General features: G+C 40.1%; 1 protein-coding gene and 3 long non-coding RNA genes across 6 annotated transcripts in view; all 4 read right to left on the reverse strand.

Annotated features, from left to right (window-relative positions):
• Positions 1 to 31,792: 31,792 nt before the first annotated feature.
• Positions 31,793 to 39,477, reverse strand: LOC120411866. The gene has a single exon (XM_039570415.1). It carries the CDS (start codon positions 35,788 to 35,790, stop codon positions 33,256 to 33,258), a length of 2,535 nt encoding a protein of 844 aa, XP_039426349.1. The 5' UTR covers positions 35,791 to 39,477; the 3' UTR covers positions 31,793 to 33,255.
• A 135-nt stretch (positions 39,478 to 39,612) lies between these two features.
• LOC120411960 lies at positions 39,613 to 84,210 on the reverse strand. 3 transcript variants are annotated; one of them, XR_005604572.1, is made up of 3 exons: positions 84,028 to 84,210; positions 42,758 to 42,948; positions 39,613 to 39,680 (listed from the first exon to the last, which is right to left on the reverse strand). It is a non-coding gene; the product is annotated as an uncharacterized LOC120411960 (long non-coding RNA). The 3 variants fall into 3 exon arrangements; XR_005604571.1 differs by lacking the exon at positions 39,613 to 39,680 and adding an exon at positions 40,416 to 40,592; XR_005604570.1 differs by lacking the exon at positions 39,613 to 39,680 and adding an exon at positions 40,428 to 40,531.
• Positions 84,211 to 114,793: 30,583 nt separating this feature from the next.
• LOC120412005 lies at positions 114,794 to 122,403 on the reverse strand. Its single transcript, XR_005604640.1, has 3 exons — positions 122,363 to 122,403; positions 121,504 to 121,588; positions 114,794 to 116,054 (listed from the first exon to the last, which is right to left on the reverse strand). It is a non-coding gene; the product is annotated as an uncharacterized LOC120412005 (long non-coding RNA).
• Positions 122,404 to 128,379: 5,976 nt separating this feature from the next.
• LOC109143646 overlaps positions 128,380 to 144,179 on the reverse strand; it is a 20,824-nt gene continuing 5,024 nt past the window's right edge. Inside the window, exon 2 of the long non-coding RNA XR_005604601.1 lies at positions 128,380 to 139,355. This is a non-coding gene — a long non-coding RNA (uncharacterized LOC109143646). The remainder of the gene's footprint in view (positions 139,356 to 144,179) is intronic.

Raw genomic sequence — 144,179 nt, forward strand, 5'->3', positions numbered from 1 at the left:
TGCCTTTGGTTCAAGGCCATCAAGCGTAGCACTAGTTTGCATTGCACCGATCACTGCAGCCTGCTTCCCCAAGGATCAGACTTGTTGGGGGCTAGCAAAAGCAGAAAATGACAGAAGATTCACTGGTTCCACTCTGCCTGTAACATGAGTGAGCTTTTCTGTAATTACTACAACAGTGAATTTTCTTGCAGTTAGAATGAGGGCAAAATTGTGAAGGAAAAGATAGACAAAACACACAATGCCATAAATGCACAGTTTGATAGAGAAGACATACCAAGTACCTCTCTACTCCAGGAGGTTTAGATTCCTACTTCTTTGAGTTCTCTGTGTATTCTCACTCTGGCTGCCATCCTTGGGCACTGTACACTTCAGGAATCTTGTAAGATGGGTTTAGAAAGCAACATTGTTTTTTCGAAGTTAATTCTTTGTATTGTGTAGAGCAGTGAACCTCCTCCAGTCACACCCATGTTGTAATTCCTGTATTAGTCACAGCATAAACATCACTTGGATATTGTTCACATGTTGAAGATTTCACATATTGGATAATTTGCCACATCTTTCATCAAACTTTTGCAATGATGAATTATTTATATTGTTAAAATGTGAATTTCTAGTCTTAATTTGCTTCTGGCTGTTAGATCTCACACATGTTATTTCTGATCTGTTAAATACGAACTGTCAGAGGTGTCTGCCTCCACAGCACCTTGCAATACCAGATCTCAAAATAGCAAAATACCAAACGAAAAGGGCTCTTTTACTACTTGTGGTATGTGTACCTTGCAGGCTGATTTTTCATCCTATCTTTCAGCAGTCTGAAATCCTTCCAGCCAAACCTGTCCATGAACAACAGCTCTTGTCAGCCTTGTACCTTCCCTAACTTCCACTGCAAGACAGAGACACAAAGAAACAAGTGTGAAAATTAACCCTCATGTTTTTCTCCTCACCTCATCTGCAGAGGGAGCCTGGTGAACTTGGGAGGCCAGGCAGCTTTTAGAAAGCTGACTATAAGCGTGATGGATCCCTTTTTACGTGACACAGGCTGTTCAAAGGACAACTAGTACTTAGATACCACAGTGATTGGCACTCTCAAATGAAAATATAGGGAACAAGTCCAGCAGGCCTAAAACCCCTGCTTTCTGGTTGTCAGCTGTGACATTTTAAAGTGCCAGCATTGTAAGTGCACTAGGGAGGGTCGTGGGAGCCCTGAAATTTCTGGCTGCAGCAGAACTGAGTGATCCATCGATAATTTGCCATTATTAAGGTTCATTTAACTTTCCATCTCAGATGTGTCCAGGCCCAGACAGCAGTCAGAGGTCCTCGGTTCAGCTGAACAGCAGCACCACAGGGTGAGCCCACAGCACTGTGAGGGCTGACCACAACTACAGAGGGATGTGTGCCCACTCGTGGTGGTTAAATGAGAGGGAAGTGTTGGCACTGGCAGGCTGAGGGGCCAGATGTGCACCTAAAGCCCTAAGGGATCCAAGACAGGGACGGAAGGAAGGGGACCCGCCGTGATCCACAAAACCAGGCAGTGACCTCATCGTGTTTATAGTGGAAAGCAAATGAGAAAGGAGAAAAACAAAGCAGCAGCCTTATTATGAGTATAGTTCTCAGTGTTGTACATGGAGAGTACTAGATGTGGTAAGGGACTCTCTGCTGGCATTTTGTGGAAGGGTTTGGTAGTGTCTCAGTGTCTCTTTCTCTATTTCTTAAAACACAAAAAACTGTTGACTCTGACTCTTTTCTAAAGAATCTCTATAAGATAAGCCTTCAGTGAAGCATTGTGTACATGAGAATGACCAGGGATGTCCAGGGCTGGGTGTGGAGTTCAGAGAATAGTGGGCAGCTGAGAGAAAATGCCTGATTCCAGAGCCTTGGAGAAGTAAGCCAAAAACTTGATGTAGCCAGACCACAGCTAGAGCAAATCTGCCTACTGTCACCACCTGCAACTAATTTAAATTCTACAGGCCTGCTGGGAACTTAAGGCAACCCATAAGCTATGCTTGACCAAGGCACAGAACAGATGCCCATTTGTTGTACATGCTTTTCACTTTGCTAAAGGCAGCATCCAGAGAGGCATCAGTCTCAATCCACGGACTGCAAAGCAGGATGGACCAGAGATCTCACAGAGGTCCCTACAAATGCATCTGAATTTCCTTGTCACTGGACCAGAGCCTGAAAATACCTATAAGCTGATGATTAAGTATGTACACAGGAGCCAGACATCTGGGTTTTGCTCTCATCCCAGGTAAAATGTCCTACCATTTTAGGTGAGCATCCTGATTACTGCGCTATTGCACTCAACTGCAAGGGGATAAAACCTCTTCCCTTTCCTCAAGTTTCTGAATTGCCTTTTCATGTCTAGCACTTAACAAAGCACTTGCTTTCTGCATCTCCAAATTTATTACTATTTCTTGAATGAAAAAGTCCAATTTACAAACTGCATTAGTTCCCCAAACCCACATACTGAGTGAATAAATAATTTTTAGCACAAGGGAGAGGAGAGCTGCTCTGCTTTCAAACAAATTGTGGTGACACAGGCAATTCCCCTCTGAGCCACCTAATTCACTGGCATTGTGGGTAATCTGTGGATCAGATAAACTTTTTCTACTGTAACTCAGAATTTAGGTTGTGGGAGTACTGTAGTTGTTGCTTTGTTTTTTTCATGTTTCTATTTTATTGATGCAATATCCTTTTTCTTTTCAGTTGTCTGTTGTTACATTTCGATAGTCGATGCTCCTGACCTTTTACTCACAGAGTGCTTGGCAAAATGGGCTCTTACTTCCAATATACAGATACTTCCTGATACAATGAGATCCTCACCACAGCTGACAAGTGCTATTTTCATATTAGTAGTAATAAAAAAACCCCAACTAATTATGGTGAAAATAAAACAACCAAGACTTTCCCAAATGAAAAGACAGTAAGTTTGCTTCTGTGCTTAGAGATGCTTTCCCAGCTGCAGATGGGAGACTAGAATCATTGTCAAAGCCCAGTGGCAGCATGACCCTGCAAATGCAGTTTGCTGTGCAGGAGAATCATAGAATTTTTAAGGTTGGAACAGACCTCTAAGGTCTTCAGGTCTAACTGGTAACTCAGAACTGCCAAGTCCACCTCTAAACCATGTCCCCAAGCGCCATAGCTACACATCTTTTGAATAACTCCAGGGATGATGACTCAACCACTTCCCTGGGCAGCCTGTCCCAGTGCTTGACAACCCTTTAGGTGAAGGTGATCCAATCTAAACCTCTGTAAGAACTTCATGGCTGTGGTGGTGGCTACTGTAGGAAAAAAAAGATTTCTAGCTGAGAGATGGATAGTGTGATCGATGTATGCTGTTTTTCTTACTCACACATACTCCATACTCTGAGAAAAGAACAGTATAATATTAGGAGCCCTGCTTGGACTGGTACTGGGCTGCATTTTTTTGTTTAAGGTCTGCTCTCTGAGATTTATAGCATGCTCCGGGCCAAACTTGGCAGGCTGTAAACACCAGAGTTCAGGCAGGGAATTAATTTTTATCTCTGAGTCACCAGGACAGGGTGGGTGACCACAAAGCCCTGTGTCCACCCAGCCATAACGCTGAGTCAGGAGTCAGCCCGTGGCACAGGCTTTACACACCCCCAGAGTGCTGAGTCTCAGCAAAAAGCTGAAAGAAGGGGACCCGAGTGAAACCACAGGAGGAGGCTCCTCCAGCGAGCACAAACCCTCTGTGTGACACAGACAAGGAGGGCAGAAATCACCGGTAGGATTAGAGATGCATTAGTTTACTTCAAGCACTTACCGCGGGGAAAAATGAACACCGGGGAGCAGTAAGGACAAACACACAAAATGTGCTCCAGTTTGCTTTGTAAAATTAATCTCTGAAGACAAACATACCAGACCTATTAGAAATTGTAAACCCTGTAGTGTGCAGGGCTTTTCCAGCCTGTTTACAACCTTCCTTTTTTTGGCAAGTGCAGAGAGATGTGAAAACCCAGACTTTAAATCGTGAAATGAGCCACACAAAAGCAGAGACTGGCTGGTGTAGCTTTCAGCTTCATGGAGAACAGCCTGTGAGCATGACAGCACGGCTGAATGGGTATCAAAAAAATACTGCTTCTTCCTCTTTCCTCCTTCCCAATCCATGATTTGCTCGGAGTCCTTAGACATACCTGTTGTCTCTGAAAAATAAATAAATTAAAAAATAAATATCCTGCTTTTAACCTGGGTGTGTTCCTTCCTCTCATTCCTAATCCATCCACTCAAGTAGATGCATGACAAAATGAGTGGGTGAAGCCTGGGCAGAAGCAAGCAGTGCCAGGAAAAGGGGAGCAAGTACTGAAGTCATGGGGTTAGCTGAGCAAAACTGTAATAGAACACCAGTCTAGATGGCCCAGTCTTTCAATCACTCCAAAGGCTGTTCATTGCATGGGTGAGAGGTACTGGGATTCCTGGTAAGAGGCCAGTACATCTTTGTGTTGTACAAACTTACAGTGAAAAGCTGGTTCATGCCCTGATCTGGTCAGAACTGCAGACTATAATCAGTCCTGCCTTTTTGGATGCTGCAACGGTAGTTTAGGATACCACTGCCTCTTTCTGTTTTTTATGAACTCTCTCATCAAGCTGGCTAACCTTCCCACATCAGTAAATGCCACACAAACTGCTTATTACAACCCCCAAAGCCACTCAGCCCATTTTGCTCCTACCTGATCTTTTACCACATCTCAGTTATAGAAATGATGAACACTAGGTCATGGGCAGTCACAGGCAGCTCAAGGTACTTGCTAGACAGCTTCAGTGTATTTGCTAGATCTACCAAAGGACATCTGAATATGCCTCAAAATCAGGACAAAATTGCAGGACCCTACCTGGCCTAGTAGAAAAATGTAGTCTTAACACTGGGGTCGAGAGACGTCCATATCTGCAATATAACTCCAAGAGCTCATAAAATATTTTAGCTGTGTCTTTAGGAGTGATGTTTTACACTTGGAAATCATCAAGACAGTGCATAACTGGTGTTATACTGCATCATTAACTTCATTCCTGTAGGATGTATGGCATTCATCTAATGTGGGTATGGACTATGAAGGGAAGAAACTTCAGGAAACAGGTCCCACTCACAGACCAAGATACTCAATTTTGATGTCTCACTATAGGTTTTGGACACTTCTCTCTCACCACTAGTGATCTAGCACACATTGACCAAGAAGCTGTGCAGCTCTCCATAGAGTGCTCACCTTTTTGATCACCTGGTGAGCTCTGTTGGCATTACTAAGCATTTAGGATCTTGGCTTGATCAGCTGGCTATTCACAGGAAGCCGATGTCATCTGTGGTGCTCCAGGGATCCTGCCTGTTCACCTGTTGTCCCTCTACAAGGTTGCCAGATGTCTCTTAGGGGCCCATGTCTTTTCTGCTCCTGTCTTGAACAACATCTAGCACCTCATGTGATAAGACACACGGATTTAGGCAGCTGCATCACATCCCAAGTATCTGTTTCATTCTAAAAGGGGTCACAGAATGAGTGAAGCAATCAATAGGGTGAAACGGTCTCATGAAAAACTCCAGTGAAGTCTAGGGGTTGCACATAAATGCTCATGGGCGGTCTGTAGTAGGTGTGGGGACCACAAACAGCATACAGTCCAAGCCTTCAGGAGTTCACAAGCACTGTCATGTATAAATCCAATAAATGGTTCTGCCTGTGTGTTGCAAGACCAGGAGGAACTGGGAGTAGTGAACCAGACCTGCTTGTGGTTAACAGAATTCTTGCAGTAACTCTTGGAAGCTTACATTGGAGCATACATTGATGCCTAGCTGAATGTTTCCAAATAAGAGCCAAGAGGAGCTGCCTCTTTGCTGCCAACACCAGGATCAAGTCCACATTAATTTTTATGTATTTTGTGTGTACATTGGCTCGACGCCATGGTTATACCTGAGGTGTAGATAAAAATCAGTGGCTACGTCTGCTCTGGAGGTGCAAAGGCCTTCAGAGTTAGCTGAATACTCTGCTAACATGATGTGGAATTAAGCATGACCCTGTACAGCACACACAGGAAGAGTTTATTATAAGGTGCGATGTACTGTGCAAACACATGGTAAAGGTGGTCCCTGTGTCAATAAATATACTTTTTTTTCCAGAAAACATTGGGAGATAACAGCTACATAAGCAAGTATATGGGAAAGATGACCAGAGCAAGGAAAATGAAGTCAGTCATTCCTGTACGTATTTGGAACCACAGCTCTCCTTTCACCTGAAAGTTTTGTACACATCTGCAGCTTTATTTTCACGTATGTTTAGGGGTGCCTGCTTTTCTCATAAAATACTGGTTGAATTATTAGCTCTAATGAGACCTCTGGGTTAGTTTTCTGCTCGGTCTCCAGGGATTCATAGCAGTACCTGTTTCTTTGATAGTGCATCTTCCACAGATGACTTGGCAGTGGCACTCTACCTCTTACCTGGGGACTCTGGGGTGCTGTTCATAAAGAAGCTCAAATTTTGTGTGTTAAGAAAGGAACATCTGTTCATGGCTTGGTAAGGATATTTGGATGAGAGAAGGGAGTCCTATCTATGAATCCTGTCAGCATGATGTATTTTTATGTACTTGAGTAAAAAAACCCACAGAAAAACCTCAAACTAATGATTCAACTTTCACCCTTCAAGTTTTTAGAAGGCCGTGGCTAACTCCAGCCCAAACCTTTTGCTCAGCCTTTTTGGACAGGCCACATGACATATTCTGGTGGCAGGAAGGGGCTATAGGCTGTCATCCTTCCTTAGTCTATCTATGTGCCATATAATCAGTTTGTGTATGCAGTAGATCTTATTTTTCTCAGGCAAGCTGGGCTTGCTGCACACTTTGCATGGCTACTGGAAATGGTTAATTTATCTATCATTTTCAGAAGTACACTTACAGCATGAAAGCATTGTGAAGGATCTCTCCCAGATGTTTTACTTCTCATCAGCAGTTCTGGGACTCTCCAGTACTGTCCTACCAAGGCTGAAGCATGATCATACATGGTTCCATTTCCCCTCTGCTCCCTGGTCCTTATATCTCCCAAAACTTAAGGGAGGAGCAACATGTTTGCCACCTAGCTACTCACTGAGGAAGAAAGAAGCCACCAGTATCTGTAAGGCACTCAGAAACAGCTTTCTGAACAGCTATGACAGCTGTATTGGCCATGGACCAGCACACCTTTATTCTGGGCCACCAAACGTTTCCAAACCTTAACCAGAGATCAACATAGCCCAGGCAGAAGTCTTTAAAAATGTGAGCAGGAGACACGGTACAGTGTAAGGCCCAGCTCATTTTTATGACAAGTACATAGTGTAGACAAAGACACAGAGTTCTTAAACTAGAAAAATTTGAGCTGCTCTCATTTATACACACATGGTTCAACATGGACATAATTTAAAAAACATTGTTTTCCATGGTCTTTTTTTTTCCTGAAGAGTAGGCATGTCATCTAGTAATTTAATGAGCCAAGATGAATACTTGCAAACACTTTATGAGAAAGCTGTGAGATGATATCAGAGCTTGTCTATAGCTAATATAAAGGTGGATTAATAAACATCCTCAGGCAGCATTTATTTAAATACTTGGGTTTCTGTTAAGACCATTTAAGAACTTATTACTTGGAAACTAAATCCTTAATGTTGCTAAATTGCAAGTCTTTGCAACCTTTTTCTGTACAGAAGCACACAGAAAAATACTTAATTTGTGTTTCCTCTGCCTATTGTAATGAAACCAAACCCAATATTACTGTAGCAATAATAAAAAGATTTTATTCCAGAACCCACTTGATTGCATCCCTTTAACATTCCAGAACAGAATCGCTGCTGAAATGCAGGGCAGTATGGGTAACTCGGTTCTGTCGTTCCAGCTCATTTCAGTATTTTAATGCAATGGTCTCTAAAACAGTGGGGAAAATATGTGTTTCACAGTGCACCTGCTGGGACGATGTGTGACTCACTGGCTGAGCAGTCTGTGGAAGTCAGCTACCATATAGCTGCAATATTAACAGCAGATCTTATTACTGTCATCCCCCATCAAGAACATGAGTAATGTGGAAAGAGACACACAAAGAGAATAAATATACACTTTTCTTCACTTACAGTAAAAGTTGCCATTTTGAGCAGCAGAAGCCAGAGTATCTCCAAAGTAATTCATCCTTTTTGTGAGGCACCCTCTGTAACATCAATAACTGGAATTTATTTACCTTATAAAAATTACCTCAGTGCTATAGAAGCATCATTCATGCTGCTACACTTAAGGATATGACAGTGTTTCCAGTAAAAACTCCACTTTTCAAACATACAGGATTTAGCTGTGCAAATCCAGGAGTTGAAACGAACGTACACACACAGAACGGCCGCTACAGTGGGACCTCATACGGAGAAATGCACACAGAATTGTGTGGAGCTGGTAGCCGTGACATTACAGAAATTATCCACATAGGCAAAAAGGCAGGAGGAGAGAGCTTGCTTCCACCCTGCTGGCTCTGCCCAACATGGGAGGCACGTGAAGTCAGAGGGAATGGGAGCCAATGCTGTCCTTCTTCCCTCAGATCCCAAAAGCCTGCAGGGTACATCCCGCCCTCTTTTCTCCTGTCCTGGAAACATTCTAATTCACATGTAAATGGGAGCAAGCAGGGCAGAGTATTTTTGCCTCTGGGTTAGTGGGCATGCAGGCAGAGGGGCTGCTCATGACACAGCTCCTCAGAAATCACAATTTACAGAGCAGAAGATTAAGGCAAACCAAAATTGCTGACATTTTATTTTAAAATACTCCCCCACAAACAGTGCTATACTTTTTCCATCAGCAGCTGGCTAGTGGGATGTTTTGTCACAGAAACTGTACTGTGTGGCCTCATGACCCATCCAAGTACACCTCCATTAGTGTTTTAATTCACATCAGAAGTGTGAATTTGAAGCAAGTCGCCTATTGCCCCTAAATATTGTGCTTTTGGTTTGCTTAGAGAAGCAGTCCCAAGGCACACAAACTGTTTCTTTTCACTAAGTCAGAACTGTTTTCCTAAAGCAGAAGATAAGGTTTGGGAATGCACTAATGCCAAGGGGCTTCCTGGCACATTACAACTAGTTTGAAGTTTTATCCTACAGATCTCCCCATCTTGGGCTGGATTTTGGGTAAGGAACACAGTGTTGATACTTGCACGTTACCTCTCTGGTTTCCTGGAAGATTTTGTTTTGCTGGATTTATTTTTTTCTTTTTCTTTCTTTTTTTTTTTATTTTTCGTTTTGTTTTTTTTTTTAGTGATGCTGCTAAAGAAAAAATATCATCATTCCATGAAAATGTAAACTTTTCAACTGACAAAAGACAGAAAGACACAAAGGAGATATATTTTGATTGATGGTGCTGGAAAACAACATGTTGAATTGTACTAAATACCTGTCAAACACTAGCGTTTTAAATTCTATTATTCTATTCTCTTGAAAGGAGCTAGTTTTGTTTGCTTTAGCAGATGATCAATACTTTAGCTTCCCGGGAAAAACAATAAATTTTGACTTTTTCTACACTTTGTATACTGTTTCCCTAAATCAGCGAAAAATCTCTTCTGCCATTGCTTAGGTTATAATAGCAGGAATGTTATCTCTTGATATACATTCCTTAGCATATGTTCATGTTAAATTCAATCCATACTGATGCAGTTTCGCTTAGAGTCTGTAGCTGGTGAAAGGATAAACCTACTGGAGAGCACTGCAGGTGTCCAAAACGGCAAGACACGGTACCCTTAGGGAACTGAGCAGCAGTTTGAGAATTGCTGTGCCTGCTGGTGTAAATATGGAAACCATCAGAGAGTTAGGGATACATCAAAGGTTTGACAAAACTTTATTTGACTAAAGAGAAGTATAATCAAACCCTGACAATCTGCACTTATGTGGTTGTTCTTGGCCATTTAATGACATGTTAACTAAGCACAGCTGACTAAAACGTCACTAATTGGTCTAACAGATATAGCCTGCTTCTCATACATTATAATACAACATCTAAGGGTACATGTGTTTCACATCTATCTTCAGAAGCTGTGTGTGAATGTTGCACGTAAGTTACAGCACTGTAAAGCCCTAAAGTTTATGAAGGTGTTACATAAGTGAACAAAGTATGTATGATACGGGTCCTGCTATGTGAAATTTTCAAATAGAATTTACTTTTTACACGATATATACTCGAAATGAATTGAAAAAGTGTCAGGTTTGACCCCTGTGATGAACACTGTCACAAGTTGGCCATACAGGCTAGCTAGCTCTAAACAGGATTACAAGCAGCAGATAAAAACAGGGGAATGAGACAATAAATAGTAGTCTCCAGCCAACAGAGGCAAAAATTACTAAAAGGATTGTGCTACCTAATAAAGATACACTTGAGATTGCTCAAGCCTTTTCAAGACCAGAGTGGGTTGCAGCCCTGTGGCTCAGGGAAGATCCCAGCTAAATGCAGATCCTTCCCTCCCTGTATGGGAGAGTCCAGTCTGCACTCTGTGTAGAAGGCAGACAAATAACAGCATTTTACAGGTAAGAAAATGAAGCTCAAAGTACTTCCCTGTCTTTCTGGTGCTGAGTCTGTCCCACAGGCAAGACAGTAGGGCAGTGCTCTCATCTCCAGTTAGGTCTTTTTGTTTAAGCCCCCTAAGATACTGGAAATTATTCTCTTAATGGAACTCCACCACTGAGGGGAAAATCAACATGATTGTAGTAGTTGCTGTGAAGTTGTGTTCACCTTAACATCTGCTGCCTTAGAATAAATAAGTTTGATAATTAAGAGTAATATCCCATAGGACAGCAATGCCAAAGCTGATCAAACATAACAAACCCAAACCCAGTAAGCCTCTGACATCCTTCCTACCATTTTGCTTAACGGGTCAAATAATAGCCATGTCTCTCTGAGTTTCTTGTCTTGCTTGTCCTTGCCACATATTTGCTAGAACAAACCTTCCCACTTGGCTCCCTTCCTGCAAGGCTGGGCAGAGCACGTGGGAGTGAAGGCGTGTTTGACATTTAGTGTCGCCAAGCAGGGCCTGTGGAGTTGCCTTTCACTAACTGGGGGAGAAAATGCGTTTTTCGGAGTTAGCTCACCCACTGTTACCATATGTTGAAGGGAAATGATGGGGTGCTGACTAACACTGTGGGGAAGCTTGGAAAATCCTCTGAAAACTGAAATAGGAGACTATCTTAGGCATTTCCTTCACCCTTGTCTTTTAGGTGCTTTCTCTTCCCATCTGCTCAGCCTACAATTGCTTCTGTGTTCTTTCTGCCTTCTACATTGCTTATTTTGGGCTTCTGTTGGAAACTGGCTTGAAACTAGAAAGGTGTTTGTTTTAAGTTAGACAAAACATTGAAAATATATGACTCTAGAGTGACAGGAAAAGACATAACTATTTCAATTCAGAGTTTTTCTACTTCTAGCTTCCATGCTTTTCCATAAGTTAAAAATGCATTAAGAAACATGTAATGAAATTTTTAAAAGTATACCATTGTATGCCTTTCTTCTCATAGAGAAGAGAGATCACCAAAGAGAAATCACCACTGACGATAATGGAACAAAAATAGAAACACTATTATTTTATGCAAGGACGTTTTAAATTTCCACTTTTTGGACAGAAAGAGAGACACAAAATAGAAATGGCCACAAACACATTGTTATTATGATTACAGTTTCAAGTTATAAATTATAATTGCTAGCCATATTTCTTCATTTCTAAATTTCTGGTTATCTTGTAGATAACCTGCCCGTGTGTTACTAGGACAACTCCTGAGGGAACAGATCTTCTGCAAAAGCAATGAAATGAAGAGATTACTCCTCACAGAAAGGGAGGAATGACAAAAGACAGAAGCCTTTCATAGAAAATCACAATAAAATGGATGTTAGCATCCCCTTGGCTAGTTCTATGTCCCTTAACCTTATTTTTCCCCAACATGCTTTCTTCTTCCTCCTCCCATGGTTACTTTGTAATAGCAGAACAACAACTCCTTTCTTCTTCAGGGTAAAAATGTCATTTATACTGTGTGAAGGAAACTGCTTCTCCTCACAGCTGAAATTTCAGTGACATTTTTAATCTGTGAAGTATTGGTTCATAATGTTTACAGCGATGGTGTGCCACAGGCAATTTAATAACTTATTTACTATCCTTGTGAGCTAAATGTATGAAGCTTTTAGATGTGTAATGAACAATATACAAAATGCCAATTTGTTTCAAAGAACTGCATTTATACTAATTACATGCTGAAGTACAAAGGAGAGTTTAGCAGTGCTCCCCACACTATTTGTCAGGAAGTCTGTGAGGATCCCAGCACTCATCTTCTACAGAAGCAACATCTGTTTCCCAATTCTGAGGCCATTTCACTTAGGTTGGATGGAGAGGATTTGTTCATTTTTGAAAGAGAACAATGCCAGAATCCCCAGAGCTGGGTCCAGAGGCAGATTCAGCAGATCTGTGTTAGCTCAGCATTTCTATGCTGAGTGTCAGAGCTGCTTGGATAGGATGGTAAAGTATCAGTGCTGCCCTCATAGCCAGGCTGGGGTATACAGTGCCATACCATGGGCTGTAGGTGAATAGGTTTTCTTGGGAGGATGTCCAATATGCATCCTTTAACTCTTGGCAGATTTTACCAGTTTGGTCCAACCACGAACACCTAGGAATCATTGTTTAAAAGCACAATGAGATCTCATGACTTGTCTTTTGCTCTACTGTTTTGAACATAATGATGGGTTATATTATTAATTAGCTGATCACATGGAAATAAATACTTGGATTATGTTCCTGGGATGTGCATATTATCTTAACTGTTTGCCTAAGATTTGATTTCTTATTTGTGTTTGCACAGCTTCTAGCACAACACTGTAACCACAACACTGATTGTAAATCTAACAGAAGACAAAAGCTGTGAATCCTTGAAAATATGGGGACATATTAAATAATATACTATTTTATAGGTGAAAGTATTCACTCTAGAAAGGTGAATTCTTTTCTCCTTTATTTTTCACCTTTTGGAAAACTGTTTTGTCCATAAGCACATTGTGTCTTTCTCAAACATCTGGCACATGTCTTTTAGGGATGGCCTAAAATTGTAGAACAGAGAAAATACAAATAGCATAATTATGGCTTTATTTTGGTCAGCTCATGAAATTGAAGGATTAGCTGTATGGGCCAGCTGTTAGTCAGGGAGGTGGCTCAAGGTCAGAAGGTTATTCTCTTGACTCCAAAGAAGATCCCTGTACTAGAGAGAAGAAAGCTTCAGAGAGTAGCAAATTGATGTTTTAGCTTAATCTCTTGAGAAAGGAGACTTTATGGGATCACTTATGTACACCTACCCATTTTGTCTTATGCCCTTCCTCACAATACCTTTTGAATCCATTTGTCAAATTCAGTGCATTGTGACAGAGATCTGAAGTTCTCAAAGATATTTTGCCCCTTCATGTGTTGAGGCAGCTGACTAAAGAGGGAAACAGTATTTGTTTTCCATTGAGTGAAAGACTTTATTGGAGGCTTAGATTCACCAGATAGGGTGACATAATGAAGATGCCCATTAAAGGGAGGATTTCTGTCAAAGCTCACCCCAAATACCCCAGCTGTGAAGGATCTGTCAATAAGAAAACAGACTTATTTAGTTATAAATTTTACAGTAGAGGAGATGCAGTAGTACAGATAAGAGGTTTATGTGAAATATGCAGTAGTGTGTATACAGAGATGGGTGTAGTTTGCTGTGATCTGGCTCATCCTGTCCTTTGAGCTGACAGAGGCAGCCCCAGAGCAAAAGTGTGCTAACCATGTTAATGAAGAGATTTGTTTGAGCTGATGTCTGCCTTCCAGCAAGGTCTTTATTATCTCAAACACAGAATGATATCCTTTATGTTTGATCTACCTGGGAAGAGAAGGTGAATGCTCAGCAAACAATTCCAACAGACACTGTGATCAAAGCTCTCTCCATTTCAGTTCAGTGGGGTGCTTTAACCACAGCTTGCTTAATGGCTTACATTGAGCAGAGGTTTTATCCTGCAGTAGGAAAAGGCTGATGCTTAAATCAGGAATGATGTGAAAATGGGCATTTGGGGTTTCTTTTCAGAATTTGAAAATTCTGGTGTCCAACAGGGGGAGAGTTTTAACTGAAAAACTGCTTACTGTCCCTTTTTATTCCTCTCTCTTCTGAAGTGTCCCCATAATGATCTCTTTCTTGTGTGTTACTTTGCTCACTCACCTTTCCCTTCCCCTGCTTTCTCCAATGCTCTGATCTTCCTGGAACAACTTTCCTTAGAGGCAACGGTAGTCAGCAACTAACTTAGCTTATCTCCTCTTTTCTGTTTCTTCTGGAGACATTCCCATTTACCGTCATCTTCTGCTTTTTGTGTCTGAAGTGGCCTTGTGGGACATTCTCATCAGGCAAGCCCTGTACATCTATTCCATACTGTTTTTTCAGGGATGCTCCAGGACTTACAGGGACACAGGTACAGGGCAAGACTCTGATCAACCCCAGACCTGCATAACCTCACACACTGTGGTGATGTGTGCTGGGAGCAGGGAGTGAGATCAGGAGGAGGCAGGAAACACCCCTCTAGGAAGTGAGCTGAAGGAGCAGGAGGACCCACCAGATTTGGCTTGAAACTAGAACTGAGAGTCCTGGCTCACTTCCTGCCTCCCCAGCAGCCAAAGTTTTACTCTGATCAATTTTCTCCATGAGAACATGTTTTTACCTGTGTCACCAACAGAGCTTTGATACATAGTGCACATAAATTGTGTAATAGCATAAAACCTTCAGTAAAAAAAAAAGAACTGGAGAACTAGAGATGTCAAATTCAGAGACTTTGATCTTTGAACAAGGCATTCAAAGTCAGATGCCAGAAGTTAAGTATCTCAAATAAATATGTGGCTGGCTCATTAAAAGTGCAGAGGACCTTTCAGTGCTGTTGAAATCTGAAAACTAAACACAAAAGCCAACAAGAACCAATGCTTGTCACTCTGCCAGAAAAAGAAAAAAAAAAACCCAAACAAACAAGCAACAACCCACCACCTAATTTAAACAGATCATCAGACTACAACCTTAAAAAATATATTTACATTTATCATTGCAATCAAAAATAAGGAAGGCCATTAAAGTAGTAAAACAGCAAACTGAAGAAATAGTATGTAAATTCACAGAAAAATGGCATTAATTTATACCCACTGATCTTGTCATCTCTGATTGTGAAAGAGATTATAGATTTTAAACTTTACTTTGCTTACCAGGCATGCAGAAAAGGCAGGTGTTAATGGAAGAAAATGTGGAAGTTTGTGAATTCTTTCATCTGCTCTCCAGACCCTTGAGGCAGTTTTTGCTTTAAAAAACCCTCCTCAAATCCCCCTTTAGCTCAGGAAGGGGGATTGCTTGAGACTGTCCCTGAGGGGCTAATTCCATGCTTATCTGAATGACAGATTCCTGGACAATGGGATACATGAATATCCACACTCCCTCTATCCAAGAGAACAGAAAGGTAGGAGAGCTGACAGAACACAGCAGGACCTTTTTCAGGGGATTATCTCAAAGTTTGCTACCAAAATTATCTTCTTTTCTCTTGAGGGCTTGTTGGGGGTTTTGCTGTTATTCCTTTTCATTATGCATGGGATTAAGAAGATTTTCTGTCAGTGTCAAAAAATAATAGATTTGCAGAGACTCTGAAACCCACCAAACCTGAAGGTGGCACACATAGGGAGAGGAAGTTTCCTGAGCCCCGGTTGATATTCTAGGATCAGGATTCTTCAACTGAAGGGAGTAACATTCCTGCAAGACAAATGTCTGGCCCGGTGTTTTCAAGGGGCACTCAGAGAAAAATAAAAATTATTGACATGGCTTTCAAAGGATTGAAAGAACAGAAGTAGGAAATCATGTCCTCTGTGTGGAGGCGAGATACATGTCACCCCATTTCAGCTATCTAAGAACTAGGCATTGAATTTAAGCCAGCCATGCCAGTACTCTGTAGTTTATGAAGAGGCAGGCACCTACAGAGGACAATTCATCTTCTCCAAGGACAGATGTATATGAAGGATGAGGAGGAAGTCTGTCTTTCATCAGAGACTACTGGGGGAGCCCAGATGATGAGCTAAGGCCAGATGCCTAACCTTTAGACAGCTGATGATAAAGGAGATGAATCTGTGACTTTATCAGAAGATGAGAGGTGATTGTACTGCTGTGTGACCTGACAAACAAACTGGTTTCTGAAGAATATGTGCTATCAATTTTTTTTTTTAAATCAAGCTGTATTCTCTTCTGATAAGAAAAACACATCAATATTTGATACTTAATTCACTGGACAGCCTTTGCATGAGTTTCTCCATTAGTTTTGGACAATTACTTTTCTGACAGCAGAACAGGAATATGTCTAGCCAAAATTCCTTACAAATGATGGGAGAAGAGAGGATCATGAAAAGAGACAAGCTTGCTATTAAAGTACATGACACTCAATAACTGATACTTTAAGGATGAGGGAGTTAAGCTGCTGCTCTGATGTGTCGGCTTTTTTAAGTATTGCAAGAAGGGAAATAAAAGAATCATAGAATATACTGAGTTGGAAGGCACCCATCAGGATCATTGAGTCCATCTCCTGGCCCTGCATGGGATACCCCAGGAATCCCACCATGTGCCTGTATACTTCTCTGTCAGGCTTGGTGCTGTCACCACTGCCCTGGGGAGCCTGTTCCAGTGCCCAACCACCCCCTGGGTGAAAGAAACTTTACCTGATATCCAACTTAAATCACCCCCGATTCAGCTTCAGGCCATTCCCTCAGGTTCCGTCACTGGTCATGAGAGTGAAGAGTGAGGTTTAGCAGCACTTCATGCAGTCATGGGAATGGATAATTGGGATCGAGGCTCTTGGTGACTTCAGAACAATACTAATGGCACAAAACAACATACCAAGCACTAGGGGGCTTCTTCCATAACCCTCATACAGTTTCAAAGCTAGATCTGAGAATAGTAGAATCATAGAATCAATGACTTGGATTGGAAGGGACCATAAATATCATCTAATCCAACCCTCCCTGCTGTAGGCAGGGACACATTCCACTAGACCATATTGCTCAAAGCACCACTTCCAGGGATGGGGCAGCAACAACTTCTTTGGATAACCTGCTCCAGTGCCTCATCACTCTTACAATAAAGAATTTCTTTCCAACATTTAATCTAAACTTACACTCTTTCAGCTTGGAGCTGTTCCCTCTTGTCCTGTCTACAGGCTCTTAAAAATAGTCTCTCTCCATCTTTCTTCCAGGCTGCCTTCAGGTACTGGAAGGCTGCAATTAGGTCACCTTCTCTTTTCCAGGCTGAACAATCCCAATTGTTTTAGCTTTTCTTCACAGGAGAGGTGCTCCATCCCTCTACTCATCTTGATGGCTTCCTCTGGGTTTGCTCCAACAGGTCAATGTTGTTCCTGTGCTGGATACTCCAGAGCCAGATGCTTAAGAAGAAGAATGACACAGGAACCTTGAAGTACCTAAAACCCCCTTTTGTTGTTCATAGAGTCTAAAGAGTCTCATATGCAGGCCATTCACACCCTAAACCACCCAAAGCCACACCTCAGTCCTTCTTCCCTATACAGAGCATCATCTTGCAGCTGTGCAAGACTCAGCTGAAAGTCTTATTTCTCCAGAAGGGTATAAACACACAGGCAAAACTCATTCAATCACCCAGGACAGTTGTGTTAGCCCTGATAATGATAACACCTCCTGTTGGCTTCTTACATTAACAGAGAACCTCTGAGTCATGAGCCATTCACATGAGGTATCCAGGATGTGTTTGCACACGTTACCAGCCACAGGGCTCCCTGATAATGACAGTGCTGCTAGATAACATAAAAGTACAGGAGCAAATGGACCACATACTGTTCTTCACCTTATTCTCATTAAGTCATTCTTGACGCTTTTCAGCTTAGCACATACTTGGGTTGTGGAATATTTAGGACTTTTCTCCTCAAAATTATTCTCTTCCTATCAGCTTTTTCAAATTCATCTTTCACTTTCATGTTCAAAGCTAACTGGTTTGCTGGATAGGCAAAATTGCAGCCATGCTGAGTTTCCTGAGCTGGCGTGGCAGACCCTTGTTCTCAGGAAAAGGTCTTGAGCTTTGGTCCAGCAAGAAGTAGGAGGTGACGGCTTGCAGCCTTCAGTCAAGTATCAGACTTCTCGGGATACAACCCTATGCTCCTGTTTCTATCAGGTAGTTGTAAATGACCCACCTGCCACACAGTATTTCTTAATGTACTTCATTCTCCCCGAATTTTCTATTGGAAAACTGTTTTCTGCTGTAGTAAGACATTTCTGATTTCCACTCCAGGGGATCAGGATGTCTAAAAATGAAGCACTTTTGCATTTAACTTGCAGACAATGAAGCCTTTCACTGGGCCTACCTCTTGCCCTATAAATCTTGTCAGTAAAGCAGAGGAACTCACTTGTCAGTATCTAAGCCATCTACAGCTACTTATGGGTAAATCCGGGCAGGTGTGGTGCAGTTTTGGGTTTCCTCCTATAGGCCTGCAGCCATATTATTCTTTGCAGGAGACAGACAGAAAATTTATAGCCATGCAATTATAGAATAAGCTACAATGACTCCTGGGGAAGCCTGTATGTAAAGGAATCCCTGCAGAAAGAGATGGTTTCTTTTTGTTTTCATGCTAGTCTTCTGCATTGATAATCAAAGCAATTTTATCTACAGAAACTTCCTGCCTGTTAATTTACTTGGGACTGTTTTCATTCTCCTGTCTTCAGTGGAGAATGTCAAAACTATAATAAGTCTGTTGATTCTCATTCATCTGCTTGACAAAGTAAATTCAATTTCTACAGAATATTTCCCATCAAATGTAATTAGCCCCCTTGTAAATAACTGAAACAGCTACAATCAGTTGTCATAATTAACATATTTAATTCTTTCTCCAACTGGAGCAGCAAAAGCTGTTAGGTTCAAAGGACCAGGGCTGTGACTTCATAAGACAGTAAATCTATTTGTAACACTTTTATTACATGATCAAAAATTCTGCAATCATATGAAGTAAAGCACTGATACAGTTTGTGTTTCGGGTTTACATACTGTGCTGGTCACTTTGCTAATTTAAGATTGTTCCCAAAAATGTGACTGGCTGACTTAATTCCAGGAGGTCAGCTATTAGCTCTGATGCTGGCATCTAAATGGAATATAGCTGCTATATGATTGTATGTGCCTACCTGACCTCATTCATCCTGAAACTGGACTGGAGGAGTCAGCCAGAGCCAGGACATCACCGTGGCAGCTCTCTGCACAGAGGGGCAATGAATCTAGTCAAAGACTTTTAATGGACAATTTTGGCCTTTTCTTATAGCTGCAGAACCCACAAATGGAAAATGTTTGTTGGGGTTTTTTTTTCATAAATGTGTATTTCAGGAAATGTCTCTCAGAAAATTTTCTTTTACCATTCTGTAACTGAAAAACAAAAAGGCTTTTAGAATAAAAAACTTCTGGACAAGAATTTCAGCTAGTAAAACAGATGGTGAACAATTAGCACTGTAATCACATTACATACTTTTGATATTTTCAGAATATTTCCACTTTCCCAATTTGCATTTGTTTACTGATATTAAAAGTTGGAGATTTGCTTTTTTCATCCTGATCTGTGAAAGGGGCTCCTTGATTTGTTTGTTTATATTTTTTGAGAAGTCTAAATCTCAGAGTTTGAGCAAAACAGCCTCTCCCTCAGCATAACACTCACCATCGACTTTAAAAGCCTGTCAAACATCTTTCTGTAGATCTGATTTATTGAAGCCATGCCAAAGGTGGACAGCACAACTCTGTGCTTACTTGACAAATTCAAAGAGGGTGTTTATGGGCAGATACTGTGGCCTAGATGATGTTATCTCTTTCCTACCCCCTGCCAGGATGGAATCTGACACTTCTCACTTCGTTGATGTTTTCTTCTCCCTTGCCCCTGGCTGTGGCTAAGTGATTGTTTATGGCAGATACTTTAAATCATTATCACCTCCTGGGCCTTTGAGCACAGCTACATAATCTGCTGTTGCATCAAGGAAACTCTTCTCTCAGTACAAAACAAGGCCAAATGTTTATCTGGTGAGATGATAGTCAAAGTGTCTCCTCTAATATTTAAAAACAAACAGCAGTGTCCCTGCTCTGTCGCAATGAGCATCTGCCGGCTGAAGCTGAGCAGGATTCCTGACACTTGGCAGTGTGTGACACAGACTCCTTGGAGGGTTGTTTTTAAACATTAATAAATATTCAGGAAACTTGGAGGATGGTAAAATATATGAATAAGCTCCCCAAAATATGGTTTGTTTATGGCACTACCTTAGCACTTAGAACCCTGGTTTGCAGTGTGGTGGTAGCATCACATCAAGGAGAGATTTGCTGTATCCAGCAGCGACTCCAGCAGACAGCTGGGCAGGGCAGAGGAGGTGCTGGGAACATCAGGAAGGCCATGACCTCTCTGCCCAGCTTGGGAAACCAAAGCTTGTTTTTGCTCCCCGGGGGAAGATAGGAGTACGAGGGCTGTGATTAGTGATTATCAGCCAACCATATCCTGGGCTGCATCAAAAGATGTTATTCTCCCCCTCTACTCTGTTCTTGTGAGATCTCCCCTGGAACACTGTGTCCTGCTCTGGAGCCCCCAATACAAGATGGGCATGAAAGTGCTGGAGTGAGTCCAAAGGACAAAGATGCTCTGAGGGCTGGAGCACTTCTCCTGTGAAGATGGGCTGATAGAGTCGGGGTTGCTCAGCCTGGAGAAGGGAAGGAACTCACATCATCTTGAGTGCCTTAAGGGCTACGAGGGCTGGAGAAGGACTTTTAGTGATAGAACAAGGGGTAATGATTTTAAACTGAAAGAGGGTAGGTTTAGATAGATGTAATGCAGAAATTCATCACTGTGAGGGTGTTAAGACACTGGCACAGATTGCCCAAAGTGACTGCCCCATCCCTGGAAGTGTTCAAAGCCAGGTTGGATGGGGTTTTGAGCACCCTGGTCTAGTGGAAGGTGTTCCCTTCTATGGCAGGGGGTTTGGAATGATAGGATCTTTAAGATCCCTTCCAACCCAAATGATTCTGTGAGTGATTTTATTAAAACAGCCTCTTCCTGAATCCCAGAGACTACAGCTATGACCTTCCCAGCTCCCTGGGAAAAAGCGCTCTTTCAGAGTGGCTTCCACAAACCCACCCTGGCTCTTGCCTCCTTGATTGTGCCTCTCACCCTCTTAGTTCTCCTCCTTAAAGCAGCAATATTCAGGTTTTTTAAGGGGTTGAAAGGCCTTCAGCAGGCTCAGTCAACTGCCATAGCAAACCTCACAGCTCACTAAGGGTTTCTAGTAGTTTTCAAGTAGTTTGTTGGCAGAGGAGAGTTCAAAGGAAGCAATGGAAGGATCCCTGTCAGTCAGCTGGTAATAATTACATAGCCCCTCTTATATATGCCAGGCATATATTCTGGGAAGCTTCTATTTGAAAAGGACTTTGAAAATAAAAGTCTCACCTATTGAAAGGGCTCAAGTGGGTGTTGAATATTTTCTGAATGGAAATTGGCCCAAATTTCCAAGTCTTAGGAGTTTTAGATCACTTGTTACTAAGTGAATGAGAAAAACACTGTCAAATATTACTGTATAAAACCATAAAATGAGAGTTTGCTTTAGAATCCACATGGAATTTCATATTGGAATTGAAGCTTAATGATTTAGTTGATAAGGAGCTGGTGTTAGTGTAGGAGTTGATGTATAGGCTTAAATTCTAGTTCAAATTAAGTTCCTCAGGGCTTTGGCACTGACTAGAGCTTTTTGGAGCCTTTTTTTAAGGAACTGGATGGAGAGAGAAGGGAGGAATAGGAGACAGTGATTAGGAAAGAAATAAGCAGGTTACATGGATATTCCCATTCTTCAAAGGGAAGCTTGCTGTCCAAAAACATTAACATCACCAGAAATGTAATGGGTTTACATTTTTGGTTAACCATACAACACAGCTGTTACCTCACTTCACTGTTCAATATATCTGACATCCAAACTAATCCAAAACATGGTAGCAGGAATAAACACAACTAAATAAAGTCCTGGTTGTGGCTTTGAAAGATTCCTACTGTCGCACTGCATTGAAAATGTCCAGAGTTGTCAGCACAGCCAAGGCTGACTCCCAGCATGGGTGCCTAGGAAATGTTTTAAACAGCTAAAGGAGCTGCAGTTACTGTTCAAGCCAGAGACACAGTAGTTGTTTTGTCCTTTCTATTATATTACCCCTTTCACGGTAATTGCCTGACAAAGGCAGTAGTGGGGAACAGCATAGGAGCATTTTTGTTGACTTTGCCCTTGTGAGCATGAATTAAAGGAAAATCTCTCTGTGCACAGGAGCAGTTAAAAGGTAGCATTGTTACCTGGCTTGGGATATCAAGGACCAGACATGGACTATAATGACCTAATGAGATTTACATTTTCAACATTCAAAGAGAGCTTGAGTCTGGCCCTTTCCTTATTCTTTTGGCTTTGCATTTAATAACCATACTGAATATGTTACCTTTGCACTCATGTCTTTCAGTCAAAGTATTCCTGCTGCTGTAGTTACATCTCCAAAACCTAACCCAGCAAGTTAAGCCTGAAAGGACATTTAATCAGCCGGCTCCAAAACTTTGTGAATCGGACCTGAGCAATCACATTCTCTTTTTCAGCTGACTGATTTATTCCTGGATAGATTTCATTCTTGCTTTGCCTAAACCTCCTAAGCATTACTCTGCATATTTATTTCTCATGCTTTATAAATAAACTATTCTCTGCCTTATTGGAGTCTCTGACACAGCCTCACAATAGCCTTCCTCGTGCCCTATTTTTACCTGTATTTTTTCTTTCTGTCTAATCTGATCATTATTTACCCAGCTTTGCCTTCTCCTTCCACTGCCTCAAAATCTTATGTAGTCTATTCCTTTTTGTCTTGCTTTGCTTACCTTTCCCTTTAATGACCTCAGGATATGAATGACTCCCTCATAAGTGGATCACTCATACTTACCCTTTTACCTCAGCAATTCCAGATCAGATAGTCAGTATGGAGTTATTTTTCTAATATCTCCCTTTCGACATTCTAATGCCAGTTTGAACCTCAATGTTTCTAAGGAGACAGAAGTACTAATGCCTCCTGGTATCTCTTCTGCTCACTTTTCTCCACAGCTGTTGGAAGCTTCACTTCTCCATGTTCACATTCTTTATGTAATTTGTCTTCTCCTTGTCTCCCATGCCTCCAGTCTTCCAGTAATTTTTATCATCTTCTTGTCCAGTACTGTCTAACTTCTCTCTCTTCAAGCTTTTGTTGTCCTGCTGTTAATCAGCCACACACCTGTGCTATATCTTGCTTCACTTAATGTAGGCTTACCTTTTCAGTTTTTTTATGAAGGTGTAGATACTGTGTTTGACCATACCTTGCTTACAATGTCTCCTGGGGATCAAAACATTTTTTCACTATTAGTGTGTCAGTCACTGTCAGGTACTTGTCCAATTTACTTTTTAATTCCAGTGTCTGAACAAAAAGGTTTAAAGAATGACCTGATAGTAATTTTTTAAAGCTTTTCTTCCCCCTATGTTTTTCCCTCTGGGCATTAAAAGTATATGAAAAAGGCTGACTCCAGACTGAGAAGAGGTGATGTTACAACATGTTCTTTGATGTATAAGCCAGAGTTATGTAGGACTTGAAACATCCTGAGTCAAATATTAAATCTTTGAAACAGAGCAAAAGATTTAGAACATTATTTTTTACTGCCAACTCCAGTTTGAGAATTTTCTTCCATAAACTTTTCAGACTATGATTCCTTAATGTTGATCTCTTCTGTGAAACCTGGTCTACTCTTCAAAATACTGGAGTGCTCAAACAGCAAGAAATTAGGATCTGGATATTCAAACTATTAGAATTACAGTTTCCTCAGTTCAATACTTCTCAGTATGACAGAGAGGATTTTCACTGTAAACTATATTTCAGATTACCCTGACCATTGAATTATAGGGAGCCACTTGCTCAAAACTAATTAACGCAAAAGGATTATGATTTTAGTAACTTTTTTTTCTAAATTTGGCCATACTTTTGAAGTGACCAGAACACATTGTATATAGTCATTGATTTTTGAAATTCACACAGCTAATTCCATCTAATGTGACCAAGAAACACTCTAACTTTGGTAGCATTTTTTTTGTAGTAGCATACCCTCATCTATGTAAATCTAAAAGAATCAGAGGAAGAATATTGAATGGAGTTATTGGCATTCTTATCCTGCTGTTGGAGATCTGGAGGAGATTTGTTTGTATGTTTGGTTTGGTTTGCTTCCCCACTTAAGTAACATTATTTAACTGTAATAAGGGGGAAGGGGGGGGGGGGAAGGACAAATAGAGAAAAAAAGAAACCCACATTTGTAGATTACAAACACAAAGATATATGAATATAAATTCTGTTTCCTGCATGACAAAAACTATGCACAAACCCTGAAACCCTCTAGTTAACGAGAAGGGTTTACAGAAAGGTATCTTCATTGGAACTTGGACTCTAATATGGCCAATACTTGAGAGCTTTAATTGCCTTAAGGAGGGAGTTCTGCTATACGCAAACTGTTATTTGAAATATCAATTGTTGTGAGTAGGAGTAAAGGGTTATCCTTTCAATTCTACCTTCTAGCTTGATGAGCATTTCTTTTCCACTGACTGTAGTCACAGCTACTTGTTAAAAGACTTTAATACACAGTGCAATGGAAAGGAACATTAGCAATGCATTTCTGGAGAACGCCGTTCATACTATCTTAGATCATAGCCCAAAATGAGCTGTTGATCTCACCAGTTCTCATTTGTTTGTAGTGTAAAACCACCACATGGTTTGGCACAAAAAGAACTCGCCGTCCAGGGAAAGCTGTAGCTTTTGAAGGGTGTAGCAGGTTTACTATATAGTTAAACACAAGGAAAACACGAATGACAGTGTTGTTTAATCACTGAACTAAGTTGCACATGGAAGAAATATGTTATTTGTGTTTTCTACCACCAGATACCTTCCTGGCTTGATTATTTTTTTCCTTCTCTTTAAATTCTGTGATCCTTTCTAATGAAGGGTTTCTTATTTCCTACCAGTATTGTGGAAACAGTCTAGTCAGAGTATCTATGAGTTCATTGTCTAGATGTTTGCATCATTTAGTAATAAGCACAGCTGACACTGTTTTAGCTGATCAAGTCAAATTAAACCTTCCTTTCTCAGCAAACAAACCTGACCTGAAAGACAATAACACCTTGGTCTATTGCATGGCCTCTCATTATTGTCTGAAATTAATGTTAAATGAATAGGATGTTGAAAAAGGTTGTTTTGGCTTTTGCGCACATGAAACTTGATTCTGCCCTGAACTGTTGCATGCTAATTAACTCTTCATTATTGGAAGTCAACACACAATTACATCTTCTGTGTCAGTGTTCAAATTTTGAGAAGGAAGTTTTCAATTAGCATTGTCAAATGAAAATGTAGACATTTGCTATAGAGAAGGAACCCCTTGTTGATTTAGAGTCAAGCGGTGTCAAAGGCACAGCAGGAAATCACCATTAGCCAATCTGGACTTTCTCAACATGCAGCTCCACATCCCATAATCATCACCTTCTGAAGGAGAGCAATTTAGGTAGCAAGTCAATCACATCTGTAACTCTGGCCAACCCATCTGTGGCATGCATCCACAGATGGGATGAAGATTGCTTACACATTCCAGCTCCTGGACCTACTGCTTGACTCTTTTCTTTATCAGATACGCCAAACACCATTGGGAGACTGTTGTTATTTTGGAGGCAAGAGATTACTGGCTTATCTTTAAAGTTAAACCAGCTGTTTCATTTTATACAGCCTATATTGCAAATATTCAAGGTCGCATTTGGTAATTGATATTTACTGCCATGCTCAGGAGGTGAAATTGTCGAAAATTGGGATTAATATTCAAATGGAAGACTGAGTCATATGGAATGTTTTTAAGCAAATTTAGAAAGATGTACTGAGTATGAGTCCACAATTCACTTCCAAAACCAGTCAGTATTGGAGCCATGTATCCTGTTTATCCCATTTTTCCACCCCACAAGTGATGCTCTGTGCTGTGGTTGCATGCAACGATTGAGAAGTCGTAAGCTCTGACACTGTGCAGCAGCAGTACCATGGGGGAGGTGACGCCATGAAGATTTTTTGCCTTTTCTTTTATACCCCTCTTATACCTTTTTACAACTTCTGTATTCCTAGTGCTTTTTGCCTACATTCTTGGACTTGTTTGTCAAGCTAAGAGACTAAATATTTTAGAAGCTTCGTAGCTAGGGATCAGTGTGCCCCAGACCCCAAGGTCCTCTCCAGAACACATTCTGTAAACCAAGATAGAACCATCCAGGGGAAGGTTCCTTGGAGATGGGGGCTCACTTGAGCCTCTCATTAGGGAATCTTTGATAGATATGCTAATTAGTAAAACCTATAATGTTATACCCAATGTTGGAGACACACACACACACACACACACACACACACTCGGCGGGGTACACCTCAATGCATATGACCTAGACATGTACACCTAAGGATCCTTAAAATAAATACCAAGGTAAATCCCTTTCCCCCTTCTAACTATGTATGACTCTTGATTTTAAGACCAGGAAAAGGCATCAGAGGAATGGACTTCCAAATGTCCCACTCACTCAGCTGTATGAAAATTTAGCTCACAGATGTCTACTTCATAGAAAAACCTTACAGAACTTAATGGAATTAAAATTTTAGATGATGGTGTTGAGGGTAGACTGTGCCCTTGGTTATTAGAAACTGCAGTTATTTTAGTTTTAACTAAAAAAATTATTAGGCTCAACATTGAAATGTGCAATAAAGATTTATTTGGTTTCTCTTGGAGATTCAGGTTAGCTGCAAACTCAAGGATTAGAATTAAACAAAATAATTAGTTAAACACAGGCTAATATAAATTATCTTCCTATTCTTACTTGTTCTTTCATTTTCCTTTGTATGTGTGTGAAATAATTCAGCTCAGATATAATTTCTATAGCTTTTAAATGGAATTGAATGATTGGAGAAAACAGTACAAATAGTAAGTACTTTGTTTAAAAATGTACCTTATCTGGAGGGGGAACTTTGGTGAAAATGAGTAGATAAGTATGGGTAGCAATAAATATCATGAGGTAAATGTTAACTTAAAACAGCACCCTTTGTGTATTTATTGCCTAAAGAAGGCACATCAAGAGATAAAGCTAAATATTCCTTTAGGCTGTAGATAAAGAGTACCATAAAAGATTGAGTATGCTCCTTGCAATCAAATGCTTTAGAGAGGTTCAGCAAGGCTGCCAAATAAATTCCCTGATCTTAACCTGACTTGCTATTTTTTTTTCACATGAATTTGCCTTTACATTGGTTTGAATAATTGCTGAATCCAAAGCCAGGCTAATTTTGGCAAGAAATTCCAGAAAAGCTGAAAGGACTAATATATAGGGTGATAGAATCATAACTCAGCTGACAGATGGAACCAATTCTGGTATGCTGGTCTGTGCTTGTCCACTACAAAATCATCCCTGGCTCAAAAAAGTAATTCAAATCATGGAGTACTTTTCAACTGGCACATAACACAAGACCATGTGTTCTTACCTTGAATAGCAATGAAAATTTAGTTTAAATGTCTGGAAGTTGCTGTTGAGTTACAAGTTAGGTTCAGCCTACTCCTAGTGATGCAGTTGCAAATCCATGATGACAGAATAACTGATGGTATGTCACACCACTGATGAGATAATGTCATTACTGATCTACATTGTAATAACACAACAAACACTATGATCACTTCTCTACTGGTGACCTAATCTCCCACTTCTGAAGGAGTAATAAATATCTTGCCTTAGAGGATAAAACACACACAAAAGTAAACCATTTCAAAGGAAGTTGAAGCCATAGTTTCCAAGTTTTATGTTATGCAACCTTTTGTTATGGTATGAACAGTCATCAGTTTTCCTAATTGGTAGAAATATAGCAATGTTTGCAGTACAGCAGAAAACTGGTTATTTGATTTTTATAACCTTAAAAGAAGATTTTACTAGGTATTAAAACCTCCTTTACAGATGAGATCAGAATACTAATATAGATGTATTATTATACTTAAAAAGACCCAAAATCAAAAAGTCTGTTCTGTGGGAAAATCCAGTACTTCAGGAGAAGTTTTATTCTAAATCTGAACAAAGCTCAGAAAGTTTGAAATTTCTTCTGGAAAACAAAATTCCTAAAAGTTTTACCAAAGGTTCTGGCATTGGAGGTTTAGCTGCTACCCTGACTCAGGAAGATCCTCATTTTGCTGAAGGAAGTAAGCATTGGTAGCATGAGGAAGAAAGGTTTCCCTGCATCTGGATAAGAAGCCCAGAAGATTAAGACAGACAGAGAGCTCTCCCCCAATTACAGATCTATGACATACCTGGAAAGTTTTCCATTTATCTGCACAGCAAGATAGTTGCAGAGTGTAAGGTCTTGTGAACTCAAGAAATGCCTGAGAAAGTAGTCTGAGGACCAGGAAAATATTCTACTGGTAAATTATCAGGCAAGTGGGATACACTTATGAGGTTTTAGGTCATCTATCCTTCTGATCCAAGTACCCTGTGACCAAAGAAAAAATATATAGAGATAGATAGACTTGTATTACATAAGTAAACATTCATAGAAATCAGTATGATCTCCTGGAAAGAAAAAGGCTCTGCAGGAATACAAATGGAAAAGTTCTTCTGCAGGTTTTCTTTTTCAGACCTTTTCTCATCTTTTGTTTCCTTGATTCTTCCTAGCTAAGAACAAACCCTTAGAACTGAAGTTATGAATTTTTAATTTTTCTCTCTGTTGATGAAAAGAAATAAAATTTGTTGACTTTAGTATCACATGGAATGTATACAAAAGCAGACAGGACAAAAGTAATTCAAAGGCTTCTTACTTGCTCAGGTGCTATTAACAAGGGCTTTTATGCCCTTTTTAATGCTTTTCATACTGATTTTTACAATGTGTTTGTGTAAAGGATGATAAATGTTTTTCTGGATATTTGTACTAATGAGCTGGAGATCTCTACATCTGATAAAGTTCACCTCTCCCTTGTGTGAATAAGTAGTGCCGTAAATACTTTTTTTTTTTTTTCCAATTTATAAAAAATAGAATTTTATATTAATGTGTTTTTAATTCCTGGGGTTTCTTTCATCAGGGACAACTAAGTGTCCAGAGAGGACAATTATCACTACAACTCACTGAATGCTTTATCTATATTGTTTGTGGATTAGGAACCTGAATTAACCATTGACTCTTTCGATCCAGTCTGCATTCCCTTCTTTTGGAGAAAATGAAACATTTTTTTTTTTTTAAAACCCCTGTACCATCAAAAATATTTTTCAGGTCACTTTAGAGATTTGTCCAATTATTAAAAAGAATATCAAGAAAAGGTAATACATAGAGGCTAAGGAGCCAAAGTTAGAAGACAAGAGGAACAGCTTTGGTAGAGATGGTAATAGATCTGTCATTCTTGGCTCTGCTGGGTGATTTCATTACTGAGAAATTAACACCCTCCTAAAGTTTAGCCTGAAAATACATGTAAAAAAGAAAACCTAAATATACTGTGGTCTTACTGTGACTTTTGGCATTATGAATTCTGTTATTGAATTACTTTTTAAAAAAAAAAGAAATTTTTTTTAGGTCTTCAGAATTTCAGGCCATGTGACTTTCCACTCAGACCAACGGAAAATATATCACTAGCTGGCTCTTTGTTTTTGTTATGCCCCAGTTAAAAATGCCTTTCTCTTCACTGACACAATGCCACGAGCCATGAAATTAGTTTCCTTCCCCAGATTCTTGGTGCAATCCTCAAGAATGTAATTAGATCTTGGTCATGTAAGCTCATAAATGCAAAATTCTGTGTTCAGAATTGTTTTTTAAGAGAAGTCACAAAATATGTCCTTCAGCACATTTAAATTGTCTGGAAAATGGTTAAGAACACCAGTCAAACCTCCTAGTTGTTCAAATGTCTCTATTTGTCCCATTATTACCCTGTTTGTATGATTCTGCTTATAGCCTTGTTAAAATTGATTAAGGCGAAGACTGGTTCCAAAAGCCTCCTGAATCTGACCACTCCTAAATTGCTTGAGAAGAATTAGCAGTCAGGAATAACGCATGTAATTTTTTTGTTGGCATTATGCAAGATGAGTGCAAGATATTTTTGGGGGTGAGTCAGGAAGGGTGGAGTGACAGGATGGGAATAAATAAAAAAGAATGAACCTTTCATGGAGCTTCCCTGTAAGGTTAAAATACAGAATATTTGTCGTACTAGGCTATTAGCGAAGTTCATTGTATATTTTTACTGATCCCTTAAGAAGAGCTTATTACACTCACTCTTTAATAGAGATTCCAGTGATCCCAGTGAAAAAGTTAGTGATGGATAAAAAGATAAAATTGCTCTGCTTTTATGTGAACTTAGTGTTTTGTCACATTGGTTGTTGGAAATGATGGGTCAGATGATACAAGTTATAGATCTGATTCAGATTTTCATAAGCAATTAAACCTGGGATGTGGTGCATCAAAAACTCTTCACTTAAATTCACAAAGGACTGGATGTGACCTTATCATCAGGAATATTTTCAGTAAAATTCAGCTCAGAATCTGTGTTACCCTCTTTTCCTTCCAAGTCTGAGTCCTCCCACCCTCTCATCGAGTAAGTGGATTACCAGGTGTGGTAAAATTCTTAAGAGGGGGACCATATTCAGTTTTATTTCAAATTAGTAAGTAGTAATTGTGAACCTGAAAAATAAACTTTTTATACAAATAAGATTCCATGACATTTCATATTTTCATAAAACACCTAAAGACAGCAGCAGGTTGTCCTGATACTTCTGCTCATCCTCTCTGGTAGCAGCTGTACAGAGAACAACACAGTTTTAAATTCTAACTCAGTTTGTGCTTCACTGATGAAGGAAGCAGGGAGAAAGTGACTTGGCTTCACGCTTGGAGCAAATGTGAATTTTCTGTGGATTTCAGTGTCCAGGATTTAAACCAGTAAGGGATTTTCTTCAGTATATCCAAGATGGCTACAGAAACCCTGATCTGACTCAAGAGCTCTTCTGACACTATTGATACGCGCTGACAGTTCTCTGGCTGTGACTCAATTTATTCAAATCTGCTTTCTCCGAATGCACATCTGACAGCAGGACTTGCTCCATTCAGCCTGCAGCAGTTCCACAGGAAAGATGTTGTGAAATTGGCCACACATCTTCGCAACGCTTCCACTTCAACATTTTTCCCGCTATGTTCAAATGTATTTGTCAGCTTCCTAAGGAGTGCAGTGTCCATAACAAAGGAGACGAGACTTACATGCAAAAATTGAGAGACCTTGAACTGCAGTGGCAAGAACAACTCTGGTGTAATACCAGTGCCAAATGGCATGGGCATTAAAAGCACACTCACATCAATACTGACAGACTTAGGAGAGACACAGAGCCTGCAGGGTGAGGTATTCCCAAAGAAGGTGAATTGACAGTGCAAAGGAGAGTTAATACCAACCAGGTGCTCAGTTACTTTATCAGAGCTGCCCCTGTTTTCAAGGCCTGAAAGGATAGCTCAGTGCCAGAAAGACATCCAGATCATTTGGCTATGCTTGCTCTTATGGGGCACTGTTTTCAATTTCCATCCTAGTGGGGTTGCATACTACTGACCAGTTAAAACCAGCACCTGAGCTACACAACCGTGTTTCAATGGCAACACTGGACAGCTGTAGGTTCTGCCCTTCCCCTCCCCCAGCATGCTCCTCAGACACACAGCAAACTTGCACTTGCACCAAAACTCACAGCCACACCCACAGTTTAACCACCTGCAATAATTTTGGCCCTGGCCAATCTAGCCCTGGGTGCATTGTGCAGCAAGAAGCCATGGGGGCCATGCTTCTCCCCGGCTCCAAGCATCGCTCCAGAGGCCACACAAGCTGTGCGGTCAGGCCGTAAAGCTCAATGGCACGCAGAGATCAAGTCCTACCCACTGAGAGCACATGTCCTTGTGGAAGGGGCTGATGAGCACTGGAGCTGGAGCAAGGGAAAGGGCAGGTCTCTGCAGCTGGGGGCAGAGGAGAGGGGAACAAAGTGGGTGTGTGTGTTTGGGGAGAAGGGAGCAAGGAGGGTGTTCTCCTTCCACAATGGGCTGTGGTGGGAGCAGTGCCTGCCCAGCAGAGGAAGCAAAAGGCAGGGACCTCAGCGAGCACAGTTCCCTCTCAGTGGAACAGCGAGTTCTGCTGTTGGCAGCGATCCTCCTCTGGGAGGTTCCTGCCTGCTCTCCTCACACGGAGCTGCTTGTTCCTGTCCTCTCAGAGGCCTTCAGTCTCTAACGTGGGCCACAGCAGCTTTCTTTCCCATGCTCTGAATGAGGAGGGGCAGGTTTTAAGCAGCACTGGGAGGATTAATTAATATTTTAGCTGTTTCAACCATCATGACTTCTGGTTGCATTCATGAGACAAAATTAATAGCCCTGCTCTACTGAGTTGCAGAAGTGCAATACCGAGATGTGACTGCTGGACACAATCACTGCTTGAGTCACTTTGTCATTTTTTCAGGTAGCTGCAATGGATGGACATTCTCTAAGAACCATTGGATTAAATATAAAGAAGGACACATTTCAGGCAATTTGAGAAACTTTCTCCTTTTATTATTTCTTCAAACATATATATGTAGATACTACTGAAGGGCAACTACACCAGGGTAGCTCAATTGCCTAAACTAAGGGTAACTGGGAAATAATCTCACACTAACAATCCTAAAGGACGTCTTGACGCGATGATGAAGAAACTAGTTCCTACTATGAAAACTTGGACTACCTATTCTCCTATGGTAAAGGGAGTTAAAACTATTATCTTCACTTCTACAGACTGAGATGAACTACATCTTTACAAAACCATTAAAAAGTACATACAGGTCACTAAAAAAACTACATTAATTGTCTAACAGGCTTGGTTTTGGTCGTCCAGGTGTGCCAGGCAACCTCGCAGCATCACTGTCTTCCATGAGGATGTGCAGGTGGAGCCAGTTTCTGCCTTACAGACTTTGGGCAATATTGCAACAGCACCATCATGAGTGGAAGGTGAAGGGCAAGGCAACGCAGAGATGTGTGTCTGCACAGTGAATCCGTGTGCCACAGCATCTTCCTTCCACGGGAGCAGGAAAGAAGCTTCAGGATTGCCAGTGAAAAAAGCAAGAATTATGCAGTGCTCACGTGGCTGCCATCGGGTGTGAGCCCCGCCAGCACAGCTCTGTGCAGGGAATTCCTCTCAGTGGGTGGAGAGCAGCATCCAGAGGCGGAATCGCAGCTGACCGTAAGCTCTCATCGCCTCTGCGTGGGCGGCCGGATCTCGGGCCAGGTGCTCAAAGAGGTTGAGCGGCTCGACCGTTCGCATTGCCGGCGGCAAGCTGATCTCTGCAGGAAGGCTCTGGTTGCCCAGGACAAAGTGCTCCAGGCGTTTCAACTGCAGGCAGCGGTGCAGGTATGCCATGATGTCCCACAGCCGCCGCGCAAATTCCCTCCTGCGCCACTGGCACAGCGGTACGGTGGTCAGCACGTGCATGACCACAGTCTTCCAGGTCGAGCTGGAAAAACCTGTGCCCCTCAGGATGCAGGTGAAGAGCTGCAGGCATTTCAGGTGCAAGCTCTCACACGGCACCTGCCTGGCGATGTGCTGGAAGAATTTTGCCTCTGCCACAGCGTACGTCTCAGGCCACGCTGTGCTTGCGATGGAGTCGGCCTCAGCGGGCTGGCTGCTCACAAAGATGCTGGAGCCGCCTTTCTGGGCCTCTGTGGGCTGGCTGACCACAAAGATGTCGGAGTCCCCGTGGCGCACCCCAAACAGCATCTCCACCATCAGGCTCTTCTTGCCTTTGCTCAGCCGGAATTGGCAGGACCGGCTGCAGGGCTGAAACACCAAGTGCCATGAGTATGACTGAGGCAAATGCAGCCACGAGCATCTCACCAGCTGGTAGAACCAGTGGGAGGTTTTCTCCACGTCCAGGTAGGAGCCGGTGCAGAGTGTCTCTAGGAGGCTGGGCTTCTGCTTCCGCCGCAGCTCCTCCTGCGAGTGGTGCAGGAAGCACAACAGCTTCTCGCCCAGCTGCTCCCTCTCGCACGTGCACACCAGCTCCACACGGACGCAGAAGGTCCTTGCTGCCATCTGCCCTGCACTGTTCAGCTCCAGGTGGAAGGCGTGTCCCGGCGGGGGATTCAGTGGGACCAGCACGCGGTACACCACGTCCTGCTCACGGGGACTCCAACCCTCAAAGGCACTGCCCACCCCGATGGCTTCTTGAGGCACCGGGTAGAAACTATTGCTCACGCTGTCAATAAAGACACGCGTGAAGCTCTCCATCAGCTCAGCTGCCACTGAGCGACCTCTCTCCACGTCCTCGACAGGACACTGTATGCGATCCACTAAAAGGATCCCTCGCTTATTCCCAACGTCACAGGCGTCTTCTTCCTCTTCAATTCCACCACGGCTGCCTTTGTCCTTGCCAGCACCACTGCCTTCTTTTTCACTGGCAGCCACATTTCCACCTTCTTCTTCTTTTCCATCTTCATTCTTCTCGCCTTTCACATTCTCATCCCTGTGTTCTTCATCCTTCCCATTCTGATCACTGGTTCTGTGTTCACTGGAATGCCTGTCTTCCTTCACCTTCATATCGCTGCTTTCTCCTTCATTTGCTTTATCAGCACCTTCTTCAGTTGAAGCAACATTGCCGTGCTCCTCTCCATTTCCATCTTCATTCTTTTCTCCCTTCATATCGGCAGCACTGCCTTTCTCATCTTTGTCTCCAACATTGCTTTCTTCATTTCCAACGTCATTCTTTTCTTCCTCAGTTGCAGCAAAACCACAATGGTCTACTGCATTCCCACCATCACTGTTGTCTTCCTGTCCTGTCCAATCACTGCTTCTCTGTTCACTGGCATCACTGCTTTCCTCCACCTTCAGATCCGTGTTTTCTCCCTTTCCATCTCCCTCGTATTGACCTTCTTCTACATCATCATTGTTGCCTGCCTTCGTATTTGCATCATTGTTTTTTTCTTCATTTCCATCTCCTCCTTTCTTTTCAGCATCATGGTCTTGTTCCACCTGCACATCCTTGTTTTCTCCTTCATTTGCTTCAGCGTGGCCTTCTTTATCTCGAGCAACATTGCCAGGTTCTTCTTCATTTCCTTCAGCAGTGTTGCCTCCTGGCACATTCCCATCACTCCGTCCTTCATCTTTCTTTAAGTCGCAGGCATCTTCATTCTTCACATTTTGGTCTTCCTTCACCTTCACATCTTCATTTCCTTCACTGGCATCATCTTCCTCTCCTTCATTTGCAGCCACAGGACTGCCTTCTCCTTCATTTTCATTACCGCTGTCGTCTGCCTCCACAGTCATATTATTGTTTTCTCCATCTTCCTTTGAATCAATAGTGTCTTCTTGCTGTTCTTTTCCTCTCTCATCTCCTAGGGTCTTGCAGGAGGTCTGGTCCTTGCCGCTGCTGTTGGTTTTGCTGGCTTCAGGACTCCTCCTGCAGCTAAACCACAGGCCCAAGAGGAGCAGGAGTGCAGCAAGAGCCCAGAATGGCCACTGCTGCAGGGCACCAAAGAGCAGGGCTCCCCAGCCCTCGTCCTGCTGCTCCGGGGGCCCTTGCTCCAGCTCCTGCAGCAGCCGAGCCATCTCGCGGTCGAGCAGCTCCTCACGCTCCTGCATTCGCCGGTGCGTGGCCTCATCCAGCCCATCCCCAGCTGGCTGGGGGTACTGGATCAGGCTTTGCACGAGCACGAAGAGCAATGACAATAAAGCCATGGTCTGCAAGAGGACACACAGAAGGGGTTCAGTAGGGCCGGAATGGAGGCAGCCAGTGCGGGGCAGGAGCCACGGGGATGTGGCAGCAGGAAGGAGAGGGCCCCCGGCAGCTGGCAGGAGGCAAGGCCTGCACCGCTGCCCCAGCAAGCACCGAGCCTGAGCAAGGCGCTCCCGCCAGGGGCTGGGCCCTGGATGCAGGGACAGAACACACGCCCCGGCTGCCAGCGCTTCTGCCCCAGCCCTCCCCCAGCCCTGCCTCCCCACCGCCTGTCGTGCACTCACCGCTTGCCCAGGCTCTACTGGGGGCAGCGTCAACCAATGGGGCCTTTTATAGCTGCCCCCGTTGTGACACGGCCCCTGTGCTGTCACAGGCCCCAGAGCGCATCACAGGCCAGCCCCACCCGCCATCCCCAGCCCAGGAGCTCCTCATGGCCCTGGGCACCCAGAGCCTCAACAGACACAAAGTGCAGACCCATCAGTCGTGAACCTGGGAACCCCAGAGCTTCCCTGTACAAAGCAGGCACAAGCGCCCTCCCACACAAACCCTTGTCAAATATAAATTTGTGTGACATGATCCATGGATGCTCTTGGTATATAGGTGTAAGCTTTTATTTAATCTTGGAGGGGGACATTTTTTATTAATAATATTTATATTTATTACTTTTGGGGCAGGATGTCATATAGGCTAATGTTTTGTTACAGATTTAGTGAGAAATCTTTCTGAAAGAAATCCAGGCTGCTTGAATGATGCACAGGAAGACGTAACACCCTCCTTAAAGAGGCCCAGTAAGTTAATTACAAAATTTTGGTGTCTTCAACAACCTCTCAGCTCTTAAAACTCTATGGTTCAACACAGTGCAAAATTCTGGGATAGCCAGGATTTTGTTCAGAAAGTAGAATGTCTCCTTTTTCAAATTTGTAGCAAAGATGTACATCTGTCACTCCCACCATCTTCAAAATTGTCTGCTTTAAACAGAGTTAACCAATCTCTCTGACTTGTCTGATATTGCGCTGGTTTATTAAAGGAAATTCTGACTCTTTCTGCTATCTCTGTGTATTTATCTCCAAAGGACTGTGAGTACGGAAGAGTCATCCCCTATGTTCCTCAGCTCTTCTTTGGGGAACTCACCTATAAATGGAACTGCAGAAATGGGGAGGGAGGAAAAGGAAACAGGATGTGAATCGAGCACCTGCATAGTGACCACAGATGTCCACTGCTAGACAGACACTGATGTCAGGCAGATCATGCCCTCCAAATAGTGCTCAGAAAGAGAACAAGTTTGGGATTTCTGAAACTGCTCTGAATTGGATTTGCTTAAACAGATGTCATTAGTAAAAGTAATAAAGAAAGAGTTTTGATCCCTCTTCCAAGCTGATGCCACTTATCATGTATCTTCCCTGCATTCTTCTACGGAAGCTGTTTTTGATGTTGTCCTGTCCTTCTTTTTATAAGGGAGCAAAAATACTTTGTTAAGTATTACCCTTTCAGTTTTGTTTCCTCTCATCTTCTGAGATACAGTAAAGTGAACATTCAGCAGAATAGTTTTGTATTTTTTGAACACAATTCTTCTTTTATCCAATTGAGGCCCTTCTGTGATCATGAAAAACCAGAAACTGTTGTGAACTACAGTTTACACTCATAAGAGGTTGACATGGGTCAGTTCTCCAAGGTTATTCTTAGTTCAACTGCTGTGTAAACTGTTGATGTCACTGACTGGAGGCTGCTCTTCAGGACATTATATATATGATAATTATATGACAGAAAATGCAACATATAGTTGAATCTGACCTTCAAGTTCACTAGCTTAAAAAAGGAAAAAAATGTCTGTAAGAAATTTGCTGCTTTTCCCATTACTAAGATGTAATAAATGCCTTCAAGTTTATACTCAGTCAACAGCATATACACGTGGACAGCAGTGCCCATCCATCTTCAAGCTAGGGTACATTTTAAGTCTCAATGATCACTGCCTCCAGAAAGCATTTTTGAGACAAAACAGGCAAAGTCTTTTGCATATCTAGACAATCATCCAATACTAGGATCTTCACTCTCACATAAACACTTCATGTTTTTCCACAGAGGAATCTGAGATAGATTTTTCTGAGAAATAACAAACCACCAAAAATTAATTAAATGACAAACAAGGGAAAAGCACCACTTCCTCACTCAGCACATTTTCCTTGATTTTCATTAAGCATTCAGATTTACAGATGCTGATATTGCCACAAGAGCAGTTTTTTTCTGGTTTAACTTCCTCTTCCAGTAGAGCAAGCACAGCTGCAAAATGCAAGCTCATTTCCAGGCTCTCTTACACATCACCAGTTTACCACATTCCAACCAGTCATAGCTGTGCAACACCCCGTCAGGGTACTGGGATTACTGCAGTGTCACAGACAGTTTAAGTGAGGCTCATGGAGCTGTACAATTTCAACTATGTTTTATATGTATAATTAAATGATGCATGACATGGAAATAAGCCAGCTGTACTGAAACTGAACAAACTAACTGCTCTGATGCAACAGTTAAGCATCTCATCAGTTATAAAATGAAACAGGTTTAAAGCAAAAACAATATAGAGAACAGAATGCTTGACACTGTTAAATAGCACGGTCAAAGGATAATTTTTGAACATTAAGGACATGCACTCACCCAGTCAAATTTTCAAAAGAATTCCTGGCACCAAAATGTTCTCTGTTTGCTTTTTCACCATGTTTTAAGAATGGATCACTCTGGGGGAAGAAAATCCTGTGCACAAAACACTGTGTGAAATGAAACAATCCTTAAACATGGCTAATTTCCATGTGGAGCTGATGATTTAGCACTGTCATCCTTCAGCAGAGGAGAAAGAACTACCTGTCTTTAGTTTACTTAGGTAAGATGAAAAAAGTGAGGAGTGTGAATTTGATCTTGCTTCAATTTACTTCAGTGGAAAAACTCTTGCCATGACTTCAGTGAGAGTGAGACTGCATCTTAATTCATTCTATATGGAGAAAAACAAATCAGCTGAGAATAATGCTTTTGTTTATTAGATGTAAATTACTACCATAGTCGTTTTTAACAGTGCTAAGTAAATCCTGCTTTAAAAGCCAAACGTTGCCTTCAGTCATGCTTATTCCTCTGTACTGTGTCACAATGCAGGATTCCTGGTCCTCTGACCAAGTCACCGCTGTCACAGTAAGCATGGCTTGCTCTGGGGAATGGCCACATTCCCACACGGGAATGATATATGTTTGTGGATGTCACTGGTGACAATGTCCAAATCTGGGCTAGGGCATGCCCCCCAGCCAAGAAACTAGGGTGCACACTTTTGTAATATAAATGCATTCACTGAGAACACAGACTACACTTACTAAAATGTCCATGAAAAGCAGCCAAGTAAATCAAATCAATAGGGTTAAATTTGCAATTAGGATTCTCTCTTTCTGCAGGAAAATTTTAGGATAGCCACAAATTGAGAAAAATTTGATTTTTTTTCTTCTTTTTCTCAGAAGGCAATCAACCTTCTGGTCTGGCTATTCTTTACTTCTCCCTATGAAGTAAAATCTAAAAAGACACACACACGATATTTATGGAAGGACCTCCCAATGAATTAGGAAAAATTATTACTCAGAAGATAAAACAGAAACAAGACTGTCTACACTGTATGAATTAAACGTACATGAATTAGGACACAGAGCCTTCCATTCTTTAGTAACAGAACTGATGCTGTCCTGAAAATGACATTAATGAATTAGACTGGTATATGAAAACCTTCTGCATCTGCTCTAAAGGTTGGAATGAGGATGTTAAATGAGGCAGCAGACAACAAGGATGTGCTGCTTAGGGAAGCTGAATATCACTTCTGTGCTTGTGGAGTTCTGCAGTTTGGATGAAGGTCACAGGTTATCTCCAGCTACATGAAAATGAGTGATAAATACACACTGTTGGTCTTAGACTGAAAGCAGTACTAGGCAAAGAGAGTCAAAATATGGAATATTACTCAAAATCATCCCCTGGTTTTCTAAAGATCATAATCTTCTATTAGAAGAGTTTGTTACCTTCTCCTAATATTAAAGCTATAATAGTAAAAGCACCTCAATCTTGTAGAAGTATCTAAGATACACAGATTAAGTAAAGTATATGCAGTGAGAGCACCCTAAAAACATCACAAGAGGAGTGACAATTTCTGGGATAGTAATGACATGAACAAGTATCTAAATGTTAAGTCTGAGTGAATAAGAGAATTTTTCAACTAATGGATCAGGGAAAATGTGAAAGGATGAGATATGTGATTAAAGATCATAGTGTATTCGATTAACACAGGTGGAGAATATATGACTTTGATTCTGTATTACAACATATTTTAATTGATTTGTGTGTAGTTTTAGTTTTATACATGCACAATTTTTTAGAACACATCTTTAGACTGGAACAAACAAAGGAAATCCATTGTATGACTTTACATTGATCCCAACATCACTCACTGGAATATCTTAATATTTCCTGCACAGATTCCCCATTCGTTAAGATGACAACCTTGAGAAGAAGGAAACCTATAACTGCCATTCAGAGAAGGTCTAAAATTTTAATTGCTGTTTGAACACAAAGGAGCTTTGACATGCTGTGGTTCACTGAAGCACTCCTGCAGTTAATAGACACATCTTCAGCCACCCTACCCTCTCCCTCTTCCTCCATCCACCACTGATTGATGCAACTGGAAGATTCAGTAACTGCAGAGCAAAGTCCTGCTTACTTCCAGCTCTCCTGCCCCAGCAAATGCTCAGCTCTTCTGGGAAGATGGAGCTATGCCATAAACACATTGCACCTGAAAGGAGATGAAACCTTCCCTTCAAAGACACATGTGACCAGGTTTTTGGAACTGCCTGATGTGGCCAGTTCTCATCTGTTTTCCATAAAGAAGGAAAAGAGCCCTGTATTCTCCTCTTCATGATAGTTCAAGTATTAATTCCAAAGAACAGAGATGCCAGGACTTGTCAGTGACATGACTAACAATTTTATGAGAACTGGCAAAACAGTTCATTTCTCCTACATCTTATTCTCAGAAACCTTGGAATTGTTTTGTCTGAAAGATTTGGGGGGAGGAAGGTAGACTTAATTCTCACAACTATATTAAATATTCAGTACATCTGATATTCTGTTGTCAACACGCAAAATATAGTTTAATTATGATAAGCCATACTGGAATCATTTACAATACATAAATGTGAAAAAACAGCATTAAATTATTTCTTGTTCCATGTGGAAAAATATACACCTTCCAACCCCCCAAGAAAGTAAGACAAGGCACAATAAATTCTGGTAATTCTCTTTCTTCTGACTTTTCAGTTCCATCACAGCTCTCAAAACTAAGATTTATGTGCTATTTTGCATCTGTATCTGTTGTTGATTTTCCCCCCCTACAGGGATATAGGTGAATAAGTTTGGACAGGAAACGGTATCCCTCAAGCCAAACTGAAAGGTTTATAAAGTTGCTAATAAAAGTTTGGGTCAGGGCCTAAATATCAATCATCTGCTCATTGTCTTTTTAAACGAGCTCAGGCATTTTCCCAACTGTTCCCAGCAGGTCTCTGCCACTATTTTAAACTAAGATTTCAGCCATTTTTTTTCCCCTGTGTTGACCTCAATAATTTTTCTTTCTCCCCCTCTTTACCTGCCAAAGGCATCCATCAGGATTTTGCCAAAGGCTATCTGCTTTTGAAGTTGAGAGGCATTCACTAATCGTGAGTGTCAAATCCACAATAAATGCCATCGCCATATGGTATATGCTGCTTTTGGGAATTATCTCAAAAGGCCTAGCTGTGAGAAGGCCGGCTGTATGTTAGGAGGGTTTTACTGCTAACTTTCGTAACTCATGTCAGGTCTTTCAGTTTCTGTATTCATTGGCTTCAGTGAGTGCAACTGTTTCCTGAATTTATAAAAATGTTGTCAAGATCCCTTGATCTTGCTTCCTCTGTCTCTCTCACACAAACACATCCAAACACATTTATATACACAGTGGAATAGCATGCACAGTGGCATGCAAATCTAGCAAAAGAGAAGCTTGTAAATAAATAGCATGTCATTCTGCTTACTCAATAAATTTCTCCGGGTGTTAAACTCATGATAAACATATCATAAGCCCCGATGAAGGCTTTACAGCCTGTCCCATCACACCATCCTGAGTGTAACTCTGCAATGCATAGGAAGACATAAGTTTGAAAAACAGAGCAGAAATAGCTCCCATAAGGGCAAGGTGCTGACACAGCTGAAACATAACTAACTGGAGAGCATTTGTTTTCACTAAAGAAGAAAGTATCAGTGACACATCTCTGTGCCTGTGGAGGTGTACTGTACATTCAAAGCAAAAAGAAATCTACCTTCTTTAAAAAACTATCCATTAATACATAAATATGTCTGTGTTGAAATCCCTCAGATGGTACCATTCTTAACAAGAACTACACACAAGACTAAGAAATTCTGCAGAGAACCACGCTTTTGTGATCCAAAGAGGCAAGGAGAAAGAAAACCACATATGAAGAGTTTAACATACCCACTTAGTGATAGAAAAAGAATTATTACAAAAATAAATGTCAGTCCCCTTGAAACACTCGAGTCAGCTCTCTCAACTTTCTCTGATGCTGTAGGAAGGTGTGAATGTCCTCCATGTCTCACATCATCCCCACCAGCCACATAGGAATGTCTCCAATGCACCTCAGAGTGTTTCAAGTACCACTCCCCTCTAAGTTATGTATAGTCTGTTAACATCCTCTTGGAGCAAACAGAAATAATACTTTTAAAAGACAGTTATACTTCAGAAACATGTGCCCCGACACAACAAAAAACCCAGATTTTAATACTGCCCCGAGGCAGAATTCATCCATCTTTAAGGCTTCTATTATGTATTTCCTGGTTAGTAATACAAAAAGAACTGCTGGCAGTATCACATCGAAACGAAAGTGGCAGCATCAGAAAAACTACTGAAAAGTTTACCTTTATAGGAAAGCTTCAGTCTTGGGATATTTTGTTTTGACGTTCCAGTGACTGGAAGGAACAGCATCACTAAAGACAGCAGGCTGCAGGCATGTGGCACTTGCAAAGCTCTCATTCTGCTCTCCTCTTCTGTATCTTCTTTTGTACTATGGTGAAATATCTCCCCACTTTTCAAACAATCCAAGTTTTATCTGGAAGAAAAAAAGAAAACATCTGTAGATCTGCTTTACTGCATCAGTAACAATTCTGTAAGCAAGCCAGACCTATCTTTAAAGAGCACCTCAGTTAACTTCTTTGCTACAAAAGTATTTTTCCTCTAGTACAAGTAAATATGTTTTGTTTCTTTAATACTAAATTTACACATTTTGACATTGGAAAAATATGTAAACTTTTCAGACACCAGTGTCTAGCCTAGCTAAAGTTTAAGCACAAATTAAATTAATGCAGTATCCATAAAAAGAACATTTGACATTCAAAAGCGACCATGCAACTTGATAGTTAATACCAGTCCATTGGATATCTTACATGTTTTATAACTCTTTTTGTCTCAGTACAACAGCTATTGTGTGTTTATGCTATGACTAGAATGAACTGTAATGTCTCAGATGCCATGGGGGTACAAGCTGAGTTAACAGTGAGTACATACCCATCAAAAACTTTTCATAAATAAACTAAGAAAACTGGAAAGAGCAAGCAGTTGTGTTTAGTTTTAATAGAGAAAAAAATCAATGCGGATGATGGATTTAAAAGTGCTTTCAGTATGATATTTCCAGCAGAATAACTGCCTCAACTCATCCACCAAAATGTCCCATAAACTTTAATGAGTGTTTCAGGCTGGGGTCAATAGGCTGATACGGGATTTTGTTAGCACAGTGTGCAACTAAGCCAGCTTTGCAACACTTTTCACTTAGTAAGAATCATTCATATTCCATAAATCTTAAAGTGTTTTACAAATGAAAGCAATTATCACTGCCCTTATTTTCCCTATGCAAAAACGGAACCATAAAGCTGCAATGAACCTATTTCCTCAAGGTCACACAGCAAGCACAGTAGTTGAAAAGAAACCAGCAACAGCAGTCCTGGTGTCCTTTGTACCCAGCTATCAAGGATCCCTTTTGCCCAATAACTCGACTTTTGCACATGAAATTATTTGAAATGGCATCTTGAGTTCTGAAGGCAAAACTTCATGGTTAATAAATCACAGAGATCAGAGTATGAAAATATTTGTGAGACCAGATCCTTCTCCCTGCAAGTGCCTGATGCTAGAGGTCAAGGGAGATGGCTGGTGAAATGACAAATGTCAGTGTTTGAGTAATGCTGTAAAACCAAGGAGTAAGGAAATGTTATGGTTAGTCAAGAGATTAATGGCTCATGATGTGCCATGAAAATTCTTTTCTGAAAGGTACTGGAGCTGCCTGATTAAAAGAGCAATCCTAGTGCCCACATCAGCCAGCACTTGCACAGACACCAAAGGAGAGGTTCCTTGCAAGCCCATGAGAGATGCAGCACAGCTTGTGGCCCCTGAGCCTCTCCACTGGTCTGTTATTTGAACTCCTGCAGCACTGGGTCTTGCAATTCTGTGAGCTACAGCAGCACCCAGAACTAATTCAGCACCTCCTGATACAGGCAGTTCATCCTTCCTGGCATGAAAGGATGGAAACAGAATCCCTTCAGTTCTCTCTGACACAGGAAATCTTTCTCAGATGAAACTTGGGCTTTCTGAGCCTCCAGACTTTTGCTCAATAGCAAAAGACAAGGAAGTGTGCAAGAAGAGCATGATGGTGAAAAAGAGGGAAACAATTCGTAAAATCCCCAAAGCATAATTCCTATTGCAGAACACTAAGCTTCTTTCTTCTCAGTCCCCTCTTCAACACTCATATTCAGTGTCTGAATGCACTACTCTTGGCCAAGTGTGAGTACATGTTCATGAAATGACATGGAGAGAAAACAGACAAACATGAAATGCCTGTTTCATCTTTCTCTTCCCTTTATTACAGTATCAGATCCTAAGAGAACACCCTTACTTCTTCTGTGCCAACACATCTATTTGAGGGTGGACCACGAAGGACTAAAGTGGATTAGACTATGCCAGGGTTAAATCGCCTTTAAGAAATTTATTTAGAGGTGAAAAAGGGGAAAAGAAGGAGAGGGGAGGAGGGGGAAGAATATATGAAGATGAGACACCAGCCCTGTTCATCTTCAGCAGGATGATAGTGACAAACCATACTTCAAAAAGAAGCAATTAAGAGGGAGCCAGTCTCACTGCAAGTATGTTGAGAAGTCATGGCCTGAAGGTCTGGGCCTCAGCCAACAGGGAACTCACCAAAGGACATGGGGCTCATTTTCTTGAGGCAAATTACTGTGAAGAATCAGGACTAAATTTGACTAAAAAAACAGTTGCATCAATGCACTGTCATTTGCTGAATTGATTGAGAATCAGCACCAAACTCGGGCCTTCGGCCATAGCTCACAGCCTCACTTTTTCATGTAGGCTTTTTTTGCTAATGGGAACCTTCCTTTTTTTTTGGTTGGGTTTTTTTTTCCCTTTCCCCTTTTATTTGAATAATGTCTGTGAAAAACCATTTGCTTTCACAAGGCGGTTAGTTTACACTGGAGGCAGCTGCTCTGTGAGCTCGAGCCAACCCTGTCCTGTCTTTAGATTCATTGCAATCTGGCCAGATTGTCACATATATTTTTAGTTTATGATGATCCTCTAATACAATTCCAGCTTCCACACAGAGTCCTTCCAACAGTCTAGCTCAGGTTAATGAACTTCAGGCCAACTAACTTGCCATTAATCTTCAGGAAATACCCTTCCTCTCTGTAACACATGCAATGTCAATCAGTGTCCTGTGCTGAAAAGACCCACGGTCACGCAGCTCAGTAGCAAACAGTTCCATGAGCAGAAATAAAACATAAAACCTAAACTCAAATTTGACTCCCCCATTCTTTCCTCCCCTCAAAAGTAAGAAGAATTTGGTCAGAGAAGGAAAAATTACTGGTTTGTTCAGTTCTTCGATACTTCAGCTAAGGACCAACACATTGTAAAACTTCCTCACCATGAACAGATCCAAAATAAATGAGGAAAAAGAGTCTGAAATGAAAAATGCTGAGGCTAAAGCTGGTTTCCCACCTTGGCTTCAGCTAGGAAATAGCACTGCACTGTGTTAATTATCACCTGCAAGACCGACCAGGGAAGGGAGCCAGGCACACACCTCGCTGAAACAGGGGCATTTCCAGTGGAATAAAGAAGCTTTTATTTGCCCCATGTAGGGGTGGGAGGCACAAGGCTGAGGAGGGGCTGAGCAGCCTGGCTCCATCCTGCTAGGCCCTCCCTGCGGGGCCCATAAATTCGGAACAGGCTGTAGGTTAAACTGCCAAAAGACAGAAAGTTGAACTGCTGGTGCCCGGCCATCCTGACAGAGAGAGGGGCTGGACCTGACTGGCACATGTGTGATGTCACGTCTCTGAAATGAGGTGTCACCTCCCTGCAATTGGTCAGATTTAGTGGAGCCTATAAAACAGATTGCTCTGAAGCTACTGTCTGAAACAAGAAAACCTGGAGCCAATTTACTAAACATAATTTATTCCAGGCCCTTTGTGGCAATAAACAGAGCTCTTCAGCCTTCTCAAACACACAGACAGTAAGGAGTTCTGTGCTTATGGGAGCTTTTTCAGATCGTTCAGCTCAAACCTATCTAAATGCAAAATCTTGCATTCACAAATACTGTGTAGTTTCCGACTTCTCCTGGCGTCATGAAGTCCAGAGCTGAAAGGACTGTGACCCATCTGCAAACACACACTTTTTTAACTGTATTCATGTAACTCTTGGTTAGTTCTGTAAAATAAAATCCTTTATGGAATTGGAGGATAATTTAAAACCTGTTTCCAACACTAGGTTTCCAAGGTCATTTTAAAATTCAGAATTTTACATTCAAATAAACAGTTACGGCTCAGTTTTAGTGAATCTAATAGCAATGTTGCAAATTGTGACAACTGAAAATCTAGAGCAAACTAGTCATTATAAGCTTATAAATTCATTAAAAAACTTAATGAGTAAGTTGCTTAGGCCATGTAGCCTCAATATCTAATTTACTATCGCTGATGCCAGAGTTTTTCTTTCTTTTCCTCATCTATCCTTGTTTGAGATCTTGAGGTTTTATTTTGTCTATGGAGTCAGAAGCCAGCAAAAGATGTCCCTTCTAGCCATCAATAAAATAGCATGAGTGGCCTGTCAGACAAACATACTGCTTTAAAAGATTTAAAACTAATCACCTACAAGAAGAAACAAAAATTACCCCACCTACAATTCAAATTTATTGAAAGGTACCCTATCTCTTTATGATCTCTTCATTAAGTATAGGTACTTTATATATATGCACACAAATTTAAAGCATGTTACTTTAACTACAAATATACAAATATGTGTCCAATGCATTATGTAGATGTCTCACCTTGAAATTATCACACATATTCCAAAAGAAAAATTACTATGGTTGACTGTTGAGTGGTTCAAAACTGTACTATAATCATGAACTGGATATTGAATTGTCTTTGTTAATAAGAGAGAAAACTATAAGCATACATGACTCAGATTAGTAACTTATAAAATCAAACAGACTAAAAATAAAATTGCATCGTTAGACTTACTTAATATTCTTAACTTAGTTCTGCAATAACAAAGATGACATTCATCCAGAGCACAATGAAACTATGTTCTTGTACCACTTAGATAGATGGTCTGTTGATATATTATTTGGCAGAAGATGCTTTTCTCTTCATTGTGAAATCTCAGTTAACTCCATCCAAGAACTGGTAAACAGTATTATTCATCACTATTCTCCTACTTATTAAGTAGGGTTTGTGCTGTTTATAGTCCAGAAAATGTTCTCTTTCAGGAGTCAGAAAAATACTGCTTTTTACATAAACCCCAGATCAGCATTGCCTCACTTCCCAACACCAGGAAAAATTAATTAATAAAAAGACAATGGTACAATCAAAAAAAATGATGTGAGCCTAGAGTAGGTGATCTTTTTTTCTTTTTTTTTGCTTTCATCACTGGGTTTAGTGTACCTGGCTTAGATGAAGTTTTGCCATAGAGCAGTCTTCACTATTGTTAAATACCCAAATGATTAGCAAAGACTCATAAGAAGCATAACCCAGCTTACAATGAGTTTTACAAAACTTTAAAAGCTTTCACTTTTACTGAGCTTCTCACAGGATTTATACACTATCCATTCAACACCAATAACTTGGCAAGAAAAATCACTGCTCTGATTCCCACTTGAGAAGAACCAAATAGAGCAAAGAAAAATGAAGGGTCTGAGAGACAATGAGGATACAACCGAGGGAACAAAGACAGCAAAAAATCTGTTTTTATTGCAAAGAACCATCTGATAATAAATAAAGCTCTCCAACAGACAGAGAAAATACATTTAAGGATTATGCTGGATTTTTTGTACATTGAGATGAATTCAAACTAAAGTAAAAATGGTGACTAAGGAAGTGAAACTTGAGAGAAGTAGAAGGAAGGAACTCTTACTTTGTTTACTTTTTCATACTTTTCTGCATCTTTCTGAAGGGAATCTACTGGTGGAAGCATTTCTAACAGGCATGTAGTCTATTTGGAGATAAACACTGGTAGAAATGGGTAATCTTTACAGAGTGATCTGTGTCACACTGCTCTGAAGAGCTTATCTGACCATGAAATTTACTGTCAGGCACCTAAAATTATACACATAGGAAATGAGCACTTCATCCTCAGAAGATACCAGGATATTTTTCAGGTCTATGTCAGTGAGGTCAGGATTACACCCAAAGATTTCACACAGACACAGAAGCAATCTTTTCAGAAAGTGGCAGATAGACAGACATGCACACAGACATGTTATGTATCATTACAAATGGTGATTCTGAGAAATTTTATCTGTGGCATTAAATCTTTTGGACATATAACATAAATCCAAGACCGAGGATAAAACAAATGCTATTCTCTAACCCTAATTATTTGTATATTGCGTCTCCTCAAAAAAAAAAAAAAATCCTACTCATGGTTTTTTACATTCTATAGACTGTTTCTCAAACACAGTATCTGTTGTTCAAGAAAAAGGATGGGATGGAAAGCAACTTGTCATCTGATAATGTAATAATGATACTGCCAAGAGGAGGTAGGCACATAAATAAAATGTCCCACCAGTCAGATGTGCAGCCGGGTTCTTTGCACAGAAATATCAACATGCCTTTCACTCTAAAGTTAGATGCATATGCATCTCTTACAGATTCTTTTTCCTCTTGTTTTTTCTTGTTTTCTTTTGAGGAAGGAACTATGACTTCAGGTATTACGTCCATAATAACAGCTTTCCATAGGCTCTTTATAAACCCAAACAGAAGCCAAAGAAGAAAGCAGTGTAAGGCACGATTTAGCAACACATAAGAATCAAAAGGAGCCCTAAGCCAAACCTCAGTGTTACATTATTTTAAATACAGCATGTTTCCCCAGAAGACCAGAAAAACCACTAGAGCTATGAAAAGCAATTCTAAGATGAATTTTGTAACTTTGGTATCCAAGAAAAGAAAAAGGCAGTAGCATGAAAATTCCTAGAGACATTAATGAAAAGGTAGACTAGATGGAAACCACTTTCTGCCAAGTACTGTGACGTCTGAAGGGTTTCAAAGAGAGACAGAGAATTTTCCTCTGAAATGTCTGTCACCACCTGCAGCACTTGGGGTGGTTTGGCTCAGCTCTGAGTGAAGGAGACAGGGAGAGAACACTTGCAGGAAGCTTAGCCTGTGGAACAGCCTTGGCCTGCTTTTGAGAAAATACCGAAAAGCCAGAAAATTATCATGATGGCCATCAGAGAAAATAAATGCTCATTTTGGGGAGATTTTCCTGAGCATTTAAACCCTAGCAGACTGCATTTGTCCTGCCACAGCCTGAATTAACCCCAGGCAGCACTGTCAAGCCAGCTAAACCACTGACCCTGCAACCACCATTCTTCTGCTGGAAGAAACATAAACCTACAATGGCCAACACAAAGGAAGGATTAGTCTCTTTTTCACCTCCAGGAATTCTTGCCAGTGTTTTGCTATGGAAAAACTGTTCTATTTCCTGTCGTAGGAGACCTTCCAACATACGCATAAGTGGAGCACGAGTCCTCTAGCAGGGACCAGAAGTCTGAATTAGCTGATATTTTTGGGGGTTACCAGTAACTAGTGTCAACGGGGTATTTTACAGATTAGTTACTTGAACTTGCCCTACCATGCCTTTTGTACGTTTATGAAAAACCCAGCTTGATGAGAAGGTAGTGTAGCACTCTGGTGAAATCTGTCATATATCAAATCCAGACTTACTGCTCTGCACGATACAGCACCAAGGTGGGTAACAGTGAAAGGGTACAGCCAGCAAGGTGTCTGCATGGATACATCTGCAGATGCAAGTAGTTGGGGCTCTTCTGTCCTTGATCCAAGCCATCCAGATCTCAGCCAGCTCCTAGTGCTGGATGGCTCCATTAATTGTACACTATACAACAATATATTACACATTTCAGCCATACACGCATCTGAGGCACCACCAACCAGCCAACTCTGTGTGCAGGCTGAACCTGCAGACCATGCACAGTCACAACCCAGAAGACCCTTCTAAGCCAAAAACTCAACCAAAACAACCCCAAAACAAACCCTCCCCAAAGCAGAAAGAAATAAAGGAACAAATATTTACATTTACAGAAATATTTATAATGTTCATTTCATTTCACAGCCAATGCTTTACTGTGCTAAAATTTGTAGCTAGATTATCTGATGTAAGCGTTAATGTCTTGCCAAATAGTTTGTAATTTTTTTTAAATGCTTGCAGGCACTCTCAGATTCCCCAGCTGTATCTAAAGTCTATGACACTCTCAGAGAAAAACAGAATGTTACAAATGTTAAGTAGAGGCAACTGCATGTTGTAGTAGGCATCTTAATATAATTAAACTTTTTTTTGGATTATTTCTGTTTTTCAAATCCTGATAGGATGTTTCCTTAACTGCCAGTTATACTTAGTTTATTGTCAGCTGTGTAGAAGTCAAATAATAGTTTGCAAAAGAATTCAGGCTAACACAGTTTAGCAATGGTTAAAAAATGTGTACTTCATATGGCAGCTGGGCTTTGATCAAATATGTTTGCTATATATCCAATGGCATATTTTCCTAAAATTCCTTTCATCAATGTATGGCCTCATTATTTGATGCACTGTCAGTGAACTCTGTACAGCACAGTCTTCAGGGTTTAATACATAAACCACGCTATAGGGAAAGACATGCCAGAAGGATTTTAATTTACACTTCCAACAAATTGATTTAATAATTCATGACTATATGCTTGAACTCTTTTGGAGGAGGGTTTTTTTAATCCATTGTCCAACTAATTTTGGATCAACATTTTGTGCAGCCAGAATGTAAAATGATACACATACGAACGTGTACACTGCAGTGCAGTGATCTGTGTTGGCCCATTAACCCAGTTATTTTATTGTTGGGCTGAACACATTTGCTTCCTTCCTAGTTTTTTTAAACATTTGATTTCATTTAAATTTGGAGTATGTGTGACAGGGAATCAGCAGAGCCTCTATAAAAAATCCCACTTGTGAGCTTATACAAGTCACTGACTCAATGCGGACCTATTCCTCTTGATGGGTTTCCCTCAGGTACTCAACATCACAGCATCTGAGCAGTTTAAAAGCTTTAATGGCTCTACTCTCTATCCTCTATCCTTGTCATCAGGAGTTAATTGGATTTCTTTTAATGCTACCATAGGAGATGACATCCCTTGGATAAGGTCACACTAGCAGTCAGGACCAGTACCCACGTCCCCTTAGTCACAGAGCCAAACTTCTCCACAGGCACAACAGACTTTTGACTCCTGCAGTGAGATCCATGACTCAAATATCACTTCTTCCAGTGTTTTATTCTTGATTTAAGTGCTTGTGCGAACTGCAGAAAATTACAAGCAATCACAGTTTCATTTTCTCTAAAGAACTTCACAGAGCTGCATAAGGAATAACATGCTGCCAGCATGAGTTCAGACAGCGGGTTATCAAATCTTTAACAGTCCTGTGTCCCCTGATCATCAGTTTTACTATTTTCAAGGGTTACAACATGCTACTATCAGACCCTCAAAGAACTTTCTGTTTGCGTCACAGCAGAAATCAATTTATATTTGGTGCAATAGTTTTTTTAAGCTGATTTGAGAAGGGTGCTATCATGACATTTCCTGGAATCCGAAACAGCCATGCTGAAAAAGAAACCAAGAATTCAGGTATCACCTCCTCCATTCAACACAGAAATACCTCCACTTTGGTTTAAAACCACAGTAACTTTCCTTTGTCTTGTGAGGACAAAGTGAGGATAGAGAGTACACAGATGAATCAGTATTTCACTGAAAAAAAGGAAAGATTTTTTGATGGTTAACCAGTTAGTTTCCATAACCAGAAGACCAATATAAAAAAGGTAGGACGTAAAACACCACTTCTAATTTCCTTTTCCCCAGCAGTCATTTGTCCCCTAAGATGATGAGGCAATCTCAATGTTGAGGGAGTTCTGAGGTTTCATTCCCTACAAGGAGCGTCAATACTGTAACAGGAGCTCAGAGAAGTCGTGGATTCTCCATCTTTGCAGACATTTGAAACTTGACTGGACATAGCTGAGCAATCTCATCCAAAGCTGAAGTTATCCGTTCTTTGAAATACAAACAAAACCATATGACCTCCTAATGTCTCCTTCAACCTTAATTTTTCTACTACTTCCTTTAGCAGTTAATGGACAAATGAATAAATGAACTGAATCACACACTGAAGGTCTTGCTCAACATACAACACCCTTCCACCTAAACTTAGATGCCTGACAGCCATCAAATGACTTGTTCTACTCTCTAGTCATCTTATCTTCCCAAGGACTCTTCTGATAAGGGCAATGCCTAACTGATCTGCTTACGAATCAACTACCCTACTACTAAAATCTGACTGAAAACAGGATCGCTTTTCTTTTCTAAAACTGTCCAAAAGCTGCAGCAATTCAAGAACTGATTCACAGGCAGATCATAAACCCTGGTATCAAGAACAGCAGCATGTGCATAGGACAAGTGAAGTACACACAGCATAAGGGCAGGCACTGCATTATCTCTATAACTTAATTCAGTATCTCACAGCTGCCAGGTAGTGTTCATCCATGTGGTCCTGGTTTGCCCATCCCATGAAAACTAACCACAGAACTGAGTGTCAAAATTATTAACACAGTATGTGAAATAAGGCTTTTGCCTGCACTGATGAGACAAGAAGGGGATTTCTCCCAGGATTCCCCCACTGGAGTTAGAAGAAGCTGGGTGAGAAATGCCACTGGATGAACTGTTGACACCCAAACCAAGCCAATGACTTCTGCTCACCCAGAAGACAAGACCACCTGCATGTTCCAGGCTGACCTCTCTTTTCTGTCCAAATCAGCAACTCCTTCCTGCCAGTGGCACCAACAAGTGGAAGCCATTGTAGCTACCACATTAAATATTTCTCAAGGCTGTGGGGAAAAAAAAATTACTGGAAAGGATTTGGGCTCCACACTGGCTTAGCTAGGAAAAGAGATGCAGTGGAGAAGATTGTGTTTCCATAGCCATGGCTGAGCAGGTGGCAAAGACACACCACAGGTGCTTGTTCCATAGAGGATTCCACTCCCTGGTAAAACAGCCACTCCTCAAAGAAGCCAGGACTTGAAGATATCCAGGACTCTTCCTGTCAGATGAGTCTTGTGTAAGTTTATGAAGCCTTGGGATCACCATGATTAACTATCTTCCTTAAGCCATTCCCCACCAGGCTTTAGTGCTTTTAAACCACCGAACCCTTGAATTAAAGAGGGAGATTTCTCTTTTCACAGCTGTGACTCAACACAGGAAGGAATTCAGAGACATCTGAAAACAAAGACAGGCAGAATTTAAAACAAAATCCTTCAATGACAGATTTAGCAAGTGATGGGCACAGCTGGAGCTTACAAATATAACTAAGCAAATGAGCATGCATTATACAACAACCTTACATGGACAGATCCTATGAAGGGCAATTTCCTCACAAGGAACTGGAAAAACCAAACTGCTATGAATAAGTCATCAGAAAAAATAGATATTGGCTGTTCAAAAGGAATCTGAGTCCTTGGGTCCTTCAGCAAACTAAATGGTAATCACCTCTAAAATGAGGTATGTGACAACCAATTAAGCAACTTAAGCCTTGATTTTTAGTTATTGTATATTTAAGTCACAATGCAAAATCAAAATTCCTGTGCCTAGAGAAGAGTAAAACGCTACTAAGATACAGTTTTCAAAAATTATATAATACCTTTCAAACATTCAAATTAAAATATACAGTAACTAGTACATACATCATTGAGTCACTGCAAAGGAAATGCATCCCTAATTTTTCAGCTGGGGAAGCTGATGCTAAATGTACTCAGTAGATATTCTAGGAGGAATTGAAGTGAAAAAAAAGACTGAAATTAGATATTAACAGCTAATTATCAGTGTCACTATCTTAAACATGACATGCTTCTTTCTACCCAGTCAAATGGGCTACATGACACAGCATATCAGTTTTAAGAAGCAAGCACAAGGTTGCAGATGAACTTCACAAAATGCAACAAATATCTTGAAGATAATCAGTCATGAGGAATAAACCTATTGACCACCTTCACACAGTCCTGCAAAAGCAAAACAACAATGACTACTGAAAACTCTGCTTCCCTTGTCTGCTCAGCTGGGGTATGTGACTCGCATTAATGGCATTGGGAATAATGTACTTGCACTCAGAGCCTGGACTGACTGATGTCAAATGAAGTTCAACCATTCATATTAATGGGGATCAGCATTTGTCTGAGGGAATGGAAGCCTCTCAGACCTCAGGGTCATGAATTGACAAGCTATCGAACATTTTCTGTGTAGTGCTGACCATCCTCCATCCCCACTGAGCTCAGCTGTCTAGACCCTTAGTCCCACTCCAGCTGCTTTGTGCTCCTCCTGAGGCACAGAAAGAGCTCATTACTGATTCCTTCTGTGTAATGTGCAATGCGGGCTGAGGTCTCACAACTCCCTTTCTAGGAAACACAAAATAGTCACATTTTTCTGCACCCCGAGAAAAACAGAAACATACATGCAAACTGTGAGTTTTGTATTCTGGAGATCTGTAAACAACTAAGCCATATGGTGACAGAAGTGCCATTAATGTGGAAGAAGAAAAAGAAAAGAAGAAAAAGAAAAAAGGGACACTGAAAATATCACCTCAAAAGAACACAGATGACTAATAACTCGTACAAGAAAAATGATTGTTAAATTGCTATTGTCTCATGCCACTAATAAACTGGGAGGATGCAAATAGCAGTCTTTCTTACAGATGGACTTTCTGGAAAAATACCTTCTCACAGCACTTTTTCTTGAATGGTTTCAGAGTATCTATAACCTCATGGGTTGTAGTCATGCTAATGATCAGCAAGCAGTAACTTCAGATGGCTGATGAAAGTCTGTAGCTGATATTGTCTGTCAAAACATTAAAATATGCAAAGAAAAGCACTGCAGCAGTTTTGGTCTTCTTAATGTAAAGTAGAGCAATTTTGGGAGTAAGGACAGTTATAATTTTCACCATCATCATTAATCCTAATACTATTAAAACAGCAATAATAACAATGATAACCATAACTTTTTTGGCGAAAAAAATTCTGCCAGATGCAAATTTAAATTTTATGTATGATAAGAAAGTCATCTCTTTCCGGCGAGATTTACAAATATAACCCAGCTCTGGTAGTCAGGATGTGCAGAGTGAGTGAATTCAAAAAGCCCACTCAAGCCTTGGCATCTGTTTCTTAGAGGCACTTCAGCCACATTCTTGTTTTTAAGACGTGCATGTGTAAACATTAAAAAACACAAAACAATAAGAAGATAAGAATCCAGCATGCAAGGCCAACCCTAACAAAGGATGAGACAAATTTAAAAAAACAAGATTAAAATAAATGCCTTATGTGCATAATAAATTTCAGTATCATGAGTCACTAGACTGACTCATGAACTATAACTTGACCATGCCTCTTTTAATTGTTCCACATAAGGATCCCCATCCTGAAAAAGAAGAATATCTTTAGCAGACATAGTGCTACAGCTGGTTTTTTCTTTATCAATAGTATATGTGTACTGTAGTGCAAGTTATAGAACTTAAGTTTTGCTACAGGTTTAGAAAGAAGCATGTAGGATGTACAAGATATGCAGCTACATCAGAAAATGCCTTCTATATGTACTTGGAGAACTACCAGTAGAAATCACCACAAAACCAATGAAGATCTGTTCCTCACAGTAACATCAGGTGAAATATAAAAGCTAAAAAGGCAAGGCTGCAAACCAATGCAGTCAGTAACTGAACAAGTAATCACATTTGATCTTCTTTCAGCATTAAAGTTTTATCTCAATTTTCTTTCCTTAGCAATATGGACCAAAATACACATTACTAATTTTCTACATTTAAGCAGTTCTGGGTTTTCTCCACCTTCAACATTCATTTCCTGTTCCAGAAAAATCCTCTCATACAACAGCTCGTTACTTAAGTAAGAATATAAAAATGTTTGTAATGGCAAGACTGAAGGCTCATCCAGTCTAGTGGTCTCTTTTCAACAGTAAGAAGAATAATTATAGAACATTTATATATGATATTTCCCCATCCTTAGTGCTCCCCCTTCTCTCCATCTATTTTCAGCTCAGGAGATTTCCTGAGTCTATTGTGGCCTGTCTATTTTGCAACCCCAAGTAGATATCACATTCAAGTACTTGTCCAGCGTCCCTTTGAGCCCTTGTAAAATTCTTGCATCTGCAACACCATCTGGCAAACAATTTTATATGTCTGCTACCCCATGTGTGAAGAACCACTTCCAATACCAACAGTGCAATGTGATAATGTATTAATTTCCCCTCATACACCACCACCTTCATAACATTAGCCAGAAAGTAGATCCCACTGGGCAATAAAAAACCTGAAAATTCTGATTTAGTTGTGATGATCATCCAACTGTTTCAACATTAGAGGCATTACGCATGCTACCTCATTATTTTATTTTGCATAAAATCGTGTCACGGAATGAGTGGGAAATTAAGTGAAAATTGGTCAAGAGAAAGTTAAGAAGGTGAGAGTAGTCATCAGTCCTAATGAGTATTTGCTGCCAAAGAAAAATATCTTGCTACGGTCACAGCACGAGATGAGATACAATATTTCACAACTAAATCTTTGGTGAGAATCCAGGACCAGCTTTGAACAAAGTAAGTTCAATTCAACAAAGTTAAGTTTCTGCCAAGGCTGGCAAATACATGGGCGGGGCAAAACCAGAGGTGAGATCAGTGAAAGAGAAACCCTTCAGGTTTCACAGTCATCAGTGGCTCCACACCAGTTGCAGAAGGGCTCCCACACGAACTTGTGAATACCTTCAGGCAGGTAGGATGAAAAAGGCATCCCAAGCACCCAGCAGTTGGGGAGCTCTGTCGCATCTCTCCTTGACAAGACCCTTGGCCTCTCTCACACTGCAGTAAAATTCACTTTTAGTTTACTGACATGGTCAGGTTTTCTCATATCCACAACTTTTACTCTAATAAAGGCGGCATGGGGGTGAATGGTTTTACTTTTGCACCAGCTGATAATGTATCTTTAAAATCTTCTGCTCTTAAAATTATTGAATAATTTAAGAAATGTGTTTTAAGATTTATGCTACAAATTGACTATGAAGAAAGAGAGTTATAAGCTCTATTAATCTTCATGTTTCAAGGTGTGAGTGATGTAAGAAACACCATCTTGCAATACAGAACAGTAAAATTGTGAAGATTTATGCCTTCTGTAGAAACATCTGGTCTTACCCACTCTTGCTGCCAGAATGGCAGACTGGATGAGCTGCTTGTTTATTTCAGCCAGGGGTTTCCTTGACTCTTGGACTTTATGTTAAGACATGATGAACATCTTACTCCCACTGGAGGATTTTTACTCTCATGAAGTCAATAGGTCAGAACTTGAAATTTACAGCTCATGAAAGGGATTTCTCCTTTGAGTTTGTTAGATTTTAGTGCAACAGTAGACAAATATGAATACTTAAAACAATTGTACTTCATGTACTCCATACTTGTGCTTCATACAGGCACAGGCATTAATTTAAAGGCCTGTCAGAACACAACTTCTTTAGCAACAGAGTGAATCATGAGGGGTAGGAAATGTACAAAGGGGTTACAGCTCACAGAAATACAATAGTGAACCCTATCAAAAAAGTTCCTTTCATTTTAAAACAAAAACAAAGTTTTCAATTCAGTATTATAAACTGTAATTATTTCAGAGGATCGAATTAGTATTATTTATTTACTTAGAATTCAGAATCGTTTCATTCTTTCCATTATATCTATCAAAAGTCAAATTTCAAGTTAAGTTAGTATCTGCAGTGGATCACTATAATGCAAAGGCATTTCTGTCACTGCCTAATGAATTTCAGAATTGTTTCAAAAAATACACATGTTCAAAAGTTTCTCGATTTATCAAAAACTAACATTGAAACAATGACAGAAAGCATACACTTTCTGGAAAAAAAGTCCTCATTAGCTTTTAAAACAGAAAAGTTACAGCACCTTTTTCAATTACAGCTACTTTTAAGATTTTCCAGAGGTAGCTACAGTTTGGCTTTGACCCTACTATTGCAAAATGCCAGAAATACCAAATTATAGTAGGGAAAATGTTGTGTGTGCACACATGTATGTGTTTGTCTACGGTCTGCATGAGCACTTGAAAAACATCCAACATATACACACAGCAAATCACATAATTAAAATTAGTCTTATGCCAAAGAAATTTGTCTTTAAAGTAGAAAACAATGGAAGGACAGCAGAGATTTCTCAGTACTAAAACATAATGCTTCATTTAATGAGTAATCCCTGGAGCATATGGATGTTTACCTCACTCTGGGCAAGCTCAAGTGCATAGACAGACAATTACAGTGCTTCAGCTGATGTATGATAACTTGTTAAGCTGCTGTAATGCAGTGACATTCTTTCATGGGCTTAGAGACTGCATTCCTGTATTTTCCTCCATGCCAATATGACTTTTGTCTTCCAGATTGAATGGCTATAAGATATAAATGGCATGTTCAAAGTTAGGATGCCTGAATCTGAATGCACAAAGCCCTGGAAACTTAAAAACTGGAACCTCTGTCTGCAGTCTCTCTGTGAGTTTGGCAGGTACTGTGTCTGCATCCACTCTGCCTTCAGAAAAATAAAATATTAGTAAATAAATAAAAAAAAGGACAATATTTTGCAGTAGGAAAATCACAATACAGTTTGGTTGCATTGCTTCTCACATGAATAATGGCTGGACAGCAGACTTATTTAAATGACCCATTGAATACGGTTCAAAAAAATTTATAGTATGTAGATATAGGCTGCAGATTAATAGCAAATGCTGGCAAATGGCTTCAGAGAGACTCCAAGTTTTGCTTTGGGAGAATGGCAAAAGGAGGAAATATATTGCTGAAGTCTCTCTTCCCACCACTTTTACACTGTTGCCTCTTGTCAGAATGTAGGGTGCAAAGTTCTGAGACTGGTATTTGGCAAAAGCACAGCTTAAATTATATTAAAAACAAAAAAACCAAACAAACAGACAAACAACAACAACAACAAAAAAAAACCCAACACACTAATGAAACTGCTTTGGTCAATCACACATAGCTATTGAACACTTCCTTTATTGTGGTGAGTCTTCACTTCTCCATGAAATTTGTGAAAGCTGAAGGCAGTACTTCAAACTATTAATTTTCTAGGCTTTTAGACACTATATAAAAATCTTATTTTTCTATTCCATATTACTGGACAAGGAAAAGTTCAATACAGCAATTGCGAACTGTACTGCTTGGTAATATGTGAACTCTAGAATCTCAGAAATGCCCACACTTCTCTATTTCTTTCAATGTATTTGATCCAAAATTCTGTCAGTGTAAAAGGAATTTTAAAGTGGTTTTAATGTTCTTCTATTCATAACAATCTAAGGATATAAAAGGTGCAAGATTCACAGAAAAGCAACCCATCCACACTCAGATACAGACATACACAGTATGGATAGGTATGCTTTATTCCACAAGAAACTCTTGTGGTTCACAGCACCTGAGTATGAGTTTCCAGGTTATTATGATCTTACTTCTTAAATATTAAAAATATAACACACTCAAGAAGTTTTTTTGGTTGTTGTTTTTTGGTTGGGTTTTTTTATGTTTGTTTGTTTGTTTGTTTTTGTTTTCTTGGGTTTTTTTTTTAATGAAGCCAAAAGTAGCAGTCAATTGTCATCTGTATTTTGGTTGGCATATTTCACACAGGAGACCTTTGATATTAAACCATGGTTGAAATATCAAAATTCCTTCAAATACTTATGCCTGTTAATGATAACTACAGCTGCCCTTATAATCTGCTGCCCTTGATATGACACATTCCTACAGGAATATAAATCTCCAGGATTAAAAACCAGTATTCATCTCAGGGCTCTGCAGACACATACAGCTTTATTCTTCTGATGCTGCATAGTATTATCATTGGGTTAATATGATGAAATAGACTTTCTTTTTTCCTTTTTTTTTTTTTCCTGAAGCTTATCTAGTCTCACATTATTAATCTGAAAAGAGGCCAAACCAAGAAACAGGAAGAGAGATACAACAAATTCAGAGCTCAAATACGGTCACTTGGGCCACTGCACATCTTCAATAGAAGCCATTTAGTCCAAGACATGGGAATATTGAAAAAGAAACATTATGAAGGGAGACTACTGAAAGCTGTTTCCTATCTGTTAGAGATCAAAGAGGATCAGACCAAATATGAAATTATCTTGTAGCTGAGGTAATAATGTACCTAGTGATCTTGAAATGAAATGTTTAAAAATCTGTATTTCTACTTTTCATTTTAAGAGATGTGCATTTTAATCCCATGAGTAATCCCACGATGATAATCACAAAATTGTACCATATAATTAAATTTAAAAGCAAGATCTATTCCATCCTTGAATCAAAATTATTCCTTTCATCACAGTAAAGTCATATTGTTTTTAAAACCTAGTGACTTTATTTATTTAATTTAATTCATAAGCCCCTGGTTATCACTGTAATTTTACTCATACATAGGTTATCAAATGTGCACTGTTATAGCTGCTTGAAGTGTATTTCCAAAATCATTAAAGAACTAAGACCCAAAGACACATCACCACCTCTTGCAGAAATGTCAGCCATGCTATGAATAAAGCATAAGCTTAGAAAAACATCATCACCCAGCAAACAAATAGCATTTGCTGAACCAAACACGTGTCTGGAGCTGTGCTCCTGAGCTAACTGAAGGCAGATCCTTGTACCATGCCACAGCACGCTGCAGTTGAGAAATCCCTCAAGCTGGCCATAGAGAGTTCAGCATGCTGTGCAAGGGCAATTGCCAAACTCTGGGGCAGAAGGTATGGCCAGAAATCCCAGAAATCAGGCTAGGAAACAATGCTGCTATCTGTCACGGACATGCCTGACAGGGTGAAGAAGGCAGCAAGGACAGGGACTGGGTGACACTGCCTGGGAAGCTGCAACAAGCCATTGCAAGGATGAGCCCTGGTCTGGGGGATGGCTGGGGCTGAGAACAGGGAGAGGAAGCGTAGGTGACACCAAGGAAGGATGATGGAGCTAAACTAGCAACCAAGGCCAGCACCTGTTCCTGCAAGTGATGGCCCAAACCGCCACTGCACCTGTGTTCAGCTGTGTCCAGCCCAGCTGGCGCAAGACTATGCCAGGGACACCATGGAGATTGGGATGGGAGGGGTTATTGCCCCTATGGCAGTCTTCTTAAAAACTGGAGGCACACTTAGATTACACTGGAATTATTCAGTATCTAAACAGCAAAAATTGAATGGGAATAGGCATACCTGCAGCGGGCAGACTGCCTTATCCAAAGACACTATAAACTCAGTCACAGGAGACCCAAAACCTCTGTGCTCATGTTAAGCACCTAATTCTAAAGTGACGTTGAATTTAGAATGCTAGATAGCTAGCTATGACTCCCTGGTATATCCAAAGAGAGAGAGAAAAAAAACCAAAAACCAAAAAACAAGCAAACAAAGAAACCCACAACAACAAAAAATTAACTGAACTCTCAAAGAGCCTGTTCTAGAAGCAAGTAATGAACTGATGGGTACATGCACTGGGATCTGGCCCAGCCTCATCTCCAAGTTGGAGGACAGAAAATTTCGCAACTCTGCAAGAACCCTTCTCTTCTTTCCTGTGTGTCAGACTAACCCCGACCCAGAGTGTATCTTCTAGTTCAGTGCTGTCCAACATATGGTTCCAGGCAGGATGTTGCCTGTAAAATGCTTATGCACTAATTCCACTAATTAGAGCATTCAAAATAAAAGCAGAGCTTTCCAAGGGTGACCAAAAGGCAGTGCTGCCTTTCTGACAGAGACGTGCCATCAGCCACAGCCAAGGCCCCAGCAAGGCTCCTGCATGACTGAGGTACTGAGCTAATGTGTCTCCAAAAACACTATGAGACCCCATCAGCCAAGCTGTGGATTTTGATTTACCCACCTGACAGCCCTGTTCAGCCTTTGCAGACTTTGCAGAGCATCCCCACGAGAAGCACCTGCAAAAGGAGAGGAAGGGAGGAACACTTTGGGCTTGGTAAAGTAGGTTTAATAGAGTTGGAAGTGGCTGAGGTGATTACCCTGTGTGAACTGACTAAGGAACAATAGGCAAACAAAAGACAAGTCTGACACAACTGTCACAACAAAGTCATTTCTGAAAGACATCTGACAAGGCAACATCTATTTTAAAAATCCTCAGGATATTAACTGCGAATTTACATTTTGTATTAAGAAGACTAAACATTATGAAAACAGCTGAATTTAGGACAAACAATAGGCCAATAAATACAATACTAGTGCTTTAAAATAATTAAATAACCATTTGTTCTTGCATCTATGTTGCTTCCAAATACTGGCAGAATTCCTTCAAATAAACAAACTGCTAGGTTTTTTGTTTTGTTTTGTTTTGAATTTTTAAAGATTACATGTTGGCAGTAATTCAGGCAAATCTGGACATTTGTTCCATTCATCTGAAGTGAAAAAAAGTGATACATCTATCACATTGCATTTTCTCTCTTAGGAAGCCAAAACTAGGGCCCTCCAGGGAACAAGAAGTTTAATTACAAACTATCACTGTACAACAAGATAGATTATTGGACATATCTCTGGGAACACATTCAATACAATAAGCCAGTATAATCTGATATGCAATTTTTTTCTTTTTTTAATGCAAGACCATGGTTCTTTTTTCAGTGTAAAAGGAAGAAATCAGCAAAATAGTGATCAATTAGAGACCTGCAAAGTTTGTTGCAAAATAATGTTAATAATACAGTTAGTGATTCTTCAGAATCAAAAGAATAGAAAAACAAAAGCAGTGTCACTAACTGGCAATCTATTTGTTGTTTAAGTGGTGCCTAAATTTGTGCTAATACTGAGAAAATATAAGGTATAGACTCACAATGCAAAACCACATTGTAGTTTCCAGTTTCTGTAGAGCTTTTTATAATTTTTTGTATCAATCGTGAAAGCAGAAGTGTCTGAATGAAAAACAGAATTACCCCCACACTACTTTCTCCCTTTTCATCTTCCTCATCAAGCAAAAGTAGGGAATTTATTCCAGAATCTCCAGTTAAAAATACTTCTTAATTGCACAGGATAGTTGGTTCATTTCTTTCCACAGAATATTACCGTAATAGGAATTTTGTTAATAAATGACATTTAAATTAAAAAAAAAAAAATAATTGAAAGTAGTTGTAACCTTGTATAACTCAGTGAGACTGCTTAATAAGGCTGCATTTTAGATTTCCTTTGTGCAACAAAGAAAATGAGTTATGTCAATAACACTGTCACCAAGGTCAAGCCCCACAGGAGTCCCTATGAATTCCTTCTAAAATCCTGTGTAGATCTGTAAACTATGATCTGACCCACCACATCGGTGAAGTGTGGAGCTTATTTTAAACAACTGCACACTGACAGCCTCACTCTGTTTTCACAAAGATGAACTGGATCTCTAGAAAGGCACAGAGCTGGGGCAGCACACGAGAGGTGCGCATCAGGTCAACTGATTCTCCTGAGCAAAAGAGTTGCAAAAGTAAACACGAAAGCTTTGTACTGAATCTAATTTAGATAAAAAATTTCTGAAGACCCACACATGACGCTAAAAATGAAGACTGATTTGTCTTCTCTAAGAAGACAGATGTCTACTTAGATCATATATATATATATATAAACTGGTACAAATACTATTACCCATGGTAGTAATATTTTCCGTGTTCAGTATCTTTGAAGGTTTTCAAGCCTCTTGATATCATGCAATTTCTAAACATGGTAAAATGAAAATGCAATTATTTTGCCTCAGTAATGATGTTCAATACTTTAGAAAAGCTTACAGCTGCAAATAACAATTATCTGATTACACATTCTCATTTTCCTCCTTCTTTCTTTTCCCAGCAATTAACTTCCTTGTGAATATTTTCATATTTTTTAATGAAAGTAGAAGTGATTAATAATAAAGATTGATAATGAAGTCTCCCCTATGGAGCTGTATCCGAGTAATGCAGAGAGGAATCAATACAGTGTGTGCTGGTACTGAAGTTGCACTAATTAGGTAGAAAAGGCTCATGACCATGATGACCCTATAATATTGGTGACATTTGTAGTCACTAGTAGACAAATACTCGATTTCTTGTCTTAGTTTCAGTTGTAAATTCCTTTGACAGAACAATTAGTGAGCACAATCATTCCAATAGTTGGAATGGAAGTAGAGCTTGTCTTTAATTACTTTAGTGTAAAAATATTTTATAATATCACAAAGGCTCAGACTCACCTCCATTCAATTCAGGTACCTGAAAAATAGAAGGTGGCAGCCTGGTCACTTGAAGATACACACATAACCAACAGAGAGGAACAGTAACCACCGGGAAGTGAAACTACCAACCTGACCTGCTCAGTGCCTTCTCATTACTCTACTTAAGGCTCAGATTCTATACGGGAGGAAAAATGTAGGTCTAGGCTGACACTTGTTTATGTTATTTCCCTATACTCAGGCCAAATAAATGCTCCCAAAGCCAGCAAAAACATTAGCAGAACAATTTATTTTGTTTCTCCAGTTCCAAATCTACAGGTAGTTACTCCCTACATAATGCGTTTTGCTGAACAATCACAAACACCCCTGACATATCTGAACACGGTCCTCTCCAGTAGCAGGTAAAGAATCCCTCCAAAAATTGTGTAATAGGTTCTTATCCTCCTGCTACTTAGACAGAAAAGTATATCAGTGATGTTAGGTGTACATGTCCTTACTGTACTAGTATTCTCACTTGAGAGGAAATGAATGAAAATGTCAGTCTGCACAACAGGGATTTCATCACAAATGAACTGAGAACTTTAGATGGCCAAGAACTGAAAAGCTGCAGAAATTACAGCTGGAATGAATGTGATGGAAAACACTGTGATCCTGCCCCTTACAGTAAAACTGTGAAGCAAAGAAAAAGTAAAGGCAATGTTTCACTCAGCTCATTTAAAAATAACAAGACAATGTTTCTTCTTCCTTGGTGTCTTTCTCAATCAGTGTCCACCCTCTGAAGGAATGACTCAGGAGTCCTGAGGAAGACATGCTTTCTGGTTTGCATGACTGCATGATCAAAAAAATGCATCCTAGTGCATATACATTAAAGAGTGTGGAGGAATGGAAGTACAGACAGTGTTCTTTTGGGATGCTGATAATGAAAGCACTTGTAAGTTATTTATCATTGTTTCCAATGGAGGGGAGCATGGCTGCAAATCACTGAAACCTGATAGATATATATGTCTAGTGATTTATAATTACTATTGAAAATAAAAACAGTTTTATTCAAATGTCTATGCAGATATACCCTCTGTATTCAAGTAGTTAAGAGGCTTGATTCGTCCTGTATGCTATTGGGGGTTCTACCCCTGCCTACTTGTCTTCCAAAGCATCAAAGTGTTCTGAGCAGTGGTTGTCAAAGAACCAGACCAGACAACAGAACTGCCACATCAGGAATCAGAAGTCTTCTGAAAAAGTGGCAGAATACTGCTGTCCTGATATACAGGAAATGGAGCATGTCCCAGTCCTAGATTAGAAACTGAACGTAAAAAAGTTCTCTCTTTTTTTTTTTTCTCTCAAGCTTTTTCATTTACAGAATTTGTCATTCTGTTCTTTTTATATACATAAATTTGCAAATGTAACTGAAATAAACTGATTCAAGGAACTGAAAACATATCACTACTGTTTTTTTAAAAGCTCATATTAGTCAAACCATCTGACTAGCTTGTGATACTACTTCTGTCACTGAGGTTTGGGTAAAGAGCAGAGCAGCTTTCTCCTGGAAGGTCCCAGGACATTTCACTTTATCTTCTGCCTCCCACCCTGGGTCTCACTCACATATTTCAGTTTGTCTCCCTGTGTGGCCATACTGGGAGCATTCTCAAGATAAACCCACAGGAAAGAAACAGAGAAGAACAGGAACTGTGCAAGAGCCTGCCTGGACAGATTGAATAATGCTCCCAATTTGTTAAGATGACTGAACTTCCCCAGTGTTATTGTTTTATCATTCCTTTGAAATCATAACTTAATACTTTTATTCTCTGTGAACTAGTACACTAAACACAGTTGCTTAATGGTGAAGTATTAGAAAAACATTACTGTAAACATATAATAATAATGTAAATGTACTGACATATGCTTATGATTATTGTTATAAATACCTTTTGGGAAAGCCATATCGAATTTATAAAATTTAGCTTTAACCATGGCCCAAAATTCAGGGTTCTGTTAAACACATTCAGCATGAATCTTTCTGAGTCTCCATGTGAAGACAGTATAGGCTTTCAAAACAGACTGAGCCTGGCCATAACACAACAGGATCAGAGACATACTTCTCCCACAAGGAAAAGCACTTCAAACACCAGGGTGCCAGTCTGTCAGCACTTATCACTCAGTGGGTTATACTATCTTTCCAGCAGATTCCCCTTCCAAACTTATACTTCATCACACTCCTGACCTTGCTGCATGCGGCCCCTTCAGCAGAGTTCAAGTCTGTCCCATGTAAGACACAGAAAGTTTATTCACCACTTCTCACTCAGAGACTTGTTCATTGTAAGCCAAAATTATTTACTCTGCTGCTTTGGGGGTGTTCGTGGAGGAGGAAGAGTCTAAGAAACAAGGAAGTCTAACCAAGAAAATGTAATGCTGCAAAGAAAACGAGCAAAAATCTGCCCGTTCAGAAGTAAATGATTGCTTCTGCTCTTGTTTGGTGAGCAACTTTCCATCCAAAAATGGGATGGAAACAGAGGTGGCCAGACCATTTTGTGCTCCAGCTAATACAGTGTTTCAGATCAAGAAAAACAGGCAAGGCTGCATCACTCTGGCCTGCCCCGTATGGACTCGTTTTTTTTTTTCCTTTGAAACATTCCATTTGCTGTTCAAGCCAAGACAAGAAAAGAAACATTTTTAACCTTACGGGTCTGACATAAGCCTACAAAATTAAATAGCCAGGACTGAAGTGAAGCAGGTTTTACAGTTCTTAAGAGGCTATCCTTTGTTCCTTCCTTAACAGTACATTATAGCCAGGGAAAACTTTGCAAGCTGAAAGCAAACAGGCAAGAGCAGATTCAACTGCCTTTATCTGAACTGAAATCTATGCAGGTCAGGACCACATGGTACTAAATAGTCTACAAATAAAGAGCAAGTATCAATACCTTCCCTGATGAGGTTACATCTAGGAAGATGAACAGAGGATGGGTGGAGGAAAAGTCTGTATAATGACAGGAATACGGTACAGTCACCCCTAGAGCTGCTCGGACTTCAGCTTCCAGACCCCAAGTCTAAGTTTGGAGCAATAAATAAAATGTGCCAGACACTATTTGCAGACTCGGAGACAAAGCAGCCTGGAACAGCTTCTGTCTATACAGCTAAACACTCATTCCCTTCAAAACCAAGTGGTTCCATCCATATTGTCTCCTGGGAGCCCTCGCATCCCCCCAGCTTACAGTCAGGCAGTTTGGAAATGTGCTCGTTGACAAGAGCAAAAACCAGTCCAGTGAACACGCTAACAAACATCACAGGCCCATGCAGGGCAACACAGTCTTCTGACCTTGTTTAACTTGCAAATACAGATGTGACTCATCTGTCTCCCCTGTGATCGGCTTCAGTCCCTGCACTCACAAGGGAAATGTGCCACTAAAGCCATCAGCCAGTGAAAAGAGCCAGCGAAACATCCCATCAGGTTTTGGCACTTAAAAAATACTGCCTTTCATTGTGCAATTCCTGTGGAAAATACAAGACGTGGCAAAACCTTGCAAAATAGTCCAATAGTGTTAATACACATCAGAATCAAACTAACACAGCCATCAGGTAGAAATCAAAATAGGAAGGGGATTCTAGGTTTTATTAGTGTGTGGACAGACAAATTATAGGTGAACTCTTTTGGAATTTAACTCAGGTTTGGTTTTTTTTTTTTTAAGGCAGTGCTAGGCTAAAATATCAGCTGGTTTTTTATGATCACTGAAGCCATTTTCAGAAAAGCTTTGACAAAATTGGAGTGAAACAGCAGAGAGATGATATCCGCTACAGTGCACACAGGTGTCCTCCTACAAGGCACTGCTGTTTTAGAGAAGTTCACAGACTTCTTCACAGACGTGCTTATTTCACCTTCCACGAGATACCAACCACAAAAGACAGGGGATAAAAGCCATGCAGACAGCACTGAGACAGGACACTACTGATCTCCAGTGCTTGTCACAGCCCTCATGCCACATGTCACCACCTCTTCCCTTCTGCCAGAGGACCCATTCAAGGAATCCGTCACAGCTGCAGACAGCACTGGCTGAATTATTATAAACACCTGACATTCAGTGCTGCTGTGCTTGGTGGAAATGGATCTGCAGGACTGAGGACAGAAGGCTCATGATGAAATGAGAATAGAAATGGGAAATAACCTTTTAAGATGTCAGGGTTACAGATAAAGAGAGATATGTGATGAGTCTCTCGTTGTCTTCCACCACATGCTCAGAAGAAGGGATTAATAAATAATGAGTTAAGAAACCAGCAAAATTATTGCTAGCATCGTCATCATATTCAGATGAGGTGCCTGATTTTTTTTCTAATTAATTCATGCGTAAGGAAAACTAAAACAAAAAATAATCAGCATCGATCTTGGAAGAAAGAATTTCAGGAAGTATTTTATGTCAAAGAACAGCCCTTCTGCCAATCAGCTGTTGGATTTTTTTTAAAAATTTGTCAGAGTTGAGCTTCTGCAGCTTCTTTTCTTTTTTCCATTCCAGAAGCCTTGGGGATGTTTCTCTTCTATTTTTGAGCCCACTCATGAGCTGGGAATTCTCTCCCCTACATGTGAGTGTGAATATGAATGGAGATTGCACAACTGCTTACCTCTTCTCCTGCTGGTTGCTATTTGCCTAACTCTTCCTGACAGCAACGGTAGAAACTTTTTCATGGGTTTATTTGGGTCTGTGGAAACCAAAGACTCAGCGTCCCTACATGTATTTATAAAGTCTTCTGCAGAACAGGAAGACTTTGTTTAACATGAAGAAACTGAAATCAGGAGCAACCAGTTTGTCTGATACAGAATGAATAAGAGTGTCTCACTTGCACAGTTCTTGGCACTTAAACCTCCAGGGATGCTTTAAATAGAAAAGGACTTATACAGAATGGTCTTTAAAACTGAAGTGGATCAATGGTTTGAAAATGCTCTCAATTTCTCTTGAAAAGCATCTGAGAATTGGCACTACAGGTCCAGTGCTTTGCTCTCACAAGAAATGTATCCTCAGTGGCATGGATTTGTCCGTTTTCACCTTCCAAACCCCCCTCAGCAATCCCATCAAACTGATTGCAAGGAACTATTAATTACCTGTAACTGTGCAAGAGCAAATCATTGCACCTTCATGACTCCAAGCTGAATGAAAATGGTCATACCTCATTTCCAAGGTCTATCTTTCATCTCCAACATACTTGCTAATTTCTTTCATAAGTTTCAACTCATGCTCTTTGTACATAGTATGTACTCTAGTGAGGCTCTGAGTGCAGATGAACTTTAGTGGTGCAGGCAATAATAATACCTATTTTTGTTGTGTATTGCACTTGCACTCCTCAAAAGCTGTTTGCGTCACTTAGCTAGTTGTTCTGCTTAATGTAATCCTACCTGGTGCAACATGACCAGTCAGTGCTGTGACACGAGAGAAGAAACTTCTGCAAATGCCCAGGCTATTGCAGTTATTGCTGCAGCTGAAGTTTGGTCTGATTGCTTCTCTTCCAAATTTTTGGTTGCTTTTTTGCTATTAAATCTTGGAAAGCCTCCAAAATAAAAATGATAAAATCCTGAACATCACAAAAGATGCATTCTTCCACATACTTGTAGATCATCTTTGGCACACTTCCTGATTTTAGCAATTACAGCTTTCCCCCAAGCTCCCTGCATGCTGCCCATAGATACAAGGCTTTGTATGATCTGTCATTTAATTCAGGAAACTATAGCAAGCTAGTGCAGGAATCCTATGGTAGACAGTAGAGCAATTCAATACTAAAGCATGGTTAGGTCTCTGTATGGTTTTCTTGATCGATGTTACACTGCTGATCTATTTTTATGTATTATTTACACTGGGACAGTGCCTAGAGGCCCCAGCCAGGGCAGGACCCCACAGTGCTGCACATACTATCAAGGAGGATACAAGGGCCTCTCCTCTTTGCAGCTTGTAGTCTGAATACATACTGAATGGGAGCAGATGGAGAAAACAGTCAGAGGGAGGAAAAAGTGAGACAACTGTTAGTAAGAGTAACAGGCAGAGCACAACAGCTACTTGGCAATATATAGGCAATGTACAGCTCCTGTCACTGCTGTGTTTTGTCTCTGTCCTCGGTATCGTGTTGTACAACCTGCAGTGACCTGTGGACAAACACTCATACACTGAGTTGTCCTCTGCAAGTCTGAAGCTCTAGGCACTTGTAAACATCTTTCACTGCCCACTGAATTAGGGCACAAAGTGGGTGATGTGAAATCACTGGTTCGCAGTGACCCATGGGAGGATTATGACTTTGGGGTGTCAAGGGAGCCCAGAACGCAGCTGATCTCAGTGCAATTCACATCATCTCTGTCTTTATTCCCTTACGCATTGGCAGTGCAGAATATTGCCTGCAGCAGGAACAGCCAAGAGTCCTTATGGTGTCCAGGAACATAAGCCTTAATTCAACCCCAGGCTCTCTCAGGAGCCAGCAATGGGTGCACCTCCCACCTAACTCACTAAGTCTCACTTTGGCTGAAGATGGGCTTTTAAGCTCACTGCCTTGTGACCCAAATATATGTCTTAAATTAGGGAGTACTTATTTCACATCCTGATCAGAGTAAGGACTGCTTTACACACAGATAAAATCCCCACTGTGTTTAGGTCCTCTGTGCAAACTCTAATTCTCCGAGTTCTCAGGACTGTTCAGCTCTGATTTCCAAAGCAATAGTGTTGGGTCCACAAGGTCAAGTAAAAACAATAAATTTCTGCAAACACTTCCGAATTGAGCATATTTTAGACATTCCCAAGCACAAGTCTAGTCCAGTATCATATTGGAAATCCAGACCCTCTGACACCAGGTCCCTGTCCCTGATGAGACTGATTGCTCACACATCCCTGTCTCTTCATCACTAGATGAGCCAGAAGACAAGGGCTGGAAAAGCAAAGGGACTCTCCCCTTCCCTGCAGAGCCAGTGAAGTAGGCAAGTGACAAGAAATTGTGAGGGAAGTCGGATTCCAGCCGTGTGGAGGTGAGCTCTGGAGAGGCTGGAAGTGGGAGCTATCAAAACAAGCCTGAAAGCAGCCCCTTCTTTCAAGAGTGCAAATCACGGAGTAAACTACTCACAAAGTCACTGCAGGGTAATGAATGTAATAGTACAAGGAGGGAAGGACTCTGACACTGAGTCACACCAACAACAGGATAAACTAATTAAGCTCCTCTTTTTTTGAAGTGAAAACTTGTGCCACTGCATGGGTCAGCAGAGATCTCAGATAAGTCATCTTGGTCTTCCTCATGGATCTGTACTGCTTAACTTTCCCTCAGATCCCCAGCATCCAACAGCTGCTTTACACGTGGACCTCCAGCAGCATCCATAGAAACTCTCAAAATTTTTGTAACTCTTCTCTGAGTAACTTTAATTTTCCCACTTTTTTTCTTTAAATTCACAATGTCCGTAACTGCATTTCCTCTGAGGATCAGTCCTTTCTAAGGAGACAGCTACCACCTAGAGCTAACACGGTATTTCCAACTACTTAGGCTGTTGTATGAAAGCAAGAGACATCACAAGTAGGTTGCCAAAAGAGCTCAGCTCCCACTTAATTATTAAGGTCTGGATTTTCAAGTGCAGTGTCAGGTAACGTGGGACATGTATGCTGTACCTGATACAAAATTTGTTAGTAATACATAGTGTCCTATGTATTAGCACTTCTTGGGATGTTGCTAGTCTGTGTAAGGACTGCTTCAAGGAAACAGGAGAAGTGGGAGCTCTATCAAGTAGCTAGATTTTAATAAAAGGTTTCCTGAATGTTTTACAAAAAAAAACAGGAAGAAAACACAAGTTCTTTGAGGTGGTTTCTGTAATTCTTTTAAAAGAACATTTCAGCAAATACTGAAATTCTTTCTTGAAAAAGACATTTTCCCCCCCCCTTAAAATCAAGCTTAGTTGATTTTATTTGATCCTTTTATTCTTAAGATAACATTCATCTTGCCTAACTTCAACCATCTAAAGTTCAGGCATTGTCTTGGCTCCCTCCAGAAAGGGTGGAGACAGGCACTGCCAGGGTGAATTCATCCCCTGGCTCAGATACTGCGTTGCCCCTGGGAGCACCTCATCCCTGTACAGAAAACAGAGGAAGATTAGGGGACCATCTTACACTTCAGGCAAGTGAAATAAGTCTCATCTTAATTAGCTTTTCCACTCACTGTACTTGCATTGCTACAATATCTGAACATCCGTACTTTCCAAACCTGTAATTCTCACACTCTTTCTATGATAAATGCTAATTTTTACTCACTTACAGACACATACAGCTAAGGGAGGTAGAGGCAAAGTTCTAGACCTGCAAAGGTATTTAGCAAGTTAATTGTCAAAATTAGGCATTTTTCAGGCAGCTGACAAATACTCAGTGATGTAGACAAAGAAGTGGCAGTTGGGTACCCTTAGGAATTTGCTAGGATCTCAGCAGAAATGACTTGCCTAAGGATGTATGTCATAGAATTAACCCCAGATCTCCTGAGCTGCTGTCCTAACCTTTGGAATGTCCTTAACATCAAGCAAATTCTCTGCTGTTTTTTGAATAAAACTTTTGAAGTATTTACAGTTATGTCTTCTTCTCTGTCAAACTCTAACAAGCTATGCACACTCCAAGCCTTTCATTCTTCCTCATAAATCAAACCTGACTCCAAGCCTCCCTTCTCACTTTTATTGGTCTTCTCTAAGCTATCCTTAGATCTTAAATTAGCAGTAAGAGCACAGTGAGGCCAAAATTCCAGAATTTTTCAGGTGTTACTGTGATACAACTAAACACAGAAACACCAGCACAAAGTTGGATTTTGCACTAAAATCAGTGAAAATACTACATTTGCTTCAGAGTTCTACTCTGGTATGCAGCATCTGAGCACTCTGCATCAGAGCACAGTGCACTGGCATCATGTCTCTTGCACTCAGACAAGTAATTGACCAAGACCTTAAAATTTAAATACTTAGGGCATGTCAATACAAGAGTCCAGACACAGTAAGATGTGAATTAGCAGCACACTGGCTGCTCTGCAATCACATCACACAGGAGTGTGTATATTAGAAGGAAGCAACTTACTTAATTTGGAAGCAACTTACTTAATTTGAACACCAGCCTTAGTTAGGGCAGACACCCTGTGACAGGCAAATGCAGAGTCAGTGTGAGGAAGATACCACTCTGCTCACTGTTATTCCAGTTGAACAGCAGGTGACTCCCACATGCAGACAGACTTTATCAGTCCAGAGCAGGCTTCAGCACTGGATGATACGTGCTTGTTAGAATAATCTTGGGGAGAACTGCTGAATGCTGAGCATGTCCTCTGACTTGCCTGGAACTTGCACCTGGGTTGCAATATGGGTCAATTTATAAAACAGGCTCTGTTCCTTTCATCTGGGAAGATTTTTTTTGGAAATTATCTCATTAAAGTGAAACAGAAAAGCAAGTTTCTGTAGAGAGAGAGGTGTCAGCCCCATACTATTCAAACTAACTACAACATAAAAACATTATTTCTGGTACTACATAAGTGCAGTTCTCTCCTTCTAGAATAGCTGCCTTGATCCCTAACTAATCAAAACTATCCTGTATCAACCTTGAATTACCATCAAAGCCTAACTATGTTTTGTTTTCAGAAACCATAAGCACAGAGTATGGACAGCTTGTGGGAAATATACAGGTAAAGTATCATGCATCTTTCAAGAAAGATATTTGAATAATTGTAAAAGCTTTTCCAGTTTCAGGTTATTAGAGGGATATTTGATCATCTCCTGTATTAACTAGACCACCAAAACCTTACACTGTTACCCTTATACTAAATGCAGTAGCTTGTTTATGGCCTAGCTTTTATTGTCCAAATACAATTCCGTTTCTGGGGATAGCAAGAAAACAAGATTCTGCAACATCCTTTGTATGGAACTGCCTTGCCCATCTTCTGAAACAGAAAGAGTTAAAACTCTTACACCAATATGAGAAAGTTCTGCCCAATCACCCAGCTTCAGAACAAGGAAACGTGTTTGTTCTGTGTCAGGGTTTCCAACCTGTGTCTTTCAAACCACCAGAGGAACAAATTACTTCAGAGTTTTACACACACCAGAGAAACCCACACACCACCCTATCTCTGTAGGGGAATGGAGAGTAAGTGCTTTGGCAGCAAACACTGCCAAAAACTCAAATGCCTATTTTGGGACTTTCTCTCAGCCTAACAGAAAAGCAGGAGGTGGAAATGACAGCTACACAAGAAAAGATACCCATGGGACTGAGGTCACACCTTCAACTGGAGATGTCCAGAAAGAGCTCTGAGCAATTGCTGCAGCCTCCACAGCATAGCTGGGTTTTCCTTCTGAGTGGTGGCACACACAGGCTAAGCCTAGGAAGATTTCCATAATATACTGGCAGCTCAGACCAGACCCCATTGGTGAGATTTGGTAAAACAAGCTGGAAAAAAGCTACTGATCTTCTAGGAGAAAACACTGGAGCCACTGACAGAGGATCCTGAGTCCTGAACACAATGCCCACAGAGTCTTGGTGGCTCTTCAGAACAAAATGTTTCCTCATTGTCAATCACCAATTTCTCCATCCTCCATCAGCACCTTTTCAACTTTTCTAACTGCTTGTGCTCACACATCTTCTCCCATGTGGCTCAAAGCAGAACGAAGAGAGTCAGCACAGTTTAAACAGGGTCATGCTTTCCAAGCATCAAACCAGTATTTTGCTGAGAAAAGAATGAAAACAAATCGTACACGGCCTACTGCAAGGCCTTGTGAGATTCCCCCAGGGCCACCACAACAGACCACTGTAATCTCTGCTGATACTTGCAAAGATAACAATGCTGCTCGTTATCAAAGCCACTGTGTCCCAGTTATTCTGGTCTTACACACTATTTCTCTTATAAAGATGAGTGCAGCACTTTATACATTGTCTAATAGTTTATCTTGGAGATGTCAAATCCTACTTTCCATTGTGTCATGTTGAATTCCTGGATGGAAAATAAAACACAATGAATCCACACACATTCCAAAATGCTTTTCTCACATCACTTCAGTGGCATTTACCTTGTTTGTAGGGAAAGGAAGGAAGGAAAGCACAGGAAGGATGGAAAGTACCTTTTTTTTAACACCATTTACTAGAGCAGATTTTATTACCCATAAATAATGGTGGTAACCTAGGATAAAAATAGAAATAAAGCCTGTCTTCACTAAGAAAATAACTATCCATATTTCATCACTGACCAACTGCAGAACAGCTGTGCCTGTGATATCAATGTTATCACAAAGGCATTTCTACCATTGTTGTGAAAACCTGGCACAAGACCTGAAATCTGTCTGAATTCTCTCCCTTTAACAGTTTAACACTCCACATGTCAGACTGCTACAGTAGAGTACCCCTGGGGAGTGAGAGATTTTTCTCATGTCAGGACCATTTCTGGGAATTGAGAGGATACAGGAAAACTATGCCTGAAGCTTTTACGAAAGCACAAGAGAGAGTTTAACTGTATGAGATGAAATGAGATGAAATTTCAGAGAGGAGTTTGGAAGCAGGAGGTTGAAACCACATGGAGAACTGCTGCAGAAAAAAGGTGAGGATGGTCAATTCCTGTTAGGAAAGACCAAGCCCTTGTGCCACAGGACATGCTGGCAGTAGCACAGACCCAGCACAATGGAAAAACAAGGATAAACCATGCAGAATCTCGCCTCAGCTTTTAAACTCAATACAACAACTGCATTCTGCTTTTTGGGTTTTTTTCCCTTGCTTTGAAAGCAGATGTTTGGGATTGAGACAAACTCCCTGCACTGTTCGCTGCACACACCTTCTGCTTGTCTGTCAGGCTGTGAAAAGCTAGAGAAATTGGCATTGCAGCTTTCAGTAGTGTATTGTGCCTCAGTATCCATTCTTCATCCTTACACATCAATGTACAACAGCAACAAATTGAGAAAAAACCCAATCCTTCCATCATTCCGTCACTTTAAGACCCAAAGCACAGTAACTCATCTTTCACCATGTAGGAAGGATTCGATTTTAAGTACCATTGAGGAGATAACTGCCTGTGTTGCGAGTTTCATAATGGCGCTCGTGTTGCCATTTAGGAAAGTAATGAGCTGTAGCAAAGTCACAAGAAGCAAAGGACACAGGAGCTTTGGTCTCCTGAGGACAGCATAGTAATTTATCTGTACTTAGAAGTGTAAAACTCTTTAGGGAAAGAAAAAAAAATAACACCTAAAATCCAAATCACAGACATGTGAATTTGCAGTCAGATACCTTAAGAAAATCAGCCCATTTCCCCCTTCATATAAATTTTATTATGTGAGTTTAATCCATCTTCAGCCTTCAGCTTATTTTATCTAAGGACAGAAAATCTTTCCATGTGTAAACTCCCTTAACTTCACTGAAAGATGCACAGGTTGTTGGGATGTTACACTGGGGAGGATATTTCTTTGGCATAAATCCATTTTTTACTTTTTTTCAAGGCAGCTTTATGAGATGAAATTTATCTGCTTTTTGTAGATGTCACTAGAGGACTCTAAACACCGAATCGTAACTCCAAAACAAACCAGTACACTGCAAATAGTATTACCCAGGACATTCATCTTAAAAAGATAGACAGCATAGAGCAGCACAGCTAAATGCACCTTTTTTTCCTAGAAAGAGCACCTAAAAGACCCTTGGACCTGAGCAGTGTTAGTAACTCCCTTAGATGCACCAATTTTCTTACTTTTTCCTCAGTTAGGTGGGGGTGACATTCCAAAAATTACATCAAGTCAGCTTTTCCTTAAAGCCTTTAAAGCTTTGAGTTCAATTTGCAAAACAATAAATTGAGTCTTAATATAAACACCTTGGATTTCATGAGGTCTGAGAAAACCTCACTTCTGACAAGATTACAGATTGTATAAGACATCAGATCAACTGACCACAATGATTCAGGCTGTAGTTATGTAAAGCATCCTTGCCTATTAAAATAGTCTTAGGAAAAAATCAGATTAATAACAGAGATTTATGATATTAACTGACTCTTCAGTCAGCCAAGTTCAGCCTTAAAGACCAGGATAAAACCTGTCTTCTGCTTTTACCATGCTTTACATGTAGCCAAACCTGCCAACAGCACGTGGGCCACAACAGAGCTGTGCCTGCTCAGTGCCCGTGGTGCTCAGAACCAGGCACTGCTCTGCCCACCTCACCTGCAAAGCTGGGGTGGGCTCCACGTGTGCCCAGTTCTCCCACAGACTGAAAGGAGAAGATCCACCTCTCCCAACACGTCTCATCCAGCCGCCCCAGGGTTAGCACGCTCCTTCAGGAACAGGTAGGATTTGTCTCCTCATGATTAATTCAATGGCATAGCTCAGTATCAAGTAGGAAGTATCAACACTGATATCAAAACCTTAATTGGGGCAGATCCAGTAAAGAAGTTTTCCCCCTGGCAGATGGTGCAGCAACTATGCCAGTCTCTTTCTGTTGGGCCTCCCAACACAACACTTGCAAAAGAGTGGAACTGAGGTGGCTGGGAAAGCCACGCTCCAGAACACCAGCAACACCACTGCTCTGCAACCTACATCTGGAAAACTGCCCTTCCAGGTCACCTCAGCACCTGAGCCACTGAAATATGCGCTTGAGATTTCTTTTACATTTTAGTTTTTATTTTAATTATTGGCAGAAGTAAAAGACTGACCCTACATAGTCATGGACAGACCTACTGATTCTACTCCTATCTGTGTGCTGGGAGAGCTCATGGCTCCCCAAATGAGTCCCATGGAAGGGGGCTTTGGAACTTGATTATCTTCCAGGTCCCTTCCAACCCAAACCATTTTATGATTCCGTGATGTCTGACAGGCCCCTCCCAATGTTACTGAAACATAGCTAATAAATTAATGAAAGCTGCTTTTAATGAGAAGAGGTTCACTGCTTGTAACTACTGACTATATAAACACAAATGGCAAATTTGTACCTCTGTCTTCTCTGATTTCTATTGAACAAAAATGGATCTTCAGAGAGATGTAACATGCAATTGCTCTATTAGTAGGACATAGTATAGTAACAGCTTTGAAGATTTATTTATGTTCTTAATAAAGGTTTTCAAGCACCTGCTTAAGAAAGTGAAATAAGACATGAAATTAAGTAAAGGATTTATTTAAAGGTCATTTATATGCAGGGGGAACCTTTCTTTCACAAGTCAAGAGAATGGACATGGGAATGCTACATCCTGCAAAGCTACAGATTATGATAGTGCAGAGAACTTTACAGTCAGAGCTCATTCGTACTGTAAATCTTTGAGAAAATGAACTGCATTTGCAACAGCCTATAACTACTTGTCATTGCTCTTTATTTCCCTCTCTCCAAGTGGAGCTCTCTAGATACCCAAGGATGTTATGAACATTTTTCCTTTATTACACTGTTCTAAAGCCTTTTAGCATAAGCCTTCATAAAACTTCACACATATGCATTATAAAATTACAGGGAATAAGTTCCATATGAAAAATTCATCATATTTCTCCTTACTATTTTTTAGCAGAGATTCTGACATTAAGCATGAGAGCAACAGACATTGTTTTACTTCTTCATTGTGGAAGGGGAAAAAAAAAATCAACTTTTTGCTTTTGGTTAAGAAAGAATTTTTTACATACTCCCTCTTTGCAGTCTTTCCCTTGCAAAACCAAAAAAGGATTTTAGACAGACAAAAAGTAACCACAATTATATGGAGTGTGTCATTGATAAATTCCAGGGGAATACAACAAGCTAGGTAGGCACATACCATTAGATCTAGCTGTTCAAAATCTTAACATTCTAGCCAAGATTAAGCTGGAACATTTGGCTACATCAGCCCTCAGGACTGCACTTAACTTTTAAAAGGCTTGATCTCACTCTAGGCTTAGACTTTAGGAAAGTAACTCTTTCAAGAGAACATTTTACACAGCAGCCTATCTCTAAACAAGTGCTTAAGTCTCTTGAAGTCACTAAGGACAGACAGACTGAGGACAGGCCCAAGTCTTTCATTTTATGACAGCCTTAGTTTTGTATAATTTTAGTTAATCCTAGGCTTTCTGTTCCCAGTGCATTTAGTTGTGAGTTATGCTGACACAAGATGAGATCAGACTTGGTGCTGCAGTGTCTTCAGGAATTTTGGAAGAGGATGTTCCAGGAAAATTGGTAACTTCTCTTCTGCCCACCCCCTTGGAGAAAGAAAATAAGAAAGCAACAACAACCCAGCATGTCATTGGAGTATGTTTAGATGTTACAGAGGTTTTAGCCTCTCTTCTGCTGCATGACATCTGCTTCCTGCAAGTCTCCTGATTCCCTGACCAACTAAATTGGAAACAGTTTAATTATGGTTATTTATTTTGCTTTTAAACTGACCACATTATAAGAAAAAGCTCACACAACTCTTCTGTTTATAGTAGCACAGGAAGAAAAATATGCAAAGATGTACAAAAAAGGATAAGTGTTACTGAAAGCTGAGTAATATGCACAGTGTGAAATTCATGCAGTGCAGAAAGTCCTCACGAGTTACAGGTCTCCACGTACCCATAAGCTCTAAAGCATGAATTTGTCTTTAGCCATATATATTCTGAGCCCTTTAGGATTTGTTCTGAAAATTAAGTTTGAAAATAAATGCCTCTAATGTCCTGTGCTTAGTCTGACCAGGGAAACTATTAGGTAAACTCTCAGGTACCAGCAGAGCTCTGAACATTAATCACATTTTCCAGTTACGTTGTGGGGAAGTGCAATGGCTTGCTTAGTTAAGGCCAGTTTAATGTCCCAGGCTTAAACTACCACACCCATCACACTGATAGTCAATTGAGTCAATGATTCAACACAGATGGGAATCCAGGTTCGTCTTGGCTTACTGTTATCTCTTCTGCCCATTAGGTTATGTGACTTCCATAAATTATTTTGCAGTTCCCGTTAAGAGAAAATAAATCCACATGATGCTAAATGCTGCTTCCCAGCTGTAATGCAAAGTGGAATTTTGGACCACAGTGCTGCTTCCTGACTCATCCTGGATCCCCTCCATGTGACGTTGGATCCATCTAAGCTGGAGAGAGCAGAATAGAAGAGCTGTGTTTTTTTCTTTTTGCTTTTTTCTCTTTCTCTATCACCCACTGTCAGATAACACGTGCGTGTTCTCGCAGCATGTCTCTAGAACATGGAAAAAAACCAACAATACCAGAGAGGGGCCTTTCTGAATACACAAGGATAGAAAGGAGAAGATAAAAGGGCCAAAGATTTATACAGGGATTATTTAAATAATGACTCACTGCCATTGCTAAGTTTATAAAATATATAAAACCCAGACAAATGTTGGGGCAGGGGGAAACTGTGTTAAGAAGTGTGACAGAGGTGCAGCATTATGAAGAAGTTAAAAATAGCACATCCATGGAGCAGAATTTCCTTCACACATAAATACAGCTTCACGTCTCATGCACATGGCTTTACTGTGAGCTTCTCTGTTGCTTGTTTGCAGCTGGAGAAAATCCAGAAAGCAAGGAAAACAAACACATCACACGTTCTCTGCGTCTATCTGATTTAATGACGTTTAGCACACACCTTTGGCTCTTTCCAGGGGTTAAAAAGACAAAGGGCCAAATATAGCTCCGGCAATCCCGCAGGCTGCCGTGCCAGGAGAGCGTGGTGGGAAAGCCTGCTTAACCAGCCCCAAAGGATTCCCTCATGGAGGAAACCTCAAAGAGCACAGAGGTGGCTCAGTGGCCAATTCCAGCACCAGGGGTTTTAGCCAAAGAAATCCTGGCATGTGCTGGGAATTCAGCTGATTCCCAGCTGATGAATCAGCCTCTGTGGATCCGCAGGTGACTGGCATGTCTACATTGCAGTGGCACATGGTGAAGAGACATCTGAGATTACAGCTGCTGGGTTTTTAACAACAAAAAGGATGAGAGGAAAAGCAAAACAGGGATTAAGAAAGAATCCAGAAAGACATCATTATTTTGGCCACCCTGAGCTAACAGCAGGCTCACAGGGTGACTCCAGTGATTATGGCCTTCTGCCAGTTAAACTGTAAAGATCCTGCCTGTGTGGGACATTTGCTCCTCTGCTTGTTTTGTGACATGGAGGAGAGGCTGAGCATACCCCTTCTGCGAGGATCAAAATCAGGACAGGTGCTATTGGGAGCATTTCAGCCTCTGCCTTTGCTTTTGAATACCTTGCTGTTTACATGGTTAGCTGCTTAATTATCATTACTTGATCTCTGAGTAATAAAGACACATTATCCTCAAACACTTTAAAGGGCTCTTTCCCAGTGAACAACATCTATTTCCACTTAACATTCTAGCTTAATTAAAACTTCCCCCCTCCCCCCCCCAGGGCCTTTTTTCATTTGATTCAATTGCAAAATCCCAGTAGAATGTCCAGGCTGCAGCATAATTTGCGTAATGAACACAGTGGTGTCTGCACCGAAAACATCACCTCTCAGAAAACAAAAAAAAAACAAAAACAAACAAAAAAAAAATTAAAAAATTGGGAAGCAGAGTAAGATCAGAGCAATTACAGTGTTTTGGAAGGCTGGATGATGGCACAACCTGCAGCTCAGAGAGAAGCAGGCAGATGCCAGTACTTGGGACTGGGGTCCAAACGAGGTATCAATCTTCTGGGGAGCTGATGGTAGCTACTCACCAAGACAAAGATGAGGGCAGGAATACAACTCAAAATTATATCTTTCTGATATTAGTCACCTTACTCAGTACTACTGAAAGACACTTTTTCCTTCTTGGGATTATTATCCTGAAAGCACCTACCAGCTCTTGTAATAGAAGTCATACTTGTATGTTGAGACACAGCAAAGACTGGTGAAGCTGCTATTTCCATTTCTGGTTAAAGCACTCCTTGGGCAGAGCCCACATAATGACTGTAGGAGACTTTGATTCACAACTCTCAGTGCTTCAGCACTGCACCTAATGCGAGCCTGTTCTGTTGCCCACACCCTGAGAATCCCTGCTGGATTGATCCAGTCGTAAGAAGAGGGAAAGCAAATTTAGTTCCTGGATCTCAGGCTAGTCTGGATATCTAAGCCAAAATAAAGTTCAACTAAAAGTGAAGCCAAGCTGCTCAGCCTGATCAAGACTACAATGGTTCAATTTATGAGATATCTCAGAGCAGGACTTGTCTTGGAAATTTTAAGAAAAAAAGGTGTGGCACCTGCAGAATTTGGATATCTCTGTTTGACAGTAGGTTTAAAATTATGGATTAAAATACCCCAATTCCTCTTTAGAAAGCTATTTAGACACAAAATTTTCACCAAAGACCTTGGCCCTTACACACTTTGCAGGAGATTATGTACTTTTCTGGATCAAACTCATAATAACCTAAATCAACTAACAAAAAAGGAAAAAGGAAAAATCACATCAATTATACTAATGAGGACTTGAAAAACAGTATTGAAGTCATGTGCCATTAGCACTAAACACCTCCAAATGGTGAACAGCGAAATCAAGTCTCTTTACTTGTCCCCCAGATTTGCAAGTAAAAGAAGTGACATGCTACAATTCTTCAAGTTCTTGCCTGCATCTTCCCGGCCTCTGTCAGAGCCACAGACACAGTGTGAGCTGCTGCTTTCTCAGCTTCTGGTCCCATTTATCTCTATTATTCTTGGACAAGTTGTCCCAATTCAAATAGAAGTGAAGCTCTTTCTGAGGAACCATAGGTGGCTGCTTTGTGCTTCTGCAGCACAGTCACCGATTACCTAACGCGCTCAGGAATGTTTTCCTTCTACAAGCAACAACTTTCATTTTGCAATATTCGCTGCAAAACAAGCAGCTGTCCCACCCTGGGAGTTCCTTCACAAAGTGAAGTGGAGGTGTCCCTGTGAGCAGGCGAATGATCTCCTTTCAGCGAGCGCCCCGGGCCAGCCAGGTGCTCTGTGCTGCCGGGGATGGACGCGCTCAGCAGTCGCGCTCACGGCGATGCTGGAGGACTGTATGGAAAGGAAGGAATTCTGCCACCGGTCCAGCAAGCAACAGTTCTGCTGAGGAGCATGGGCAGATCACGCCCTGCTGCCTTCCCAGAGCCCGGAGCCACCTCTGCGGAGCAGAAACAGGCGCAGGGGTGCCGGGCTGAGCGCACGAACTCCTCTCCCATCTCACAGCCTTTAATCCCCGCTCCCCGAAACTGCCTCCTTCTCTCCGTTCACCCCCAAGCCCACCCCTGGTAGAGCCTAACCCTTTCCTAAGCCAGCCCCATCTCCCCGCTGACAGCGAGGCAGGTGGCCCGGGGGCCGCCAGGTGCCGGCACCGCTCCGCTCCTGCCGGGGCAGCCCCGGAGGCGCCCGGGGCAGATGCGAGCGGAGGGTCCGGGACAGGCAGAGGGAACCCCCGCACCCTCCCACACCGCCCTCCACCCCTTCTCCGCGGCGGCGGAAAGCGCCCCAGCGACCCGGAGCCGCGGGGCCCGCCGGTACCTGCCGGGGCTGGAGAGCGGCCGGAGCGCTGCGGGGCCCGGGCCGGGGCCGAGGCCGGGCTGTCGGAGGCGCTGCGAGCGGAGCGCGGCGGCTCCTCCCCGGCGGCGGCGGCGGCGGCAGCAGCGGAGGGTCTCGCTCCTTCTGCGCCGACTGTCAGACTTTTCCTCGGCCGCCCTCCCTCCATCCCGCCACCCCTTTCCACTCCCTCGCACGCACATGCACACCCCTCCAGCAAATGGGCTGCCGCCTGAGAGTGCGCCTGTGTGTCCGGGTGTCTGTCAGCCGGCGCGGGCACACCCCCAGGGCTCCGCCGCAGGTCCGGCACCCGGCCCGGCACCCGGCGGCTCCTGAGACGTGTCGGAGTGCGCACACCATCACCGACCGTGGCAGCGATGTGCCCACCCTGGGATCCTGAGTGTGCTTTCCCTGGACCACAGCCCCCTCCTGCACTGCCAGATCGCGCACCTGCGAGCTCTCACAGGAGCATCCCGACCTAACGCTGGGATCGCCGTGCGCGGCTGCTGCTCCTCATCCACATGGCTAAAGCAGCCTCAGGTCCGCTCTCGGTGTTCCCATGACACATTCCCACTGGGACAGAACTGCGGGACACCGGCTTGTAGACTGAGTGAGAACAAAAAAGCCAGCTGGCCACACTCACTGATAAGTAGCCCGGAGCTCGGGGCTGGTGCGCATTTTAGAGTTTTCCCGTGTACGGAACTATAGATGCCAGGGACACATCTGCCTTTGCATTTATTTGTTTTTGCCCCCGGAATGTGCTGCATTGGTGGTTCTCCGGCTTTCGCATGCTGCAGACCACTTCCTAAGAGAGAATTTCGCTCCTAGACCAACCACTCCCACACCAAACCATTCTCTCCAACATATTTCCTTCTGTGGCTGCCCGAGGAAGAGCCTTCCTGCCCACAGGCTGAGAGCCACTGCACACATGGCACAGACAGTATCAGACACTTCCAGACAAGACACACTGGGGTTCTTTCAAGAGCTGTGTTTCCCTCAGTGAAGGGCTCAGATTGAAAGCCTTCAGCTGGCAGCTCAGTTGTGGAACAGACCCCGACTGTTGCTCCCATGAAATAACAGCAGAACCAAGGAAGTCCAGAGAAATATATTGGAGTTTCCACCATGTAACTCACCTCAGCAGAACTTCATCCTCACCTACCATTCACACACAAGTCAGATGGGTGGTCTGGGTATACAGGACAGGAGCTAAATAAGAGAAGTTTTTAAAGTTCACCAAAAGTCAACTTTACACCTTTTTAACCTAAGTTTTTTTAACAGTTTGTTACTGCAGTACCAAACTGACATTTTTATAAATTCTACACACACAGATACAGACTATACTTAGCTGCATGTGTTTTATATTCTCACAAGACAAAGGGAGGAATTTGGAGACAGGTTGACTGTTGACTTCTGCTGTTTAAGGCCTTCAAAAAAAATGAAAGGATATTTTATACCTGAGTTTCCACATTCACTTTATTATCACTGATAAAACTTTCCATTGTTTTAATCCCTGCATGGCACTGCTTAACACAAATATAATTGGGATGAGTATGATGCAGATGTGAGCCCAGTTTGTGTTTTGAATTTCTGTAGAATAATTCTTGCGTTTTACTTTGTTCCCAGTCACTGAAGATCACAGGCACTCTGCTGCTAACCACATTCTGCAACTGAGGAAGCTCAACAAATAGAAAATGAGGAGCAGGTTGATGGCAGAAAAATCCTTGTGGGTTTTTTTTAAGGATTTATTAGAACTACAGAACAGGGGGTTGAGGTACTCTGTGAACATGAATCCTGATAAAATGTGCTGGAAAGTTCTGTTTGTTTCACGTTCTGGAGATGTTCCAGACTCCTATGAAAAAGAAATCAGCATGAATGTCTCCTTTTCTCATTTGTGGAACAAGCCTACAGAGTCTGTGAAATGGGGGGGGGGGGGGGGGGGGGGAAGGGAGGGGCAGTTTTGGAAATGGTTTTATTTTAGCAGGTACTTATCTTCTTGAAAATCATGACAACACTTTTTTTTGGGGGGGGGGGGTTGGAATAAATAGCAGAATATTTATCTTTCGAGAGTTATAAAACCGAATTTGTGAAATAGTTAAGCTCTTCATGAAGTGGAAGAAAGCAGGAAAAAATCCGCCCTCTTGTGGCTGTTGTCTAAAGGAAAGCTGGTAAAATAACATTTCTCTGCAGACAGCAGGGAACGAACGCGCTTTTGTGTGCCTGGCTCTCAGAAAAGGTTACACGAGGTCATGCCATGGACACAAACTGAGCAGGCATTCGCTATCTGCACAGTATCGTTGTAAATGATCACTGGATGCATTCCTTGGCATTGTATTTTAAACCACTGTTCAGAAATTCCCAGAGCAGATAAGTACGGCTTTGCAGGGAGACGTCAGAAGGAAGTTCACCTTTCTCAGTGTCTGCATTAATGCCACCTTTTTGAGTGACGTTTGTGGTGGGGACTGCATTTGCTCTTAACAGGGGGTTGGAAATGCCCCCCAAAATAGGAATTTCTGCCAAATTTATAGAAATGGTCTAAAGTTTTCAGAGGAAGAGAAAGGTTCCTTCCCAAGTTTTGAAGATGTGATGATTATAATGATGGTGAGGATGATACCATCATTTTTCATGCTGAAAGGTCACTGACTATTGGATGGGAGAAGTATTGAACATGTCCTTTTAAACACGAATTTGAAAAGGGGGCGGGGAGGGGGGCTTTTTTTTTTTCTTTAGTAGCTGATTTGAGGTTTCCCTAAGGCCAAATTTCAAATTTCCTGTAAAATTGAGTGGCTCATGAAAGAGCAAAAGTTGAACATCAGATATGTGCATTTTCCTTTTCTCATTGGGCAGTAACACAAGCATGAATTAAATGACCAAGCAGATTTTTCACAAATAACTAAAATGAAGAAGAGAGGTCAGCTCTTTTTGTTACTTCCCATTCCCTTCCTTTTGTGCTTTATCATAAGTCTGAACACTGTCCAGACACTGTAATGCCAGACTGGCATATTTCAGGCAAAACTATCTTCATGTGAAATTAATTGTCATGGTAAAATAGACCGTCCTTTAGTAAAGACTTCGGGAGAAACATGAGACACAGCCTGCTGCCACACTGTAAGTGTTTATCTTTATGCTGAGCACTATTATTCCTTCTGCAAGCAGTGACAGAAATGCCTGCAGCATGATGCAATGCAATGGTGTTGCTTAAGTCTCTTAAGGAGAGGGATTGTCTTCCAAATGTTGGGCTAAGTTGTGCCTAGTGATTCGATTCCAGTTGAACTACTATGCATTTAGTGACTCTGAGGTCCTTCATGAGAAGGTCCTGTGATTCATGTCCAACCCTGAAAATTTTCAAAGGAACTTCCGACTCCTTATTGACAAGCCCAAGAAATAAGGTGTCGATTTACACTGATTGTTCCCAGCCATCTCTTCCTGTTTGCTTCCAGCAACAGACAAGAAAATGTTAAACATGATAAATAAAGCCACTGAAACCAGAACTGATTTACTGTCATGTACTGGAAAGCCAGCTGGAGCAGTGAAGGATCCACAAGTAGGTAAGCCTTTGTAAGGATGAGGAGAGAGCAATCAGCTGGGCACAGAAACCACCTCATCCAGCCAGCCTCAAGTGCCTGTGTTTGTGACTCAGCCACCAAATTTGCTTCCCCGGGCCACTAAATTCCTACAGTTACTGTGCAAGCACATTGGCAGACTGACTTCCACACTTGCAATGAAGTCAAATTCAGATCAAACACTGTCCAAGAATCTGGGTCAATATTCTCTGAAGACATAAGTCGTATTTCCACTTCCAATAATGGCACCTACAGTGGTTAAAGGACTGTATAGAGAAGATACTTCTCTATGTATATATATATATAGTCACACACATTGGACAGTTAGTAGAAGTCAGGTGTTTTAAAGAGGATGAGTAAGAAACAGAATAGTAGTAGTAAGGTATGGAATTTCCACCTTGCAGTCCATCAGGAAAAAGACTCTTTTTTTTGCACTCTTTATGCATGGGAATAGCCAGAGTTTGTCCATTGCCCTGTGCTGATGCAGCTAGGCTGACCCTTGGGGGTCTCCAAAGCAAGACACTCCCCACCACTTTGGGAAGAGGAGAATCTGTTTTACTCCAGTGTTGGTAATCATAATGCAGCACCTGCACAGTAGTGCACACTGATTTTATGTCCCTGGAAAAAAAAAAAAAAACTGGAAAAAAACCCCACCTATCCCTGAGCACAGCTGTAACCCCAGGGTCCTGGCCATGTCCCTCCTGGCTGCTGCAAAAATTAACCCTGTCCTGGCCAGGACCAGGACAGGCATACAGTGAATGTGGGATCTGGCCCAAATATGGTGAAAAGAATAAAAATTTTGTCTACAGATCACATCTGGGATATTATTCAATCTCTTTAAAATAAATAGTATCTCAAGAAAAAAAGTTTGTTGTATTTCCACTTATGTCTGGGATAGGAAAGAAAATCAGCTTCTGAGAGCCCACAGTTCTATGTATTTTATGAGTCAGAGTTCCATGAAAAATTAACTGAAGCTCACTTTTCTATTTTGTATAAATTAAATTTCTATATTTCTACTTCCAGTTAAATCAACCATTGAACTAATTGGTTTAAGGCATCCTGCTCTCCCTAAATGGCAATGACTGCTGCATTGATTTATGGGCTTCAGCACCAAGCAGGGGCGGGTAAGAATAAAATCAACTCTGAGCTGTGTCCAGAGAACTCCACTTCCCCTCAGTGGTGGCTGTAGAAATAATAAAAAACCCCTCATTTTAATAAAACATGAGTGCTATTACATGAAATGATACCATGTATTTTCTTATCTCAGAATACAGGATATCTAGTTCTGTTTATCCTTAGCATGAACAAATCTTTGTGAATGCCTGAAAGTCACATTTTTCCAGTGAAAATATGTACTTGTGGTTAACAGAAGACAAACATCCAAGGAATCATTCTATAGATAGAAATGTTCTTTCCTCTAAATGCCTCTACAAGATAGCTTTGTCCAAAACACACCCTATTTATTATTTATTCTTGCATGTTTTTGTTTCCTACCCAACTTAGGGCAAACCTTACCTCTAAGTGATCACTTTTCAAGCAAAATAGTGTTAAATGGAACCACATGCCTCAGTGATTTACAGCATACATTACGTGGGCTCACGTTCACTGTCCTCAATAAATAACTATTTTGATTGTATTATAAGATCACCTCCCTTAAACTCTTAAATTTGTTGTAGCTTCCTCAGTGAGAACAGATTGTTGTCAGTAGCTTAAGACAGTATGCTGCTGGCCACATCAATATGAAATTTGTCTGGAAGATGGCACTTTTCAGCACTCTCAGCAGGATGAAAACACTAAGTTGGTACAGCAGGTTTGTTTATGTGCTTCCTCTGTTCTGTGTTGGTATTCTGTTTAAAACCCTTCATGATTTGATTACCTGTTGAATACGTGCAACAGTTTTGAAGGAAAAGACCTCTTAACTTGAAGATCACCCCTTCTAATGTAGACAGGCATATATTTATACAAGTTGTGGATTTTGAGAGCTCTAGAAGAGAACTTCAAAGGTTTGAGTTTCTCTGTAGAAGAAATCTAGCCTAGCCAAAAGAGGTTAGGGAGGCATCTGAATCCCAGTGAATGGAAGCCAAATCCCAAAAGCTTAGCAAAATCCCTGCATCATCGTATTTTGAGTATCTCAACAATCCACAGTGAGCTACATTTTGAATTAAATGAATGTTTTGTGGGGAGCTGTTGGGAAAACACCAATACTATTTCTTTTTCCTCTTTTATTTTTAATTTATTTACAATTCAATAGAACTTTTTACAGGAGCACAACTCATTCTTCCCACATGGCCAGATGTAGATTTATAGTAGATGAGCCCCTCACCCCATCAATGTGGTTCTGGTTCATTTGATGAAGTGAGTCCTTCTTGCACACTGCTCCCCTTTGCATCACAACTGCATCCAGGTCTGATTGTCCTGCAGCATCCCTGGCCTGTAAACTACCACTTTCCAGCCACAGGAGACATCAGTCATTACTAATACATGCTTTGCACTAAATGAAGTGATGAATGTTGCAGTGATTTGGTCTCTCCACAAGGAGCTCATCTGACTGATGTAAGGACCCAGACTTTGCTCGACAAAAACAAATGCACTCAAATTTCCAAGTAAGCTTATTGCATAAAACCGAGGTTTCAAATTGTAGCTGCTCCTTATGCAATCAACAGAGATCAGTGCCAATCTCTCTCTGTGATGAGGTACCCTGACATTTAAAAAGAAAAAATTAAAAATACTTCAGACAAGGAACACAACTTGCTCCTTAGTGTTTTCCATATCTCTCCCTTGACTGCAGAGGGAGCCTCCATGTCTGCTTCAAAATGTCTAATGTTAAATGAGTGAAACCCACCCTGAAGTAGTACAGCTGAAGCCAACATAATTACATACAAAGTGTTTTCAGGATCAAGTCCAGAGGTTATTGAGGACCCTGTTATGAAAGGTGCTATTCATCTCAGCACTGCAACCTGGAAACAGAGCTGCCACATGTTGGTGTTCCTCATTGAACAAAATTACCTTCAGAGTCTGATGGAAAGTTATTTTATTCAAACTAAATCAGCAGATTGTTAATTGATTTTCTATATTTCTACTTTCAGTTTAAATAATTTATTTGGCTTTGTACTAGATTTTATTCTGTTCACATCAGCAACATTTCTAGATGTGACTATGCCTGGCTGCCATTCAGTCTTCAGGACTAGGGCTTAAAAAATTCAAAAAAACAACAACAAAAAAACAGTCTAAAAAGTTTAGCATCATTGAAACCATGTGCATTTATATAAAATGCTGATATATTCAGTGGCTTTATCAGCTGAGAAGACTGTAACTTGACCCGAAATGGGAAGGATCCCAGTGCATTCCAGAGCCAGCATTTGATACTTTGGTTTGGGGAGATAACTTCTGTCCTAGCAAACTGCAGATATGAAGTGCAATGTGGAATATAGATTGGTTTGGTGTGCTGGATTTTAAGATTTTCTCTTTCAAATTTTCTTCTTTCAGTAAATGAAGACTTGGGACATTGATTGCAGTGAGAGCAGAACCTGAGGCCATAGAAGAGAAGCGGCCCTGCAGTCGCTGCACTCACAAAATGCTTTTGAAAACAGACATTTACACCAAGGGTATTTACATATGGAAAGGTGCTGCATCTACCAAGTCAATGCAAAGCTCCAGGTGCTTTCAGGTCACTAAGAAACTTAAGTAAACCAGAGATTTATATTAAAAAGGAAGATGCAATTTCTACAAATTTGGTACTTTTCAACAGTTTTGTTCAGCACAGGAAAATATTATCAGATTAATGTTTTCCTAGTTACATATTTATTATATTGGAAGTAGAAAAAAAGGGAAATTAAGCTAATAACTTATATATATTTAATTGGTACCACTAGAAATATTTACATAATATGTTATTATTTATTAATTATTCCAGTCTCAGCTACTTGGCAGCTACACATTAATGTCAGTTAGATGAGAAGACTTCATTTATGTAGGGAAGTACTTTAAGGCCAAAACTGTGATTTGATCACTTATCTCTGACTTGACTCAGGAATTTCAGTGGGTGATCTCTGAGTTCTACCTTCAACCTTGGGCTGAGCTAGTACAGATACATAAGAAAAAGTGCCAGTCCTGAGCTAGGTAACTGGGAAGAAGAGAAATAGCCAAGTAACCAGAAAGAAGATAAATCCCTGGAGAAATCGTTCCAACAGCTAACAACCATGATCATTATCAAGACAACTGAATTTTAGGTAGTGTTAGAGCAAATCCCATTGTAGCAGTATGTTTCATCATCCTAATTTTTGGAAGGCAAAGGTACAACAGCAAATTATTTTGGCACATGAAGGTCTCTGAATACATGAGACCCAATAGACTATTTACTAGACATAAATGTATTGTTGGCAAAACTGAAAAGCAGAGCAGATCCAGATGTATGTTAGAGATTTCTGGGTTATGTCTAAACAGGCTAAAAATACCTGATAATTTTAGAGTTTACCTGGGAGTAATTACATGGGAGTACTTACATCTATTCTATATTTGGATGTCAAAAGGGATCAAAGAATCACACTGTTCTATTTGTGAAGCTCTTGGTTGAGAAATAAAAAATACCCCCATGATTAAAAATGTATTTCAATAGAAAATAATAAAACACAAATGAAATAGAATGACTGAGACAAATGAAGTGACTGGTCACAATAGAAGCATCTGCAAGGCCATAAAAAGCTCAGATATATAACTGAGCTGTAGCTTATGTGACCGAGGGACAGAGGCTGATCCAGCTTCCTACATTCTTCCAAGATGTATCTTGTAACACTGAGGAGTGCTGCCAAAATCCCTCTGTGTTACAGCAGCCCTCTTCTAGAGAAGACCAAAAATAAGATAAAGGAGGAATATTCTCATTAAATAAGGCATTTTTAAAAATACTGGTGAAAGTACACTTTTGTTTCCTCACTGCCTATTTCTCAGCTTGTGACCTCTTCTGTTCCTCTCTTTGGGATACTCTTTGGTCATGCAGAAAGATCAACCATGCAAGTACAAGCCAAAAGTAAGACATTGATTATGATCCAGTCACCTGAGACTCCTAATTAGTCCAAGAAGGGAAACAGGCACCTCCAAAGAATATGTGATCCTGCTCTAGAAAGGTCAGATGACTTCTTCTTTGGAGAAGCCCCCCAAAGGCAGTGCATGGTGACTAGTTCATTGTCTGAACTTTAATCTGCAGATACGTCAAGTCAGGGGAGGTGACTCTCACTCATAACTAACCCACAGGGGATGTTTGTCTGTATAGTGCCATTCTTCTTATTGTCTTTGATGGTCAGTTGCTAGTTTCTGATTAAAATCTGGTGTAGCCTAGGAAAAGAATGGATTTTCCTGTGCATTTGTATAATATCTGATAAATAGATCTAACTCTTTCTGAAGTCTTCAGTTACGGTACCAATATTTATGTTTTACTTATAAATCAATGAAAGCAGATTGAACTGGCAATTGCTTTGAAGAACAGAGAGGAAATTTTCACCTGCATATTTTACTGGCATGAGAAAGTTTAAAAGCAGTGTGTGCCGTTGTTGATTAATGTTGGGTTCAAATCTTTCATTTACGTAAATTAGGGGGGGTTTTTTATTATTTAAATTGCACACTGATATATAACTCTGGAGATCACAGAGGAATATATTCATGCTGTTGAATTATTAGGTGCTAACTCAAGCTTGAATTGGGGGGTTTTTAATGCATTTCTATGAATTAAATTGTGAAGGCTGTCAGCCTGACTTATCAAAATCTTCCTTCTGATTTTAGTCAGAATGAAATCCCAGTCTTCTAACATTGATGGCAAAAGGTTCCCCCGAAATTCAAAAGCCAGAATACAAGAGCATGACTCTGAATACTATCAAAGAGCAATAAGGATACCCACTTACCAAAAAACTTTCATAAACCATAGGCTCACACCTTTATTATCAATGAACAGAGCCAATGTAGTAATGTGTCTAAATCCTTAGGAAATTTCACTGCAAAAAGAGTGATCGATCTGCCTCAGGAATATTCACAAGCCTTTAGTTTCTGGAGCAGAACTAAATGCCCAGGTTGGTCCCAATGTTATTTGCTTTTATTTTTGATGGAATGAATTTTAATACCATTTTCTTGGCCTGCAAAGCCTGTTTGGAACGTCAGTCTTTGATATTTTTATTCATCTCTTACACATAACATCATTCATCTGCCTGGTTTTATAAGATGTTGGCTGTCTGAAAGCACAAAAGCTGTTTCTTTTGGCAACATTGTTCAGGATCTCTGTTTCAAAAAAGGACCATAGCTAAGGAATATGTACTTTGTGTACATGTAATGCAGTATTTTACTTTTCTAAAAATCCAGCAAATTTATATTGCAGGTGCAAGTTGTCAAAACTTGTGGTTCTTTCCATTCAGCCCAGAGACATAACTGTATCCATATTTTTATGATATACCAGTTGCATGCTCTAATTGTAAATTACATACATACTGTTCATTTGATGGACTTTCCTTTGTGTTTATTGACCCTAGAATTAAACTATAAAGGCAAACAGACTTGGCAAGGATCTAGGTGGTTTTTGGAATGATCTGAAGCAGCTCACTCCCGGTTTTTGTGGTGCTTGTGGCAGAAATGGGTTCCGTGCTCATGGCTTTATGGCATATCTTTGGATGCCTATGCAGGCACACATTCTTCATATTCCAAAACAGTTAGCTTGGACTTCACTGAAAAATATCTAAGCCTGGTTTTGTGATACCACACCACTGACGAGGCAAAATACAAACCATGTATCAAAATGTTATTTTTGTAATGGACAATGCCCATTAGTTCCGCTCCTTTCACATGTGGCCATCAGAATCAAGTCCTGTGCATCAAGAGAAGCAGTTCATGCACGTCAGTCTTATTTCTGGGATAGAACAATGAGAGGTTTTGCAAACCCTACACACAAAAAAAAAGGAGTAGCAGAAGTCATTATAATAATATTTCAATGCAAAACCAAACATGCACAAAAATGACAAAGGAAGATCCCTCTGGCAACAGAATTTTATGTTTTACTTTCATCTGGAGACAATCAGGAGATGCAAATTTTCATTCTAATCCACAGAAAAAAACACCAGAAAACCAGCACAATTACAGAGATGTAATCTTTCAATCTAGGACTTTTTTTTTCTTTACTCCATTTCTGAAAGATCTACGCTGTAGTAGGGGCTGCAATGGGAAAAGTGACAAATAGCAGTGAAGGTGAGGAAGGAGGATGTGTGGGAGAACAAACTGTGTGAAAAGGAGGTAAACTGGGGATGCACAAACACCTCAGCCAAATTTAGGACAAGCTGAAGAGCACAGGTGTGGGAAGGAGAAGCTGGACAGAGATGAAGGTGGGAATTTCTGCCTGAAATCACCATGACCCCCTGTTAAGGCTGCTGCAGAAAATTGTTTGTGTCAAGACCTCACTGGCCTCATGGCACTCACTCACCAAAGGGCCTCAAGATTTTTTTTTTTTAAAGCAGGAAAGGCCATAGCCCCAGAACGCCGCTGTTATTCCTGTGCAGTCCAAAGGGGAAAATGGGCAGGTTAGAAGTCTGCAAAGCAATTAAGGCAAGATAGAAACCACCAGGGAAAATTCCCAGAGCCAGCCAAATTTCACTACTCCCCTGCAAAACAAGGGAGGTTTAAGACTTGTGAATCTCAGATCCCATGAGTCACAGGATGGATTCTTCAACTGCTAATCTCAACTTTGGAGAATGAGTCGTGGAGTTTTGAGTAGTCACATCTTCAGGTTAGGAGAAACAGCAGATTCTCTTCTCAGGATCAGCCACCTAATTAAATACACAATATCTACTCAGTTACAGTCATCCAGACCCATTGACCTCAAATTTTTAGTCTCACAGTATTCCTTTAAAGTGCAGCATCCTGTCCGTGAACACTCAAGAAGAAAAATGTGATAGAATTTACAACTGTCATATTACATGTGTTTTCCAAAGAGCAGATAACCTTCTGGCAGACATAAACTCGCCAATTTGTGAAGGAAACTGTAGTACAAAAACCTCCTGTATTGTTCTTAACTGATACCCCAAAATGGCATTAACATTTTTCATAACATGAGAAATATAAGATATATATATATATATATCTTATATATAGATGTATATATATACATATATATTATGTAATATATATATTACAACATTATCTATATTTAAAGATATGATATATATATCTATATAACATGATATATATACATACATATATACAACATGATATATATAGATATAGATATATATATATATGTATAATGTGTGAAAATAGATTTAAGGTTCAGTTCTACCATTTTTCAGTGAGGGCACCATTAAAAAATGGCATGTATTTTTCTAACCAGATCTTCCCTTCTAACAGATTACTTTGCATGTGTCCTTTAGAGGAATCTTTGCACCTTCCTCTGACACTTGAAAAAAAAAGTGGCCTTTGCTGGAGCAAGGATGAGGAAAGGAAAAGATTTGGTTTTGTTTTGAATGATCGTGTTCTTTTTCTCATTTCTGGAGCCAGAAAGAGGGATTTTAAGTAGGTGCTTTAGATTCTCATATTTGATTAAAGCAAATAGATTTTTTCATAAAAAAAAAAAAAAGGCAAATATTTGTCATTTGTTGCTCTTTTTTCATCTCAAGTCTTTCTGCTGACATAAACAATAGAATTCTCGGAGAGGTTTTTTTGTTGCATTTTCAGTGTCCCAGGTATCTCTGCTGATTTCTCTGTGTCTGTGTTTCATTATGTCTCTTCGCCCCATCAGTGACCTTTAAGCTGTGTTACTTTCTGTATCTGGTATAGCAAAATACCCCAAAACAAATACTAGTATGGCTTAGTGAAGAGTGGATTGTGAGTCATTGAAATTAACAACAACTGTAACATTTTTTGGTTGCAGGAGGTGTTTTGACTAAGGACTCAAGCCTTTCTTCCTGCTTTTTCATTATGAATAGGGCTTTTTTTTCCTGTCTCTGTATGTTACACACTAAATTTGCAGCTCAGTTCAATAGCAGATCCTTGGCTGATGCAGCAGCAGTGACCTCGGTGAAGCTGTGCTGAAACATTGCAATGGACTGAAAATATGAACTCTGTTGTGTGTTGCACAATATCCTACCACTTACGCCAAGTAATACTGCCTGTTTTCTCAAAAAAGAGCAAGCGGTGAAATAATTTATTGAAATTAAATTACAAATTACTCATTTTCCATTGCAGGAGTGGGTTAGAGCTAAAGTATATTAAACATGTTGGTCTTCTATGTATAGCAGCCATAATTTCAGAAACTTGGTTTCAATACAGAATGGCTAATTTGTGCTAGGTGTGGGCAGACCCCACCTGGCACGTCAAGTGAAAGCAGTAAAATCCTTTAAAAGTGTCAACATTTTGCAGTGAGAGGGGTTTGGGCTGGGGTTTGTTTGGGGTTTGTTTTCAGAACAAATGAAAACATGAATTTCAAAAGCATTTTTACCTTGACAAACATTAATTTCCCCAGGATGATTTTCGCCTTTGGCTTTTCATCCACATTATTGAATTGGAATTCTACACAGATCCTTATCAAGCTATGGGCAGAGACAATCAATTGTGAAGTATCAGCAGTATTTACAACATACTGCTTTTTCATATACAAGCATTTCTGAAGTGTTCACAGAAATAATGGTTTTTTGTTTCATACCAGTTCGATCCTATCTTAGCTTTATTTTGCTTCTGTTTGTTGGACAAACCCACACCATCACCTCAGTTTTGCCTTTTGTCATTGATTCTTCTACTATCAAACACTCACGTGTGTAAGTCTCAGAATTTCTGCTGTACATTGTCACATAAAAAGAGACCATTAATGAGAATAAACTCTACGTAACACACACAATTTTCTAAAATATTTTATGACACTTAAACCACTGTCCTGATTGATAATCCTGATTGGAATCAGCAGCTCTGAGAGGAAAAGACCCACACACCATGCAAGTTATGGTCATCACAACCAGGTGTTATCAGCTGCTGACATGCCTGAATAAAGGAATTGCACCAAGCACTTTTCATAGATATATGTTTCCATTCCACTGTCTGTCTCCATTACTTAAAGGGTGAAAGAAACACTGCATATATTTATCCTGCTGTGCATTACCAAAACACAGAAATTCAAGTAAAGTAGAGGCTTGCTGAGAAGCCTTGCAAACTTACGTCTTTCATTCCAAATAAAATAATGTGTGAAATTATAAAAAGCAAATTAAATTATATATGGATGGTTTGTCATTTTTCAGCCAGTGGGAGATCTTTTCTTTATAGCAAAAGATGGAGTTAAAAAGGTTTCTTGAGTATCTCAACATATACATTTTGCAATGTTCTAAATAGCCCTCCCCAGTGCCTCACTAATTTTAAGATTGTCTTACCCTTTAAGTGACCTGATCATAGTCACATATGCAGCCAACTAATTCCCTGACTTGTTCATTAAGATTATTATTGAAAATCTTAAATATTCATTATGTGTGAGCACAATGAGAACAGGACAAGTTCTTGGCTCACTGCTAATAAAAGATAAGTTTATTTTCTACCTTGAAAGGGAAAAAGAAAAGACTACTATTTCTCAAAGTAAGCCTGTAAGAAAGATGATTCTTGAATACCTTAAATGTATGCACATAAAAGACATGTAATTCCTCCATGTGAAAAGAAATCTGTGAAGGGATTTTACTCTAGGGCATGAGTTGTTGAGTATATCAAATAAATTAAAATAAACCATAGGAAAATTATGGGATAAAAGACAAAGCAAGCTCTTCAACCTTTGGGAAATTGAGCAAACAGACAGGAAGTTTTGTATACACAAAACTATAAAAGATATAGTTTAAATCACTATAATTACAGGAAATTATGCCCTCTGGAATAAACCTCTTTAGGAAGTTTGTTTTTTTACCACCTAAACCTGATAGAAGATGAATTCAGGTGAAGATTTTAAGGTTCAAGCAATAACTGAAAGGTGAAAAATCCATGGTAGAATGCTGTGCTACCATTATAAGGATAGCTATATATTTACCTGTATATAGGTATAGTTATGAGGGTAACTATGCACTGAATGTGCTAAAGGGTGTTGCTGGACCTGAACAGAACTTTGAGCAGCCCTGAATTCAGTTTCCAGATTCTTTGCATTTTTATTATTACTTTTTATGGGATTGCATATGTGCTAGTTACAAAATTCTCTGAAATGCTATGCCAAAACTAACATGCAAGATGAAAAATCAGAGCAGCTTACAGAGGACATTTTTCAGTGCATTGATAAATGAAATGTTCATTTCTTTAGATCAAAGCATCTCCTGATGGAAGCAGTGTAATTTAAATATATCACTGTTGCTAAAACAACCCTTTTCAGATGAAAAGGTGCTGACAACATTTTTTTAACCATTTCTACACATGATGAACAGCTCTCGTATGCAAATCACCTCCATCATTTTCTTCTGCCGAGGAGGAGAATTAATTGCTGTGTGCAATGTTTTGCAAAGTGATTTCTTGGATTGATTTTTCTTGTTCTGTTTGTTGAATAGGTAGAGCAAAATTTTTCCGTTTCCAGAACAAGCGATGTTTGTGGTGTTGTTCAGTTCTTCTCTCATCAGGTTTGCACTTGGTAACAGCAGCAGCTGAGTTGTCTCTGGATGAGTAACAGGTTTGGGATTGGGGCATTTTTGTGAGAAAGAGGAAAGTGTTTGGGAGAGGTTTGAGGGTAGTGGGAATAGCTCTGGCATCCCAAAAATGTGAGGAAAAGGAGAGAGTTGGCTGCTAGTTTTGCCCCTTCTAATTTCTAAGTATAGTTTCAGGATTTCAGGGAATTTTCTCTGTTTTGGAAAAAAAAAATCATTAAAAAGACCCTAGGTTTTGATAAAAATAATTTTAGAAAAACTTTCTCCATGTTTTCAATGGGAAGTAAGTTTTGAAAAGAAATCTTTCAGTTTGATATAGAAAGATAACAGATTTTCTTCAAGAAAAGCCATGAACATTCATCTCCCCATGATTTAATTAACCTTATAGATAATTATAACAAAAACGCAAACAAGTTGTACAGAAAATTACATTCCACTTGCTGCTCAAATGAATAGTTTTGTATTTCATACAAAATCAGTTTTAATCTCAGAAGAAGGGAATTTGCAACCTATGAAATATGGAGTGTGTGGGAAGGCACCAATATTGCACTTTCTGTTATGGAGTTAGACAAGCTGTGAGCAGGTCTGTTGGGTCAGACCATGCAGGTGAACTGGGCAAGACAAAAGGATGAAGTTGTGCTGGAGGGTGAAGGCATGAGTTCAGCACCTTGCTCCTGGACGTCCTCAAAATAGACATTTCCTGACACAGAATTGCAAATTCTTGGACTGCTCCTATGATGACCTGTAGCTCTGCACCACAGAAGACACTGCTGCAGTGTTTCAAAACAAAGACCCCTGAACAGTTCAGCATAGATGACAGTCAGCCTGGGCCTCAGTTATCTTTTCCCAGTAAACAAGATTTGGGAGATGTCTAGGGGGTGCTTAAATCCCACTCTCATGTGGAGTTAGGACAGGCTAAGATTTACATTCAGTTCAAGAACCTTCTTCTCTGGAGTTTCTCAGTTTAGATGTCACATGGGGAGTTATGTGGAATAATCACAAAGGATAACATGTGGGAGACTAATGTCCATCTTTTAATTCCCTGCAGAGAGGAAGGATGTGCTGAGGGGCATTTCAGAGCAAAAGCCCAATGCAGCCACTTGGACTCAGCCTGTAGGAGTTATTTTCTGTCCATTAATAACAGAAAAAGCAGTGTGATGCTGTAGTTTTGTCAGTGACACCTCAAATCTGTTAATCTAGGCACTTAAATTACCTACAGGGTTAGGTGGGATTTTGATGAATGTCAGTGGCACCTAAAAGATGGCTTGGGATCCCTAATGCAGATCTCTGCCACCTCTTTGTAGCTGTGAATACTAATTTAAGGCAAACTTTTTCTATTTCAAGTAGCATAGGCACTTTCCTGGCACAGTTTTTCAATTTGAGCATGTGCTTCCTTATACTCATTTAATGACAAAATGACCTGCTCTTAGAATTTTGGTATAAGGTTTTGAAGCTTGAATGTTTCGTACATGTGGTTAGAAACAAGACTTGGAAAAAATAGAGGAGAAATTATTAACATCTGAAGTTAAGTCGTATTTATCACATAGAAAACTTTCTGTACAGCTGGATGAGGTCAAGACTGGGACAGCTGTACTCCAGTTTAAGGAGAAGGGAATACTGCTTGTACAAGAATGTGTTCTCTTTTTAGCAAGAGATCAGTTTGTAGCTTTACAAATGTGCTTAAGAAATATTACATGTGGTTACTTCATAGCTCCACACTCTCAAGGCACTTTCTTTTGTTCTTGTTTTCAAAGCTGAAAGCAGTGTTATAGCACCGAGAGTCAAACAGCAGATGAAGTGGTTCATACTGGAGCACTGGACCCATAAGCTATTATAGTTCAGTGGTCAGAGCAAGCCAGTTGTTCCAGAGATGCAAAAATGGGACTTCAGAAGGCCTACTCCCTTTGACACATGCTAGCAAGTTTGGGAAGGAGAGGAGGAAACTTTTCTAAATGACCAGCTTCCTCCACTGGCACCAGAGCACAGTGGCCATCTGTCCAGTCTGGCTCCCAAGGACATGTCTGCCCAAAGAGCCCACACCCAGGCTTTGTTCTGCTTAATTTACATGCTGGGTTGAACTACCATATAAACTACCAGAGAGTCAGGATTTGAAATCTGCTTTTGAATTTTCCCCTGCTTAAGTTCCATCATTCATACCTTATCTGAACAGGAAGGCACCTTCTGATTTAGTACATTGAACACCATGTCTAAATAAAAAAAACAATTTCACATGACCTCACAACCACAGTCCTGGAACAGACCAAGGGTGCATCCGTATCAGGATCTGATCTCCAACAGTGGTAATCACAGTAAAAAAAAAGGCAAGCAAGTGGTATTTTTATGCAAGAACACACTTGAAGAGGCCATTTTAGCTTCTAATCAAGTTTTTGGCAGGGGTTGTTCAAGTCTGAGGTCCTCCCACGGTCCCTTCCTTCCATGTACTGGTCAGTTGTGCTTTTTGATCTGATTGTCCACAACATTTCATGGGTTCTGTTGTTTAATTATATGTTAATAGTTACCTCCCTTTGATTGTTTGAGCACTCATCTTGTATAGTATTTGATGCCCATGTATCATGAAGCTCATGTATCATGATAACTTGTCAGCAGTCGCTCCCTCTTCTCCTTTTCCCATACTATTTATATTTTGGGGCTTTTCTGCAGTTTTTAAGTAACTGTATGAGTAGCAGGTATGTATCACCAAAAAAAATTATTTTTGTGGCACTTATTACACCTTACAGATATAAAGTATTCTTGCAGTCATTTTCAGGTCTATCAGAGACTATGAGCAAGTAAGCAGAGATCATGGAATAGGAACATAAACAAAGTAGATTTATTTTCAGATGAGTTAGGTTTAGAAATGGATCTAGAATGCGGAGAATGTGTACTTTGCAGATGGATTTAAGGTGGAGATACTTTTAAATATTAAAACAGCCTCTTTTCCTTCAAAACAAATACATAAAATTGTGATATTAGTAAAATCTTTCAGTGATAGTTATTTCTCTTAAGTCAGTAAAGTTTGGGCCAGATTCCTAATTATATATTCTTCTCGTATAGTATTTTAAGAACACATTTTTATCAGATTAAAACTCAGACAGTGCTTATTACTCTCCATATCTATTTTTAAGTCATATAAATTTAATCCAGCAAGTGTATACTGAGGTAATGATTTCTCTGTATTTAATTCACAGTTCTCTTATGGTGTTCTTGTGAGACCCCACCTGGAGTGCTGCATCCAGCTCTGGGGCTTTCAGTACAAGGAAGACATGGTCCTGTTGGAATGGGTCCAGAGGAGAGCCATAGAAATGGTCAGAGGCATGGAGCACCTCTCCTGTGAAGAAAGGCTGGGGCTGGGGCTGTTCAGCCTGGAGAATAAGAGGCTCGAGGAAGATCTCAGTCCAGGTCTGTGGTGACAGGATAAAGGGAAATCAGGTGACAGGATAAAGATGAAAGAGTGTAGGTGCAGACCAGATATTAAGAAGAAATTATCTCCTGAGAGGGTGGTGACAGGTTGCTCAGAGAAGTTGTGGATGTACCATCCATAGAAGTGTCCAAGGCCAGGCTGGATGAGGGTTTGAGCAATCTGATCTAGAGAAAGGTGTCCCTGCCCATGGCAGGGGGTTGGAACCAGATGATCTTTAAAGTCACTTCCAACCCAAACCATTCTGTGATTCTGAAGTCCCTGTTTTCGCCAGTGAAGAGGCAACAGTTCAGAGAAGTGCTAAACAAAAGCCTGCCTCGCATTTATTCTTGACAAAAGAAATTGGAAGAGTCTAAATGACTATTTTTATGTTTTAAAGGGTATGGATAATTACTCCTCTGTCTGACTTACTTATCGATACCTCCTGTTATGTGCTCACCATCCAAATAACCCAGTCAAGCAAATGACAGTTTTACCTAGGGGTTTGAAGGCAGAGTTTTAGCCTTAGAAAGGTGTTTATCTTAGAAGTTCCACAGAAAAGCTAAATTGTTTTATTTCTAGCACTGGATATGCAAAAGTATAAAGACAGAGAATTTAGTCTAGAAATTCAGATGCCTGTAAGAAATACAACTACTCTACTATACTGTATTCCATTACATCATCTGAAAATTTGTTTTACCTTCACATAATATGTTATTGCAAGACACACTTGGTATACACAGCTTTTGCATGCATATATCTATTAAACCTTCATAAAACATGTTGGTTTATGGAGTGCCTTTGAATCTGTGTTTAACTACAAAAATCTCTGTTCCAGCACAGCCTTAGCCTCAGGAGTAATAGCATTAACTCTAATTATTACAAAACAAGTCCCTATCAATCTTTTCAAGAACTAATTAACAGCTTTGTTATGTAAAAAAATGTCTGCTTCCATCAGATAAAGGGAGAATGCAGATAAAGCTGTGAAATGCAGAAGTCATGCTGCAGCATGGGAGGGTTATCTAATTCAGAGAGGATGATTACTACAGCCTGAAACTCTTCATGGAGACGACTGTGTGTCCAAACCCAGCGCCTTTCCAGTTTCACACATCTACAGAGAACATACTCTGATGTGCAAAGGGAACTGGACCATTTTATGAAAGGAACATACTTTTGTTAACTTTTTTTACTCAAAAAGTTTGAAGTCTACAAATAGTGTTGTCTGGCAGTGCTATAAAATAAACTATCGAAACAGATTGGAGGGCATGTTTTTACTTATTCAACCCAGTGTTTTTTAATTTAATGTTCTTAAAATGCTCCAAGAGTTGCTATGTTCCAATTCACCACTGTGTTGGCACACTTGCATTTTCAGATGCTAAAGGAAGTATCAAAATAATGGGAAACCATGCTTATTTCCTCGAATGTTCTTTTAAACTGTGTTGCTGTCCTGTAAACAAGCTGTAATTGGGGGCTTTTCATGCTTCCTTGCTAACCTTACTAATCTTTCTCATTTGAACTGACAAGTTTCATGCTTATTAGTTTTGTAAAGTTAAATATAGGCCTCTCCTCTAGGATTTTTTTTTTTTTTTGAGTACTCTGGACTCAAAGCAGTGGCTTAAATGTAGGAATTTAGTGCTATCTGAAGTGCTCCAATACATCTCTGCATATGCTGCCACTACAGTTGCAACCTCAGCACATAGTTTCACAAGTAGGGATATACATATAGATGTCTAAATTTAGGTTCAGTCCATGAGCTGAATCTCATTCTGAAAGACAAAATAATTAGCTTTGCCTAGATTTTATCCAAAGTTTTCCAGTTTGGAAACAAAACTACCCAATTATCCTAAATCCTGAAGTATAGTATATGAAGTAAGGATATTGAATAATAATCCCAACAATTTAGATAGCACATAAGCATCAATAAGGGCTCATGTTCTTTATTTATCACAGAGAATTGCCACTGAATTGTTTGCTACAGAAGGATAGAGTTTCATTTGTACTGGAAAGAACTATGGAGTTCTCAGCTCCCAACAAGAATATGGAGTGGGAAACAAGCAGCTTAGATAATAGTTCAGCTCTTGACTAGAATGCCAAACTAAAACATTTTGTAACCATTCTCATGGCAAACCAGCATCTTTACAAGTTTCACAATGATAGGGTGTTTTGCTAGCAGGAACACTACTGTTGCCAAAGCAGCCTGAGCAGATTGGAAAACGTGTGAAGAAAATTTGATCCTATTAACAGATGCATATTGAACATTTGCAGGGAAAGCCAATGCTGCTGTTTACGTATTGCAGCATATGTGCAGATTTGTCACAAGAAACCTGTGAGACATATTCACCTGAGGAACAGCAGGGCTTTTGTCAGGCACAGGAAACTCTCAGGAATGAAAATGGCAGGGAGATGTTTGCTATGACTGAATGCTACTCAGCATCACTTTGCCAGGCTGGACAATCTGGAAACAATTCTGAGTGTACATTCACAGAAATGAGTGCTCTGCCTGCTGTGCTAACCCAGCTGGCATGGGGTTTTGTGAGCAGAATACCCAACCCCTATCCCTGACACTGTCCAGGTGGTACTGCCAAAACATCCACCTGCCTTTTCTCTGCCACTCACCTCAAAATCATTTCATGTGTTTTACAGAACTTTCCTTCTCAGTGTGCAGAAGATCCAAGATTCCAGCTCTTTTGGCCACTGTGATGCAATTTCAGAGTGATGATGCTAAAGAACAGACTTTTCCTGACAAGTAAATGCATTCACAGAGCAGTTGAAAGTGGAGGTCATGAATAAAGTCATAGCATCCTGAATAGTTTGAACAATCAGTATTTCTGGGACAGGTTGCTGCTATAAAGGAAAGCATTGAGGTTGTCTGTGTTCTTTGTTACTTTTGTGATAGTAGTTGTCCTTTAGGTTCTTTATCACATCTGTACATCATACAGTTTATCTCTGCTACTCCTGATGCCTTCATATTGGAATTGTTTCTTCCTGTGATGCATTAAACAGTTAAGTGTCAAAAAAACTACCCAGTGTCAGGTCCCAGGAAAACATCTGCTCACACAGTGCTGCGTTAAACTGTGGTGTAGACTGTAGTATGCTGTGGTGGATGTCAAAAGCCTACAGGAATTAAAATAAGGATTAAACAAATGGAAAGAAAAAAATCATAAAAATCAGGCTTATATTAGGAAGTCCCTATCACTGAGAAGTGATATCACAGCATAGAAGTTCTTCCTCATGTTCAGGTGGAACTTTGTGTGTTCCAGTTTCTGCCTGTTCCCTCTTGTCCCATTGTTTGTGACCACTAAGCAGAGCCTGGCTCCATCCTCTCAACACTGTCCCTTCAGATACTTACCAACATGGATGAGGTCGCCTCACAGTCATCTCCTCTCCAGCCTGAACAAGCCCAGCTCCCTCAGCCTTTCCTCAAGCTTTGCTCCCTTTCCACAGCCCCTGAGGACATGAGATGCATCCAAAGACGGTGAAAAAGGCTGTCCAGGTGATCGTGGAGCAGTTCTACTCCCACCTTCCACACCAGCAGCACATGTGAGGACATTGCCATCATCCCCACGGGGAGCTGTGCAACAACAACACGGGGTATAAAGTGTATCCCTCTGCTGCAGGAAATGCTGGAGGCAGATTTGTAGTTTCACGCAACACTCATGATGTAGTTAGAGCAATTCCCTGATTTATTCCTCAGTCTATTCCCACAGGTGGAGAAATAAGGAAAAGTACTTTGCAGACAGAATGACTGCTATGAGGACACAGGTTTGTCAGTGGGATCCCAGTGCACACTTGTGATTTTCTGTAGCAATACAAACAACAAACATAAATCCAAACTCACCCTCTCTAGGCTCTTCTTCCAACAGAAACTCCAATACAAAACAGAATTTTACTGAAACATTTAGTATCTGTCCTCTTTTATTTTAAAAATCCAAGTCCGAACTATTCGGTCCCAAGAGAATGATTTTTGTGATGAAACTTTCCCATGTGCCTACAAACAAATCCGGTAACTCTCATGTCTCATTTCATGGTTCCCAAAAGTGACAATGCAACAAACTGCTGTGTTAATACCATTATAAATTAAAATCATGTTTAGCAATCCAGGACATACTTGCTAAGAACAATTAAAACAAACCAGTTTGTACAAACCAGTGGCAGCTTTAATGTTCAAACAATTCAGTCCTCATCAGAATTAATCCTTCACTGTCTAATAGTTTTCTTACTAGCCTCAAACACTGGAGGATGAGATGCCTTCCTTTTTAAAAAATGTATATATTAAGCAATTTTATGTGAAAGTACACAACTATATGTTGTTGCTTATAATGCATATTAAACATTACCTTTTTTTGGTAGATATGTAAATCCAGAATATGTTTGGGTTAAAATAAGAATAACAAAATCATTTAAGCTATTATATTAATACTGAAAATTTGCATCTCAGTACTTTTTTGACAGCTTCATAAAAACGGGTATCTACATTACCGTGAAGATTTTCATCACCTTCAATTGTTTTAACCTTTTCTCACTATTCCTAGTGATGGATTGAAATATAAAGAAATAGCAAAGGAGTTCTGGGAAACATTAAATAAATCAATAATTTAAAATCCTTTTTCTTTCTCTCTGCTTGATTTGATAAAAAGCATGATAAAACAATTCTGTGGGCTATAAAAAGTATTTGAATGTGCAAGCTGTCATTGTAGGAATGTCAGCTAAAATTATCAAAGTTAGATGCAGAAGTATGGGAGCTCACATTAGATTTCAAGCTGGATCATTCAGAAATTTGAGTCTAATGTCTAGGGGCTATAATGTACTTTTAAGCATTTTTGACTATTCACAGAGGACTGGTTCTCTGCAATGTTTTTTGCTTCCACATAACAGTCAGCAGAACCACTCACATGTGCAAGCATTCAGAGAAAATGTATTAAAAAAATGACATATTTTGATGTGAAAATAAAATGGAAAAAAAATAATGGAAAACCTCTCCCCAACACAGATGTGAAGAAATTCATAGATCACCAAGTGTAGGTGCAGGGGAGGTAGGAGATGTTCAGCCAAGAAAACCTTTGGAATGACTTATTTTTAATAAATTACTTCTGCATAGAATTTCCTCTTATAAGTTGTAGAGGCCACCCAAAAAGTTTGAAGTTGCAAGTAAAGCTAAGCTGTGTAAGCAGAACGAGGGGGAAAAGAGGTGTAAGGAACTGACTGTCAGCTCTTGTAAATCTGTTTAGTTCCACTCAGCTCAACTGATCCAAGTCAGTGTATGCCAGCCAAGGGAGTTGCTCTGTGGTTGTAAAAAGTGTGAAGAGATAATGAAAGTCAATGTATTTAGTGTCTAAGTCTCTTTGTTACTCTTCAAAAATCCATCTGCTGCCTCTGTATGATGTCCTATTATAGTGGCTATTATGTGTTCTGCGTGGCTAATTGATTAGCTCTAATCTCACATCAGTTGCCCTAAAGCAGATTAATATAATTATTTCATTTTCACTGCAGAACTGGTTTTGTTCAATTTTTAATTCTTGTATATGCCTCCTATGAATCCAAGTATCTACATATTCTACCCAGATGACCTCATACCTGGCATCACACACATTTCAAGGGCAGTGAAGGTGGCTGATGCCCTTAAATCCTTTCTGTCTTCCACTAAAGTGGATTTGTATAACAAATCTTACTCCATATGAACAGTAATGTTTAGAATCAGAAATGAAGGATGATATTCATTTAATCTGGCTCTGGGATCCAAAAACAGGAGTTAAGACGACCAAGAATTTGCTGTAGCTCCCGATTCCAGAGTACAAGAAGACATGGGCTCTGTTCCCTATAGCAGATCAGGAGATGAGTTATCATCAGGAGAGAAACAAACTGAATAATTCAAAGTTGCCATCGTGATGGCTTGGAAAGTGCCTCCCTGGTCTGTGGTTTTATCTATATCTGTCCTCAAGGTTTTGAGTGGGCCCAAAGAACTGAACCAGAAATTTTCTAAGAAAATAGTTTTGGATATTTTGATGAAAAAAAATGTCTCTACATTGATACCAAATACTTGTAAACATGTACCATTTTCAATAATATATTTGTGAGGAAGGAGAAGTATCTGATCAGAAGTATGCAGCCTGTCATGGTTAGAGCATCCATCAGAGGTGATGGTCAAAAGTAATTCTGTAGTTAAATCATCAGAGGTCCATCTGTGCAAACAAAAGTAAAAATATCACAAGTGGACTTTATACTATGTATTGTAAAAAGAGAATATCTACTGTCTTCTTCTGAATGTAATGTGCTCATCTTGCATTTTCACCAAAGCCCACATCTAATTTATGCCATCCTTTACATCACTGCTGACAGTGACCAAATCACCGTTTTTTGTGATATAGCTGAGTACGCAATTTCCAGTTTCGTATGACAAGAATCCTTCATCTTCAAATTCACTAACTGTAGTCTTTTGGGTTTTGTCAATTTATAATATCATTTTAGTCTTATTTATGCCAGATGTAGATTGGAAATTCAGGAATGCCCTATAACAGATATACACCAAGGCTAATGGGATATGAGTAACACAAGAGTTCATTTTACACAACGGTTTCACATAAAGATTTGTTGTATTGATTCCTTCTTAAAACAAATTTGTTATCTGGGAGTCTTGTCATTCTCTGCTGTTAAAAAAAAAAAGAGAGAAGATAAGGCTATTATACTCTTAATGGCATTACTTAAGGCTTGAAGAAAATTTTGAAGAAAAGTAATAAACTCAAAACAAAATTAATTAAGGAAAAAAAGTCAAATGAAAGTACGACAAAACCACAGATTGTCCCAGATGTTTCTATTAAAGATATTCAATCTCCCTTTGATAAAACACTTCAGTTCCTCATGAGGAAAATGCAGTAAATATCTGGACTTCAGTAAAGTATTTGGGACAGAGTCACAGGAAATTTCTTGGGCTGGAGACAACTAGTACAAGAACTGGAACTTGGCTAAAGAATTGTTTAGATGGAAGATGACAAGCTGTACCTATACGAGAAGCCTTGGATCACATGGACATTGCAGTGGGATTTCTCAAGGATCAAACCTGGACTAATTTAATGTAATGTTTTCATTATGACTTTGGCACAGAAACCCAGAAGTGAGCTAATAAAACATGACAACACAGCATTTGAAGTCACTGTCACTGTAGTGAAAGATGGGGATGCCATTAAGAAAGAATTGAAAAGCCTTTTGTTAGAGAGATAGAAATGGGAGAAAATTCCGTGCCATGAAAAGTGAGAAGATTCATTTAGGCAGTAATAAAACTTTCTCCTGGAGGGGTTGGATGCTGAGGGTTTGAAAGCAGCAAACAAGAGAAGCAGGCTGCAGAGTAGAAACTCAGCACGACTGTGAGCTGCTGGTGTTGCAGAGCTGTGTGAAGGCATATGAGATCCACAGAGAATGAGGGGAAAATGCCTGGGTGCACGGTCATGGCAAGACCTCGTCTGGTGCAGTACATGCATTCTGATACTCAAAAGAGTAGAAATAGGGATTAAAATGGGGAAAAATGCCAGGAAGAACCAGAACATGGAAGTAATTTGAATACTTCTAAGTACTTATATATAGAATAATATAATCTTAGAAAAGTTTGGGTTGGAATGCTTTCCTAAAGATCATCTAGCTCCAACCACCCTGACATGCACAGGGATAATTGTGGTTTGTTCTTTATTGTGACTGCCTATGGCAGAGCTAAATCCTGTGGTTTAGCCTTGCTGCCTCTGCCCAGCCATGGCCAGGTGAGAGCACTTCCAATGGCACAGAAAGCCGGACCATTAACATTTCTTCAAAGACACCATATTGTGCTGAAAATAAGCAGGGGAGGCTGAAAAAATAATGTTAGTGCTTGAATAACTTTCACTGGGAGATTTTCTGTACAAGCTGCTTCAGAGCCTCATTGTGTCTCTGTGTTTTCTATGTACAGCATCATCCTCTGCTATGATCTGACTCCATAAAAATGAGTGAATTAAGGTGGTAACAGTACACTCCAGTATTGCTTGAAATCCCACCCAGTCTTTGAAAGGTCAATCATCTCTATGCTCCTATCAGAACTTCCTCTAGTTCATTCCCAAGCCAGACAGAAAAATTCAAGTATCCTAGTTATCCTGTGGAAGAAAAATGTTGAGAACCATCTTGCCCATCTTAATTACAAAGACTGTAAAAGCTTTCCATTCAAAATGACCTGCTTTTTCTATAACATAAGAATAAATTTTAACTTCAGCTGCTGGGACACTGTCTGCTCAATCCATAAACTCTAGTCCCTTGATAAGGAAGTTAAAGCAGCCTAGTATTAAAAATAAAAATAATAATAATAATAATAATACAGCTGAGGCTGTAATATAAAACTTAAGTGTCTGAGAGAAAGCAGTGAACCAGGACTTTAGCATGCAGCTATTTCTTACGTCCTTCTTTTCACCAAAGGACACAAAGCCCTTAGTCAGCCTGATTATTAGATTAGGATATTATGAGGAATTGATCTGTCTAATGAAGTCTATATTTTTTTGATATTTCTGTTCGTCTTGCAGTAGGATGTTTGCTGGCTCCTTTTCAGTGTTTTCTTTGAGAACATTTTTCATTATATTTCTTTCCAAAGAGATTTTCCAGTGCTGGGTGATGCTTTTCAGTAAATACTTTATTTATAAAATTGCTTAAAAATAAAAGTTTAAAAACCCCAAACTTCAGAGATACCAAATTAGGAAAAAGAATCTGAAAAGTAGTTTCAACTAAAACAAAAAACTGGAGGGAAAAACCCCATCAATTTATCTTTTTGAGTCATAAGCAAAGATGTTTCTAATTCCAGTTTGAAATTATATGCTACATTTCAAAAGTTGAATTGAATTTGAAGAAAACAGGCATGTTTTGAAAAGGACTCAAGAGCTTAACAGAACCTTCCTGGGTGCCCCAGTGTAGAGGTTTTTGATCTGGGCATTTTTCCTACTTAGCCTAAAATTCAGATCCTGGATATATATTTTGATTTGTTTTTACATTTGGCTACTAACACCAGGAGCCCAGAGTTAGTCTGGCTCCAGTGACTTGGAGGCTCTTCAGCTGAGCAGAGAGAGTCAGTAAATACCTCGGAGCATTTCAGCCGGGGGGATTACAGCCATGCCAGTGTTTCCCAGAACAGCTGCTGCAAGAAGCTTGTTTAATACCTGCTGCCTGTAAAAAGAATTAAGCAGTAAATGAGGGCTTGCCACAGGACCTATGTCCAGGTTTGCTGGAGAAGCAGAAGCACAGACATTTTGCTGTCTTCAGGCGTGTATAAGGCCCTTAGCTGGAGTTAGCTGTGGCTGGGAGAAGAGGTGTTTAAGCGTTTAAAAGAGACGAGGAGAAGAAAACCTGCTCACACCACCGGTGTTTCTGTAACCTGTGCATGAACTTTTAAATCAAGTCTCTTTGTTCATAAGCCTCAGTTAACTGGCATAGAACAGCTTCATCACTAATGCCAAAAGAACCCCATGTGGTTTAGAAAAAGCAGTCAGTCCCCTCAGCTGCTCACAGCCCCTTAAATACACTAATCCAAGAAATAAATATATAAATGTGTTATAAAAACTCATATTATCCAAAATTTGTTTTTAAAGGCCCAATTGCTGAATAGTAAGGCTTGAGGATCTTTTTCATCAAAATGTTTTGGAGGGGTAAAACAGGTTTTGTGTGTAGAAAGCAAATACAAAGCAAGGTGTTTCAAAAAAGCTAAGTATTTTGGTTTTAATAAAAACCTTTTGTGCTTTTCCTCAACTCAGAAATCACAGCAGGTCAGTTAAAGTCAGGCTACTTGCCTGATCAAAATAAAAGGCAGATTAATCTGCTAGAACCTACTGTCTTCTTTGGGAGAAAGTAAAAGTGCAGTTGAAACTCCAACTGTAATTACAGGGAAATCTATTTTTGTGAAAGGGAAACAAAGAGTGAATTCCACCTGTCTGTGTTAGGCACAAGTGTGTGGTCTGATGATGGCCCAGGTTCAACTCCTTTGAAGACTTGTCCAAGGTAATTTATCTCTGTGTCCTGTCTCCCAGTTCATAGGAAGGTCTAATACCAATTCCCTGAAAACTGTTGAGAACATAAATTCACGAAGACTGTTGTAAGGAAGACATGATACAATTACTTTAGATTCACCATTCTTATAGTCTGATGAAGGAAGTAGAACATGTTTCACAGATAATGAGCTTTTTAAGCATCAGTCTTCCAGTACTGTGCTCTGGTCCCTCACACATTCTGGAGTTTATTGCTTCTCTTATAGAGAGGCAGCAAGTGGAGCTGTCTATCAGCTTCACTGTACCACATGATGCAGAACTCCACAGGTGTGATGAAAAGATTCCAAGGGATGAATTCTTGGGCCCTTACAAACTGGTATGGTCCTCTCGTTGAAGCAAGATTTTTATGGAACAGGTCTTAGGTTTTACAGTAACGCATTTGGGTCTTTTGGGAAAGGAACCTCTCAAGTGATCTCTGAATCACAGAAGCAAAATGTCATAAGGTGGTTTCTTACCTGCTTCTGTAACTCCAAGTCTCATCATATTATCTCAAGACTTACAATAGCTGACATTTCTGAAAATTCAGCTCCAAGCTGTATGTTCATATAAGATCAGTTTCCATTAAACATAGATAAAACATCAGCTTACAGGCTGTGGCAGAGAAAAGCTTGGAAATTCAAACCATAGCAACTTCAGCAATCAAAAGCAAATAGAAGATATCTGAAAACCATGCTTGGAAAATATTATAGATTTTGTGTCTCATGTAAGCCAATGACTGATTTTTCAAGTGTTTGGGAATGGTAACAATTAATGTTGCCTATAGAATTCCTGATAATATTACTCAGTTCATGTTCCTTTGAAACTCCTGAGGGATATCTTCTCATCCTTGGAATTTGTTCCTGTTCATTTTAAAAAAATTATTCTTTGTTTCTAGGCCTTGACTGAGGAAAGCACACATGAAATGAAGACTGCATGAAGAAATCTTTATGCAGATGATGTTGCAATACCAGTCAAATGAAATCCAAATCTTCATATTAAAAGCAATTGGTGATACAGGAAGATTTAGGCCAATCCAACAAGAAGCTGGCAGAGTAGTTAATTTTCAGTCTGCATCAGGTGCCCCTGATATTTTTCCTTTATTTGTTCTAGTGAGGTTCTCCCAAATAGTTCCTTAAATTCACATCCAGAAATGAGCTTGGTTGTATGATCTTGGCTCTCAATTAAAAAGTATGTCCCAGATTAATATCAGCCAGGAAAACTAACTTTTGACTTCAGGGAGAAAAACTGGTTGATGGCTGATAACCAACTTGAAATCCGCTGTCATGGATCTCTGCTAACACAGAGAATGGGAAATCACTGCATGCAAGGACTCAGGTAATCAAACTTTTCCATGAGTAGAGCAACCAACTCATTTGGTAATGGAATTTGCCCACAGATTATATAAATCCTGGTAATATCTGAATTTAGAGTTAACAATGAAGCTTATGCCTGTTAACCTCAAGGCTGAACAGAACTAAACAGAGAGGCCTAAACCAGAGGCCAGTGTTGGAATGAGCATCCTTTTCTAACACACATGGTTTCCAGATGCAGCACTCTCTTGTCTTTCTTCATTTAGTATTTATGACTAAATTGATAAATCAATCCTTTTTCCTCACAACCCATGATTTTTTTTCTTCAAAATATAGTCTGTAATTCAATTTGTGGATAGTCTAAAAAAAATTCTAGGACTAATGAGCTTTTTAGATACAAAAATATCACACGCTTTCTAAAATGAGGAGTTACATTTCTTTGATAGAATATTTGAACTATGTGACTCATATAATCCAGAAACCTTTTCATTATGAAAACTTAATTATGAAATAAAATATAAAATCTACATCTGTATATGGCAAATATGAACAGATAAAAATTCATATCTGTCAGATATCCTGTTACAAGCCACGGAGTATGTTGCTACATTCCAAAGCCTGGACTTGGCTAAATCTAAGATGTGCTCCCATTTTAACTGATTAATTTTTTGACATATAAAGTGCACTATTGAGCTTCTCAGGTTTACAGAATTACGACATTTTTGAGGGAATATCTGATCCAGGCTTGTCCATTTCACTTTCCAAATATTTTTTTGGTATACACCACTCTGTAGTGAAAGACATGCATCAGTTCTCTTGCCATACAAAGTTATAAATCTGGAGAGTGATCTGAAGGTTACATTTATTTGCTTTAATGAGACTTTACCATGCTTAAAGTACAGTGTATTGAGCAAAAGGTGAAGAGCTTTAATCTAAATCAAGTATACTGCAATAATTGAACAAGGGTATCACATAAGAGAGGAGAAAACAGTACAAGGGTTAAACATTACTTTGGATATTTGGATTGAGAACATGTTACCAAAGTGAGTTTGTTTTAAAAAGCAAGGATTTTCAGTCTGAGTGGGTCCTTTTGTGGCTGCAAAGATTTATATAGTTTTAAAGCTATTTTCTAGCATAAATGCCTTCTTACTTAGCATGACAAGAAGCAAATAAAAGCTGTCTGATGTGCTCAGCAAGAACTTAATCCAGCTGGACAGAATGAGGTACAAATGCAATTAATATCTCTTTACCAGCAAATATATTATGGTTTATAGGGTCTTATTTTTCAGAAATTATTCAAGTAAAGCATCTTGATCAGTATCTAGCCTAGAAGATGAGATTATTTTTTAGCCATTAGGAATTCTCTGAGCAATTGAATTTGTATTTTGTAGGCTCAGCTGCTAAAACTAACTGGAGATTTTTGGTTCTACCTCTTAGATATCTCAGTTAGAAACTGATTTTCCAGGTCAGTGCTCACTAGTCCTTCAAATGATGTCTCCATTAAAATTACACAAGTTGGACTGAAAACTTCCTTCTCTTGTGATCTTGGTTTTACCAGCTTTCTCTGCACTAAGACAGCTCCTCTAAAGATAGTGAGGATGTTGCTGGCCTTTCTTTTGCACTGTTTTGTACAGAACCCAAGAATTGGCATGATTTCCACCTCTATGGAAATGCCAGAGGATGCCAAAGATCAGCTCTTCATGAGTGGTCTTCTATTTGTTATTCTTCTACTGCCTATCCTGTCTCTATGGCCCCTGGAATATGCTTTTTTCCTGTCTGGACTTTCTCTGTTCCTCATGCTACTTCCTGGAGGAAGGATAAAGATACTGAAGAGCTTGAGAAGAAAGTTAATGCTGAGAAAGAAAGAACAAGGAAAGATGGTCTCTACTCTAAAGCTTTGAGGATTTTCCACTTCTTTCAAAGGTCTCAGTGAGACCTTGGCAAAGCTAAAAGGCCATAGAAGGACCAAAGCCACTGCATTTTTGTACTGTTTCTTTGTGTGTGGGTTTTTTTTTTCATGTGTTTCAGAAAATAGTCCCTGGATAAGAAAGGTTGATGGACTTTTTGTCTGGTTGGATTGTTCAGGTTCAACACACGGTGTTGTCCAGTACCTGTGGAGAAGGAGAGTAATTTTTGTGAGTCAGCAGTGAATGCTTTCATTCTTTTGGTTAAATACATTTTTAACAGAGTGTCATATCTTCAGCAGACAACAACAACATAACTCCAGGAACAAATGTAGCTTCAGGAATCTATATCAGACCAGAACTCAGGCATCTTCCCTTCTCCATCATTTTTCCTAGAAGCATCTAGGCATGTGGCTATAAAACTAGGAGCCAGGGGATTATAAGTACTAGTTCTCACTCTTTTCCTCTGTAAATTGTGGGTATTTGGAGGGAAGCAAGCCTCTAAAATCAGCAGTAAGTTTCAGATGTTATTACTCTGACATAGACTATCAAAAGATGATTTTTAATTCCCATGCTGTTTAGTTACCAAGCAAACAAAGGAAAACTATGTTATACAAATGGTTATACCTTCCAGCTTCAATGTAACATTCCTAAACTGCAGATTACAACTGTACATGAGAAGAAAATTCATATCCACACATTATATATTACATGCTATGTACTTTCCATTTTTTTCTTCCACTTGAGATAGGATTTCAAAGTTACATCTAACCCTTCATTCACAGGGCTTATGCAAGCTTGCATTGATGGATGAAACTCATACTCACCATGTGTATGGGAAAAAGCACTTTGTGTAATCCTCATAAATCCTGTAGTGATGTGAGTGCAGTTTCAGCTGGGATATTCCAAAGGAAAATGGAAGATCAAATTCCAACTGCATGTGTTAATTAGATAATATTCCTTTTTGTGCAACTGCTATCTCACGGGATTTGTGTAAGGATAGACAAATGTGTAGCTGATTGGGATATTCACTGACTGTCTCTGGAGGTCCAAGTTCTACCAAGAGTCACATGCGTTATCCCTCTTAATTTGCTATTAGACAAAACCATGACTTAATGTGGTAAAACTGGTTCTTTGTGTTCAAGGAGAAGTCACGGGCTGTACTGACAGAGATGCTGTAGTTCAGGCCTGAGATGTGCTGGAAGGTTTGCAAGGAGGAATCCAGCAGAGCTTCTTCTCCTACTATGCCCTGCTTAAGCAAACGCATCTCCATGGGGTAGTGAGGAGAAAAACTGGAAGAGCACCAGGAGCTATTTACACAACTGGAACCATTCCATCCTCAGTCAAGTGAAGCAAATAGCTGTAAAAGCGTTCTCTATTTCAGCCATCCAAGAACAACACCACAAAGTGGACACCACGAGAGGTCAGTTGCCATGGGCACACAAGCGTCTAACTGGGAGAACACCCACAGACACTGAACTTTGATTCAGCAAACCCCACCTCCAGCTCTCTTTAGTGCAAGTGTTGCTATCATTCAGTTTTAAAAGCAACCTAGGAGCTTCAGGGGAAATACGTGGAGGCACTGGATGGTCCACTTCTGAGATGAGACAGGAAAGAGGCAAATACAAAATGCAGTTAGACAGAGGTGGGATGTCTTGTTTTCTCACCCCAGGCTCCACAGACACTGGTTTCACTTGACGAGCTCTCCAAGTCTGTGTATCTAACCTAACACAGCCTGCCCAGTGTTCAAGTCTCAGGGAATCTTTAGATGAGTTCTGATAGGGATGGATAATTGTTGTAATTAATTAGAGAACCAGAACCAAAAACTTGATTGACACAGTCTCTGGAAGCACACCAAGCTTTTAAAATCTTACCCATGTTTTTTCAGTTTTGAACATGGCTAGCAGATTTCTTCCTCTGCTTGACTAATAATAAAGCCCAAGGGCAACCAAGCAAAATTGGACCAAACTAGTTGGACAGTAAATTCCTACTTTTACACATTATTAAAGCTGGGCTAAATGAAAGGGGTCATTCTCTTTGCAGATGCTCCTGCATGTTCTTTTTATTTTAGAAACAAATTGTTAATTTTTTTTTCCATTTGAATGAGGCATGAACATAAATTGCTATAACGACACAGCCATTTGGTGCCAAATGCAATAAAATGTCATGACAACAAAAGCAATGATTATTCATAAGTCATCATTTAGTTCTGTTGCCTCCCTTCCTCCCAAGTACGCTGCCCTCTCTCTCTGCCTCCAGCCTTCCGTTCTACCCCTCATAAAAGAATTGAGTGGAAAAGAGATTTTTAATCCATGGCCAATGCCTTTCTCCAGGCTTTTTTTTTTTTTTTTTTGGACTTGCATGGACTTTCTGAAGAGCACAAACCTTTATAAACTGCCAAAGGAGAGGTTTTATCTCGGTGTCCAATGATCTAAACTGAAACACACTCACCTAAAGAAAGTGCTCCACAATAGCCTCCCACAACAATTTTATGACCCAGCCAACAGAGGTCAAGACTGTTACTCTTTGGAAAACATGATCTGCATCTATGTTAGTCTGAGTAGTGATCTCCAAAATAAGCAGTTCAAGTATTTAATCTAGGAACATCTACTTATTGTAGGTCATTTTTTTTGTTCAGCCTTCTCTCTAAGTGAATTCTACATGTCTATTCGATTTTGGCTTTAGGAAACCCTGTGCCATGGGCGTTGTATTTCTTCAAATAAAGTATATCACAGCAGATGCAGTGTAGAACACAGTCTGACCAAGCAGTAAAAACATTATCCTCTACCCAATATATAATTTGTTGCTCTCTGATTTGGCTTGTTCAGATTTCTCCCTTTTTGCATTCCGAAAAAATCCTAGTGTGCCTTCCATCAGGAATCATTGTCTCACTGTATCAGGAAGCCCATACATGAATCACATAGCTACAGTACAAATTAGAAGATGCAGAGAATTTTCAGAATAAATAAATAGCAAAATACTGATGTGTGAACACAGTAATGAGACCCTGAACTGTGTGGTGCCTCTGAGAAAACTGAGAAGCTTGGATTAGGTTAGGTTAGATTAAATATAAGAATAAGATTTACTGTGAAAGCTAGGTAATTTGGAATTTTTTTTTTCCTTCTTCTTTTTTTTTTTCTTTTTTTTTGAGAAATGGTGGCACTCTTGAGTTCTGTGTCCAGGAAATTTTATGAGTTTGGAAGGAAAAAGGCTAGTTTCTTAAGTCTGCCTTAAAGAGAAACAGAAACAATGTCTCAATTTTTACTCAGTAATAATAGAATTCATGCAGAATTTGGAAAACACAGGATCAAATTTTGTTTCTAACAACAAAAAAGTAATTGAAATCTTTCTCTTCCCACAGCAATCCTCTCACTGTTCAATAAAACAGAGTATGATTTCAAGTGAGTATGGCAATCTTATAATGTCAGAATGCTGGAGGTTCCTCCAGTCTCTCCTTTGAGAACATTGATTTAAATATACATAATTCCATATAAAAATATCAGCACTGGTTATCCCACACACTTTTTTTGAGGTATTCACTTGGGAAGTGGTAGTTAGGCTCCACTTTTGTGCATCTTAATCTATGGAAAGTGAAAGAGTTGAACCATAATGCTGCCACGAAACTGCACTTAAGGCATTCTTCTAGGTGGGATGAAGTAGGTTCAAATGTCCTCAGCAGCGGGATGCATTGAACCTGACCCTAAAATCCTGAAAAATCCTGAAAGCCTTGAATCCTGCCCAGGGCTTGATAGCTCATACTGACAGGATAGTGAGTCTGAAGAGCATCAGGCTGTTTTCCAGGAGTAGCTTTTTTCAGGACGGTCTTTTAGGTTGAGTTGCTGGACAAAGGAACAGGTTTTCAATTTTTAACCTTTCCAGAACTGATTTACCTCTTGCACGTTGTCAAACATGACCTTCTTTTTCTTCCTCTCTCCTTTTTATACAGTTGTGGAACAAATATATACAAATTTACAGATCTACTCTTTTTACAGCCCCCTCACAGTCTATGCCAGCTAAGTAATTGCTATCAAGCCTTTTGTGGGCCTCACACTTGAGACAACTGCAGAAAAGTCTGGAAGAAGGGGAAGACAAAGACTAACTGTGTCCATCAATGCACAAGGGTGGCACAGAGAATCCTCCAGACTATGTCACTTGGGATTGGAGAGACAGGCAGCAGAAACCCAAACTGAGCAGCGATACAGCGATGCTTTGACAGCAGGTTAGAGATAACAGGCACAGGATGACCTGTCAGTGCTCAGTCTAGGTGGGATGAAAGAAGACCCCTCCACTGATGCCAGTCAAGTCAGCTTCAAGACAGGGGGTGTAGTTTTCTTGTCAATCACATATTAGACAGGACTTTGGAGAAGCAATCCAGTACCTCTGAGGAGGCTGCATTGTTCAAGAGTAATATGTGATATGTTTTACTGGTTTGGATGCTTTGGTGTATGTCTGTAACTCAATTCCCCTCCTGTTTTTATGTAACTTTACTGGCTGTTTTCCCTTTCCCAACACCAGAATGATTCATATGAGAAGGCCAGCCAATTTTTCTCTATTAAAAAAGAATCAAGATTATAAGAACCGTAAAATTATGCAAAATACTCAGCCAAAATGTCTCTCAGTGATCAGTTGAAAATTGTCCCCACAGTAAGAAACGACATCTTCAGTTCAAAGGAGACAAGGGACCATCTTGTACTATGCCTTAAAGAGCTGCTAAATCAGACTGGCTTGTGATATTAGCATAATGTTCACATTTAACATGTATCCTGCAGTAATTCCCACTAGTTGGCCTTTAAATTGCCTCAGCTACTGTAGCAGAACAAACTAGCGTAGAAACAATGAAGAATTTTCACATACTACACTTCCAATGACTGTGGCAGTGGTCTCACTGCAATAAACACAGCAAGGGTCACAGTCTCGGTCTGAACAAATTTGCTGGTTAATACCATTGCAACTATCTTTGTCAGAGAAGATTGAATGGTTGTTTTATTTCATTTTATTTATTTTCTACATTTTATTTTATTTGGAAGTCACTGGGAAGACTGAGACAAGCCCTATCCCATTGTTACACTGCCATTAAGTCACATTAATTCCCTGGGGAATTTTTAAGAGCTTTGCTGATTCTGCATGCCCAGCTGTGTGAACAGAGCTTAAAAACTTGGATTTCATGTGGAAAAAAAATGCTTTTCTCTCATAGCTTTGTGGTAATTGACTTTGGGAAAAAAGGAACTTCAACTTTGCACACTTTAAGCCATATAAGAAAGCCACAATAATTATATTGAATAAAATTATCTGCTTCTGATAGCTGCAATCTGGGCATGTTCTTAAAATACCCACAGTCTGAGTAACTGTGCTGATCATCTATTAAAGCTGTGTGGAATCTTCAAGCTATGTTTACATTTTAATTGACAAAAACGTCAATATTCACAATGTATACAGTCAAGACATAATGAAATCATGCTGCACTTTCCCTGCTTTATTACAAAAGTCTCAAGACATGGCAAAAAAAAATTTAAAGATTCAGTGTATTATTATTTTTTCTTGGAAAAAATATCTCTAGGGGAAGCCATATTGTATTGTTTTAAAGCCCAACTTTAATGAGTGGAAGTTCAGGATATCTGGAGCCTACTGGGACTGTGCTGTTTGTTTGTGATCTTACCCACATTGCTGGTTTGGAACAGCAGGAGATGGTGCTGCAGACAGTTCTGGCATTCATGTTACAGTTTACTTCTTCACCAGAGTAACTTAAAAAAAAAAAAAAAGGATAGGAAACTTACTCTAGGTCCATGTTAAAAAAAAAAAAAAGAAAAAGAGAAGGGAAAAGAAAAACCACAAAAAACTGTATGAATTCACTTAGATATTTTGAGTCACAAGTCCCCAATTTGTTTTGCATGTAAAATAATTAAGGTGGGACAGTTTTGATCTCTTTGTGGAAGAACATTGCAATACTAATATCAGAAAGAAAGTGACTTTGCTGGAGGTAGATTTATTTCACATTTATTTTCACATTGAGGAGATCTGATCCTCCTTCTCCTTAATGTTTTTGTCATTCAAGTTATTACTCTGCCAAGACAACTGGTCTAAATTCAAGTGACATATTTGACTTACTATTTTGTACACTTTTTTACTGGTTTTATTCCCTTTGTGGATGCCTTTTCAGAAGGACATCAAGTATGACTTGCTTGTCCATATTTTCAAACTCTTATAAGTCTATTTCTACAGTTTCTCACGTACCAAAGGAGCTGTCAGTCTCAGGTACAAGGCTGTTATATGGTAACTGATTTAAAGTCATCTTTGCAAAATTACCTTTCAGGCTTGTTTTTAGATTGTCCTAGCTGTGCTGGTTTGGACAAATTTGGAGGAAAAATATCCTCTGATAGAAGGCAGGTTACAACCACCCCTACTCGACCAGGTTCGGGGAAAAAAAGGGAAATTTTTCTCAGAGGAAAGTGAAAGAGATAAAAACTATTTATTTAACAAACACACAAGAAAAGGATAATAATGCTAAATAATAAAACCTCTTGCTGTGGAGAGAAACCTGGGAAAATTTCAGAGTTCTTCTGTAGATATGGTCTCTCTCCTCCTCCTCGAAGCTGGATCGTGGGCCCACCTCCAGGGCCTTGGTAGAAAATTCTCCCAATGTGGTCTGATGTTGAAACAGTCCAGAAGAGAAGAAGAAGAAAAAAAAAAAAAAAAAAACAACGAAGTCTCAGGAAAACAAAGTTCAACTCTCCGTCTCCCTATGGAGAAAAGGAGCCAAAAGCTGGCTGAAAAGCAAGAAGGGTGCAGAAGCAGAAGAGTGCGTGTCTGCGACCTTGAAAAACTGCTTTGAGAAGTTTGCTCGGTTTTTTTCCTCTTCCTCCTCTCAGGCTCAGTTTAAAGGCACAGAAAGGCACAAGGTTAATTTCTGGGCATAGAGCAGTGATAGGGGAAACAACATCATAAAGTCACCCCAAGACATTCCACCCCTTATCCCATATTGTTGGCTCATTGCCCAAACTAATATATCCTAATTCTACACACACACACCCCAATGCACACATATATGTATACACAGCTATGTATGAACAGTGACAGTGACCCTCAGCAAGCAGGGGTATACAGGAATTTCACATTACAGATGGTTTTCACCCAACAATCAGATCTCCCTGTGGTACACAACATGTTGTTCCATCTTTCTGCATTACCCACCACGTGCAACCAGGTCCCTGAGCAAAGACAACCGCACGGATGGGTTTGTCTGTATTCAAGTCAGAATTAACCTAAACAGTCCTTCCTAACAGACCTCTGACATGCACTACTGGGTCCTTATCTCCATCTGTTGTATGCAGGGGCTCAGACTGGGCTGGACCAGCTCTATTGGTAGAACCTCGGGTGTTAACTAACCAGGTGGCCTTTGCTAGATGCTGCTCCCAATTTTTGAAAGTTCCCCCACCCAATGCCTTCAAGGTGGTTTTCAACAATCCATTGCACTGTTCCACTTTGCCTGCAGCTGGTGCATGGTAAGGGATGTGGTACACCCACTCAATACCATGTTCTCTAGCCCAGGTGTTTATAAGGCTGTTCTTAAAATGAGTCCCATTGTCAGACTTGATTCTCTCAGGGGTGCCATGCCTCCAAAGGACTTGCTTTTCAAGGCCCAGGATGGTGTTCCGGGCAGTAGCATGAGGCACAGGGTAGGTCTCCAGCCATCCAGTGGTGGCTTCTACCATTGTGAGCACACAGCGCTTGCCTTGGCGGGTTTGAGGCAGTGTGATGTAATCAATCTGCCAGGCCTCCCCATACTTGTATTTGGACCATCGCCCACCGTACCACAGAGGCTTCACCCGCTTGGCCTGTTTGACTGCAGCACACGTCTCACAGTCATGGATAACCTGTGAGATACTGTCCATGGTTAGATCCACCCCTCGGTCTCGTGCCCATTTATAGGTGGCATCTCTGCCTTGATGACCTGAGGCATCATGGGCCCATCGAGCTAGGAACAACTCTCCCTTGTGTTTCCAGTCCAAGTCTATCTGTGACACTTCTATCTTTGCAGCCTGATCTACCTGCTTGTCATTTTGGTGTTCTTCATTAGCCCTACTCTTGGGGACATGGGCATCTACATGGCGGACTTTCACAACCAGCTTTCTTACTCAGGCAGCGATGTTTTTCCACTCTCCAGCAGCCCAGACCGGTTTTCCCCTACGCTGCCAATTAGCTTTTTCCCACCTTTCCAGCCATCCCCAGAGAGCATTGGCTACCATCCATGAATCAGGGTAGAGGTAGAGCTTTGGCCACTTATCCCTTTCAGCAATGTCCAGGGCCAGCTGAATGGCTTTGAGTTTAGCGAGTTGGCTTGATCCACCTTCTCCTTCAGTAGCTTCTGCAACCTGTCGTGTGGGACTGCATATGGCTGCTTTCCACTTTCGTTTCATCCCTACGATGCGACAAGAACCGTCGGTGAAAAGAGCGCAGCATGTGTCTTCTGCTGGCAGTTGGTTGTACAGTGGAGCTTCTTCAGCACACGTCACTGGTTCTTGTTCCTCTTCATCAGCGAGACCAAAGTTTTCACCTTCAGGCCAATTTGTGATTATTTCCAAAATCTCAGGGCGATTCAGTTTCCCGATACAGGTGCGCTGTGTGATGAGAGCAATCCATTTGCTCCATGTGGCATTGGTGGCGTGGTGGGTAGAGGGAACCTCTGCTTTGAACATCCACCCCAGCACTGGTAGTCAGGGTGCCAGGAGGAGTTGTGCCTCAGTGCCAATTACCTCTGAGGCAGCTTGGATTCCTTCATAGGCTGCCAAGATTTCCTTCTCTGTTGGGATATAGTTGATGCCTCACAAAATTTTCTTCCTGTGGGCTGATACTCCACTGTCATCCTCTGTTGCCACTTTCCTTGTGCTTCAGCTGCAGACTCCCTGGCTGTGTCTGAGCTGTAAAAATGGACAAAGACCGTTCTGTGCCCCTGAGCCCTGATGACATGGCATGGCCTGACTTCACACATAGGGTCTTGCTTCTCTCCAAAGGATGCCAGGATGAAAATACCCAAACTGCCCATGGGAAACAGGCATGTGAAGTCTCTTGAACTGTGCCCAGGTATTGTTTGGCAACACTAAATGGCACAAGGCAACACAGGGATTATGGCAACTGTTAAATAACAGAGATATTGGTGTGCTCATGCTCTGACCTGTACCCTGGTCATGGTTTTGTACACTACTAGTATAGACATAATCTCTGGGGCTGGGACCAGCTTTTATTTTTGTTGGTGAATCAATGTTAGTCCAACAGGTTCTTTATTACTGACGAAAGCTCTTTGGAATGATGGAAAAGGTATCCTGTTACTATGGTACAGTTCAGATTTTCCTGGGAAACTTAGCTTGTGAAATTAGAGTAAGATGAAAACGACTTTGCAGTGATATTTTTCTGCATTTTTTAAAATTATTATTTTTCTTTCTGTAACCTGAAACAAAAAGTCTTGAAGTCTTCTAAGTGAAACTACTAAAACCATCTGTAATATTTTCTGTTCAGCTGGAAAACAGAGAATCATTTTTCTTTCTGAGTACCATCGAAAGTGTGGCTGTCCACACAGCCCCTGTCAAGAAATAATATGGATGATCTAAGAGAAAGAAAAGCAAATCAGGAAACTGCCTGCAGAGATAAGAGGGAGGAGGATTTAAAAGGATAGTGTTTCCATAAATCAAGGCAACCGGTGACAGCTTTAAAGTAAGGGTCAAAAACATTGCGAGAGGTGTCACTTGGATAAGAAGTTAATCCAAGTTTCCATCTCTCTGCCTTTACTGCTTGTTCAAGTGGAAGTTAAAGATCTCATGGCATTATTTCAGGATCATAAGAGATTGATATCCTGCCCAAATTCTCTCTTTCAGGATCATCAGAGACCTTTGCACCAGTATCAATACACACAGATTTATGTGATTGCTATAAACAAAGGGGCACATTTGTCTGCATACCATTGCTACAGTTTGTTCAGTTCGAATGGCAGCAGAGAATTTTAAATTGGCACAAGAATGCTGGGTAGTGTACACTGCAAAACCCATCAGGATGGGTCTGCAATAAGAAAATAGAAATATAATAGAACTCTCTATCACAGAGGATTCCAAGCAAACATGAGAAATGGGCATCAGAGAGTTTCCCGATACCAACTGAACCAAATAAGAGGTTTGGCACAAATTTCTCAAAAATTCCCTGAGATACACAGTCTTCGGCAAGATGCTGCCACATCTTAATAGAAATTACTATTTCCACCTCAAAAAGGTGGAAACAGCTCTTGGGAGTCTGAAACTAAAGAGCTGAAGTGCCAACATTATAATTTAAGGACTGTGATTTTTTCATTGCTTTACACAGAGTAAGTAGCCTTTACTCATGGGACATCCTTTAATGTGGGATTATTTTCTTGCAAATGAATTCAGTTGGTAGGTTTTGAAATGGAAAGTGCATGAGATAATTGGCCTGAGGAGGAGGCAAATGGTATTTGTGTGTCAATGAAGCAGAAGTCAAGCACCTGTGCTACTCCCACAGCATATCATCAACAGAAAAGGTATGATGTAAAAATGCAATAATAAAAAAAAATCTTTAAAATAATCTGCTGAAAGTAAACTAAACTGTAGTAAATTTAGGTATCCCCAATCCTGTTTCATCCTTCCTTAATTTTATTGGCAGTCAGTTAAGCTGCTAAAGAGCTTTCATGAATAAGAGATCAATCCAGTGAGTTAAATTTGAAAGTAAAGACTTAATATTGCTCTGTTTAAAAATAGGAAAATAAGGGTTCCATGTTCAGAAAAAATAGATATATACAAACTCAGTAGGGAAGCATGGTGCTCAGGAAGGGGAAACTGAAGGAAGTGCTAATATGATTTCACTGCTGTAATGCTGCCATGAGTCTTACCCATCTATTTTCATTACCCAAATGGAAAATGGGGGAATGAAAAAGGTCGAGGAAGTGACATTTTTCAGTATTAATAGCAAAAAAAGGAAATTAACTGAAAGGCACTTAATAGCTGGAAAAAATTGAAAATTCTGAGTCTGATTTTCCTCTTACACCACTCTTACACCAGTAGACTGCTGGAAAAGTCTCAGGGCTTGATTCCCAGAATGATGATGAAGTGGAAAGGAGTTTCTTTAGGTGGCTGAGTTCCTGTCTAAATGATTATTTGAATGCTAAAGAGATTTTGGTCTAAGTGGACTTTTGGTAATCTGCAGTCTTGCAGAGAAGCCTTTATTATTCAAATCCAAATATAATAAGTCTTTTTTCAAAGGTTCCTTTGGCTTCCACCAGCTATATTCTGACATATCCCAGTGGAGTGAAAGCAGTTCTTTCTAAAGGGAACAATATTGCAGGTGTAAGGTGGAATTTAAGTGGCTGCTCTAAGGGAACATACAAGCCTGAGCGATGCCAATTCACACAATCCCTGGGGAGGCAACAAGGCGATTTGCATCTATATGAGATGATTTCGGTTTTAAAGTGAAACACATGTGTTAGAGAGTTTGAAGCAAACTGACAGAATCCTTGTAACAGAACTGGAAATTATGAGCACCAGGAATGGCCTGGCCCCACAGAGCACTAATGTTTAATCTACTTATCGAGATAACAATCAAGGAAGAATCAATAACATAAAAACAGTGGGGTTTCCTCCTAGGTAACAAGCAAATAAAGGAGAAAAAAGGCTTCCTGATTGATGCTTCAGTGATTCCCCAGACCATGGTAACTGCCTTTGCTTTGATGGCTAATTCCTGGCGGACACTGGGAGGTGGCTTTTCTAAAAAGGTGTTGAGGTAGCAGAAGGGCTTAAACATTTGAAGAGTCTTCAGCTGCAGTCATGACAACCAAATGCAGATTCAAGATTATGATTGAAATCTGTGCAATACTGCTATGAAATCAATGATTTCTTACAGTGAGAAAGCTGTCAGGATTAATTCATCAAGAAAGCAGAACACAGTCCAAAGGGTCATTACTGAAACACTGCATGTTTGGAGTCATTAGAAAACAAATTAAGCATAAAATGATATTTTAAAATATGCAAATCCCTGCCTCTAATAACAGTTTTGAATTGTAATGGAAAATTGCTAGTTTAGCCAGGGAACCTTTACATTGCACAGAGATTGTAACAGTTTGCTGTTACATGAATATTGTTAATGATCTTTAAAATAGTCATGGGCAGCACAGCTGGAGAGAGCAGGCATCACAGCTGTTTGGGAATTTATTTAAACTCATATGATTGCAATGAGTACTAGAGTGGCTATTGCCACCTCACTGATGAATGTATCACTGTAAATAAATCCCCTGTAATTTCTTAAGTGTTGTTTTTTGTTATCCAAGAACAGAGGGAAGCAGAAGAGTGTCAAAATGTCAGTGGGATGGCAGAAGGAAAATATTACCTGTCCTATCTAAAGAAATAAATGACTTTTTATAGAAATACCATGTTAAAAAATGACTCTTCATATAAATTATATTTCTTTTAAAAGCTTCTGGAAAAGCATTGGAAAGTATTTAGTAAGATGTTTCACATGTTTGACTAAATGAAAAGCAATATAATAATATTTTTTAAAAATAATTTTATTTGGGATAGAGCAAAGAAATTACTGATCTGAGAAAAAAAAATATTCTTAAATGGAAGCAAGAGCTCTTTTGATCAGGGAACAAAGAAATGAATAGTTCACAGTCAGCTATAGATCACAGAGCACTTTAAACAAGAACTGTAATTCCTATATTGCAGGTGGGGTGGCAAATAGACCTCAGTGCAACTTCTCTGTGAGTTCTCCAGGATTAGGGTGGGAGCAGAGCTGGAACACATTTGGTCTCTCCAGGAGAAGGAGGCCAAGCTGGTGTAACAAAGCTGCTTTCAGTACACCGAGGTGTCTGTTTCCTGTGGCAAGGGACATCGCCGTAGGTTGAGGTGCCTCGCAGGTTGGTGATGTCCCCATTACACTGCAGATCCCAGCACGGACTTCAAGTTCCACATGAAAAATTCTGGCTTCAAATCACAGCCTGGCACTCCATATGCCTTCCCACTCTGCTGCTCTAGAGTGTTTTGTACAAATTTGGGGTCTTGGTCATGAAGCAGTTACATTTTCAGCTTTACACTTGAGTGTCTGTCCCCAAGCCTCTGTGTGCTCCTGCCTCACATTTGATGAGCACAGACCACTCCTCCTGCACAAGAGGACACAGGTCAGTGTCCCTCATGGGGACAGCTGCATTTCTGGAAGATGTTCAGGCTTTGTGATGAGAGAAGGTTGAAATTTGCCTCCCTCATCACCAGGTGGGTGGGAACGGATGGCAGGCAGCTCTCATCTAGCCAGAACTAAGCAAAAAGTAATCAATGCCTGTGAGAGAGATGGCATCAATCCTTTTCACGCTCTCAGGGAAAATGAGGACCAGTTTGATTCCTGCCCTGCCCTGGGAGCAGCTATACACAGCTCCATGCTCAGTCTCACATTGGCTTTAAAACTGAGCTCAATTCAAATGTCTTTTTTTTTTTTTAATTTTTATTTTCTTTAATAGTATCTTTTGTAAAATTCAATTCTATTCCTCCAGTTCCTATTTTCCAGGACAGTTCAAGTGTGCTGGCTGCATTACTCAACTCAGGCTTTGGTTGGTTGGCATTTCTGTCCCTGGGGCATTTTGCTGGATTACTCTTCTATTGCCTGTGCTGCTGCACTGCGGGGACTGAAAAGTGCCAGAACAAATGCAGGAGATGTGCCAGCTCTTGGTACACACCAAAGAATCCTGAAGCAACAACAACATTTGGCAGAAACAGAGGCATTGTTAATAAAGCAAGCCACTAAAATCTGTGTTTAATCACCAGAGCACAACCTCCCCGCTTGCAAGAGAATTTTCAAATGAGAGGAAAACTAGAAAGACAGCTTTGAGTGTCACAGAAAGTGGGAACAAAGTATGCGATCGGAGGTTTAACTCCTTAAAGCACAATTTTGCTTCTTAAGCCACTTTTCTTTCACAAGTTGGAAAAATATCATGCTTAGATGTACGTGTTCTATCACAATGTGAGTGAAATGGCCATATTTCAGTTAAGTCCCCAGATACCCACTAAACCATGCTTGTGTTGAAAGATTTTGCTAAAATATGGAAGTAAAAAAGACCTATTAATGCTAGTTCTGCTGGTTGCCAGCACAGATTTCTCTCCTACAGATCATTATCTAGTATTTTGGGTGGGATAGCAGAGTCACTGAGAACTCTAGTAAAGACAGCTCCTTCTTTTGATGTGAATAATCCACATTCTGCCTCAGATTTGTATTTTTCTATAGGTCTAATTTATAACTTCCCACCACACACACCACTGAAAAGGAAGTTTCATACTTAGAAATTGCTGCAATAGCATAGGAATGCAAAATAGTCAGCAAGATATGACAGATATAAAGGCCATACTGGCGTGTTTCTCATCTTCCTCATTTCACAAGAGTGTTTGGGGGGGTATTGTTTTGTTTTGCTTTATTCCTGCCAGGTTAGGTAAGTCAGTTGTTGATTTTAAGGTATGCAAAACTTAAGGCAACTGGAGATGTGAATGTGCCACTCTAAACAGAAATGTGACCCCTAGTTTTCCATCCCAGCTCTGTGATTCTCAAATCACATGCTCATCTGGGATTAATCAGTGTTGCTCAGTGAAGACTGGTAAATTTACAACTGAGGATGGAGACCCTCTTCTAAGCCATTGGCAGTACAATGATTACTTTCCACTGAAACATGGTGTGCAGTTGTGAAATGTTTGCCAGGTAGAGTAGAAAAGAGTAAATAAAGTTATATATGTGCAATCCTTCAGCCAGACAGTTTTATAGGCCAGGTTAAGTTTCTAGGATCACTAATAAAAACAAATTATATCTCCCAATGAGTATTTTGGTAAAATTATAGTGAACTATCTAGGTGTTCCAGCAATCAAGGAGAAAAATACACCATTTCTGAACGTGGACTTAGAAATGTGCAGCAATAAAAATAGCAAATATATACAATCAGAAGTATTCTTTGCCCAAAGTACTTCCGAAAGCATCTTAAGACTTCTCCTTTAATTTCTTGGGAAGCAACTGCATGGGCAACTGGCTGCTTCCCAGACACTCTATATTAATGCTCCATTCACAATTTACAATTTCGAAGGCTTTGACAAGAGTATGAAATTTAGTAAGGACACATCTAAGTTCCAGCTGACCCAGAAATGTGAGCTGCCATTCACTGCTGAGTTCTGTTGCTCCACTAATCATCTTTATTTTCCAGTGATTTCTACATTTTACTGAGAGTACATGTAGGATGAAGGACCACACACAGCTCTTCCTGCAAGGAGGAGACTTAATAGTCTCTTCTATGTTTCCTTATGGTCTGTGACTATTGCACCGCTAAGCCACAAAATGTTGCCTTAAATTAGGGTAACACCTCAGCCCAGGCATGCCTAAACATAATTAGCTTGTTCAGATTTTCACAGATGAATATTATTAAAGCTGTAATTTCTTCCAGGTCACAACAAGCTAACTTAAACAGAAGTGTTCCCAAACATTCCCAAGAAAAATCCAAACTGAACAAGATTCAAGGTTTCCCCTCAGAGTTATTAATGTAGTTCCCATCTTCACTATTAGATTCCAACAGAGAGTTCCACCTTGCTTTGTTTTCCTTCTGTCTAAATGTGTTCTACTGTTGGCTTGGAGGTTTTTTGTTTGTTTTTTATTACCATTCAGTTTTCAAACACCAGAAGTACAAATCACATCAAGCATTTCCAAAAACCCCTCAATGTCAGAATGTAAACACACTGTGCTCATGCTGCTCAAAGAAAAGCTTTTAGTTCTTAAGTATAAAAAAAACAGAGGAGCAAGAACAAATTCTTGGCCAATTTATATATTTTCCCCTCCACGGATTCTGTGACAGTGCTGATTGAAAGCTGAGATTTTGGGGAATGGGGTAAAAAAGAGGACAGAATCCTGACCCTTATAAGCACCCCATGCAGCTGTAAAAATGAGACAGCAAGGGATAAATCTTGTTCAGTTACAACAACAAGATTGTTCATTGGTTTTACTGAGTTGCCTTGGTATTAAAAAAAAATCCAGCTGGGCCTTGATGTGAACAGTTGTCTCCCAAATACACACTTTGCTTTCCAAAAGTTGCATTGTGTACTTTTATGTAATGTTAGCTTTTCTCTTCAATTGCATAAACACACATGGACTGAAAAGGTTTAATGCAAATGAAACTAAGAACACATGTTGCATTAACACAAAAATTGTGCTGGCCCATTTTGTTTCCAAAGCGATCTCTCCACACCTGCTACTACTTCCATCAGACTAAGACCAGCCTCCCATCAGGTGCCCTGGACAGCATTCCATTTGGAATTGCTGTCTAACCACGTCTTTAGGCAGCAAAACACAACACTTTTGGACTGAGCACCTTCAGGGATGTTTTTTGACTGTGGAGCACAAAGCCAAAACTGCAGGTCAGCTGGTCTCGAGGGTATGAGTGTGGAGTGCTACCAGCTACTGCTGTCCACTGCTGACTTACATGGATATACTCGAGCTGCTGTCCTGGATCTGTGTATTTCAACATGGGTAGGTGGAAACCCTGTTCCTCTGCAGGGGTATTTAGAACTATCAAAAGACTGGCATAAATAAAATTTAATGTAATGCAGATTTAGATTGCATAAAATGTGCCTAAATTTAGGAATATATACGCAGACTTTTATATATTCAGTACATGTCTAAGATCTTATAATTATCAGCAGAGATTTTGATTTAACACTATTGGCAGCACGTGGAAAAGCCACTCAGCTCCTCTAAGAATAGACATCTATGGCATGACTCGTTTGCATGATGTACACACATCTCGTGCCACACAAGACATGCTGCTTATCAGATGATACAGAACAATGGGGAGATGTATGACAGTGACAGCTGGAGCCTGGCTGAGGTTCTATGAAATATTTCAAATGGCATTAGATTAGATTAGTTTAGGCAACCTGGCTTTTGGCCAACTGTCATCTCTAGCTTTTACTTTATTCTGTTAATTTATCTAAAGGTAGGTGTCTGACACCAGTTGAAATGCTGTAAGGAGTCTGAGACTTTCACAGGACTGGAAAATACAACAAGGGACTTACAGGGCAGCCATGTCCTTCTCAATTGGCAGAGGAAGGCCAAGCAGCTGCCACAGGGTACCTGAAATTCCACCAGAAATCTAACCAGACTAAATCCTGTGCTAGATCTCCACTGACTTCTATGAGAGAGAGAAACATGTCTCTCACTCACCTGAAGATATATACATCATGGACTCCTAAATTTAGATCTAAATCAGATTTAGACCTGAGCCCTACAAATTGCTAACTGCTGAGTTGTTAACAGCTATGGTTTCCTCCCAATTTTTAAATTCAAAGTAAAAACTTGATTTTTTATTTGAGGTTGCATGGCACAACACTGTCCTGGTTTAGGTCATGGAAGCAACAGTAAGGAAACTTCTGTGATTTCTATTCTGAAAATCTATCTATTAATCCCTTTTAAAAATCCCTTCTTATTCTGGTATATATTTTCTTCTCTAGTTTTTCTGCTCAATATAAGTAATACAATGATTTTTAAGGTGCTAAAGTAAAAGGATAATATCAAGATAATTGTTCAATGTTCTAATTAAATTGAATGATGGTGAAATGTGGCAGATGACAGCTGACAGATTGCCCGTAAGAAATGGCAAACGTTGTGATCATTGATAGGTGGTGGACCTCATACACAGGTCTATGAATTAAGCCTAACAGCAGAACAAGATCTGGAAAAGAATGAAAGAGAATAGTGTGCTGATGAGGAAGGCTGGTTTAATAGTTTCCCTGAACGGGTCACCACCAGTGAAAAGAGTAAAAAAAAGAGATCTAAAAGCATGAACCCTTGCTCAGGATTTAGTAGTCTTAACGGCTACAAGCCAGAATGGTCTGAAATCACTTCATCTGATTACAAGAGAGAATGTGACTTAAGTTTAAATTATTCTAATATTAGCTATAAACCTACTGTACAGCCAGATGTTTGCTATGAATATTCTTTGCTTTGCTGAAGCTCCATCACTTATACCCTTACACATTCTAGTTACAAAGCAAAGGTTTCTGCTAAAGAACTGTTTCTAGTAATGCTACCGTAAAACTGCTGAGTTTCTCTACTTGCACAAAGTAGAAGTGTTGTTTACTGCAACAATTCCAGCTTTATAGAAATAATTTTCTGTGTTTTAGCAGCAGATGGGTTTATGTCCATGATATAAAAATGAACACGAAATTATGAATGAGGAGAAAAGAAATTGTCTAAAGCTCTCAGCTCTTTATCTCAAATGTTCAGCATAGCAAGGCCGCAGATGCTGTACATCCCAAGCAAAGCTCCTCCAGTTCTCATTTGTTTGTTCCCATTTTTCTGAGGTTTTGTTTACTTTAGATTGGTTTGTATGGAGTTTTATCCATGTATCAGATAACAAAACTTTAGAGTGACCAGACAGAAAAAAGTCAGCCAAACTCTAGTCATCACCACTGAGTGAAAAAATTCTCCAAGTGAAAAGACCAGAATAATTGTTTCAGGCGAATGAAGCACAAAGCTATTAGCTTGGCTTGCTGTGCTAAATTTCTGAGGACCATATGAAACAATCTTAATTTAAGCAAAATAAGTCCTAAGCAGTGGAACTGCTTATCAAGTGACTGATAAGGGGGGGGGCATTGGCTGACTTTGGGGATGTACAGTAAGCTGATGTGTTTCCATTGTAATACTTGGATCTCCAAGACTTTCAGGTGTCAGTATTCATTAATCCTACACATTTCTCTGCAAATAGAAAATATTTCACAGTAAATTAATTGAAGTTTTCCAGAGCCTCCATACTCAGAGAACCATCATGAAAAAATGTCTTCCTTTATGTTTTAAAGACACTTGCAGCTTTATTCAGTTTACAGGAATGCTTATGAGCAGCCCTAGAAACATACACACTACTAGCTGTAGTCTGACATCTGTATTAGGAATAGTCAGCCTAAACTCATTTTATATGTAACAGACTGTACTCAGAGGATTATATTGTAATGGGGGACTTGAATCATCTTCTGGACCTGTCACTGCACAGAGGAAGTCTGGATTACAGTACCTAAAAAATCCCACTCTGTCTGTGAGGCGAACAAGGTAAACCTTGTCACCTCCAGCCTGGAATTCAGGGTCTCTCAGCTCTAAAGAAAGATCCTCACACTTGATACTCCCTAAAACCACTGATTTTTTTAAAAGTAAGGTGCAGAATATTAAAGTACTGATTTTACTGTGGGTGAATTTGGGGTGGAGATTAGGATTGTGTATAGAGGCAATGTTCTACTGCTAGCCGACTAGGTTACCAGTGCTTAATATTTTAAAATACTAAGCTAAAGGTAAATAAAAATACAGAACTGTGATAGCCATCACAATATATAGAAAGCAGGTTATACATTCACTCATAAAAGAGAAACTGTATCAATGTTATTGTGTAAACATTTATATAATGATAGACTTTAACCACAGAAAAGGAAAAATCAACATCCACATTAAAAAAATCAAGTTCCAGTTAAATAACTTACGCATAGATTTCAATTAATGTGACCTTTATAGGGTTTAATAGTTCAGGCTCTTCTCATTAAATTGTTTAGCATTTTGTTGTTACAACAGAGAATTCAAACTCCTGAGTTGCCATTGGAAGTACCTAAAGAGGTATTACCATTTTTATTCCAAACATTTAAATAACCTCTGTAATGGGTCATTTGTTAGCTCACTGCTCAGATATCAGTCTGTTCCATGCTCTAGTTATAATGAGCAAGGATCCGTTTTCCAAGCTTTTTCTGAGGTTTTACTGGGCCTTTGCAATGTACAAATCTTGTGATGAACACAGTGTTAGAAACATGCACTTTACAAGCTACCCATGACAAATGTACTTGATCACATCATGGGGAAAAAGAAGAGATTTTGTTTCTTTTAGAATTATTTTATTGGACAGAAGTTTTGCTTTCAGTAAAGAAGTTTTTTGTGTCTTATTATTTGAAAAATTCAGCTATTTCAGAACACTGAATTTTTAATTTAATCCTGCTTTTCACATTCTTGAAGAAGTGCCAAATGGACATCCCAGAGCCTGAAATATCCTTTTTATACTCAATGTATACAAAAGCTGCACAGGCCTCCACAACCACATGACTCAGACTTGAGCCCTCCTCTCCCTCAGAGATGGCTATAGTGAAACAGAAATGTATGACTACTTTCTGGAAGTATTTTGGATGTCAATGGTGGAGTATCTCTGGTATCTTACCACCAGCCTCCTGAGGATTTACTCAGTGTGCTAAGCTAACTTATGTCAATTTGAAGCCAAGTTGGCTACAGTGATCCTGTTACTGAAACCATTTAATTAAGGATGTGCCTTGTTGTATCAGAGAAAAAAGTTCCATGACCCATTAAAATGTCTGCTAAAACAGCAGTGGGCCATCTAATTTTCATTGTTTTAAAATAGGAACACAAAGAGAGTGTGAGATGTCAGTGCTGCTAAACCTAGAACCTGAAATATCAGCTAGGTAGGTGATGATTGCTTTCATAATTAGACAGAAGACATTAAGTGCCTGAGGCTGCTCAGTCTCAGAGACCTTTATCTAAATCAGTTAGTTTCTACATACGGAACTGTGAAAGTCTCACTAAAGTCCCTGAGTAGGTAAAGGCTTTAATAATTCTGAAGAATATGGAAGAGCCTAAACACAAACATCCAAATTCCTGACTATTGTTCCAAGTTTCACACATGCTCCAAAAATTTTGTAGAAGAAATTGTGTCACTGGCCAACTTGATGAAAGGAAAGGATTGTAAAACTCCTCCACAATGATGGGAAGCAACAGGAATATTTATAAATGGTTCTATAAATACAGAGTATTGTCAATGACCTTCATAGCCACTTCTGCTCATTACAGTAAGAGCATGTCTAGTTGTATGCATTAAGGAGAAAAAAACACCTTTAGCCTTTAAGATAATATTGTTCAGTCACTGAACCTCTTCTCTGAGGTTGGGCACATTAAGACCCTTAACCTTTCTCCACTGGTGATTATATGAGCATTGTCCTAAGTGATTAAGGCTCACAATGATGCAGGGAAATGGACAAACAACATCTGACAGATTGGATGAGAAAAAGTCTGGGTTGAAGGAAGTGCCTTATCACCCAGCTCACAGTCCCTGCCTGAATACAGGCTTGGTGTGCCAACACCATATTCCAAGAGTTCTGCTTCGGGAGGAGCATCCTAGTCAAGGAATGCATTGTGGTATTTTGTTGTTTTTTCCACTTCCAAGTGGTTTTTATACACTTGATATTTAGTTAGGTTTATGGAGAAAGATAAAGTAAATGAAGTAAAGAAGGAGCAAACTTCCCTCTTTTGCTCCTACTTTCAAACACAGGTATTGTATCTGGGACACTACCTTGCTGAGAAGATCTGCATTTGCCAGTAAATTCACCGAGAAAACGGGTGTGATTTGCCTTTTTCTTTCTGCAAGGCACCTTCAATCCCACATTATACTAGGCAACCTTCTGCAATATGTGAAATTTTGTTCTGTGCTCCCTCAGTGTAAATAGGATCTTTTATACAATTTATAGAAGGTAACAAAGGATGAATTTGTTCATGTTGATTAGAAGTTCCATCCATGGCTGAAAGAACATCTAAAAATAAAAATGCTTTTTGATTCACAAAGCAACACAGTAGTGATGCTTTAGGCACACAAATACATTACAACTGCAATCAAACTAGAGCATTTGGAGGGGGTTTTTTTTGAGAATTCTTGTATTCTGTTTTAATATTTCCTACCATGATTTTTGTGTGAAAACAGAGCATGCATGCATACTGTAGATTTGGACATGCTTGAATAACAGAACAGGTTTTCCTCAATAAGCCTTTTGTGGGAAATATTTTAGCACCTCGCACTTTAGGCTCATTTAAATGGTTGTGTGGAATTTTGTTTGTTCTTTTGAAGATAAAAAAGAGAGAGGTGGGTGATGATTTCAGATCTGTATCAACCCAGGAATTCAAAGCAGTTGTTTTTTGTGTAAGTCCTCTGAGAGAAGGTAATCACCATCAAAGCCAAGTCTCTAGGGCTAGAGAGAGTAAGGTAGGAATCAAGCTCACTTCCCCCATTTCTTTGGGCAATTTCAATAAAGATAAGGGATTTAGAAAGTTTACCTGCAGGGCCATCTTAGCAACATATAAAATAGAATCATTTTCCATGAAAAAAATCAAAAATCAGTCAGGTCAGAGCAAATACATGTTTTAGTCCCTTTAGAAAAAGTAGCACGTGTTAATGCTATATGAACAATGACTATTTGGCAGCAGCATGGGAAACAGTCATGTATATCTTTCATCGGTTAGATTACAATTCAGTCATTGTACCAAAATTCAGGTTCAATTCAGAAACTATGATAATCAATTTAAACAGAGTAATTTAAACCTTGTTGTTTAAATCCTCTTCAACACTTAGCATTTGAAATTCATAGTTGTGGCATTCCTCAGTGCACATGTTGCCATTCTTGGAAATCGGGCACTGCTCCACCCCCACTGCCTTGCGTGGCCATCACAGTCTGGGGCTGACTCTGGCCCTCCTCCCTCATTTGGATCCTGATCCCCACCCACAGGACAATGCCACAGGCTGGCCTCATCCTGTCTCCATCCCTTCTGGAGGTGTCTGATGCCCTGGCCTGCCCTGCTCGTGGTTGAGGGGCACTGGCCCTGATTGAGATGTTTTGCCCCAAGCAGCCTCCTTGTCTCCTCTATCCCTCACTAGTAGATGGCCCTTACTACTCTATGGCACATCCACTTTCCTTGTAATGCTTTCCAGACCTTTTCAATCTGCTATTTACTGGTTTTGCTGAGTTACTTTTCATGGAAATATGTGTGGATGACTTCTTGAAGTGCCATATCCATCATCTGTGAGTAGGTGATCTGAAGTAATCCTGAAGTAATTCTCATGCTTTTACTGCTGTCACAGCCCATCAGGATTGTACAGCAGATGTTCACGGCTACAATACAGACGAATTTTTACTGCTTCCTTAAATCAAGGTAATTGCAGGAATTTTATAAATCAATTTTGTATTGATGAGATACTCTGGGAGTCTCTGAAGCAGCCTGAATTTGTCTCATCTTCCTCGATGCAAACCTGCGTGGTAACAAATTACTTCTGCTCTCTCTGTACTTTACAGCCAGGATCCCTGCCTGTAGGTAGTAATATTTTTCATTGTCATCTCTAGACTTCTCTTATTTTGCTCTGTGTTCCACACTCTCCCATGGGATCCATCTTCCAAGCGGCATTCCCAAGTTCAAGACACCCCTCTGAATTTTAGTTCTCCAATCAGAGTTTCTCTGTGCTTGAGCTCCCCTAGCCCCTGCATCCATTTACATAGGACGGACTTCACCTTCTTCAATTAATCTCCTGCACATCTTCACCTACATATTGTGACTTCTCCAACTCCAGTTGTCTGCGGTTTTTTCATCCTAGTCTTCCAGCTGCAGCAGTTTTCAGTGCAATGAGCTGTGGTGGCCAGTGAACACACACTACAAGGGACAAAGAGCTCTCAGTAAGACAAGTCCCCAGTACCACAAGAACAACTTTATGTTAGGGTGATTAAAAAGGCTTCTCCCGGGATGCTTGTTCTGTTACATTAATCTATCCCAGTTTGGATTCCCCAGTAGGCTGTCAGCCTCTACCCCTCCTCACTCCCCCAGTTCCCCGTTGCTCCCTGTTCCCTGGTCCCGCCTTTTCCCCGCCCCCGGATAAAACTGTGAGTTTTGGGGTCATGCTGGTATTTGCCTCTGCACCCTTGGACAGTGTAGCAGCAATAAATGCTCCTGGTGGAACGCACACAAACACCCTTCTGGACTCTTTGCTACCTACTGTAACACCGAACCCACCCGTGCGTCTCTGGGGGCACGCGGGACCCACAGAGCCGGGCAGGGAAAGTATTAATGAGCAATTAAATATTTATTTCCCTGGGACAGTGTAGTTCTAGTCATGAATTGCCTATTGCCATCTAGGAGCAGTTTCCTTCAGACCTTGATCCAAGCAGTGGAATTTAGCAAGAGCACACCATCACTCTCAATCCCCTAATTCCTCTCAAAATACAGACCCTACAATGAATTTACTTGCAACACTGATTTATTGGGGGTTTTTTCTTGAACATGTGTTATGTACTCCCCCAGATTTATCTAATCACTTTGAATTCTGGACTTACTAGGAGGACAAATTGTATTCCAGCTAAGCAAAAGAGTAAGATACATAATTATAAAACAGGACGCACCTATAAAATAAATTGATAAAAATAGGGAAACAAAATGTGTCTTATCCTAGCTGTCATATGGGAGGGTATTTCTCAACGAGTGAACTGAGGAGTTGCTGAATGAATTTATTCTTCCACTGTATTTCTGCCTTTCGCTTACATTTGAGGATTTTCTCCTGAGTGCTGGCAAAGTTTCAGTCTGTGTCTCAGGAATCCTTTTATTTCTCTACTGTTTGAGAGCCCCAGGAATAGCATGGCCTTTCTTCTAGCTGCTTGCTGTCTATCAGAATGCAGAAGGAATGTTCCTAAGCTTATTTGAGAATAAATCTCTTTAGGTACAGAGCAATCAGGGAGTGCTGATTCTTCTATCCTGTTTACCTTTTCTCTCAGAAAATCAGCTGCACTGCAGTGATAAAAATGAGTTACAGTAGTAAACCCACAGTGTACCATTCAGTCAGCTACATATCATGAGATGTTTTTGGCACACGCAGACATTTTATTTCTGGTTTACTGGCATATTATAGAGACTGCATGTAATGCACTAATACACTTTTGGGGCTGGGTCACTGTGTCACAGTCCTATTCAGGGAAGCACTTAAGCATCTGTCTAATATGAATCATATGCTTAGGTCCCACAGGTGCCAATGGAAATTAAGCAACTACTCCAGTGCTGACTTGAACAGAGATTTATTCTTAAACCATGTTTCTACAATAAAATATTTTCCTTTAAACTAATCAAGGATGGAATAAACTAAAATGAAATTTTGGTTGGTTTTTCTGTTGTTTGTGTTGAGTTTGGGTTTGGTTTTCTTTTAAGAAGCTTTTTCAGAATATGTCAAAGTTTCCTATTCATTAAATGTGTTTATCTGCAATTATGCAAATATTAACATTTACTTAAAGCCTCTGAGATAGATAACAGTTGCTGTTTGTACAGAGATGAATCTGATAAGCCTTCACTGAAATATTTTCACCTTCATTTCTGAAAAACATTGATTTTCAACTCACAGCAAAGGCACTACAATTTGTATCACCCAGTGAAGGCAAAACAGCTATATATCTACAAATCATAATAGCATAGCCAAGGTCTCCAGTTCAGATGCTCTTTAATGCCTTACACAACCTCTCATTTTTCTTTAAAAACCTGTGGCTTTTGGAGTGCAACCCTATTCCATGCTCAAGCCTGTCTCCAAACTTGTCTCATCTCCACTGTAAAATTGTCTACAGTTCAGCCAAGCTGCTGTGAAAGCTTAGGCCAGAGATCATTTCTGCCTCTACTTGCTTTCCCAGACTTGCTCCTTTCAAAGAACAATCAAGTCCTCCTTTCCAGAACAAAATCCTGGAAGCAGCAACCCAAAAATTTTGTAGTTTCCACTTTACAGCTTTCTTCTTTCACTGATCTCCCACTTTCTCGTCCTTTTCTCCCTTCTCCCTCTCCTTCAACCCCTCTCTCCTCTGACTTACAGAACTTTTCCATGAGGTCTCCATCAGGGAACATGTTTTCTTGTACTCAAGAAACAAGCAGCACAAAGTTGGCATTCTCCTGTCATGTCACCTCCCAGTTTTAATCAAAAAAACTTTCAAGAACGTAAAAATGAAAGGAAAATTAGTTATGTTTCCAACCAGAAGCCAGAATTAATTCAAGAACTGTATTGCAGAAATAGGTGGTTCTTATTCCTTTTCCAGGCTAGCTGGGAGCCTGGGTCTCATTTCAGAGCTGGTAATTTCTAATGCTTTTGGAAAAAACAGACAGCCTGCTGCTCCCAGTAATTTTTATAATATTTTCCAGCACTGGAAATTGTTGACTAGTATGGCCTTTGAACAAAAACATTCACTATGCTAAATTTAGGCTACAGTCCTGTAGAAAGTGTATTTTAAAAGAGCAATTACTAGATCAGAACCAGTTTAACCAACAGCTAGATCAAAATAAGTCTTCTTTACTAGACTTTCAGAATGTGTTCTCTTCTGGAAGGAAAGATACAAGCAACTTGTCCAGCTGGTATCTTTTATCTACATCATAGACTGAGTGGTTTAGAGGGAAATAGTTCTGAGAAGTGTGTCTCCCTTGGTCTTGGCATCAGGCATTAATCACAGGAATTGCATAGGTTTAGAAACAGACAGTTTGCCAGACTGGGGAAGACCAAATGAACACATGCACAACCCCAGGAAGGTGTCTATAGAAAAGAAGAATTTTGGTTATACATCTGAATAGAGATAATATTTATAATGGGCTCAAGGTAGCTCAGCACTCATACAAATTTCCCAGTGTTTTTTTCTGCCACAGATACTTTGGCTCTCCTTCTTAATAACAGAATAAAATTACATAGTCTAAATTACCTTTTACATGAAAAATGTGGAATTCAGACTAAGGATGCAATTTAGACCTCCAGTGTAATTTGAAATGACCTGAAGTGTTGCTTCAAAAGATCATTGGTAGCGTGTGAGATGTCAGTTCTGTCTCTGTATCTTGGACACTCTCAAGCATCCCAAATGTCTTTAGATGCCTGAGATACTGACCTGAATTTGTTTTGTCTCTTTAAGGTGAATTGTAGGGCTTCACAAATCCTATTGATGATGTTGACTGTCTTGTCAATAAATAAGAAAGGATCTTAAATACCTCACATGAAAGTGTCTTTCTTGTAACTCTACTAATCTTGATCTAAATCCCGTGCCAAGTCTGCTTTTATAAAATGCCACAGTATCTACATTGTATGAAGAGAGGAGGCCTACTGGACCTTGAACCCATATTACCAAAGGCTGAAAAATAAATGTGGAGGTGAAACTGTTATGCAGAGGCAGCCAAGGGCTTTTAAGGAAATTAAATAATATTGGTCTATCTGGTGATCACTAATAGTGGTCAAAGGTCTTATCTTGATGTTAGCTTGCTTATTTCTAAGCAGCCAAGAGAACAATTTTAAGGAAGGCTTTGGAAGTTAAAGGGATAGCTCTGTGGATGTGGCATGAGAAGCAGCATGGACAAGAATATGAATGTAATCTTTCTGAAGCTGAGCAAGTGACCGTATTTTGACATGTTGGAAAGGAAAGTATTTCTGTTCTTATAAGGCTGAGGTTGGAGTCAGTTCCATTAAACAAAGCTACAAAAAGAAGCCTTTAAAAAAATCATACAGTTTTTGAAAATGCATACATTCCAATCAGGCCTCTTCCATGGGATTTCTGGTATAAAGCTAGTAATTATATTGGAATTTCAGAAACAACTTGTAGAGCTCCCAAAACACAGGGAGGAGTCCCTCCCAGGGCTGGAATATTAAGTTGGCTGGAAGAGTTGTTGGCTTTACAAAACACCCAGGACCATATTGTGATCATATTGAGGCTTTCTTACATTTTTTAAAGATTTACATTAGAGCACTGCACGAAGACAGGCCACTTATCAGATAACTCACAGAAAAGTAACTTGTTTGGTGTGACAGGCTTTCTCTGAGGCTGCCAGATACAGTCCATGAGTACACATAGTCTGATTTTTAAAAATGCAGTTTCTTAAAACCTCATTAGCAGCTGGTAACTATGCAAAATGTCACTGCAAAATGGAAAATACAGCCATACCATCAATTATTTGTACACAGATCTATGTTTAAAACACAAGCAATCAAGTTTCATTTACTGCATTAACCTAATACATTCATTTCATAAATCAAGCTCTATGGAAAGAATACAAAGTCAGTCTAATAGAATAAACCCTACCTAGTGTATACTTTATTCCAAGTCAGCTGTTAACGACCCTACCCTGCAGCCTTAGGTGTGAATTTAAATAGCATAATGAAACTTCGTGGTTAAAGATTCCTTGACACTTAAGTTGTTTATGTGCTTTAAGGATATTAATGTTTCAGGTATGGATTCAACACCTCCACAGTTCTGAATTATGAAATATTCGCTGCAGGTTACTGTAACTGGAACAGATTGCATCTTTTAATGATTCTCCCATAGGCTGCCAAGCAGGCTCATGCTTAACTGTAGATTTAAAGGAAAAAACATAGCATGCTGGTAATTGCATATAGGAAGTTAGCATGTTTCCTTAAAAAGTCCCACTTTTCATGAGTACCCAACACCAACACCAGAATTTTCTTTAAACAGATCATTTTTTGCTTTC

This window comes from Corvus cornix, chromosome 1A, assembly GCF_000738735.6.
Source record: "Corvus cornix cornix isolate S_Up_H32 chromosome 1A, ASM73873v5, whole genome shotgun sequence".
Lineage (NCBI taxonomy): Eukaryota > Metazoa > Chordata > Aves > Passeriformes > Corvidae > Corvus > Corvus cornix.

What these genes read in the sequence shown, in the direction of transcription:
- LOC120411866 (XM_039570415.1), bottom strand. Translation starts at nt 35,790, where the DNA reads ATGGCTTTATTGTCATTGCTCTTCGTGCTCGTGCAAAGCCTGATCCAG.